Genomic DNA, 144,179 nt, shown 5'->3' on the forward strand with positions numbered 1-144,179 from the left:
ATTTGCGTTCCTTATTTTGGCACGTCTAGTCTACGCAAATAGCGTGCCCTTATTTTCGCCGTAGTCTACGTAAATCTTTACGTAGACTAGACGTGCCAAAATAAGGAATGCAAATGGCGGCGCCCATGGGCCGCCACCATTTGCATATGCGCTTTTTTTTTCCAAAGTCACCAGTGATAGGCTACGTGACGATTTACGTAGCCTATCACGGCTGTCTTTGGAAATCTAGCCGTGATAGGCTACGTAAATCGTTACGTAGCCTATCACGGGGTTGTTGGTTTTTTTTCTTCAGCTGTAATGGCGGCGGTGGCAGCCAGTCAAAAGACTGGCTGCCGCCCCCGCCCCCGCTGAAAGCCCGCTGAATCGCCGCCGGGACCGGCTGCCGGGAGGGACATTCAGCTACGGTAAGTCCCATCCCGGCGGGGGGTGGCAGAGAATTTCACCGCCAGTTTCGGGGGGCCGAATGCGTTGGCGCTCGCCCCCCCGAAGATTCGGGGAGAAATTCTCCGCCATCCCTAGTCCATGGCCCTGGTCATTTCTCCATTCCAGAAAACAGCCATGGCTTCGACAGAATCGCCCGCCGAGGCTACAGGAAAATCCTCAAGAGCTGTCAGAAAACCATTTGGATCCATTAGCCTCCTGGGGCGGACCATCTTAATCAGCCCTCCACCCCTGCAGAGGTTCGGGGTGCCAGCAAGTCTAAACCCCCACCAGGTAGTAATCTGTCCATGACAACGGAACTATAGAGAGTTCCTCCACTCTCAGGTCACTATCTACCCATCCAGAACAGAAAACGAGGTTCAGAGTGTGCCCAGCAGCATGGGTAGGGCCAGATACCTTCTGGGACAGACCCATGGTGGTCATGGCAGACATGAAGTCTTGAGCCACTCCCAACAGGGCAGCCTCAGCATGGATGTTGAAATCCCCCAGCACAACAAGCCGAGGGGTCTTCAACACCAACCCTGAGACTGCCCCAGCTAGCTCAGGAAGGGAGACTGTTGAGCAGCGGGGTGGATGGTACACCAACAGAATCCCTATTCTGTCCCAGGCAGCCACCTTCAAATACACACACTCAAACCCAGCAGACTGTGGGCTAAGGCACACCAATAGACTTCTGCCACTCTTACACCCTGCCTAGGGATGTCAGAGAATTCCGCCATGGACTCCAGTGAGGCCGGATTCTGTAGAATCCATCCCTCCGGAATCTGTGGCGGAACGGCCTCTCACCCCCTGCCACCCCACGGAATGCCCCCGGCATGGAGCTTACCTGGGGCAGATGCAGCGGAGGCTCCAGCTGGTCTCCCAGCCGGCTGCTGCCAGACTGCTGTGGCTACAAATGGCAGCCATCGTAGCGGCTGCCTTTTGCGTGTTTGCAGGCAGCCATGATAGGCTACGTAAGTATTTTTATTTATTTATTTATTTATTTATTGCATTTATACCCCGCCTTTCTCCCTCTCGCAAGGAACTCAAGGTGGCTTACATTATCCTCCTCCTCACCGTTGTATCCTCACAACAACAACAACCCTGTGAGGTAGGTTGGGCTGAGAGTCTGTGACTGGCCCAAAGTCACCCAGTGAGCTTCCATGGCCAAGTGGGGACTAGAACCCGGATCTCCCGGCTCCCAGTCCGTCACTCTCACCACTACACTACACTGGCTCTCCAATTTACGTAGCCTATCACGTATTTACGTAGCCTATCACGGTAAAGGCGGCCATGCAAATGGCGTAGCGGCTGCCATTTGCATGGCTGCCTTTACCATGATAGGCTACGTAAATATTTACGTAGCCTATCATGGGCTACTGTAGGGACGCAAATGGCGTGCCCTACGCAGGACGCCATTTGCATCTGCACCAGCCCAGCAGCAGCTGGAGGCCTGGCTGTGGATCGGCCCGGCTGGTGGCTCTGTGGCATGGTTGCTGGCCAGGCAGGATTCTAGGGGGGAGGACTGGATTGCCTCCCCCACCATCGAGGATTCTTGGGGGAGGGAAGGAAGGCTGCCCCCCCCCCCAGCGGATGCCCTGACCAGAACCAAGTAGGGGATTTGTGCATTCCTATCCCTGCCCCGCCCCCCCAGGTCTTGCCTGCTGCTGGACAGAGAACCCTGGAGGGCAGAGCTGAGAGAGATTAGCCCCCCCCCCCCTTCATCCAACCAGGTGTCTGTAATGCACGCCAGGTCGGTGTGCTCATCCAGGATCAAGCCCTGGATAGCAGTTTTACCATTCACCGACCTGGCATTCAGTAGCAGCAGCAGTTTCAACCCAGGGGGTCTGTTGCCAGGGCCATCCAGGTTATTTGAGTTGGGGGACAATTTGGGGACAGTCAACGTTCTATTGTTATGCACTCTGCCTTTAGAGTGTGACTGTCTCCCCCCTCCGTATCTCCCTCTGCCCTGTAGAACCATAATGACTGCTCTCTGGCTCCTAACACCTCCCCCCTTCTTTAAAAAACACATCTTTAGTGCAGGCGGCAAACAGTCCCCCTCCCTCCTTCCAAGCAGGGGGACAGGCCCTCACGTTCCCCTGAAGTGGCTCCCCCAAAGGGACAACTCCCTTTGGTGGCAGTGTTATTTTTGGCGGTAGTCTGGCCTCCGCCTGGGTTTTATGCCCCAGCTCCCAAAGGTGTTGCAGCTGGGAATGGGTGGCACTTGCAAGGAGGCAGAGTAGAAGTCCCACAGGTAGAGGTTGAAACCCAGCAAGGCAGCAGCCGCCAGAGCACTGGATCTCAACTTGCCTGGCAGTGCTGTAGAGCTTCCAGCCTTCCACCCCTTCCAATAATATTGTGCTGGTTTTGTTGAAGATGCTGGTGCTGAAGAAACAATATGTTATTAAAATATGAGTTGTGTGTGTGCTTTGACTTGTAGAATAAAAATGGGTTATTAAGTGGTACATGGGGAGGGGGGAAAGTTTGAGCATGTCTGGATTAGAAAAAACAAACCAATTCCAAACTAAGATGCCGGAGTGTGCCTATCTTATTGATGTTTTTGGCATAACCTCAGGCTACTGGGTTAACCCACTGTCTAAATTATAGTCTGAGTTGGTGATCTCATGTATCAGATTTGTGTGAATCCAAAAAGTATTTCAGTTATAATTCAGATGAGAACAAAAATTTAGGGATGCGTCATTGTGTGGAAGGAAGGTCAATTGTCAGTTGGAGGTGATTAACATTTAGAAGGAAATTTTAGAGAGGATGTCTGCATAATAGCAGACTTGAATGGATGTGAAATCTATACAATACATATATAGAAGAAAACAAGATATCTTTGTCTGGCAGGCTGAATGCTTAATCATTAGATCTAGCAGGCCTGACATTACAAAAATTGCAGCACTTTGGAAGAGGGATACCAAAATTAATATACAGAACAGCATATATCATTTCTCTGCCACTGGTGAGTATTTCAATAAGTGCAATTGTATAGGAATTATTGCCGATCTTTATTTCAAGGAGAAAACTCAAGGCTAGCTGAAAAAGCTCACTAAAAGCAATTTTTTTTTTTTACAAGAAACAAAACTCCATGTCACATGGTCTCCATTGAGCTTTAGCTAAAGAACTACCTTGATTTGAAAGCAGCTATTTATAGAATAAACTCTGAATGCACAAAGCCACAGATTAAAGTGCTTAATTAAAGATTAAAGTCTTATTGTCGGTCAACAAGTATGAGAAAAAGTACAGACGCATATGTACACATAAAACAAATCCCCTCTTTTACCAGTGATTATTTTTTTGGAATGAGAATGCTGGCTGTGGGGAAGTTTATGTAATGTTGTTATACGATACATTTTTCATGGAGTTGACTGCTAGGACACAGTGGCTTAAAGAAAGGCTGTACTAACTTGCTTTTTAAACTGTAATTTGCAAGTGTATAGCACTTCAGTAGCTCAGGACCTCAAATCTTTAGAGTGAAGTGATGATTAAAACACTTTAAAGTCTGATTAAAACACTTTAAAGTTAAAAATGCTTTTCGTTAGCCATTCAAATGGCTAGATAAAGGAATTACCACTGTCCTTAACTGCTCAAACCAGATCTTAGGTTATAGCAAAGCTTTTAATAAGAGTTAGCATCTAGATGACTTTACCTCAGTGATCAAAACACTTCAGATACATTACCTTAGTAAACAGCTAGTAACCACTGCTAGGGTCTTCCGCTTCCTGACTCACAGTGCATGCTGACAGTTCTCATTTAAGTAGAAGTATTAATTTTCAAAACTGTAAAAAAAACAACGTGCTTTTTCTTCAGATACCTCAGATGTTTTCTTTTAGCAGGGATTTCCAAATTCACCTCAAAATTTCAAGGGGAATCCAGTGGTAGAACTAATGAGACAGCACACTGCAGGTTTGCTTTTAAATAGCATTCCCATTGCAAACCCAGCATGCAAATGCTTTGGTTATGTGATTGCTGGCTAGTAGCTGAGTAGTTATAGTGGAGATTTAAAGCAGCCCCTTTAGGCATACCGAAGGGCTTGGATATGCTTGGTGGAACTTCTGACTTGTTTTCTTTGTCTAGCAACCCCCCACCCCACCACTCCAGCCCCACTATGCAATGCAATATAGTAGACTGCTTTTGAGTGTCTATTGGTTGCCATTTAGCATGGGAGGGGAGAGGGAGAGGGGGAGGGGGGTGCTGATCAAGAACCCTAGCATGACCCCACCATAGGCATGCAGAACTAAGTGTGTGGTTCTTTGGATTCTGATCATTCTTGCTGTTTCTGTGTTGTTGTGTTCAGGGCTATTTGTGTGACTTCTCTCTTAGTGGCCCAGACTTGTAAATTCACAGCTTTGCATGTTAGTAGCAACACAACACCTATGTTACTTCTGTAGGAGCCACTCCCCTATTATGATGTTTCTCAATTGAAATAAGAGTGGTAGAATTATGCCCACTATTTTTGTTGTTCATCCAAAATGGTTTTAAAAAGCATAGTGGAGACGGCAGTCCTATACCCACTTACCTGAGAATAAGCTCTGTTGAACTCAATGGGACTTACTTCTGAGTAGACATGTATAGGTTTGTACTGTAAAACTATCGGTCCCATCTTCAAAGAGCTCAGCTGGCAAAAGCCATTACTATCTGATCACTATTTTTCTGATAAACATTCATTTCTTATTATATTATGTGCACTTTAATGATTTCATAAAGATTCAGTTTCATGGTATAATGAATTATAAATTGAGCAACATGTCATGGCCAAGTAGTATAAAAGTAGTTGCTCATTGATTTATTAACAAAAGTAGTTTTCTTCTTCATGGTACGTGCAAATCGCTCTGCTGTCAGCACCATGAAATGCATTTGGAGAATTGAAAAAAAGATTCTAGACAGCAGCACCAATTTGCCAAACACACAAGTGGCTCTGTAGTATATGAAAAAGAATGTTAAGAGAGAGCTCTATCAATAAATAACTTCATTATATGTACATACATACATACATACATATATAGGCCAGATCAGAGTTGTGCCAGATCTGTGTTTTGTTTTTTAAATTTTTTTATTTGTTTACATTACTTTACACTGCCTTTCCAATTGAATACAAAGTAAAAGAACACATCAAACCACACAGACATCATTGAAAATGCACAGACACAGATGAGAACAAGGTTTACTGAATACCCACTAGGTATCTAGCTAGCATCGAGCCTTCCAAATCAAACAGCAGTCCAAAGAGGGGTGCCTTGCAGCTCTTTCTGGAAGCAAGCAAGTCAAGAGGCAGAAATGTGCACTTCAGGGGAAGCCTGGTTCATAGCCTCCAGACAATTGCTCTAAAGGCCCTAAAGGTAGCAGCTCCAGTTCTCGCTCCCCGTAGTGATGGACTCTGAGGCACAGCTGGATTAGAAGAGCATAATTGGCATTGGGGAGCTGGCTGATGTAGGGAGAGGCAGCCTCTAAGAGAGGATGGAGAGTTCTTGGGGGCTGCATTCCGATGGTGGGAGGGGTCAACGGCGAAAGGAACGGGGCCAAAATATCAAAACTAAGCTTGTTTTAGCTTACGGCCCTTACCGCCAGTTACTAAGGTGTAGGAGCGTTTAGTAACTCTAAGATACATGGGTGGGCGGGTGCTGTTGCGCTCATGTCCTGCTTGTGGGTTTCCCAAAGGCAGCCGGTTGGCCGCTGTGTGAACAGAATGCTGGACTAGATAGACCCTTGGTCTGATCCAGCACAGCTCCTCTTGTGTTCTTATGTTTAGAGGCATTTCAGCCTTTTAGGGCACAATCCTATAGAGACAGATGGGTGCCTCTGACCTCCTTTGAGGTCAGAGGTGACCGCCTATCCAGTGCAGGGCGGAAGCAGCACGAAGGGTTCCCTCAATGCTGCAGCCATCCTGCCCTTTGCTTTAGACAAGGGAGATGAGGGCAAAATACTCACTGTGTAGAGAAAATGATAGAAGCTTGAATAGACCAGCAGTGTTCCTTTTCCCCTGGGATTTTGCTCTGGGTGTATTATGGTTCCTTTCATACCTGCTCCCAATTGTGGATAAGCCACTTCCGCATTCAGCAAATTGGGTGGGAAAAGAGCTCTGCTATTGTGTGAATTAAGCAATTACATTTGTGCTGGGCACCTTCTCCAGGTGTGTGCATGTTTCTGAATGTGTGTGTGTATGTATACATGTACAACACCATCCTGCACTTTGCCTTAGATGTGCGTCTAAGTGTGGCTTCTGGGAGGGGGCAGGAATGGGGCAGGAGACCACATAGGAAGATGTCTAAAACAGCTTCCGTGGTCTCCTCCCATCCCCACCCCCAGGAATACCCTGTTTTCACTCTTCTGTGCTCCATGTTACGAGCACAGAGGCAGCACAGTTCTATCCTATGAGGGGGCAGGAAGCACTATGTCCCCACTGTCTTGGGGACATAGGATTGCACTCTTAGAATGGGGGCGGGGATGCAAAAAGCTGGAAAACCAAATGACTGGCAGTCAGGGGAAATGGGTGTGGACATTCTGGGAACTCAGAGGACCGAATTGGGACCCCAGGTGGCCCAGATTTCCCCCCCCCCCGCAGTCTAAAGTTCTGCACCCCTGCTCAAAAATATGTAGATGCCAAGCTGTGAAAGTCTTTAAAGGTCATCAGCACCATGAATTGGGCCCACATACATTCTGGAAACCAGTGTAACTGTTAAAATATAGGCCTCTCACCCACTTATGAAATTAGATTGATCTATCAGATTATATGGGGAGCAAATTTTGCCTTCTAATTTGGGGGGACGACGACAAAAACCTCTGATTTTTTTCAAGTGGGAGGGAAAGCTTCAGGTTTCTTTTTTTTAAAAGCCTTTCTGTACTGTGCAAAGTAGCTATGTTCTTCCCATTCCCCCCAATACAAGGCACCTGATGTCCTGTATTGACATTTATATACCCTTACAGAATACCACTGGAAAAAGACCATCCCCTGCCTTAAGCAGTCCAGTCTTTCTCACAGTGGAGGAAACAACAGAGAGGGAAAGGATGGGAGAAGCTAGGCTAACACAGGATGAAGGCAAGTAAATGCCACTACTAGCCTAGCCTTTACCCTTAAACCTGAATTTTCAAAATAAATTTCTCTGAACCATATTTGAAAACAAACAACCGGCCAGGCTGCTGCTAGTGCTAAATCAATTTATGTCTGACCTCTGGGCCGTTGCTTTTTACTCGGGTTATGGCCATAAGTTATGCTATGCCACGATAGGAAGACTGGTGATCAGAAGATTTCAGTTAGCCTTTCAGCCTTTCTTCAGGAATTGGCATTATTAGTTATTCAGTCAATTTTCATGTTGTAGGCCACTCCATCAGTAATTGTAGGCACAGCAGACTCCTTTGGATAGAAACAACAACACTTCTATCTGTCTTGACAAGTCTCAACACAGGTTCTCCATTGAATTCTCAATCATTATACTTTGGCTTGCTTCTTGTTAGGCTAATATTACTTGTCACTAGGATATCTGACAGTGATTATATCAGAGGTATGATGTCTCTCTATTTACACATGCACTATACGCCCTCCCCCGGCCCCCGCACAATTATAATCTTTGCTGAACTTGGATGTGTGCCTGAGCCTCCATTTGTATCAGCGAGAATGAAACAAATTAGACTGAGGTTAGAGTTTTTTCAAGCTTTATAGCCCTCTTCAGGTTTTACTGGAACTAGGGATGTACGAATCACTTACCTGTTCCGGTCGGGGCATCCGCTGTGGGGCGGGGGAGGAGCTCTGTCCCTTCCCACGGAATCCTCAACTGGGGGGAGGCGATCCGGTCCTCCCTCCCCCCCGGAATCCTGCCCAGCCGGTTCTGTTCCGCGGTGGCTCCGCGGAGCAGCTGGCCAGGTCCGTCTGCAGCCGGACTTCCGGCCGTGGACAGGCTGCTGCAGACGCAAATGGCGGCCACTGTAGCGGCTGCCATTTGCATCTTTCCAGGCTGCCGTGATAGGCTACGTAAGAATTTACATAGCCTATCAAGGCTACCCCCCCAAAACAAACGGCGTACACAAATGGCGGTGGCTACGGCGGCCGCCATTTGCGTTCCCTATTTTTCGCCGTTCTAGCCTACGTAAATATTTACGTAGGCTAGAACGGCGAAAAATAGGGAACGCAAATGGCGGCCGCCGTAGCCACCGCCATTTCTGTATGCCGGGTTTGTTTGTTTTTTATTGGCTTGCCGTGATAGGCTACGTAAATACTTACGTAGCCTATCACGGCAAAGACCACGGGGACAATGGCGGCCACGGCCGCTGCCGCCGTCCGGAACATCTGCCCAGGTAAGCCCAAGTAAGCAGTAGCAGGGAAGTGGGAAATTGCGGTTCCAATACAAGGTGGGGATGGCATAATGGGAAAGATGGGGGACAAAACCTCATTGGAAACCTAAAAAACCATAAGTGTAGATCGGCCCTACATCTTGTGGTAGCAAATTCCGTAGTTTAACTATGCGCTGTGTGAAGTCCCCAACTCCCTCCAGCATTATGGAAAAATCCTATGCTGTGAATGCCTGAAGAGGGCTCACACTTGGTCTTTCTCAGGGCCAAAGCAGACATTACCTTACAGATGTAGGTAGGAGTGATGGTTTTATATATAAAGCAAATGGACCACTATTTTGCAATAGAAATTGCAGCAGCAGGGCATCTGATCCAGAGCGGGCCCAGAGTGTGTGGGAGGATGGGTTAAACCCACTCTACCCTCCCCATCATGCACCAAAGTCCCAATCCAACTCAGGAGGCCTGTGCTTACACTAGAGCAAAAATGGCAGAGCAGGGGGAGATGTAGCTACATCTTTAAAGTAATGTCTGTTGAGGCCCTCAGTTGAGCTGCCTTTACCCACTCTTTCTGCTTTCCAATTCTTTGAGCCACCCTAATGGCTTTTTTCCAATTGAGATTTCTAGAGCTCAGTCCTCTAGGGATGTCAGAGAATTTCGCCACGAATCTCGGGGAGGCCGAATGCCAGCGCATTCAGCCCCCTAAAATCGGTGGAGAAACAGTCTGCCACCCCCCCGCCACCCCCCCCCCCAGGATGGGACTTACCTTGGGTGAATCTTCCTGGCAGCGGCGGCTCCGGCGGCAGTTCGGTGGCAGTTCGGCGGCGGCGGTCGGTCTTCTGACCGGCTGCCGCTGCCGCCATTTCCAGTAAAAAAAAACAAAAAACATGATAGGCTACGTAAATGTTTACGTAGCCTATCACGGCTGAGTAAAAAAACAACAACAAAACCATGCGTACGCAAATGGCGGCACCCATGGGCGCCACCATTTGCGTTCCTTATTTTCGCATGTCTACTCTACGTACGCATTTACATAGACTATGGCGAAAATAAGGGGAACGCAAATAGCATAGCGTCTACGCTATTTGCGTTCCCCTTATTTTCGCTGTAGTCTACGTAAATGTTTACGTAGACTAGACGTGCCAAAATAAGGAACGCAAATGGTGGCGCCCATGGGCGCTGCCATTTCTGTACGCGCGGTTTTGTTGTTGTTTTTTTACTCAGCCGTGATAGGCTACGTAAACATTTATGTAGCCTATCACGGCTGACTGGAGGGACGCAAACGGCGGCGGCTACGGCCACTGCCATTTGCAGACCCGGCCAGCCAGGATTCGCGGCGGGAGGAACGGGGCGCCTCCCCCCCAGCCAGAATTTCGGGGGGGAGGGATGGGGCACCTCCCCCCCGGCCAGAATTTCAGGGGGAGGGACAGGGTGCCTCCCCCCCACCTCGAATCACATTTCGTCAAAAGGTAAGTGACTTTCGTACATCCCTACCTGAGTCCTCCTCCCTCCAGCTCTGGAGCCATCTTGGTGGTGGCTGACCTAGCTACCACCGGCAGGGGTATAGGTAAGATACAGCAAAACAGCAAGTAGAGCTGTGAGCCTGGTTGCTATGGTGATGTGAGCTTAGACTGTCACTTGAATCTGGTGGTAGTAGTGGGGAGTGGGGACAAAAGCTCTGTTGTAATGGCAGGAGGAACGCTTTCTGTAGTCGTGTGAGACTCAAGGGCCTAATGAGATCTCAGGGGAGCAGGAAGGGCGGGTATGGTCTGTGAAGATGTTCTTAAGGAGAAGAACACAGCAGGATAAGAAGACGTTTCCCCAATGCACAGCTCTCTGAGCCCAAAGAAGGAGAAAAGGCTCAAATGTCTGCTATGTAACCCTTCTACTTTATTTGATTAATTGGAGAGAAGGAAAAGATTGAGGTAGCATGTCTACCCACATGGCAGTCAGACTCTTATGTCTATTGGCCCAACACTTTTGCCTCCCCCATTCTTGCCAATACTGGGTAACTTCATAAGCCCTATGTGAGGCCATTGTTAACTCCTGTGTTGTTATAATGCTCTTTTTGACTTCACCTGACCTTTTATGCGCATTTATGATTAGATATATAATAATTATAAATAAAAATTATTATTATTATTGTTGTTGTTATTTAATTTCATCAATTTATAAATGCTTGATCATAACTGAAAAGACATTTGAAAGGAGTTTTGCAACATAAAATTTAAAATACAAAACAAATCTGGGCACACAATTCTGCTTCAGAATAAGGGCAAGGCTTGGCATCATGTTGCACCAATGCTTGACACTTGGCTCATGATGATCGTGATCCTAGCCAGTCAGGAACACAAGCGCAAATCCAGCCTCTTCAAGGCAACACTGCCTGAGCAGACCCTCTCCCTTTCTCAACAATCCTCAGAATATTACTAGAAGAGGCATACCTTTCAAGGCCAATGAAAATATTTGCAAAATCCACCTCCCACCCATTCCTGGGTTCAGCTGTAAGCTAGACCTCTCTCTCTCTCTCTCTCTCTCTCTCTCTCTCTCTCTTTGGGCAGTGTTTATTTCCACCAGCTGGCTTATTTCCCCAAATGACTGCTGGCCATTAAACTTCCAGACCTGTTTTGATCACTATTCACACTGAAGTTCTTTTCAATGTGGGTGCAAACAAATTGCTGCCCTTTCTGTAGAATAGTGTCCTGTGTTTACCATGTAGTGATAAGAACAGGAAATATTTGACAATCTAGACTTAGCATTCTTAGGCCTCTGAGGAAGTGTAGATTTCTGTAGAGCTAAATTTGTAATAAGCAACAAATTTCCATGCATTAAATGAAAAATCAGGAGTGGCAGTTATTTCTTGGAACGACACTGCATACACTCTCTTTCTTTAGTAGTTGCAGTGCACACCCTCACTGCTTGAGTTAGTGTTCAAGACACAAACCAATCATTTGTTCAACTCTCTTCTTATTGAAGTATGACAGAACTGTACCAGCCCCATAGGGTGATGCATCACAGAACAGGTCAGATCTTTCCTGGCATCATAATGTGCTAGCAGATAGATCGAGTTTAACAGAGTTGAGAAATTTCTTCCCCTTACCCAAACAAGACACCAGCTCCTGTTTACACTATATTATGGCAAACTATGGGTATTAAAGAATTGCTTTCAAAGAACATCACTGGCCTTGAAGAATTATAGTTGCCACAAAAACTTTGCCTAAAACAAACACTGAAGGGAACCCAGGGGTTGTTCCTCAGGCAGAATATCAACAGAATTTCAAGGGAAGGCAAAAATACTTTGATAAGACTAGACAATGTTCTCAGGGAGGGGAGTTGTGTGCATCTCTATTGAAAATACACCTTTTACATTGAAGGAGTGATATGCTAACTAATGGAAATACTAGCTCAAATGGTTCCAATTATTAATGCATTCCAGCAAGACAATATAAATTTTCCCTAGGGGTGATTGATGGGGGGGGGGAAGCTTTATTTAATTCTTAAAATTATTTTGCTCAAGGAGGTTTCTCAAATTTTCAGTCCCAATCTACATGGTAAATTATTCTCTATTCTGCCAGGCCATCAGCCTATCAAGTGCTTACATGAACACTGTGATAACTTACCACTTGGCAAGTTGCCATCTGTATTCATCCTCTCTCTTTCGAATATCAGGTTGAATAAAATGTACACTTCTGCCCTCCACACTACTGTCTGGATAATGGAAGGGCTCCCAAGAAATTGAATATGGGGGGGGTGGGGTAGAGGGAGGGGATAGTGATGAATTTGTTCTCTATAGTATTTGGTCCCAGCCATTCCAATCAAGGGCAAATAGTTGTGTATAACAACTGGTTGCCCTTGATGGAGATGTGAATTGCATGCATAGCAAAAGATGCATTCAGCCAGGGCTGGCCCAAGACATTTTGATGCCTGAGGAAAAGGATAAAACAGCATCCTGTCTCATTCTATGTCAAACACCTGATTGGACTGGCAGTTAAAAGACTGGTAGCCTTCTTCAGCATTGACGATGGGATAGCATCATCCTCCATTGTGCCTGAAAACGACAGCTTTGTGTAGGGGGCACAGGGCAGGTGGCTTGGCACAAAGTTCGTTCTTCCATCCCCTTGCTGCTGCCTCCCAGTATCTGCTACTTGAGGCGATTGGCTCACTCTGCCTCATAGTAGAGCTGGCCGTGTATCCAGCTTTTTAAGTGAGGCCCTGCTTGCAACATGGATGAGGTTCGACATCCAGATGTACATCAGCATTTAGAAGGCTAAGGCTTACTGAAGCCTGCTTCCCTATGTATATTTCTCTTGCTGGATGAGGATGTCTGTGTCTATGAGCACGTATGTTGCATCCATGTGTGAATGTTGACAATCCAGATGCATTTTTGTGAATGTTTGTAAATAATGACAGTCACCGAAATGCAATTGTCAGCATTTATTGGTGTAGTTCCCAGAAGTTAGGAAATATATATCTGTTTGGGAGCATTTATTGAATTCATCTGGGTTTATCAGCATTCACATATGAATGTTAACTTTGACCAAATTCCAAATACCCACTATAACATACGTACATACAGCATGTATCACCTTTCACCATCTCACACTAACCTGTGTCCCTAACACCACATTCATACAGGTGAAATCATTTTTAGATCAGGGGCTACACATAGCAGTTATACCGTTATCATACCGTTATCATAACTATTGGTACACATGACACCAATGGGCAGCAATAGTTATGATAATGCTATGTGTAGATTCAGCCAAGGACTCCCAAGAATAGGTATTATGCTGAGAGTACTACCTTGACAATAAACCCATTGTATAATATGTAGTTGGACAATAGATCTTGCATTCACTGTGGTGGGCAATGGAGGACTTTTTTCAATCTTCTGGAAGACATAACATTTTTGCTCATATGAAAGCACCAATAACAGATAAACTGTCAGATATACAGACTTTTTTTATTATTCTCACTCAAATAATACAGAGTCTCCTACAAGGCCATGTCAATCCATTTTATCTTTTTCAGGGATCTGTAATATCTTGGATATCAGTGTGGGAAGCAGTTCATTAAGAGTTTTGGTTCAGAGTTGGTGAAGTCCTGTGGGCAGTCTCTTAATACATGTTGCTTCCGTTCCAACACAGCCTCCTAGGAAGAACAAAGTGTGCAGCAGAGCAGGGGTTGTGGCTCAACCTTGGCTTGGTATACAGAAGGCAAACAATAGCATCTTAGCTGCTACATTTCTTTTGAAATTCCTACAGTTTACATTAATATATCATGCTGTTGAAAGAACTCTATATATCTTTCCCCCAATGTTGGAAGTCCAGTGATGGTCCTCTAGAAACGAGCACCGAATACATGCAACGCCCTGCCAAAACGAAAACACCGTTTTTAATCTTTTATTTTTAAAAAAGAGAAATTACGTGAGGCTTAGGGAGCAACGCTATGAAACTTTAGAAAGGAAAAAAAAGTCCTACAACTCCTTGCCTGGGTAGTGCTGGGGATTGTAGGGCTTTTTTCTGTCTGAACATATATAGGATTGTGCCCTTAATGAATGGTGAATGTCCTTTCCAGATTAGAACAAAAGATCTTAAATAAAATGATGAAGTGTCAACAAAATAGGCCAATAAAAGAACCAAAACATGCCAATAAAAGAACCAAAACTGAAATACTCCAAGTATTTGTTTAAAGTAGTTCTGTGTTTTTCAGTCACTTTATTCAAGCTTAAATGTTTTCAAAATTTCGTCCTTTGTAACCACAGTGCAACAAAGAAATAATTAGACACAATGAATTAAAAGAGCACTTCTTCAGTAGGGCATAAAAGTAAGAACAACGTTTCAGCAGGAGTTTAAAAAACCCTCTTGGAATGAGAACAATTTGAAATATAACAGGTGTGCATAATCACATGCTTTCCATGACAAATTAAATTTGAATTTGAAATTTCATTTCAATTTCTTTTCACATAGAGCTAATTTCAGTCATTAAAGTATTTATCGTTAATTCACCTATTTGTGAACTTGGAATTTTGCGAAACGATGTTTCAAAAGGCAAAGTGTTTTCTTGTTTTATGAATCATATTTAGAAATGTGTGAAGCCCTTTTGAAAAATTCCGTAGGAAATTTGTCTTAGAGCATCTCCACACCAGCCTAAAATCTGGCATTTAAAACGGGGCTTTCTGCTTCCATTGCAAGATCACGACGGACTCCCTTTACATCTTCCTCCTCCCCCGCTTCCCCCCCATTCTGGAGTCTTCCATGTGTTTCATGATACAGATGATGGTGCTGTCCTCTCATTGCCGGTTTTCTTCTTTTCATGGAGGGAACTCAAGCACTGTAATTTGATAGCTTATTATCTCCAGCCTTTAAAAAAAATGGAATAAAGGTCATTAAGTGTAGGAGATGCCCTTGGAGGTTCAAGACATCATCTAAAAGGTCCACAAACTTCCGTGAGTAACCAATCAATCTCAATAACAGGATAAAAGCTCCGTGTGAAGAGGCCCATAGGCTTTTGCAGCTTTAGTTTTCTTCCACAGCTTGAAAAACTCTAGTGGATTTTTTCCCAAGTCATTATTAACATAGTCTTAGTTTGATTTAAAAAAACAAAACAAAAAACTCATACCACTAGGTCCTGACTTAGTCATGCCTAGAGTAGACCCATTTAAATCAACAGGACTTAAGTTAGTCATGACTAATCCATCACATTGATTTCAATTGGTCTACTCTAGGCATGACCAAGTCTGGATCCAAACCATAGGCATCTTCCCCCCCCCTCCCCTTACCAAACAGGAATTAAGAAAGAACTCAAAAGCAAAGCATATTACCTGACTCAAAATTTGTTGGGAGAGGAGAACATATATATGTCTACCAAGTGGCATGTTCCATTCCTGTTATCCTAACTGGGAGTATGGTGAGAATTCTGGGGAAAATATGCACCACTACCCACTTGTCACTTCTACAATCAGCATTGTAAACCAGCTTTGCAGAACTGTATTGTCCAAAATGTGGATTAGCAGTAGTGGTTGAAGCACCCTGCAATGTGTACCATGTGATAGAGATGAACTAGAGGAGCTGTGTGTAAATGATGTAGGGATGTGCAAAGCCCTCCTAAAATCTGGTCTATTGACTTCCTTCAAAATTCTTCATGTTCAAAATTCCTCATTGAGGGGGAACACTCAAATTTACTTTGAAATTTCATTCAAGTGAAATATGGGTGGTAACATTTGTGCCTAGCTTTCTTTTTGGCTATGAAAATGGAGGTGTTGACTCATTCTCATTTTGTGAGAACATAAGGATGTACAAGAATTTTGTTCCATGTTTATTGTTTTCTAAACATCAGAACTTGTCCCATTCAAACTCCCAAATGCAAATGTAGGGGTTTGATCCAACCGCTTCTCTAAAAACCTCCTCCCCATTTGTGACACAGGTTGTTTTCCCCAAAAAGGAGTCCCAGGCCCTCTTTCCTGTGGTCAATGGCTACTTTCTACTTCTCCTTTTTCCCAAACTGGAGTTATGTTATCCAACCACAATTTGTCTCTCTCTGTAACTTTCTGTACTTTTCCACTGCCCATGTTCTCTCCTTACAAGAAGCATACAGTATTGTAACAATGACTCACCTTATCAACACATAAATGGCACCTAGTAAGCTCCTATGGATATAAGTCATATATCTTCCAACTCCCAACCTGCTCCCTACTTGCCCCGTTGCGTTATAAAGCAGCATCCCTATTATAAGTATAACATTTGTACTCCAAAAGTTCTCCCTCCCCAAAATATATGTGCAATATGTACTAAGTGAAATTAAAAAGACCATCAAGAAAACCCTTTCAATTCGCAAAATGTGTTAGAAAAATTTGCATTTTAAATGCACATTTTTTTTGGGGGGGGGAATACACATTTTCCCGCTTTAGTCAATGCGGGTGGGGGAGTACACATTTTAAAAATGTGCACCCAGATGTACATTTTCCCTGTTTGTTGTCATTCAAAAACCTTGCATTTGGGAATGGGAACGAGGTCGACTGGGCTTTGAGGTAGAACTCTGAGAACCCTGGATAAGCTGGAACCTAGCTGATTCTCCCATCCCTAGATAACCATTCCTTTGCTTACTGTACTGCTTAACATGCTTGCACTAGGGATGTCAGAGAATTTCGCCACAAATCTTGGGGAGGCCGAATGCCAGCACATTCGGCCCCGCGAAATCGGTGGCGAAACGGTCTGCCCCCCCCACCCCCCCGGGACGGGACTTACCTTGGGCAAATCCTCCTGGTGGCAGTGGTTCAGTGGCGGCTGCGGCGGCCGGTCTTCCAACCGGCTGCTGCCGCCGCCATTTCCAGTAAAAAAACTAAAACAAACAAAAAACGTGATAGGCTATGTAAAGATTTATGTAGCCTATCACGGCTAGATTTTTAAAAAATACCATGATAGGCTACGTAAATGTTTACGTAGCCTATCACAGCTGAGTAAAAATAAAAAAACGTGCGTACGCAAATGGCAGCCATTTGCGTTCCTTATTTTGGCACGTCTAGTATATGTAAACATTTATGTAGACTACGGTGAAAATAAGGGGAACGCAAATAGTGTAGCGTCTACACTATTTGCATTCCCCTTATTTTTGCCGTAGTCTACGTAAATGTTTACGTAGACTAGACGTGCCAAAATAAGGAACGCAAATGGCAGCGCCCATGGGCGCCGCCATTTGCGTACACACGGGTTTTTGTTTTTTGTTTTTACTCAGCTGTGATAGGCTATGTAAACATTTACGTAGCCTATCACGGCTGACTGCAGGGACGCAAATGGCGGCGGCCATGGCGGCGGCCACGGCGGCTGCCATTTGCAGCCTGGCCGGCCAGGATTGAGCGCCTCCCCCCCAGCCAGAATTTCGGGGGGAGGGACAGAGCGCCTCCCCCCCACCTCAAATCAAATTTCATTACAGGTAAGTGACTTTCGTACATCCCTAGCTTGCACACATCTAAAGTTGGTCTCACCCTGGAAGGTAGCATCCTATGCTGAGAGGAAAAACCCATTCTGTCCCTTGGGGTCATTAAAAGAAAGAAAGAAAGAAGCAGTAGAAATTATGATGGCAACACAGTGTAAATGCCAATTGAAAAGAAACCCTTGTATCCCTTCAATCATTTATATTGCCCAACCAAGTATGCCCTCCTCCCTAAGTCTGGTCATTATCCTCGGGGCATTAAAAGACATTCAGAAAAGCCCACACTGCTTTGAAATGAATTGTAAGACTACTAATGTTCCCATGGATTCAGTTACAACTATATAAATCTCTCAAAGTAATTAGAACAGTGACCTAAGGACTTAGCAAGCCATTTGGAGAAGAACAGCAGCTCCTTAACATTTGACTGCAAAAAAGGTCCATGAAAATAGATACTCCACTCAGAATCTAAATTGCCCATTAGGAAATCACATAGGATATTTTATATGCACAGCCATTTGTAATGAATGCATATGTTCCCACTCTTGGCGATTATTTCTAGCATAATATGACACCATACAATATACTTTTCCTCTAATAGCACACTGCAAAATGCACACCATGCCAAAAACTAATCAATCAGTTGGGACTACCTTTGGCTTCAGTATAGTTTCTTCCATTGTTTTTATAACAAACAGTCTTAAAATATTGTATCTTAGAGAAATTCACTCTGTTCTATTTGCTCCCATATAAGTGCTTAGAAGTGTGAGAACAAAAGGTTAGAAATGGACAGTTAAAAACAAAACACTGCATGAAACTCCATTTATGGTTCCGAATAAACATGAGCAAAGTCTGCAGGCAAAACTCTGTTTTTGAGTCTGTTTGCCACATCCAAGCAGTGGGGTTCCATCCCAAATCTGTCTATTAAATCTATTATTCAAATTTTGGATGGTTTAGTTTGCATTGGTGTTGCTTCAGTATTGCCAGTTGTCAATACTGGCAATTAATTTTAAAGCCCTCAATGGTTTCATGCATGTAGTGTTTGTTTGTGGTTACACCATAAGATCAATTGTGTTGTCTTTCAGGAGCACTTCACTTGCAAGAACAAAAATGGTCTTCTGGTCAGGTATGACTGTATGGTTTTATTTGCTTTTGAGAGAGAATGTAGGAGCGAGTAAAGGTGTTACATGAACTGGTGAATACCGATGGTTTGGTGCAAAAAGGCTACAATATAGCAAGTATCCAGATATTATGGCATGAAAAAATTGAAATTATTTTTCAAATGAAGGTATCTTGAGATATATGTATATAATGTGACTTATAACCATATTTGACTCTAAAAGGTTTAGAGTTGCCATTAGAATTTTCAATTGATATTCAGAAATGATGGAGGTACAGTCCAACCTGATTTCATTTTTTTATTTTGGCAGCAAATGTAGTATAAATTGATGAGCCAGTGTAGTGTAGTGGTGAGAGTGACGGACTGGGAGCCGGGAGATCCGGGTTCTAGTCCCCACTTGGCCATGGAAGCTCACTGGGTGACTTTGGGCCAGTCACAGACTCTCAGCCCAACCTACCTCACAGGGTTGTTGTTGTGAGGATACAACGGTGAGGAGGAGGATAATGTAAGCCGCCTTGAGTTCCTTGCGAGAGGGAGAAAGGCGGGGTATAAATGCAATAAATAAATAAATAAATGATAATTGTTATAGACACCATCTAATGCAGCATTTGCTGCACTTAACCTAGGGATGAGGGAGAAATGTGTCATTTTGCATTTTACTGTGAACATACATTTTGCAGTTTTAACGAATACATGAACCAAAATTCAGATACCCTTTGAAATTCATGCTTCTCTGAATTTTGCAATGCTATTCTCCAATTAAGAAAACACATACAAAGTGTGTATATTAGGAAAAGATGCATATGAAATGCATACGGGTGAAAACAGTTCTTTAAAATGCATATGGAAATGAGTATATTGGGGGAAGCGTACACAAAAATGTGTATATAAGGAAAAAATGTGTACAAAATGCATGTATTAGGAGAACTATGCACAAAAAAAAAAATTCTGAAAACAGACAAACCACATTTAAGATTGGGAAAAATGAGAAACTGAGAGAAACTGAAAGATCCATTCCTAACCCATCAATTAAATGCATATAAGGCTTAATGATATAGAAACTTACTGGAGAGTAAGCTGGATTGAACTCGAAGCACCTTGCTTACTTCAGAGTAAATATCTTAGAATCACATTGCCAGTGTATCTAACTGTAGGTATTATGTAGGACTGTGAACATACATTTTGCACTTTTAACAAATACATGAACCAAAATTCAGATACCCTTTGAAATTCATGCTTCTCTGAATTTTGCAGTGCTATTCTCCAATCAAAAAAACACATACAAAATGTGTATATTAGGAGAAGGTGCATATGAAATGCATATGGGGTGAAAACAATGCTTTAAAATGCATATGGAAATGAGTATATTGGGGAAGTGTACACAAAAATGTGTATATAAGGACTTCCGGTTGGAACCGATGTCACTCTGGCAGCTTCCCACAGGCTCTCCGTCGGAGCTTTCTCAAACAGCTTTTTAAAAGGCTGAAAAACCTTTTCATCTCCCCCCAAGAATTAAAGGGAGGGCAAGGCAGAATCTGGACAACATCTTGGAGAAAAGTATCCCCCACAAGATAGTGGAGGGGCTGGATTCCAGGATTATCTCCCGAGAGCTTTACCAACGCAAAAAGCTGTGATGAGACTCCTATTTCATAGGAGAAAACAGGGCTGACATGTTCCATAATAATATATGCTTCAAGAAATATCAATAACGCCTGTGCGATGATTTAAGAAATATTAACAACATCTGAGAACATCTGAGGACCTGTAAAATCTGGTTGAGAGAAACATGAATGCACCAAGGAGAAGAAAGGGATGGCTTCACCGTCAACTCCCCCCATACCTCCTGTGTCAAAAGTTTCAAAAACAGAAGATAAAGGGGAATTAGTTACTCTGATAAAGACTTTATCTTCACAATTTATGGAGCAAGCCTAGGGATGTACGAATCCCTTACCTGGCTCTGCACAAGGGCATCTGTGGTGGGGGGGAGGCACTCCGTCCCTCCCTCCGGAGTGCTCAACGGGGGGGAGGCGCTCCATCCCTCCCCCTGGAATCCTGCCTGGCTGGCTCCGCTCTGCGGCCAAGCCGCAGAGCCGCCGGCCAGCTCCAGCCACCCACAGCTGGACATCCGGCCGCTGGGCAGCCTGCAGGGATGCAAATGGTGGCTGTCATAGCCACCACCATTTGCGTCCCTGTATTGAGCCATGATAGGCTATGTAAATACTTACGTAGCCTATCACGGCAGGGGGGGAAACCCAGCGTACGCAAATGGCGGTAGCCGCCGCCATTTGCATACGCTGGGTTTCCCCTCTCCCGCCGTGATAGGCTGCATAAGTATTTACGTAGCTTATCATGGCCTCTGCAGGGACGCAAGTGGCATCCCTGCGTTAGCCGTGATAGGCCACGTAAGCATTTACGTAGCCTATCACGGCTATGAAGAGGAAGCGAATGGCGGCCGCAGGATGGCCACCATTCGCAAACCAGTGTGGATGGGAGCAGGTAAGTGCTCTGTTTTGCATGCCTTTCGTGGGGTGGGGGGCGGGGGCTTCGTTCTGCGATGGATTTTGGGGGGCTGAATGCACTGGCATTCGGCCTCACCGAGATCTGTCACGGAATTCTCTGGCATCCCTAAGCAAGCCAGAAGGTTGCATTTAATCCAAAATTCCATTACCATCTTGCAAGGAGCCATTGATTTAATTAATGCGTCATGGCAAAAAATGGAGACAAGAATTAATGAGCTAGAAGACCGAGTAGCAGAGAATGAAACTTTGACACAATTTTTTTAAAAAAATACGTCTGACAGAATTTCTCAACTGGAGGCCTTCACGAGAAGATCCAATGTACGTATTATTGGGATTAAAAATCTGTCTAATGATGTAAAATTGCCTATTTTTGTGGACAAACTTTTGCATGAGATACTCCCTATCCCATCTGGTTATTTACTTGATATTGAGTAGGCATTTCATGTGCCAAATGCCAAGGGGACTGACTATACCATCATAGTCCAATTTGCAAAAGTCTCCACAAAGAATTATATCCTGCATTTGGCAAGAGAGGGTGGAAGTCTTTCCTGGAAACAAGATAAAGTTATGTTATTTCCAGATTACACCAAAGAGGTGGTGAATAAAAGAAGGCAATTTATCAAAGCAAAAAATATGGCAAAACAAATGAACTTACAATATATTACTTAAAATATCCTGCTACACTTTGTATTGTGTCTGAAGGTCAGATGAAGAAGTTTATAAATCATGAAATGGTGGAGGCATGGTTGAATGTAAAAATGTGTGAGATTCCTGTTACAACCCCATGAACTGGAATCTTTAAACAAGCTTTGTTAACTGTTTGTGTTTAGTCTACATGATGCAGGCTAGGTCAGAAGATAAAGGAATATATATATATATGTATATATGTATGTATGTATGTATTTTTATTCTCTTTCAGGAGCCTCATGTGGCGCAGAGTGGTAGGTGGCAGTATTGCAACTGAAACTCTCCCCATGACCTGAGTTGGATCCCAGCAGAAGCCAAGTCTCTGGTAGCTGGCTCAGGTCAACTCAGCCCTCCATCCTTCCGAGGTCGGTAAAATGAGTACCCAGCTTGCTGGGGGAAAGGTAGTCATGACTGGGGAAGGCAATGGCAAACCACCCCGCTATAGTTTGCCATGAAAACGCCAGCGTAAGCAGCGTCCCTCTAGGGGTCAGTAATGATCCAGTGCTTGCACAGGAGGAACCTTTCCTTTCCTTATTCTCTTTCATCTTTGGGGGTTTTTTTTGCTTTTCTTTATACTTCTTTTCAAAATACATATGGTATGCTATATACAATGTGTACTTATATATCTAGTATAACATATAAAATATATTACTGACTATTGAAGGTTTATTTTAAGTTGTATTATTATATAACACTATATTCCTTTTTTAATATTATTAGTAATAATCTAGGCTACTGGGAATGAACTGTAGACCTGTTTCTTGGTTATAAGATTGATGATATGATATTGAAATGTAAGGTTGTTTATTAAACTGTAAGATTGTTAAGGTTATAGATATAGTTTGTAAAATAGAATGGCATCGGAGGTTGGGGGGGTATTGGAGTTTAAATTTAATTCTTTAAGGGAGAGGGAGAGGGAGGGAGGAGGGGAAAGAATCTTCTTCCTTTTTCTTCACTGCCTTAACTCCTCCCTTTGCCTTTTCCCCTTTTTTTCCTCTTTCTTTTTCCTTCTCTTTTTGTTATTATGGTGTCTTCATCAGATTATTGTATTGTTGAGAAATTCTAGTATTGATCAGGTTGTTGGTATGTTTGGTATTGTATATTTCATTTATAAAGTTAAAATAAATAAAAATATATTCAAAAATATGTATATAAGGAAGCAATGTGTACAAAATTCATGTATTAGGAGAATTATGTACAAAAGAAATTCTGGAAGTTCAGACAAACCACATTTAAGATTGGGAAAAATGTAGGGGTGGACGAAAGTCACTTACCTGTCCTCGAAGCTTGTTCGCGGTTGGGGGGAGGTGCTTCGCTGCTCCCCCAGTGAAGTTCAGGCCGGGGAGGGGAGGCTTCCCACCTCGCCCGGCTGAAATTCAGGCCAGGGGGGAGGCTTCCTGCCTTGCCCGGCTGAAATTCAGGCCGGGGAGGAGGCGCCTCGCCTCGCCTGGCCGCGAACTCAAAAGTTTTTGGGTTTTTTTTTTAAACGCCCCTGTGATAGGCTACGTGACGATTAACGTAGCCTATCATGGCTAGATCTGCAAAGTCAGCCATGATAGGCTACGTGACAATTAACGTAGCCTATCACGGGTGACTTTAAAAAAAAAAGCACGTACGGATAATGGCGGCCCCCATAGGGAGCCGCCATTCGCGTTCCTTATTTGGTCGCTGTAGTCTACGTAAATCTTTACGTAGACTACGGCGACCAAATAAGGAACAGGAATGGCGGCTCCCTATGGGGGCCGCCATTATCCGTATGCGCTTTTTTTTTTTAAAGTCACCCGTGGTAGGCTACGTGACGATTAACGTAGCCTATCACGGGGGCGTTTTTTTTTTCTTTTATTGCAATGGCGGCGGCGGCAGCCGGTCAAAAGACCGGCTGCCGCTCCCGCCCCGGACGAACACCCGCCGAACTGCCGGCCGGACCCGCCGCCGGGAGGGACATTCGGCAAAGGTAAGTCCCGTCCCGGGGGGGGGGGGTGTGCAGAGGGCGGGGGGGTGCGGAGAATTTCTCCCCAAAACTTGTTCGGGGGGCTGAACATGTTGGCGCTCGGCCCCCCGAAGTTTCGGGGAGAAATTCTCCGCCATCCCTAGTAATGAGAAACTGAGAGAAACTGAAAGATCCATTCCTAACCCATCAATTAAATGCATATAAGGCTTAATGATATAGAAACTCACTGGAGAGTAAGCTGGATTGAACTCGAAGCACCTTGCTTACTTCAGAGTAAATATCTTAGAATCACATTGCCAGTGTATCTAACTGTAGGTATTATGTAGGATTGTGACCCATGCATTCTGAAATCTTTGTCTGCATCAGGAGTATAGTCTGAATCCCACTACCTATTAGTTAACCAAAATATTTGCAGAATAAGTATTTACATATTTAGATATAAATTTAGTAGTTTATTTTAAGACCAGGCTGAAAATTTTTTTTGTGTGTATATATATATATATATATGTGTGTGTGTGTGTGTGTGTGTATATATATAATTTCTTTTTTCCCTACGATCTTTCAGGTGGGGATCATTTCACACCCACCCAACAAATGTGTGTGTGTGTGTATGTGTGTGTGTATGTATATATATATATATATATATATATATATATATACACATATCATCTAACACAGCATTTGCTGTACTTAACTAGGGATGAGGGACTATATATATATATATATATATATATATATATATACACATATACATATACATATATATACATACACACACACACACACACACATATATATATATATATATATATATAGTGTCAGCCATTTGTTTGGTGGGTGTGAAATGATCCCCACCTGAAAGATCATAGGGAAAAAAGAAATTTCTCTGCAGTGTTGTGGGGAAGGGTTGCCACTTACCTTACTTAACCTTACAAGGTGGGCGAGGTTTTTCTATTTTTTTTTCTAGTTCTTTAAACTTTTAGAAAGAGCAGCATCTCTCACAGTGCTCTTTCTACTGCATTTTGCTGCTGCCCTTCCTGGAACGTCTTGGTAGCAATGCCATTCACATCACATTGTGTCACTCCCACTGCACTTTGGGAAATGTGGGCGGACGGTGGGAAGTGCTTTGATGTATATTTTGGTTTGTTTTTTCATGCTTTGCTGAGAACCATTTTGAGTGTAGCATATACAGAAAAGTGGTTTACAACTGAAGTATAACAGTTGGCGGGAAAGGTAACAGCGTTCCGTGCACCTCGGTGTTCAGTCATGCCGGCCACATGACCACGGAAGTGTCTTCGAACAGCGCTGGCTCTTTGGCTTAGAAATGGAGATGAGCACCACACCCTAGAGTCGGACATGACTGGTTGGGGACACCTTTACCTTTTTTTTATTGTTCAAATACAGCTTCCTGCGGTTTTGAAAAGCAATTTGCAAAATGACACAGGACTGCTGAAATAAATAAAAATTCCATGCATGGGCCTATAAGTAATTTGGATGTACTACATTCAACTGCCATTAAAATTAGCCCGAAGTTAAATTTTTGAGGTTCCTACCCAGGCAAAATGTAGGGGGTAAGGGGGAATAGGGAACCAAAATGCATTTTAGTGAGCAAAACATCTTACATACTTATCCCAATTCATACCTCTCCAGTTTTGCCTAAAGTGAAATTTTGAATTGCTTCTGGAGATTACTGCATGAGAATGTTGGGACAACTAACATATCAAAGGTTGAGCCTAGCAACTGTCTAATGGAGGTTCCATACATGCATATAAATGTGATTGGCATCAAAGTGACTGTTTTAGAAAAGAACTGGCTATGTTTTTTCCATGGGAATTTCATTTTGAGAATCACAGCCCAGCTACAAGAAGTAACTACTTCTTGAGAATAAATTAGAATATTGCAATGAGCCAGGCTCTCTGCTGCTTTCCAGTTTCCCTCTGAATTCTATATAAAAAATCGAAACAGCTTAATAGGAGTAGAAACCTGTCTGCACATTAAACACTTGGAGGACAATGAATAATAATGCTACAGCGTGAGACCTGACACATCAAGCTTAATAAATTATTGGATCAGCGGTATAATGGAAAATAACCCCACCACGTTCATCAAGTTTTCTCTTAGCATCACAAATGGTGTCAAACAAATAAATTGCAAGTTCTAATACAGAATCAAATCAAATTTATATACTAAATTGATGGGGACATCTTTTGAAAGAACGATGGAGCAAAGAGCTTTTGTAAGCAGGGGAGGGGAGCACTTCATAGCAAAGTGCATCATAACTACCCAGTTGGAATGCCACTAATTGAAGACAACAGCTGCCACACTTTTTGAAGTTTCAGAGTTCAAAATTTAAGTGCAGATGCCTCCATAGGCAGAATTGGTTAAGGAATTTGTAGAGGTATCTGGGAAGTTTTTGGGATGTTAAAGGAATGTTGGTAATATTTGCTGGACAAAAAACCTCCAGTCTATTTTTTTTTTTTGCAAAACATGAAGGAAACCTTATTCAAACAGAAGGACAGCCCTGCAGCAAAAACCTAGGAAAGCCCACAGGAAACTGCCCCAAGTCCCTGCCCCAAGCAAGAGTAAGAAAACCAAATATTGTTTGCTTTAAAACATTGTTTTGTCTCCTCCGGTGGGTGTGCATAGTTTGCTTTTGCTTCAGGGATCCACTTTTAGTTGCATGAATTTATCATAATAAGGTGAAATGTGACTCTTACTGAATATGCAGACACCCAGAACTCCTCTTGCTTCTCTTGACTATAAAATGACTGCTTTTAGGCTGTATGTTACTGTTTATTCCTTCAAAACAGTATATGTTTGAAAGTTGTGAATGGATGCAGTAAGTATTAGCGCTATTTATTTATTTAAGAAATTTCTTAACCTGCTTTTCTCATTATAAAATGCTAAAGTAGGGTGCAAACAATAAACCATAGTAACATAATATGGCATTGACCAAAAAAATAAATAAATCAGGGGAGAACAATAGCAGATAAATAACTATTTTACATGATGCAGCAAAGAAAAAATAGGGGAAAAAATAATCAAAAGCCTGGGCAAACAAATAGGTCTTTAGCTGGCACTGAAAGATTGTAAGGCTTGGTGCTGTCCATAAATGATAGGAGAGGGAGTTCCACAGTTGGGGTAGAGATGGGTAGGGTCTCTGTAGTGGAAGCAGCAGTGGTCACAGGAAGGGAGTTCTTCCCCCTCCCCCTGTTGTCCTAGAGCAGTATCAAAGTCAACATGAGTACTAACTAGGGTTGCTGGAGAAATTCCATATGGACTAAAAGGGGCTTGAATTTCTAAGAATCTGACCTGCAGAATCCACTGCGGAGTGGCCCCCCTCAGGCCGCGTGGAGTCTGTGGACTTTTGGATAGTTTTTTAAAAAAAACTTTCCCGAAATTTGCACATATTGATTCATAGGAAAATACACACATTTTTGTTGAGGAAAAGTTGGATGAAATGGGGGACAGTATGCTAAATGTTAGGTACCAAGTTAAATTATGTAAATTCTTACAAAAGCTCTTGCGTAATTATTTGCATATTTTTCTGTACAACAGGAAAAAAATGCATCTGTCTGTGTGCGTACGACAGAACAAAAGGCTCCTGACAATCTGCCAAACACAGATGGAGAGGACTTTACACAGTCCATACATCTCTAGCACTAACATAAATCACATTGTGTTAGTGTAAGGGTGGACGTTCTGGGGTGTTGCATAGCTCAGGTAGCTGGATTGCTCTGTTGGAAGTACACACCATCCTTCCTATTGCAGGAAATGCCCAGCAGTGCTGCATGCATATCAACTGTGTGAGAGGGTCACATGATTTGCAGTCATTATGTTCAGATGCAAATGCTCTAAGCAGCATTTCTTTTATGGGGGTCAAACTCATTGGCAGATGGTATAACCTGAGCTTTCCTACCTAGAAAGTCTCAAGGGACAAGAAGTTCATCCCAAGGTATAAAGACATAATGTGTTTAAAATCTGTTTCCCGTCCCCCCAGGGTTGGTTTTTCTTTTGTGTTGAGCCCTTAAAGCTTGTTAATTTCGGGTTTCAAAGTGTGCCTCGGCATTAATGTTCACATAACGTGCATCTAGCTATTGTTGCTATTATTATTATTTTTCACTCCTACTATTTAATGTTTTGAAATCACCGTTAGCTGGGATGCTATTTATAGAGAGCTGGCATTAAATGTTCACTGCTAAATCATTGATAATTGGATTTTAGTGTGAACCTTCATTCTGGATGCTAATAACTGAACTCGTATCCATGGCGATAGTTCAGCTCCCCCCATTCTATTTCCAAGCATTTCATCTCTTGATGTGAAAAGACACCTCTGTTTTTCCTACAGCAGATACTCCATTGTGTTGGGAGTTTTGTTTGTGTCCTGAAGCATCATTCTTTAACTTTCATGAGGACTATTCCAGCAGCCAAACAAAATGTAGGAAGCTCTTAATCAAGATAATTAATTCCAGAAAAGTACCATACGCTGGGGTTGACATTTATAGGTACTCTATAAGATCCTTGCCCCAGTTTAGTATATCCTGTATACAGGGTTCCTGACCCCATCCTGCTGTGGACAGATGTAGACAGTTATCCTAGGTCTTATCAAGATGAGAGCAAAGAGTTGGGTTCAGCCACCCTTACTCCCTCCCTTTGAATAGTGGCCAGCGTTAGAACTGTGTGTAAACGGCATCTTAAAATTCTTCAAAGTATTTGTGGCCAGAGCAATTGTGGGGAAAATTTCACCAAATTTGTCCAGGGTAGGAATGGGTGGGCCCAGGCCCACCCCTGTGTGGTTTTTGCAGGTGCCCACTGAAGTGCTGCCCCTGCTCAAGCCCCCCAACTTGTGCTCGAGCCCCCATGAGCTTGCTGAGCCACCTGCACTCACCCTGGATCCCGTCCACGAGTACCTGCCATTTCCGCAGGCTTGTTTTTATGGAAAAAGGAGGTCTTTAAAAATGTGCATGCTTAAATATGCACAGATTCGGGCTAGGAAAGGTTGATCTATGCAATATTAGAGGCGTAAATGGGCCATTTATGCCTCTAATGTTGCATAGATCAGCCTTTCCCAGCCTGAATCTGTGCATATTTAAACATGCACATTTTTAAAGACCTCCTTTTGTCTTAACAGCAAGCTCAGGAAAATGCTAGGTGCTTGTGGATGGCATCCAGGGTGAGTGTGGGGAATGTCCAGGAGGCTGTGAGCAGGGGTGAGTGAAGCCGGAGGACCGGCGGGCAAGGTCCGGGGGCACAGGTGGGGGGGAGCCCAACAGAATCCCAGACCCAGTCAGGTGCCTGTGCCATCCCTGAGAGCCAGTGTGGTGTAGTGGCTAGAGTGTTGGACTGGGAGCCAGGAGATCCGGGTTCTAGTCCCCACTTGGCCACAGAAGCTCACTGGGTGACTTTGGGCCAGTCACAGACTCTCAGCCCAGCCTACCTCACAGAGCTGTTGTTGTGAGGCTAAAATGGAGAGGAGGGGGATTATGTATGCTGCCTTGGGTTCCTTAAAGAGGAAAAAACGTGGGATATAATTGTAATTAATAATAATAATAATAATAATAATAATAAATAATAATCCCTACTCTGGGGACAGTAGAAATTCTCTGACAGTTTCTTGGGGCGGGGATCATCTCTGGCAGTGGCAGCAGTACGGCTTCTTTTTCCTTATGTTTTTGTTGCTGCTGCTGCAGCCAGTGGCAACAGCAGCAACTGTGTTGGCAGCCTGGCCAACCATTTCACATAATCTATTATGCCCCATATCTAGTGTCATTCCTTGGGGGGTGATGGGGACCGCCACAAAAAAGTGGTGGAGAATATTCAGAGAAAATTCTGCAAAGTAATCTTCATTTTCTAAGGGGTGAGAAAAAAAAACTCACTTAGAAAGAAATATGTATTCTGAGAAATTTTGGCACAGCTCTAATCAGAATTATCACCCATGTCCTCACCAGGTCATGTAGAGCCAGGAAATGGGTATTGCCGAAAGACCCCGAAGTAAGAAAGCAAGCAAAATGTTACTGAGTTTAATTAAGGGCCGCAACTATATGAAAACAATGAATCTGAACCAGAATAAATTCAGTGGTTTCACTGTCGCCGCTAACCCTCCAGTGTGGGTAGCTGGCATGTGTACACATGCCTTGCCTTACCGCTTACTTCACCACATACATTTTTACATGATTCTACCCTGCGTTCAAGACAAGAATAGGGATGGACAGACGCCACTGTGTCCACACTCAGTGGGCACTCCTCTAGCTGTCTCTGCCACTCACTCAGGCAAGCCGGGCCGTGCATGTCCCTGGAGGGCTCAGCAACCCTTCCACTCATGCCTGAGCCTGGCTCATGTCATGTGTGTCTTTCCCCGTCTGTTCTCCTTTGTGCCCACCATTTTAACACAAGATGGAAGCTCTTGTTTTTCATAAGTCTATTGCTGAGCACAACAATGGCCCTAAAGGACAGTTTCTGCAAGAACAGACTTACGAAAAAGAAGAGCCCCTATCTTCCATTAAAATAGTGGTCGTAAAGGAAGATGGGCAAGGAAAGGAGTGTGTGGATGGATGGGCCTGGTAAGCCCTCCTGCCCCATCACTGTTGCTGCTGTCGCCATGGTAGCCAGGTTGGGGGGAGAAGGAGAAGGGAGCACTGCTTGCCTCTCTTCCCCCCACCCCCGTCCTGGCTACTGTGGTGGCATTGGCAGGGCAGGAGGATGAGGAGAGGGAAGCCACTCCTGTTGTTCTCCTGCCCCACTGCTGCTGTGATAGCCAAGCTAGCAAGGGCGAGAAGGAAACAGCGGCACTGACAGCTTGCAACGAGGGACGAGCTGATCCCAGGTGTTGCCAAGTTTTGGGGTGCTCGGTGGCCGGGTACATCAGCACCCCATAGCTCAGCTAGCAGGGTCCAGAAGGCAGAGCACAGGGGAGCCTCCCAGTCTCCCAGACCCAGTCAGGTGCCCGTGGCAAACCTAGCCAAGAATCAGTTCAATCCCTGATTCCAGTTCTTCCTAAGCCCCATTCAGGCATTCGGAGTTAGTGTAGAATTAGCATGGCAGGAGGGGAAGCACACGAGTCCTCCCCCCATCATCTTTTCTATTGCCTTCTACATGTGGAGGGCAACTTTCTGAAGGGGAGAGCCCCCTATATCCATGGAGGCTCTTCACATGATTCTGAGTGCTGATTTTCCAGCCAACCCAAACACAGTCGTATTAACCTCCAGCATGCATTTTACTTCTCTGTCTCACCCTACCATCTCACAGGAGTTCCCAATTTTCAGCACCTGGGCCCAAAGGGTAGGGATATCGCGATCACCCATGTAGGGGGTGGAGTCTGACAGACTAGCCCCCCCCGCTCAGCCCCCCCAAATATGGATCACCAAGCCCTGCCCCTGAGCCATGCAAGCCGCCAGGATTTACAAGTTCTATCCATAAGTGCCTGCAGCGCCTGCCCTCTGTGCAAATCACCATTATACATAAAAATGGCAACTCACTATTTTCCATAAATTAAATCTTGCACACAATGGCTGGCACTTTTCTGAAGGATGCTTTCTCCCTTACCTCTTCCAAAGAAGACTTCAAAGAAGTCCAAAGAAGTAAGGGAGACAGAATTCTCCAGTAAAGTTTCTAAGAGTTTTTCCCCTTGATAAAGACCTGTGTCGAATTGCATTGGGAATTCAACTGGTGCAGCTGTTACTTCCTTTTATTTTGATGGGAGACTGTCCGTCCCTACCAAAGGGACACCCCAAAAGGCCAGTCTACTTTGGCTACTCCACTTTGTGGCAACCTCTTGGTGGTGACCCACTTGTGGCAGTCCACTGCCCATGCTGGCCTCTGCAACACATCCCTGGTCCCAGAGTGCCTCTGACACTCTGGCATTCTGTTCTTTGGCCCTTGCTGTTCTGCTGGGCCATTTTGTGGCAGCACTGATATTATAAGAATATAGTCTTTCCCCTAGCCTCCTGGTGAAATAGCTCTCACAGCAGTTCTTTTCACTGCCATTGGCTCTCTTTCTGCCACCACACCAGCCTCAGTTAAGTACCCCTCAATCCCAGAATTCCAGACATGGGATGGACGGACTCACTTGCGCTCACCAAGTTGCTGCAGCTACCCACCCCATGAGCTGGGCTGCTCGAGCTCTGGAGGGCTCAGAGAGCAGTCCAGGAGCACCCCACAGCTCCCACTTCTTGATGTGAGCTGCCATTTTTACACAAGTTGGTGGCTTGCATCGAGGAGTGGGTGGCTGTGGGAGTGTTGCCACCATTGCTGCTGTAGTGGGGGGCTGGGAGAGGAGAAGAGAGGTTCCCCTTTCTCCCCCTCTCATCCCTGCTACCACAGTGGCAGCGGCGATGGGGACAGGCTGGCTGTTTTATGTAAGTCTCCTGCACTTACATAAGATGACTGGCCTGTCCCCGCCGCTGTAGCAGGAGTGGGAGGAGGACAGAAGAGCAGCTCTATTATCCCCCTCATATTCCTGCTACTGCAGCAGTGGCAGTGGTGGTGACAGGTGGCTTGCTGAGGGAGGGAGTGGCTGGGTCCCTGAGCACTTGCCTGACTCAGCAAGCACCAAGTTGGGCAAATGCTGGAGTCCATGGACTAGCATCTGGGGGGCTGAGCTGGTGATTTCTTGCCAGGCCTTGAGTCCCAACTGGATGCCGCGCCATCCCTATTCCAAACTTGTAAGCCAGGCTCCAACTATTGAGAATTTAGAAGTCTCTCACAGATTGGCAGAGAAAGCTGGAACGGATTGTAGCGAAACTTGGAAGGAAAGCAAGAACTGTTGGTGCCTTTCTCCATTGTTTATCTCTGCTTATCTTATGTCATTGTTTGAGTGTAATTGTTCCTAAGGGTGGAAGAGCCAGGGGAATTAACTGCTAAAAGGGATATTAGAGCAGTGGGAAATAAACAAATACACCACTGACTAGAAAATGTCCTATGGAACAAAATATGCTACAATTGTATTTAAGAGAACTGCATATGTTGCCCTATTCCGAGGAACTTAACCATCTAAATGTTTAGACAAGAAGGGCAAGGGTAGCAAGAATAGCATCCAATGAAGAAAGGGCAGGATAGAAAAGTAAGAGTTAAATGTGACTACCTCAACAAGTCTTACAAACTCCTCAGGTTGGATCCAGGATCTGTCTTCTGTGAATGGAAGGGCTCCACTCATGAAAAGTGCCTCTGCCCAATTTGTGGATCTTCTCTCCTGCACCATGGATAACCCCTTTCAGCAGGGTTCCCTGAACCACTATGTGGCATTGTCAGGGGGAGGAGGGGAATGTAATGGGGAGCAGGCAGGGAAGTCTACTTCTGCTAGTTCAGTTGCATGCATGTAAGTATGGGTCCAACCCCTCATGTAAAGTAGTCTAGAGGGCACGATATGACTTCCCCTGCTACACTCTCCCAACCTGGGTCCTAGCACCCACAAAACCATGGCCCCTGGACTTCTTCCAGCCTGACCCTCTCTGCAAAATGACAGCAGAAGAGAACTCAGCTGGCATCCCAAATCTCTTGGCACTCTGGGTCAATGAGGTCAGCTTGGCCCAGGAAAGCTCCAGAAGTAGAACCCAGATATTAGAGCCTTCTCAGTTACAGTATAATGATCCAACTCATCTACAGAAATAGTTATGTGTTCCCACCACCCTACCCATTACTTAGTGCGCCATAAAAAGCTGTATGGCTACAAAGGAAGGTGATGCCATCAAATTCTGAAGAAAAAATATAAGTGACTATAAGAGGTATGCAATAAACCTGTTGTCCCAAATAATCAAAATCCCAAAGTACTAATGCATTTATAGCTATTCAGCCCTATTGTAGGGGAACATTAAAGAAAAACCCTTTGAAAAAATCCTAAATACACACACACACACACACACACACAAATTGGTACACCTTTTTACAGTAATCTTTCTGCCAGAAATGTTGGGAAGTCCAATACAAAGCCAATCAGGAACCCTCTGCTAAGCTTGCATTTAGTTCCACATCTAAAATGTTCACTTTTTAAAAAATTGGCCCACATTGGTCGGTGGAGGAGTATCTGAAAGACAGTTTGTAAGCTGAGTCTGAAATTTGTGCTGATAGTTCTCTGTATGTCACGGAGTGTACCATGCCAGTATTTTAATCTCAATATACAATTTGTCTTCTGCCTGCCCTTGATAGAAACTGTGTCAAGAAACTGCCTCAGGACAATAGCGATAACAGCAAAAAAAAGGAAGAAAAAAGTTTGTTAATTTATGGAGACAATGAGAATGTTTCCTGAACCGCTTTAAACTTTCTCAAAATAACATTGCAGCAGGGGACTGATAGTTGATGGCTGTGTTCACTGATTGGTAACCTTGTTGCAGTTTTCTGAAGAAAGATGTTCTTCACTGGACCTGTCTTTGCTTTGTATTTTTTCTCATTTTCTCCCTAAGAGCCAACAGTTATTGTAACATTCTCAAATATTTCTATCATGCACTTTTTTGTTGAAATAATTAATTTTTATTCGCACGACTTGGCTGATAACATGTCATAATGTAAGTTGCCAAGTGCCAAATGACTCTGAGACTCATTCAGGCATTCAAAGCAAGGAAGAACCATTCATCTAGATAAAATCTTGTCTGACAAGTCAAGCTAAAGGAATTTTTGGTATAATTATATAGTGTTAATGAAGGCCATATGTACAGGCGGTTCTCACTATTAACCTCTGTGTTCTTCCATCAAGAGTAAAGTGGATCAGTCATTTTAAGTTAAAGCAAATAGGTAGCTTTTAAACAAAATATTTTTGGATAAAGGGAGGCTTTGTAATAGATTATCGTATTATTGCCATCATTTATACAGCATTGTTCTGTTAACTTCTTTTAAAACAGGCCTGCACAACTTGTGACCCACCAATCTGAACCCAGGCCACTAGCCATGTATGGTGGATGACCAGGGGCTTGGTACCTGGCCGGCCACAGTACATGACTGGTGGGCTAGGTTTGGCTTGGTCTGCAATCAGCTGAGGAGAAGCCTGTTTCAAATCAACACATTGTGTATTCTTTTCTCAGCACATGGAGATTTTTTAAACGACTTAGATTGGGCTGTTTTTATCCATAGGCTGGATCCAGATTTATGCTGGATGAACTGTGCTGATGGAAGTGGACTTCCCTGCGCCCTTCTTCCCATGGTAGCCCCTCCAGTGCCCCCTAAAATGACCGTTTAGTAGTCCCTACACAGAAATCATCGCAATGCCGGAGTTGTGATCATAGTATAATCTATTCCATTGTCGAGTCTGGAAAGAGACCATATATATATATATACACACACACACACACACACACACACACTTAGGTTAAACACCACTGACTCAGGATAACATCCGCAATCATGTAATCAGACAATTACGAAGTTACAAGAGCATTTGAATAATGCATTACACACCGAAAGCCCATTATGTTTACTTTTCATGTCTAAGCGAGATTTTTTTAAGGGTGTCTGAAGTTGGATAGTAAAAAAGGATAGAAAAGACAGTGAACCAGGAAGTGCAGGACACGGAATAATGGGCTCAAGTTACAGGAAGCCAGATTCCGGCTGAACATCAGGAAAACCTCCTGACTGTTAGAGCAATTTATTTATTGCATTTATATCCCGCCTTTTTTCCTCTTGCAAGGAACCCAAGGCAGCTTACATCCTCCTCCTCCATTTTATCCTCACAACAACAACTCTGTGAGGTAGGTTGGGCTGGGAGTCTGTGACTGGCCCAAAGTCACCCAGTGAGCTTCCATGGCCGAGTGGGACTAGAACCTGGACCTCCCGGCTCCCAGTCCAGCACTCTCACCACTACACCAGTACGACAGTGGAGCCAATTACCTAGGGAGGTGGTGGGCTCTCCCACACTGGAGGCATTCAAGACGAGGGTGGACAGCCATCTGTTGGGGATGCTCTGACCTGGATTCCTGCATTGAGCAGGGGGTTGGACTCGATGGCCTTGTAGGCCCCTTCCCTACCCTATGATTCTAAGTTTAAGTTTTGTATATATGTGATCTCAAAAGGCTATTACAGGGATAAGAACTGGGAAGTGGTGGAGCTGAAGGTATATAATATGGAGCAAAGTGTTACAGACAGAAGGATCTGGCAGTGGGAAGGAGCTGACTCACACTGCAAGAGATTTGCATCAGTTTGACTGCACTGTCTGCGGTGGGTATCAGACTGATTCAGCTTTATCCAAAGCCTTCTATGAATAGGCACCATCTCTATATCCAGATTCTACACCAGGTAAACCAAAATTTGGAGTAAACTCAACTTTGAAGGCAGGGGCAGGCAACTTGTGGCCCTCCAAATGTTTTGGCCTACAACTCCCAGCAGCCCTAGCCAGCATAGCCAAGGGTGAGGCATCATGGGAGTTATAGGCCAAACCATTTGGAGGGCCACAAGTTGCCCACTCCTGTTCTAAGAGCTGATTTAATAGTGTCAGCCTTCACATGATCCCCCCTCACATGTTATCCACATGAAGGGGGCTCCACACAATAGCCAGGGAGTGGGGCCATAGTCTTGGCCCTGCCCACACTGACACTTCTGGCCCCACTGCCTGGATGTCTTGGAGCAGATGTCTGCAGGAAAGAAGCATATGCATGGTCAGGAGCCATGAGATCACACATAGGTGTGGTTGGGAGTGGGGTCAGGAGTGTATAAACACTAGGGCTGGGCAATCATCGCAAAGAGCTCCCTTTACGTGGATTGTACATGAAAAGGAGGTGCCTGAAAAGTGCTTCCCAGGGTGGCACTCATGCAGCAGGCATTATTTATATCCCACCTTTTCCTCAAGGAAACCAAGGTGGCATACATAATCCTCCTCCTCTCCATTTTATCCGCACAACAACCCTGTGAGGTAGGTTGGGCTGAGAGTCTGTAACTGGCCCAAAGCCACCCAGTGAGCGTCCATGGCCAAGTAAGGACTAGAACCTGAGTCTCCCGACTCCCAGTCCAACACTCTAGCCACTACACCACACTGGCTTTTAATGTTTAAAAGATCCTTATTTTGGGTGTACACTAAGCGCAAGACCCCAATCTGGCCATTTGGAAAGCAGCCTGGTTCAGTTTGGACTGCTCCTGAGGCTGCCCATAGAATCATAGAATAGTAGGGCTGGAAGGGGCCTACAAGGCCATCGAGTCCAACCCCCTGCTCAGTGCAGGAATCCAAGTCAAAGCATCCCTGACAGATGGCTGCCTAGCCTGAATGCCTCCAGAGTGGGAAAGCCTGCTACCTCTCTAGGTAAATGGGCTGCCTAGGCCCATTTCAACTCAGGTCCGGATCACAACCTCACCTGGGGAAACCCCAGGCCGCCTGCTTCCCCTTTGACTGTCACTGGAAAACTCAACAAATGTTTGTAAAGTTTTATTTTTGTGTTTGCTTTTTGACAGAAAGAATGGGATGATGTTTACAGGCACAGTAGTCCCTCCTGAGGAGATTAAGCCTGCCACATTTCAGACATGTAGATGCAGGGGTTTTTCTGCATGTAGCCTTTATGGTCTGGGGGTTTCAAAAAGAATTTGCTTCCCCCTGTGGGTTTTTTGCGGGGAGATAATTTGTATGAAAGCAACATACTTCACCGAGGTGTTGCTAGGGAAGAAACCTGAAAAAATAGGATAGGTTCAGAGGGTTTTATGGTAGGCAAACAAAACCCCTCTAATTAGAAGCTAGACTTGTTAGTCACAGAACCACACCCCAAACTCTTCCCTCCCTCCTTTTCAGCCACAAGTCCCCAAGCTTGGGGAGAAACATCTCCATTTCCCCAGGCACACTTCCTGCCAACCCCTTTGCCCCTGAATCTCTAAATCATTCACAAACCTTTAAGAAGAGCCAGATTCACCGCAGGGTGATTCAGGGGCCCTAGATTCCCTGCAGACAAATCCTGGATCTGTCCAAATCTGCCCAATTCAATTTAGGATTTTTCTGATGCATAATTACTGTCAGTGCAATCTCACACAGCATGTTGTGCCAATGTGGAGACACTACATGTGACAGAACCAGCAAACACAGAACAAAGCAATCCTCTGGTCCTGGGAGGCAGAGGCATTGCTAAGTTCTTAAAAAATCTGGGGCACAGGCCCATAACACAATTTGCACACACACACACACACACACACACTATATATATATATATATATATATATATATCTCCACCTCTAAATGCACCTCTAATAAATATATATATATATATATATATATACACACACACACACACATATACATACACACACACACACATATGCACGCATCTGTGTGCACATATGTGCTTGTGTGTGTATAGATTACATACATAAGAAGTGTGCACTGTCCCTCCACCTCACTTCACTCAAACCCCAGTTCAGCATTTTGGAAAACATCCTACTTCTGCTTGGGCCAATTTGTAGTCGGACCACTTCAGCTCAGCACCAAACCTGAGTCAGGGTTTGGAAAAATGGGTCTTTATGCTTCCTGTTGACTACCATTGGAAATAATAAAAAAAAACCTGTAACTTTTTTCTCTTGGTCAGAACTGGATGATAATTTCAGGCATAGTAGTACCATAGAAGGGGAGTACACCTGCCCAATGTCAGAAAAATAGGTGCAGGGTTTATATTTTGATTTTCATTTAAAGGGAACTGCCAATAACATTTTTATTACTTGGAAGAATTGGGTAAACATTTCAGGATTCATTGCCCCATCAGAGGAGACCATGCCTCCAAATTTCAGAATGATAGCCACAAGGGGTTTTGTGCAAGGGTGAAGGGTGGCCTTGACATTTTGAGGTCTCAAACAGAGGACATACTTATCTCCCTATGTTCCTTGTGGACCATTTTTCTGAAAATTATAGACAGCCTACAGTTGTCCCTAAGTAAGAAACCAGCAAAGTTTCAGAAGGATGGGTGCAGCAGTTCATGTGGAAGGAGAGTTCTCCAATTTGGGGGGAGGGAGTTATTTGCTTTCTCTTCACCACTTCCCCAATAGCTTTTTGGGTAAATTTGTATGCAAATGCACAGGTCATTAGAGGTGTCCCCCAGGCAAGAAATCTGCAAAGTTTCTGAAGGATATATATGCATGGAAATTTAGAATTACTAGAATTTATTTACATTTCACCAGTATTAGCAGGGGAACATGGGTGGGAAGGTGCTATTGCACTCATGTCCTACTTGTGGGTTTCCTGTGGGCTTCTGGTTGGTCACTGTGTGAACAGAATGCTGAACTAGATGGACCTTGGTCTGATGCAGCACGGCTGCTCTTATGTTCTTAAATATAGAGTGCCTCTGAGCATATGCAGAATGCTTTTCTTTCACCACTGAGCACTTACATTCTCCCCCTACCAATTCTATTCCCCTCTATGAAACCATCCCTCCTCATCCTACCATCCTCCAGCAACTCTTCATAAAAACAGATGCCTTTTGTGCAACTCTCCTCTACCTCCTCCTTGCTCTGCCCAAGCTCTCATTGTATCTTCCTCTCCATAACTTAATTTGTGCCAAGACTTCACCAGGATTCAGCCAATGAGTCTGTTTTCAAAACTAGGGCTAAGCTATGGAGAAACTCTGAGCATGTACTAAGTGCCTTTCCCTCACCACTGAAGCTAGAGTTTATGCAAAATTTGAAACAAAAAACACACAAATGACAAAACATACATAGGACTGAGCTGAAAGGGTAGTCAATTCATTATACAGAATTGGGAGGCACTGTATTAAGCCTGCAATACCATGCTCACAACTCAGGACTCATTTCTAAGTAAACATGCAGAACATTAAGGTGCAAACCTCCCTGCAAAAGTAACTCATGCTGGAATCCTATGCACACTTTTCTAGGGGTAGGCCTCATTAAACATAATGCAGCTCACTTCTGAGTAGGCATACACAGGATTGTATAAGTGAGCAGTATTTATCTCCCCTCCTCTTCCACCCCCTCTCCTATTTTTATTAAAGCTTTCTGTTCAGAGGAACACAGGAAGCTGCCTTGTATTGAGCGAGTCAGACCCTGGGTCCATCTAGCGCAGTATTGTTGACACTGACTGGCAGCAGCGGCTCTCCAGGGTTTCAGGCAGGGTTCTTTCCTAGCCCTGCCTGGAGATGCTGGGGATTGAACCAGCATCTTCTGCATGCCAAGCATGTGCTCCACCACCACTGAGCTACAGCCCTTCCTATTGCTGGATAATGGCAACTGACAAACAGAACAGCCCCAGATTTGTTTCTCTGCAACCATGTGAACCCGCTCTTCTCAAAGGCTTGAGTGAGGAGAAGGAGAAAAACCAACCCTCTTGTCTGTTTGTATAAAGTCAAATACAGTTCAGAACTTCTCTTGCCTGAAGAGAATTCTCTTTAAGAATTCCCCAAGATATGCTCTGGGTGGAATAAAGAAGAGAAAGAAAGAACAGGATAGGGGAGGGGAGGGAAGAAGAAAAGAAGAATGGTGATTGGAAATGTGCGAGGGGGTGGGGGGCAGAGAGAATTCCCTAAGCCAAGTGGCTCCTTTCAGAGAGGTGGTACTTCAGAGGAATTTAGGAGGCTGTGGAGGTTTGTAAGGATTGAACATATTTAAATGAACTTTATGAGGTGAGGTGGCTGAGGGCTTTTTCTAGTTTTTTTTTTTTAAAAAACTGTAGAACCTGTTTAAAAGACTTAGCAGTTCCTCAGTCATGATGCCACATAGTCCTAACCCTCCTTTGGAATAATTTGAGTCCCACAGCGATTTTGGAGAAATTAAAGTGGAGGGGGAGAAAGAAGTTTGTGGAGACTGACTGATCCTTTGCTGTACTGAAGCTACTAAACTTCTGCAGAATCCAAAGATTCCACTTTGGGGCAGTAAAATCAGGTTCTGTGTGAAATACCAGTATTTCACATGAAGATCATTCTTCCCTTCCTTCTCCCTCTTCAAAATTTCATTGCAAGCAAGCTTCCAACAGTGGGTATGTAAGAGCAGAAAAGCAGGAGGAGAGAGGTTTTATGCACCTCAAAAAACAAAAAAACAAAACACCCTACACCAGAGATTAGGGATAGCGACCCCCTAATGGTCACCTTAAACACCTTCTGATTAGGCTCTCTAATCCCCTGTGTGGCTTGACAGTTTTTACTTTTTGTTTTAGTCTTTGAGAAAAGGAAACTTTACTCATGGCTGGCACAAGAAAAGCCACTAGACCTAACTGTCTGAAATTTGGCAGGTTCAGTCAGCTCCATAGGGCCCCCAGGTCCTCAAATTCAATGCATGTATGTGGAAGCACACACACGCACACACTCATACAATCTCTTCCCTTTGATAGGTTTTCTTCAAAATAGCAATTTTTACCTGTGACTAGCACAAAAGCCACTGGACCTAACTGCCTGAAATTTGGCAGGTCCAATCAACTCCATGGGGGCTGCAAAGTCCACAAATTCCATGCACTTATGTGGAAGAACAAAAAAAAAAGTATAGCTCTTTGCTTTGACAGATTTTCTTGAAAAATGCAAATTTTACCTGTGGCTAGCACAAAAGTCACTGGACCTAACTGCCTGAAATTGGGTAGGTTCAATCAGCACCATGGGGACTACCAGCTCTCCAAATGTCATGAATTTATCATACAAACGAAAAAAGTTAGCACCGTTTCTGTTTTCCAATGCAAGTCAATGGGAAAATGTAAAAAAAAAAAAGGCAATTAGGACAGCTCAAAAGATCTGGGCCCCAGCTCAAAAAGATCCAGGGCCCGTGCCCAAGTGCCTCTCTTAATGCCTGCTGGGAGGGCTTCCCAGGAGCCATAAGATATTGTGGATTCCCCTTCCCGCAGCTCCTAAGACTGTGACTTGGCAAGGAGAAAATCTGAGTGGAGCTTTCCCCACCGCTATCCCTTGCAGCTGCTGTGGAAAGTTTCATGGGGGCCCCTCTCCCAAGAATGCAACAGTGTCTTCAGAAGAGGGTCAAGGAGGGAGAAAGGGGGATGGGATGGTGGGTGGGGAGGGGAGGGGAGAAGGAAGGAGAGACATGACTCTGATGCCTTTGAAAACTGCTCAGATACTTCAGCGGATGCAGAATGCTGCAGCCAGACTGTTGGCCAGGGCCAGTTACAAGGAGCACTTGACTCACTTTTGCAGCTACTGGACTGGACTGTTGTTGGGCAGAATTCAAAGTGGCAGGAAAGCTTAATATGCACAATATTAATACCTCTAATATTGCGCATATTAAGCTTTCCCAGCCCCAAACTGTGCATATTTAAATATGCACATTTTTAAAACTTTATTTTTTACGCAGAAAACAAAGGCAGGACAATGGCGGGCGCTCACCAGACGGGATCATGGTGAGTTTGGGCGACTTGCTGAGCTCGTGGGATGCTTGAGCACAAGTCTGGGGAGGGGGGCAAGCGGGGGCAGCGCTTCAGCAGGCGCCCGGAGAACCCGAGCTGGGGTGGGTTCTCACATCCCTAGGGGCAACACAAGAGAGGGCCTTTTTGGTAGCTGCTCCCAGGCTGTGGAACTTTCTCCCAAGGGAGGATAGGTTTGCTCCCTCTCTGCTGTCCTTCCACCAGCAGGCACAGACCGCTTTATTCAAGAAGGCCTTTGGCCTGCAAGTGGGGCTGTGGTTGGGTGCTGTTTTCATTCTGTAATGATTCTGTTTTTATTGTATTTTAATATGTTTTATTTTAATTTATTTTTAATTGTTTTTGTATGCCGCCTTGAGTACCATTGTTCGGTAGGAAGGTGGAGTGTAAAATAAATACATCCGCAAGCCTCTCTGTTCCCACCCCTGCTCATCGAGTGCAGGCTGAGAAACCCGTCTAGCTGCAACTAACAAAACTGGAGGAATGGGAAGCTGTAACAGCCTCTGCCCTCCCCATGCCCTGCCTTGCCTGCCTCTTGCTGGCAGGGCACTGGAGAAATGGAGTGCTCCGTGGACAGGTTGCACTCTAAACCATTCTGCCCACTGAATGGAGTAAGACAAAATGGAAACTCTTGTCAGCAGCTGTCATGTGCCATTGCTTCAAAGATCCATTGAAAGCCCAGGTGACAGCTGTTCATCCCCTCAATTTGACTCAGTAGCACTGAGCCACATACAGCACAGTTGTATGTGGCTCAGTTGCCCCAGGGCAACTATGGGGCAACTGGGGCAACTGCCCCAGGGCAACAATGCAGCTATCTCCTAGTTGCCCCAGGGCAACTAGGAGATAGCTGCATTGAAAAGACTGCATCCTTTATTCTGACACATTTCAAAGGTAACTCTCCAAGATTGCAAACTTTACAAAGAAACGAAGCAGCTGAACCCCCATCACCATCAACATCCATTCAATGCCAAGGATTGGGAAGATTTTTCATATCTCAGAACCTTTAGTCATCATCATCATGTCCATCATTTCCTCACTGTTCTTGGATACTTGGTTTTTTTCACAGCTGTACAAACATGTCATAGGGTTACTCCTGCAACAAATGAACATACCTACCCCATTGTCGTCATAAAAAGGAATACCGTATTTCCACATGTGGTTTCGTGCCAAACATCATGGACAGTGTCACACAATGGGTGTAAATCAGCACTACCTATTTAGACCTATTGAAATGAATGGAACTTAAGCTAGTCATGATTAACTTAACTCCCATTCATTTCAATAGGTCTACTCTAACTAGGACTTACGTTGATTTTCGGCCAGTGTTTGTCAAGTATTTACACATTGCTCTTCACAACATTTAGAGAAAGAATAATGAGCCTTTTGCTTGAATGTGTAAGCTTTTAGTTAATCCACCTCAAAACTTGCCCCGCTGTATCTAAAGCTGAAAGCAAATTGAGAGAAGATAACTTTTTAGTATATTCATATGATAATTAGTCTACAAGGTACAGTGTCTTCAGGATACATGAATCATATCTCCTGGAAGATAAATTTAGCATCTTGTCCAAGATAAAGGAGAGTGCTGAGCTCATATATATTACAATACCCTAATTCATTCTTTGTCCAATTAAAGTAATATGAAGTTAAAGATGGAAATAGATATCAGAAAACAGATTAGGAGGCAAAAGCAGCACATTTATGACAAAAAATATCTTCAAAGTGTTTTTCTCATGTTGATTTAAGTGCAAAATGAATACAGCAATGAAGAAATCTCTTGAGACTCAGCGGAAAAAGCCATTCCCTTTTAAGTCCATTGTCAGTTGTTCTGATTGCTTGAAGCCTCCCTCTGTATTTAATATCGCTTTTGTCCTGATTACACCAGCAGGGTGAAGCTTCTAACATGCCAGAAATTATCCTAGGACTTGATTTTGAAGATGATTATATACTAGAAAAAGGGCTTATGAAGTTGGATGGTGTATGTTGTATGGGGATGACCAGTCACTTCCCCCATCCCATCCCACACATCACAACCATGAACTAAGAAACTGGCCTTAATCCCAGCCTCCCCCCCCCAGTACAGTGGCAATAACCTCAGTGATGAATGGGTTTTTTTCATACCCTACTCCAAGCCTCCTGACTATCACTGAGGCCACTTGTCATGAATGCGCCACACAGTGGCAGAGATGGTATGCAGGTTGCCATCACCGCATTATTCACAAAGGTGGAGTTTTATTTTTTTTTTTCTCACAGGAATGCATGGAAGCCTTTCACTCATATAGGAGAAAGTAAAGGGGTACCCTCAGTAATACCATTGGGTGAGGGCTAAATCTAGTGATAACTGAAAATCAAACCTGCTCCTAACTGCATAACTCCATCCTTTGTTCTTTATCACTAAGGATGTACGAAAGGTACTTACCTTTCGGGGATCATGCTGATGGTGCGGGGGGACGCGTTCTGTCTCTCCCCCCGGAATCCTCACCGGGGGGGAGGCGCTCCGTTCCTCCCCCCCCCCCGGAATCCTGGCCGGCCGGCTGTGCTCTGCAGCAATTCTGCGGAGCCGCCGGCCAGCTCCACCAGCAGCCGGACATCCGGCCGCTGGCTAGCAGGGACACAAATGGTGGCGGCCGTAGCTGCCGCCGTTTGTGTCCCTGCAGTCAGCCGTGATAGGCTACATAAATCTTTATGTAGCCTATCACGGCTGATTAAAAAAAACAAATGCGCGTACACAAATGGCGGCGGCCATGGCCGCCGCCATTTGCGTTCCTTATTTTGGCACGTCTTAGTCTATGTCAAGATTTACGTAGACTAAGATGGGGAAAGTAAGGGGAACGCAAATAGTGTAGCGTCTACGCTATTTGCGTTCCCCTTATTTTCGCCATCTTAGTCTACGTAAATGTTTAGCCGTGCCAAAATAAGGAACGCATTTGCGTACGCGCGTTTTTTTTTTTAAGTCAGCCGTGATAGGCTACGTAAAGATTTACGTAGCCTATCATGTTGTTTTTTTAAAATCTATCCGTGATAGGCTACGTAAATCTTTACGTAGCCTATCACTTTTTTTTTTTTAAACCTGGAAATGGCAGTGGCGGCAGCCAGTCGGAAGACCGGCCGCTGCGGCCGCGGCCGCCGAACCACCGCCAGAGCCGCCGCCGGAGCCACCGCCACCAGGAAGATCTGCCCCAGGTAAGTCCCGTCCCGGGGGGGTGGCGGGCTGTTCCGCCACCGATTTCAGGGGGCCGAATACGCTGGCATTTGGCCTTCTCGAGATCCGTGGCAGAACTTTCGTACATCCCTATTTGTCACACTGCAGAACGTTGGGAACTGTTTCTGAGTTGGCCGTCTTGATGGTTGTGAATGGACCTACTGCTTTGGTTTGCATAACTAACCTAATGGGTGGTCAGGGGCTTAATAAAAGGAACTTAATGGCCTAGAACAGGAGTAAAGAATCTGTTGCCCTTCATGTTTGGACCACAGCTCACATAATCTGTGACCATTAGCCATGCTGGCTGGGGCTTTTGGGGTTGTAGTTCAAAACATCTGGAGGGCAACAGGTTGCCTATATCTGGCCTAGAACTCCAGGAAGCTTGGAATGTCACACCCATCAGTGTTAATCCAGGATTAGTGCTTAGCTTGTGCTATGTGCTTTGGGAGCATGTTTTCTTCCAATATATAAAATGTTTATATTTGTAAATAAACAGGTATCACAGGGACACCATATGTCTCTGGTGCTCTCTCACCCAGAAAAACTAAACTCTATAGCAATGTTCTTGGTACATCTCACGCTCACGGAAGTGAGAAGCATGCAGCAATATAGATTCTTAATATACTTAATTTAAAAGGATAAAGTTACTAACATATAGGGGGGACCATTCCAGGACCTCATGACTGTAACAAATGCTATCTGGAGAAACATAATATCAATAGATGTACATCCGATAACAAAATTGGAATCTGAGAAATTTCCTTTTACCCAGCCTTCCATGATCTGTATTTCAGCACTAAAGATTCTAGACCTTGTTCTGTAAAAGTAAATTGTGCACCCAACCTTTCATCTTTTCAGCTATTCTCCCCCCCACCCCAAACAAGTCTAATTTCACATTTAGCTGTCATTTTCATGCACAGCAGAGTGGAAAATGAAAATATTCCCTATGAGACATTTCTTAGAGGAAAAAAAAATAATGATCAAAATTTGTTTACCAAAAGTAAGTGCCTTTTTTCATAGAAATTGTTTTGTTGTTGTTGTTGTTTCTGATTTGAAAACTAAAACATTTCTTTGGGCACCAAAGTTCCCCATCAGCATATCATATTACTATGTTGTCTCTCTTGTTCTATCCCTTCTCCCCACCCCCACTCCTCACCACATTTTGTAATATATCAAAGCTCCTGGTTTCTACTGCTTTTTCAAATGCTCTGAACATATTAGAAATTGTAGGAATTGCATACCATATAACTTGCACATAATCAGAAGATACATGGGAGCTCTGAATACAGGGCACACACAGCCTACATGGATGGTCATTACCATCACAATTGTGAACCAGGCCAGCCCTATGCCCAACTTGTTACAAGTCTGCATGTTTGTGCTGAATTACAGTTAAAATGTGTAAGAGAGCAATGTTATGGCTTCTAGGCAGGGTCTAGATGGCCATAAACATTTTTGGCCTCTGGGAACCGAGCTTGGAACCAGGGCTCCAAGCTCAGTTCCCAGAAACTGCACTCCCCACCCCTTTCCTCGCCAGCTCATAGGCAGCACAGTTCTTCCCTGTCTCCACACTCGTAACCACAGTGCAGAGGCGGTGAAAAAGGGGTGTTCCTGGGGGGGAGGGGAGGAGACCACAGAAGCATCATTATGACACTTCCTATGTGGCTCCCCCCTCCCTCTCCAATGTCCCCAGCTAGACAGCCAAATCGGCTGTCTAGCCACAAATGCAGGGTAGCCAGAGCGCGGAGGAGAGGATGCCCTCCGTACTCTGCCCACCCTGCATTGGATAGTCAGCAGCCCCCAATTTGGAGGCAGCCAGCTATCCTGAAAGGATTGTGCCCTAAATGAATGGGGAAAGAAAGGGGTTTGGCTTGCAGTAATTACGTCACATCTTGTTTGTATTTAAGCTTTAAAAACCGAATCAGCAAAACCCGAACTTGTTGAGGTCCTTCAATTTCCACCTTGAAACTCATTCTGACTCACGAGCATACCAGATTATGAGCACTGGGTTGATTTTTTTCTCTTTGCATGTATATTTTCATGCAATCCCCCTGCCCCCAAGTACACATAAATAATGAACATATAAAAACACATGCATTTTTATCTCACAAAGTGCCTTGGTGCGCATTTTTCGAATGTACACATTTTTTCATGTACATCTTAAAAACGTATCCATTTTTCAAATGCATGTTTTGTTGCTGCACAAATCACTTTGCAAGCTCGGAAATTATGGACTTCAACCACAGATTGTATTTGGGCTGTCATTCAGTTCCGGGAAGTGCAAATTGGCTAAATTCTAGTCCAAAACAAACTGAAACTAATTTCTCATACATCCCTATTAAGAACTGTTTGTTGCTTTTGAATCTTTCCTAGATACCAGCTAAATGCCATGGACTGTCATGAAATATTCACAAATATACTAATTTCTGAGGGGGAATGTTGTGTCAGTAGAGTGATGACAAATTGTGCAGCTTTCAGGAGGGAAGTAAGAGGTCAGATCTGAGGGCAGAAAATATTCAGAGAGGAGAACAATGGTACTCTTTGGGGCATGGTGCAGACAGAGAGGAACTGTTAGGGTACAACATTGGAAGTATAGGTACTAAACTACTGGAAAAGGGGCAGAGGCCTGGTACAAGTAAAAGGAGGCAGATGAGTTAAAGAAAGTGGGCAAAGTAGCTAGTGAGCTGAGAAGCAAGAGCCTGAGTAAGTAAGATTGGATAGATGAGACAGAGGGCTTAGGGATATAATATAGGAGGCATGATACAGCTTAATAATTTAGAACTTAAGTCATCTAGGGCACAATCCTATGGCTGCTAGTCAGTGGCTAGGTGGCCATAGGATAGGTCGGTTTCCAGGAACCAACCCTCACCTCCCACACCACCTCATGGGCAGTGCAGATCAGCCCTGCACTCTGGGCTCATAAGAGCAGTGTGGTGGAGAGACAAAAATGGGGCGTTCCCCAGGGCGGGGAGGTCGGAAGTGCTGGTACAACACATCCTATGTGTTGTCCAGCTGCCGCTTCCCATGCTCCAAGGTCCCATGGCTAGACAGCCGAAATCGGCTGTCTAGCTGTGAAAGTCGGGGGGGGGGAGTGAGGAGGAGATCAGCTCCTCACCACTCCTCCTTCCTTGTACTGGATGAGCGGTCGCCCCTGGCTTGGAGGCAATTGTCAATCCAGTAGGATTGCTCCCCTAGTGAAGTTTTGGGCCATAAGTAGGGATGTCAGAGAATTCCGCTAGTGCATTCGGCCCCCCGAAATCTGTGGCAGAATGGCCTGCCACCCTGCCGCCCCCGCGGATCCCCCCTGGGACGAGACTTACCTGGGGCAGATCTTCCGGGTGGCGGCGGCTCCGGCGAAGGTGGCGGTGGTGGCCGGTCTTCCGACCGGCTGTTGCCACCGCCATTTCCAGGCTTGTGAAAAAAAAAAAAAAGACGTGATAGGCTATGTAAATCTTTACGGAGCCTATCATGGTTGGGGGTGGGTTTTAAAAAAAAGAAACGAGTATGCAAATGGCGGCGGCTACAGCCGCCGCCATTTGCGTTCCTTCTTTTTGGCTGTCTTAATCTGTCTTAATCTGTCTTAATCATCCCTAGCCATAAGGTCATCAGGACAGACAAAAGAATGTACTTCTTCAAACAATGCATAATTAACTTCTGGAATTTGTTGCTGCAAATTGTTGATGGCACAAGTTTAGGTGGCTTTAGAAGGGGCTAATTATTTTCAGGATTGTGTCCTATCTCACAAATATAGATAGCAAACTTTATTTCATACTGCAGTTATAATGATTTATGCATTGACTCTACGGAAATCTTTTGTTTTCCATTTGTTCCATGCAGAGGGCAAAAAGAAAGCCTTTGAAGTGTTCTGCTTCAAGTAAACATTCAACACATTGCCATTACAACCAGTGCCACTGCGACTAACTGGAGTACAAGCTTGAATACAAACAGCATTTACCGATTCACATTTATTAGAATAAGTCTATTGGTCTTTATTTCCTTTCATCTTAAAGCTTTCTTCTTGCTTCTCCCTAGTGTTTCTGGCAGAAAAGATAATACCAACTGGATGTCATCACAGTAACTTTTCAAAACTTCCTTAGAGACTATGGCATTCTAAGTGACTACCAAGAAACATTTCTGTTGTGATTTGGGTTTGGAAGGGAGAAGATGGCTTCTAGGTGCTGTTTTCTAGGCAGGGTTTGATTTTTCCCATGCATACAAATTCAGGTTGCTCACTTCGAAAGCTGTACTGTCTGTTTATAAATATGTAAAAATACATATATACTGATTGATTTTTTTTCTTTACAGCATTTTTCCAAAAAAGAGCGGAAGGATCTCTTTCTCGAATGGAAGAGTATAAATAACCAACTCTGAACGCAACTCCTCTTTAAAAATGATTTAAAATGCATTATACTTGTTGTTAATCATTCTTATTCTTCCTTGCAAAACAACACAGGTTGGATCTAGACATAGTCATGCTTACTGTAGACCCATTGAAATCAATGGGACTTATGTTAATTGTGACTAAATTAGATCTCATTGATTGCAGTGGATCTACTGTAAGCATGACTAAGTCTGATTCCAACCCATGCAGAGCAAAATATTCCTTAACACAGCTGACCTGCACAATTTGTGATTCTCCGAGTTGAATGCAGGCCACCATCAGCCACGCATGGCAACCCACCAGTGTTTCTTGCTACTTCAGTGGAACTAAAAACAAAAGCAAGGACGGGGTATGGTGGGATGTCAAGCACCTGACTCAATATATGGCTGGTGGGTCACATTTGGCTTGGTGAGTCACAAGTTTTCCAGGCCTGTTCAATCCAACACAAACATCAAGAAGCATCAACTTTATGTAAGATACAATAATAACTGCAAGGGATGACGATGCATAAGGATCAGCATGCCCCAATGCACAAGGACCAGCATGCCCCAATGCCCGTAGAAGTTAGTTTGAGGGTTATTAGATGATTGAGGAAAGCAACCATTCCATAGGCTTTGAGGACTACACAACCTGTGCCCCACCAAGCTGAATGCTGTCCTGCAGCCATGTATTGTGACCCACCAGGATCTTTACAATCCCCTTGTATTTGAACAGTTTTATCAATCTAGTGGGTCACCATACATTCCTGGTATCTGCATTTAGATTGGTGAGTAAAAACAGTGCAATTGTGCCTTAATGAGCATAATACTGGCATAGATCTATCACTCTTTGTATTGTTTTTGCCTTAATGGTCAAGTCTTTCAACGTAAATGGCAGATGCCAAGATCTCAAGGGGCGGTATTCAGTTGGGCACTACCGCTAATGTGAATTACATTGTGCTAGTGTAAATGACCTCTAGCACAATGCCAACAGCACTTGCTGGCACAACAGGTTTTCCCCAGAAAACCTAGTGTGCCTGTAAGCACTATTGGCATTGTGCTAAAGATTGTTCATGCTATCACAGCGTAGTTTCTGTTAGTGGTAGGGTCGTATTGGATACTGCCCAAGATGCAGATGTGCCCAATCCACTGGTTCTAGGGATGTACGAAAGTCACTTACCTGTTCGCGGATTATGTTGATGGTGGGGTGGGAGGCGTTCCGTCCCTCCCCCTGGAATCCTCGCCAGGGGGGAGGCGCTCCGTTCCTCCCCCCCCCCGGAATCCTCCACGGCTGGCTGTGCTCCATGGCAGCTCTGTGGAGCAGCTGGCCAGGCCCAGCCAGGCCAGAGCTGTCCGCAGCTGGATTTCCAGCCGCGGAGGGCTCTGGGTAAAAAAAAACAACAAAAAACTGCATACACAAATGGCGGCGGCTATGGCCGCCGCCATTTGCGTTCCTTATTTTTGCCCTCTTAATCTACGTAAATGTTTACGTAGACTATGATGGCGAAAATAAAGGGGAATACAAATAGCGTAGCAGGCGCTATTTGCGTCCCTTTTTGATTCCCCGTTTTAGCCTACGTAAATATTTATGTAGGCTAAAATGGGGAATCAAAAAGGGACGCAAATAGCGCCCACTACGCTATTTGCGTTCCCCTTTATTTTCGCTGTCATAGTCAACGTAAATATTTGCATAGATTAAGAGGGCAAAAATAAGGAAAGCAAATGGTGGCGGCCATAGCTGCCACCATTTGCGTACGCGGTTTGTTTGGTTTTTTTAACCCACCCAGCCATGATAGGCTACGTAAAGATTTATGTAGCCTATCACGTCATGTTTTTTTTTTTTAAACCTAGTCATGATAGGCTACGTAAATCTTTACATAGCCTATCATGTCTTTCTTTTTCTTTTTCTTTTTTTTACAAGAGTAGAAATGGCAGCGGCGGCGGCAGCCAGTCGGAAGACCAGCCGCAGCAGCTGCCGCCGCCGAAGCCACTGCCACCCGGAAGATCCGCCCCAGGTGAGTCTCATCCCGGGGGGGATCTGTGGGGGGGGCGGGGGGGCAGGCCGTTCCACCACGGAGTTCGGGGGGCCGAATGTACTGGCATTCGGCCTCACCGTGATCCGTGGTGGAATTCTCTGCCATCCCTAACTGGTTCACACAAGGGAACTCTCATTTCCATCATTAGGTTGAAAAGCAGTGACTGGCCTCAGACCCTTTTCAAAACTTCCTGAGGGACTACGCCATTCTAAGTGACTACCTAGACACATTTCTGTTGTGATTTGGTCTGTGGAAGAGAGAAGACAGCTTCTCAGTGCTGTGATCTTGACTGGGATGGTTTTTCCAAGGCATACAAATGCTCACTTCAAAAGTTGCACTGTCTGTTTACAAATATGTGAAAATACATACATACTGATAGATTGATTTTTTTTCCTTTACAGCATTTTGCCAAAAGAGAGAAAGAGAGGATCTCTCTCTCTCTCTCTCTCTCTCTCTCTCTCAAACCCAAGAGTATAAACACCAATTCTGAATGTAACTCCAGTTTAAAAATAAAACATAGTTTTATGTTTTTTATTTATTTTAAACTGGAATTTTTATTCCAGTTTAAAAATAAAACAGTTTAAAACATATTATACCTGTTCTTAATATTTAGGCCCTTAGTTTTATTAAACTTCTGGAAGTATCCTGCCTCAGAATCCAGTGCAGGGTAAGCTACTGCAACTTAACTGAATGGAGTAGGTGGAGAAGTGTAATAACTGAGGACACCCAAGGTTGTTACTGAACAGCCGCAAAAACAGAAGTGGGGAAGTCACAATTTGCAGGGGAGCAGCAACAGGTGGCAACCTCAGCCTTCCACTTCCGCCTTGCAACCTTCCCCAAGCTGTTGACATCTCAACCAGGCTTCCTGAATTTGTATTTGCCACATCGTGGTTAAGTATTCCCCTACCCATCACTTCTCCCCTGCAAATTGCAACACCCCATCCAATTTGCAGCTGTTTCATGAGCTGTTATCTGCTGTCAGATGTCTAGTTTCCCCTCTCAGACAGTAATTATTAATGCTGCATGACTATGTTAAAAGTATATAAGAGTGACCTGGTTTTTACCTTTGAAGCACCAGAATAACATCTTTCTTTTATTGCAGTTTTATGTTTCTGATACATCTCTTTATAAACAATATTGTAATCATATGTTTTCTGTTGTTAGCTGCCTTGGGCACTTATGCAGAAAGGCTGGATATATATTTAAATAATAAATCTCTAGGCATGTAAGTAATTTTGGAAGCTTTTTGGTGATTCCATCATAATCACCACCACCACTATATTATTATTATTATTATTATTATTATTATTATTATTATCAGTTTGTGTTTCTCCTTTAGGTTTTTAGGTGGTGAGTTTTGAAAGAACGGGTCCAACTCTACTCCCTTCCCCTCATAACGTTTTTGTTTTAAATGCAAACACATTGTTTTTTAAAAAAAACACAAGTGAATTCAAAACAATCATTCATTAAAAATGAAGACCTAATAGTTAATTATTAATTATCGGAAGGAGAAACTGTTTGCTATTGCCTGGAGGTTGACAAGCTGTCATGAAGGCTTGCCAAGACTGCTGGGCTTATCAAACTCCTGTGCAGTTGCCACATTAAACAGGGAAAGTGAAATGACATTTCCAGTAACCTGGAGAATAGCATTTGGGCAGCAAAGAAACTGGGTTTTTTGTCCTTTGGCATCTTTTTATGATCTGCTTCAGTTGTCTTTTTTTTCCGTTTCTTGTTGTTGTTGGCAAAACAAAGAAGATAATAGGAAATCTGTTAAGCCGACAGTAAGTGGCACATTAAGTTTTGAAACAGCTAATAGATTCTTACAGCAGTGCCCTGAGAAAACGATTTGGAAAGCCAATAAGCGCAAAGGGATAAACCACCTTATTTCTTCATAAATAATATATCTTGTATAAATGTAAATGATGAAAACTGAAAAAGGCAGAAATGGAAGGAAGTCAGAGGACTTGGCTGCACTGAGAAGACTCAAGACTTCTTGCAGAAAGATGATATGTGGGACCTTCTGAGTGGACTATGTTTCTATTCTATGTTGCTGTACTAAGGTTCTATGTTTCTGTACTAAGAAAGCCCAAATCCTGGAAATTATTCTAATCGACATGTTGCATATTCAACACTAGGGATACTGAAGAAATTTGGGCCTAATGAGTTCAGATTCCTAAGAATCTGACCTGTGGAATCTACTGCGGACTGGTTCCCTCAAGCTGTGTGGAATCCATGGACTTTTGGAATGTGTGTGTGTGTTTTTTTACTTTCTCCAAATTTATTCATCAGAAAATATGCAAGTTTCTGCTGAGACATATGCCATCCTGGAAAATATATGTGGGGAAAAGTTGAATGGAATGGGGAACAATACACTAAATGTTACATATAACGTAAAATATGTAAATTGTTGTAGACCCTGTTATGGAATTATTTGTGTATTTTTCTGCATAATGAAAAAAAAAACTTGAATCCATCTGTGAATGGATGCTGGAACAAACAACACTGTATGATCCACAAAACACACATGGGATGGATTTCACAAAATCTGGAAATCCCAGTAAACATGCTGCTAAGCATACTGATTACATGAATATACAATACTCATTTCAATTGAATTTACTTTTGATTAAGTAAAATAGGACTACAGTTTTAGTACTGTGCTGAGATATGGAACAGGATAGTAACTAACCAGGATGGGAGAGAGGGGCGCCTCTCTGGGATACAACCTGGATAAGGGCCCAAAATGGGCATTTAAGGTCATGTAATGCCAGTAATTTAAAAGTCATAATGACTGGAAGGCTTGATTCTTGCAAGGACTCTTTGGGGATCCAGTGCAGTTCTGTTGGCCTTGCATACAGGGACACATTTTATAGCCTCCCACCACCTGTAAAATCCCTGTCAGAGAAGGCCAAACCACCCAATATCTGGGGCAGATTGTGCCTGTACTTGAGCAGAACTCCAAAATGCAGTGCTTTATATTTCCCTACAGAAGTGAACTAAACCATTCAGTTGTATGGGTGAAAGTAAAGTGATGTTCTCAGGGACCACAATGAGGTAAAGGTTAAACCTGCTGTTTTCCCCTGGTGGCCTCAGCCATTAAGAACTGAGCATTCTGTTATGCAAGAGTCCCATGCTGGGTTATATTTTTTGGTCACATTAGTGTGTGACTGTAATATATTGGCTCTCCTGGCTTGCCTCACCAGCAGGAAGTTACCAAGTCAGCTCTCTGGCACTGTGATTTCAGTTACCTGTTCAGGCTTGCTTGCAGCAGAGAACTGACTCAAGATACTTTCTTGTATGATAAGCCAGGAGGGCCGATATCCTACAGTAACCAAATGTTGGGAACTGGTTTTGACACAGTTTAGGGAGGCATAAACTTCGCCTTGAAAGGCCATGTGACCCTCATGAGTTTGTGCAAAAGATCAATGCTTTAAGCACTCCATACACACTCCATACAAGTGTGTGCAAAATGTGTGTGGACATTTCACTGTCTTCCACTGCCTCCCTTCCTCTGCCTATCCCATGGCCTTTGAGCCTGATCTGGGGCAGAAGAAGGGGGGAGGTGGCAGCAGCAGAGATGGTGGATGCTTGGAGTGTTCATTCCTGCATGCAGGAGGGACTGGAGACCAAAACAGACATTACTCTAAATCTGTATCCAGCAGCAATGCCTTTAAAAAAATATTTTTACTTTAGAGCAGGTGCAGGGGTCCCAATCTAGATTAGGGCCCTAGTTGTAGTGGAGGGGCTTTTAAAAAGTGTATTGGATCCCCTGTACCTTCTCTAGAGTAACGAAAAATGAAGAAAAAAAGGACGTAGCTGCTAGATATAGATTTAAATAATACCTATTTTGGCCCTGGGACTATATGCTCCAGCACCCTTGGCAGGAAAATGACCAACCAAAATACTGTTGGTGAGGGACCTGTGTCACTTGAAAGCAGCAGTTCCTCACACCAGTTTCTGCAGAGGAGTGTTTTATTTGTTTTCTGAGCACTACGAACTATAGGTTCAACAGCAGTGCCTTAACCTCTCACAACTAATTTGACCTACTCAGGGTGCTCAGAATTGGGATTGTGCCTTGAGCATAGAAACGACTAGTTATGTCCCTGATTTAAAGAGCTGTGGCAGACTTTGTAATATTTAATGTTCTCACACACTTACAGTTGTTTCCACTTTTGTCATTAATCATTGGTGCATCAGATCTAGCAATATAGCCTGGGGGTTTTAAGCTCCATAAATGGGCTGGCAATGGCTATTATAAGGTGCTATTACCCATGCAGGCAAAAATGGAAGACCCATGTATGGGATTGTTTCTTGACTTTAGCAAGGTCTCATCTAAATTAAGCTATCATGGGAAGCAGGGGATAAGCTCATTTGCTATATTGGACTGGTTCTGGCATGCAAACATCCTCCTTGTTAACTAGGTTTAATTAAAATATCAATGGATGGATTTCAGATGCCCTGGGACAACCTGTGGCCTAAACTGTGGCTGAACTTGCTGCTTTTCCAACAAAAATCTAAGGGATGCCATTTCAGATTTCATTAGAGGGTGAAGGCAAGCAATTTCAGTAGGGGTAGGGGGAAGAATCAGCAAGGACTCCAATCCTGATCTTTGAATATATTCCGAGTTAAATAGCACAACAACAACATTGGCTAATCATTGATTAATCTCATACACAAACATACCCCTCTATGACCTTTGCCAGAGCATGGAGGAGATTTTTTCTTAAGAGGGTCCATCATGAACTTGAAGAAGTTCCATCAATAGCACAGATAATGATTCTTATTGGTCCTGATAATACAAGTACATAGTCAGTTCTTCCCCCCCATCCCTCCCCTTCTGTGTGGCACCATTCTCCCCTGATCCTGCTTACTCTCATACCAGGCAGGGGATGACTAGCAGAGGAGATATACTTGTTGTTCTCTTACAGCTGAACCACAGGCCTGAGGGCCAAATGTGGCCCAGCTGAAGTACCAATCCAGCCATCATCTGTGTTTCCCTAGAAGGCCATCCCCCCTTTTCCCCAACGGCCAATGGATTGGTGGTTTCCTGGCTGTAATACATTTTTTCCTCATTCCAAAATGTTAAAATGCTTCTTCTGAGGCTTAGTTATTGACACCAAGAGCATTAAACTAAAATATTTGGCTTAAAATATTTGGTTTTTTGGCCCCTCCCATCTTGACTTGAGCCCCACCCACTACTGGAATGTGGCCCTTGGGAGCTTCTCCAAAATTGAATTCATTCATTCATTCATTCATTCAATCACCCATCTGGCTAAATTTATTAATCGCCCACCCAGCCACTCTGGGCAATGTATGAAGTGTATAATACATCAGTTTAACACAATAAAATTCTACAGTAAAAACACCATATTTCTAAAAAATACCCTAACCCACCCCAAATACTTGCCTGAACAACCATGTTTTTAATGTGCAGCGGAAGCTCATTAAAGAGGGGGCATGGCGGAGTTCCCTAGGGAGGAAGTTCCACAGAGTGGGGGCCACCACAGAGAAGGCCCTCTCCCTCATCCCCACCAGTCTAGCTGTCCTGGCTGATGGGACAGAGAGAAGGCCATCCAAAGCTGATCTTGTTAAGCGGCCTGCCTGGTGTTGCTGGAGGTGCTCCTTGAAATAGGCTGGGCCGGAACCATATAGGCTTTTTTTTCAAAACCAACACCTTGAATGTGGCCCATAAACAACTGGTAACCAGTGCAACTCCTTCAGCACTGGAGTGATGTGATCTCACCAGCGGCTGCCTTTAATCAGGTGAGCCGCCGTGTTCTGTACCAGCTGCAGCTTCCGAACCGTCTTCAAGGGTAACACCACGTAGAGCACATTACAGTAGCCTAAATGAGAGGAGACCAGGGCATGTACTACCGATGGGAGCAGATGGTTGGGAAGGAAGGGGCTCAGCTGCCGTATCAGATGGAGTTGATACAGCACTGTCTGGCTCACAGCTGATATTTGAGCCTCCATGGACAGCTGGGAGTCCAAAATGACCCCCAGGCTGCAGACCTGGTCTTTCAAGGGTAGCCGTACCCCATTCAACACCCTTGGGCTAAAAATGCTTTGACATCCCTACCTTATTGGAATATACTCCCCACGCCCCCGCTCTCTCTCAGGTGCTGGAGAGACAGGTTCAGTGCTCTGTTCCCCAGTAGGGCTTGTTAGCTCCAGCCTCAGGGAGCTGGAGGACAATTCTCTGCACTGCCTCACCCATCCCCTTTTCAGCACAGCCCCATGAAATCTGCAGAGGCTAGCTCTGCTCCTCAGCCCTCACCGGTGCAGGTACAGGGCATAGTCTGAAGGCACATGAGGCAGCCACCTTGCTGAAACTAAGCAGGTTTGGGTCTGGTCAGTGCTTGGAGGGGAGACCACCTGGGAACCACATGGAGCCACCTTGAGTTCCTTGATGTAACTCATGGTGGAAGAAAGGTGGGATATAAATGCAATACATACATACATACATACATAAAATGCTTGCCTTTCTACTCACTTCCAGGCCAGCCTATGACTTGCAGTGCATATGAGGATATCACTTCTAGGCCTCACTGGCCATAACAGCTGAGCCGAGTGGGATTCTGAGCAGCATGGAGCGGAGTGGTGGAAAATATTGCTCTGGCTCCCAAATAAAAGCTCCTAAGAACAATATTAATGTTATGAAAACAGAAGAACGCACACACGCCATTGGTGAAGCAAAGGCGATTGTTCATTTGGCACGTAGCATATGAACACATTCGCAATCCTGCAATTAGTTAGACTTTTTAAGACCCAGTGATGTCAGTGGTTGTAGAGCTGCTTGACTGTGTGCAGGATTGTAGCTTCTGCTTCAGTGTACAGAGACAGCGAGTAAGGCAGAGATGCCAGTGCTTTAGATGAGGAATCATGGGTGGTCTGAACCAGAGTGTTATTCTCCTGATCTTCCCAAATGTAAACTAAGTCATAAACTTATGAAAATTAGGCCATGTTGCTGCCTATTTGCTGGTAGCAGGATTCTAGTGACACTGGGTGAACCAGGAGCAGAAGAGATGCCACAGAATGGGCATGCGTAAGATGTAATGATTCTGGTGGGTTAAACTGCCTGTGCATCCTGGCTTGGTTTTGATTTCACAGTCTGCTAGAGAAAGGGAACAGCAAGTCCCTGCTACAGCGAAAGCTGGCTCATACCATATAATAAGCAGAGTTACCTGCTCACTTGAGTGGTTTATTCATGTCAGTGGTGTAATATAGGTGAGTGGAGGGTACAATGCAGTGATATAGCACCAGCTGCAGCTGGTTCAGCTGCTGGTACCTAGAAAGGGAAATATATACACATGAGACCCTGGATCAGCCTTCCCCAACCTGGTGCCCTCCAGATGCATTAGACTACAGCTCCCATCATTCCTAGTCTGAAATGCTGGCTGGGAATTATGGGAATTGCAGGCCAACAAAGCTGGAGGACACCAGGTTGGGGAAGGCTGATCTAGATAACCATTGAAAGGGAGAACTGGTAACACTGGGCCAGACAGGCAATGATCCAACTTGGTAAGGTAACTTCATATGCTCAAAGAATGAACTTGCACAAGATGGCAGCTCCTCTTGGATGATACGGAAAATATTCATAAATATTCATATTCATGGAGGCTGAGTGGTATTCCTAATGCTTAACTATTGTATAACATATTCTAGGGTTTAAAATCATTGACTACGCTAAAGCCTTTGATTGTGTGGATCACAACAAACTGTGGGAAATTCTTAAAGTGATGGGAGTACCAGACCACCTTACCTGTCTCCTGAGAAACCTGTACGAGGGTCAAGAAGCAACAGTAAGAACCAGAGATGGAACAACCGATTGGTTCAAAATTGGGAAAGGAGTACGACAAGGCTGCATATTGTCTCCCTGTTTCTTTCTTTCTTTCAAACAGCGTTGCTTTAAACAAAGAATGCATCGCTCAGGCACACCTAGGTAGGGGTGGACGAAAGTCACTTACCTGTCGTCGAAGGCCGTTCGCAGTGGGGGGGAGGCGCTTCGCTGCTCCCCCCGTGAAGTTCAGGCCGTGGGGGGAGGCTTCCCGCCTCGCCCGGCCGAAATTCAGGCCGGGGGGAGGCTTCCCGCCTCGCCTGGCCGAAATTCAGGCCGGGGAGGAGGTGCCTCGCCTCGCCCGGCCGTGAATGCGAAAGTAAAACAAAAAACAAAAAACTTCCCCTGATAGGCTACTTGACGATTCACGTAGCCTATCACGGCTAGATCTGCAAAGTCAGCCGTGATAGGCTACGTGAATCGTCATGTAGCCTATCACGGGTGACTTAAAAAAAAAAAAAAAGTGTACGGATAATGGTGGCCCCCATAGGGAGCCGCCATTCCCGTTCCTTATTTGGTCGCTGTAGTCTACATAAATGTTTACGTAGACTACAGCGAAAATAAGGGCAATGCAAATAGCGTTGAAGTTAAACTGTAATAAGAAGTTAAACTGATAGCTAAACAAGAAAATGTAACAAGAGCACAAGACACAATCCTATGGGTTTTAGACAGCATCTAGACAGCCATAGGATTTTTCAGTTTCTGGGAACCGAGCTCAGAGCCAGTGGTCCAAGCTGGGTTCCCAGAAACGAGACTCCTCACCCCCTCCCCACTGCCTCATCAGCAGTGCGGTGTCCCCCCAGTTCCTCGCTCATAAGAGCAGCATGGAATGGCCAAAAAGGGGGCGTGCCTGGGGGCATGGAGGGGAGGGGACCACGGAAGTGATGTTACAATGCTTCTCATGTGCCGTCTGGCCTCCCCGCCTTGCTCCAACACGCCCTAGCTAGACAGCCAAAATCAGCCATCTAGCCACAAATGCAGGGTGGCTGGAGCGCAGAGGAGAAGATCCCCTCCACGCTCCACCCACCTTGCATGGGATAGCCGGACACTTCTGGGTTTGGAGGTGGGTGACTATCCCCATAGGATGCACCCTTATACTATTAAATATTGTTTTCTTGACCCAGAGAAGCAAACTGAGACAGTTTGTTCCAGATGGTAAGGGATTTTACATAAACAAAATATTTGAATGTAACAACTTATTTTCATCACACTGCCACATAATAAAATAATCTACATGTATATCTACATTTTTGATGTATTAGTCTGTCCTGTAAGTGGGCCAACACCTGGTAAGCTAAAAATAACATTCTAAAAGAGATGCTCTCCTGCCCATTCAAGAAATGTATCACAAAGCAGGCTTCACATCATTTTTGTTAACAAGTTTTTTAATGGGAGCTTTTCTGGTGGCATGCATACCATATGTAAACTTACATATATTAAAAAGATAAAGCTAAACTAGAACTAAGTCCAAGGCAAAACAAACAAGAGTAGCCAAATACAATTTCCATTCATATGTGATGTCTGATAGAAACAGCACAAGAGAGATTGCTTACAAAATTCTTCAAGAAAGCAAAGGAAACATGGGGGGGGGAATTGTCTCTAGGCCAGTAAAACAGTAAACATGCTGAGAATGCAAAAGGAGAAGAGGAGGAGGAGGAGGAAGAAGAGGCTCTAAGGTAGTTTAAGTGCTATTGGTTTTTGGGGACAGTATTTTATAATTGGTGGCTTATTCCTGGTTTTAACCTTTGCACTAGGGATGTACAAATTGTGTACCTTCCGTGCCACTTGACTTCCGCAGTTTGCGGCCAATGCTCCGTACCGTCATTCGCAAGCCCCCGGAATTCTCCTCTTTTTTTTCTGCTCCAAGAATTATGAAGATAAATCCGTGCCGACAGCTGTAATTCTGCATAACTTCCGTAAGAAAGGCTATTTTTCGTAGATATTTATGAATTTTTCCCCCTACCCTGAGATGTGCAGTAATTACTTTCAGCCAAAACACTTCCTCCTCCTCGGGGCTTCCCAAAACAAGGCTGCCCTAGGTGTGCCTGAGTGATGCACTCTTTGTTTAAAGCAACGCTGTTGAAAGAAAGAAAGAAAGAAAGAAAGAAAGAAAGAAAGAAAGAAAGAACCTTTTAAAATGACCATGCCGGTCTGGAGCCCTGCACAAGTATTATTCCCCCTGCTAGGCTTTCTATTTCCACATCCAGCCTTGTTGGTGACATAGTGAGGCTAAAATGGAGAGGAGAACCAACTCTGTGCATGTCTACTCAGAAGTAAGTCTTACTGAGTTCAATGCAACTTACTCCTACACATGTCAGCACCCCACTTGCCCCCAGCTCAGCTTTGTATTTCCACATCCAGCTCATTAGCAAATCTCCTGTTAGTTATCTCAGAAGACCCTTGGGCGAATGGGGGGGGGGTTTCCAGGGAAACAGCTGGAGGGAGGGAGATTCCAAACACATACACACACACACACACACACACACACACATAATGGAAGAATATAGTTCTTCATATTCCCTGGTATGTTTATTCCTCATTTTGTCCATTTCCTGAGCATGTGCAGAGTGTGCTTTTTATTCAAACAAAGAGAAGGTTGCTGATCTTTCCCTTCAGGAGGAAAGTAAAAGGAGGAGGAAGTGTTTTGGCTGAAAGTAAAAAGACAGAGGATTTCAATTGAAAAAGAACACCCACAAACAAGGCGGTGAGCACAATTCATTAAAAAAAAAAACTTACGTATTTATTATCGAAATATACTAGGGATGCCACAGAATTTCGCCACGAATCTCGGGGAGGCCGAATGCCAGCACATACGGCTCCCCGAAATTGGTGGTGAAACAGTCTGCCCCCCCGGCCCCCCCGGGACGGGACTTACCTTGGGCAAATCCTCCTGGCGGCGGCAGCTCCGGCGGCGGGTCGGCGGAGGCCGGTCTTCCGCAAATAGCGTTGCCCTTATTTTCACCGTAGTTTACGTAATCTTTACGTAGACTACAGCGACCAAATAAGGAACGCGAATGGCGGCCCCCATAGGGAGGGGGCCTTAAGACCGTACGCACTTTTTTTTTTTTTTAAGTCACCCGTGATAGGCTATGTGACGATTTACGTAGCCTATCACGGCTGACTTTGCAAATCTAGCTGTGATAGGCTACGTTAATTGTCACGTAGCCTATCACGGGGGCATTTTTGTTTTTTTTTTACTTTTCTTGGAATGGCGGCAGCGGCAACCGGTCGAAAGACCGGCTGCTGCCCCCGCCCCTGTTGAAGCCCTGCCGAACCGCCGCTGCGACCCACCACCGGGAGCGACATTCGGGAAAGGTAAGTCCCATCCCGCGGGGGGCGGGGGGGCAGAGAATTTCTCCCCAAAACTACTTCGGGGGGCCGAATACGTTGGCACTCGGCCCACTGAAGTTTTGGTGAGAAATTCTCTGACACCCCTAAACCCCCCCCCCAAACGTGATAGGCTACGTAAAGATTTATGTAGCCTATCACGGCTAGATTTTAAAACAATACTGTGATAGGCTACGTAAATGTTTACGTAGCCTATCATGGCTGAGTAAAAAACAAACAAACAACCGTGCGTACGCAAATGCCGGCACCCATGGGCGCCGCCATTTGCGTTCCTTATTTTGGCATGTCTAGTCTACATAAACATTTACGTAGACTACAGCAAAAATAAGGGGAACACAGAGAGCGTAGACGCTACGCTATTTGCATTCCCCTTGTTTTCGCCGTAGTCTACGTAAATGTTTACGTAGACTAGATGTGCCAAAATAAGGAACACAAATGTTGGCGCCCATGGGTGCCACCTTTTGTGTACGCGCAGTTTTGTTTTTTTGTTTTTTACTCAGCCGTGATAGGCTACGTAATCATTTACGTAGCCTATCACGGCTGACTGCAGGGATGCAAAAGGCGGTGGCCATGGCTGCCGCCATTTGCGGCTCGGCTGGCCAGGATTCGGTGGTGGAGGGACGGAGCGCCTCCCCCCCGGCCAGAATTTCAGGGGGGAGAGATGGAGTGCCTCCCCCCCACCAGAATTTCGGGGGGAGGGACGGAGTGCCTCCTCCCCCACCGCGAATCAAATTTCGTTCAAGGTAAGTGACTTTCGTACATCCCTAAAATATACTACCTTGCGTTTTTATTTACGAAAATTTTGCGACTCTTTGTGGATGACAAAAAAAAAGCCGCCTGACTGCTGGCTCCGCAGGACCTCGTGCCGCCATTCCACAGAGGATTCCATGGCACAGAATGAAGGGGATTCGATCCCATTTCAGTCCATGGAGGAATTCTCTGACATCCCTACTTTGCACCCAAGTTACTTCAAGTATCACCTTCACCCATACCATCCTGCCCACACTCAAGAGATGTCATCAACAGACCCCCTTCTCACTTGTCAATAGGGATGGCAGAAATTTCTCCACGAATCTCTGGGAGGCCGAATGCCAATGCATTCGGCCCCCTGAAATTGTTGGGGAAATTCTCCACCCCCCCCACCCCCCGGGATGGGACTTACCTCATGCGAATGTCCCGGCGGCATTTCGGCGGCATTTCGGCAGGGGCGGGGGTGGCGGCCGGTCTTCCGACCAGCTGCCACTGCCGCCATTACAAAGTAAAGTAAAAAACTCCCCAAAACATGTGTACACAAATTTGCATACGCATTTTTTTTTCTTTCAAAGTCAGCCGTGATAGGCTACGTAATGATATACGTAGCCTATCACGGCTGACTTTGAAAATCTAGCTGTGATAGGCTACGTAAATCATTATGTAGCCTATCACTTTTTTTTTTTAACTTTACTTTTTGCATTTCGCAGCCGGGGAGACAGGGCGCTCCCCCCCGGCCTGAATTTTGGCGGCGAGGGATGGGGCACCTCCCCCCCATCCTTAATTTTGGCCGGGAGGAGCGGGGCGCCTCCCCCCCTCCAAGAATTTCAGGGGGAGAACCGGAACACCTCCCCCCCACCACGAAGCAAGCTACGGGACCAGGTAAGGGACTTTCGTCCATCCTTACTGTCAACTGCCAATGGTGCACCTCTGGAATGAGTTTCCATCAGGCTTCTTCTTTTCACGTCTTCATGGATGCTCTGAAGACCCACCTCTTTTCAACGGCATCTTAATTTTGTGGCTCTGGGTTTTTATTTATAAACACTGATTTATTTGATCTTATTCTTTTGTATTATTTATTTCATCTTGTACACTGTTTATAACCATTTATAAATTCTACCAGTACATCTACTTACCCTGGATTTTTCAATTCCTGGAACAGAAGCACAATATTGGTATATGTGAACGTGCGTGCATGTATTAGTTGCAAATTCAACCACAACATCTGCTTACATTTGATTTTGCATTCTGGATAAGTGACTCTATCAGATGCTGCAACCCCTTGATAAACTAGGGGTGGACAAAAGTCACTTACCTGTCCTTGAAGCTTGTTCGCGGTGGGGGGAGGCACTTCGCTGCTCCCCCCGCGAAGTTCAGGCCAGGGGGGGAGGCTTCCCGCCTCGCCCGGCCGAAATTCAGGCTGGGGGGGAGGCGTCCCGCCTCGCCCAGCCGAAATTCAGGCCGGGGAGGAGGCTTCCCGCCTCGCCTGGCCGTGAACTCAAAAGTTTAAAAAAAAAAAAAACGCCCCCGTGATAGGCTACGTGACGATTAACATAGCCTATCACGGCTAGATCTGCAAAGTCAGCCGTGATAGGCTACGTTAATCGTCACGTAGCCTATCACGGGTGACTTTAAAAAAAAAAAATAAAGCGCGTACGCAAATGGCGGCCCCCATAGGGAGCTGCCATTCGTGTTCCTTATTTGGTAGCTGTAGTCTACGTAAAGATTTACGTAGACTATGTCGAAAATAAGGGCAACGCAAATAGCGGACCCGCCGCCGGGAGGGACATTTGGCAAAGGTAAGTCCCATCCCGGGGGGGGGGGTGCGGGGTGCAGGGTGTGTGTGGAGAATTTCTCCCCGAAACTTGTTCAGGGGGCCGAACACGTTGGCGCTCGGCCCCTCGAAGTTTCGGGGAGAAATTCTCCGCCATCCCTATGATAAACTGGGGATATATTGCTGCAATGTCAGATTTAACTATGAATTTATTTCATTTATTTGTTACATTTCTATGCCACCCCATAGCCAAAATGCAAATCTCTGCACCACAGTGGCAGATATTTTAACCAATTCAGTAGAAATACACCAGGTGGTATTGGCTTCAACACTCATTAAAAATTAGAAGATTGGTGAACAGGTTCAAGAGCAAAGTGACAGTAACAAAAAAGTTACAAGGAATAACAGAAAAAAAAAGATGCTGAGAAATTCAAAGAAGGTAAAAATAGTGGGTGACTGCAAAAATAGATGATATGAAATTAGTTGTGAAGGGAAACAAAAGCTTCTGATCTCGTCCTCGGGGCCCTTCAAGAAGAGGGGAGGAGAGAGGGAGCACATGAGACCAAGCCTCAGGCATTTAACGTTAAACTAGGGATGGGGAACCTCCAACCTGTGGACCAAACTTGGTCCAACAGCCTGGCCTATCTGGCCTGCAGGGCTCTTTGTGTGGCTCCTCCCCCTCTCATAGTCTGTCCAATGCCATTGTGAAAGCTCTTGCCCTTCACCACCACTGGAGGAGAGGGCAGGCAACGAAGGGAGTGGGAAGGCCTGTCCTTTTGCTGGATCTCCCTGTCTCCTCATTCTCACTCTTGATTTTCTTTTCCACCTTTCTCATGGGAGTAATTGTGACTCATTTTCTGGGGAAGGATGGGCGAATAGAATCAGCTGTCTTGTGGGCCCATGAACCTCTTGCATATATGTGGCCTTGAGTTTCTTCATTTGGGAGTAGGGATGGGGGAACCCCCCAAAGTCTGGTCCAGGGGGGGGGGTCTGCTGCAGGGAAATCTGGGCCACTTGGGCTCACCTGCTTTCCCTAGAGCCCTGCTTGGAAGCTGTCCCTCGCAGAGTCTGGTGGGTGTGGAGGTAAGGGGAGCAGGTCCACTGCAGACCCAGCAGGTTGGATTCTTGGGAATCCAGCCTTATTTGAGTCTGCAGCAGATTTATCCAGCATCTGTATTTGGGAGAGAGAGAGAGAGAGAGAGAGAGAGAGATTAGAGTCTGCAGTCCCACACCCAGCCAAATAGCATTTGTTTCCCAGCCTATGGAAAGTATTTCCAGTGATCCCTCATCCATATCCTCCCCATGCCGTTAAGTCTGCTTTGCTCAAATATACTCTTTGGAAATACTTTTAGGAAATGTATACTCCTTTGAAGATAGGATCAAGATTAAGGGAAGAAAGGATGACTAAATGAAAATAAAAATAGCTTCTGTACAAGGAAGAAAAATGTTAGGTTAGTCAGTTGTCTTGGGTATATTTAGGGTAGCCAGTTATGCATTACCCCCAAAGAGGAAATGCTTCAACCAAAAAGTGGACAAAAGAGGAAACCAACTTGCATAACATTGTATCCGCTAATTTATATGTAGAGATGAGATGCACACTTAATTACTATAATGTAAATAGAAATGCAGTACGTCTCACCATAGTTGGTAAGACTGTGACCAATTGACCTGTGTGCCTTCTCAATCTGCTGTCTGGGTGTTAACAGTTGATGGGCAACTTCAAAGCCCCTGTTTTCCATTCTTCCAGTTCTTTATCTTTCATTTGAACTTGGACTGGGCAGCTCTTCAAACCCAGGGCACCTTCAGATAGACAACTGTCCTCTGGCAGCTCTCCAAATAGAGGAGTGCCCTGTGTAAAGAAGGACACATGAACACCTTAGGTATATTCAAAGCACTGTTGAAACTCATTGGGGAGGTAAGTCCGCATTTCTGGAGTACATCTGGCAAAGGCCCTGCTCACTCCCACAGATGTCCACACCTCACAAGGTGTGGACACACATGACTAAAGATGTACAAACCCCCCCCCACTGTCTTGTCTGGGAGGGGGGTCTGTTGCAGGGCAATTTGGGCCACTTGGGGTTCTGCAGAGTCCTCCAGAGCCCTGCTGTATCTGCTGGAGTTGGCAGAGCAGCTCTCCACCTTCCAAAAAAATGTGATATGCTAATGGTGGCTGCCATTAGCCTATTGCACGAAAATTACAGCTGTAAATGGCATATTTTATGCCATTTGCAGCCATAAAGCACTTAATTTTACCTAAATCATGGCAGCTTTTTGTGGCTGTATTTAGGTAAAAGTAAGTGCTTTACAACTGCAAATGGTGTACAATACGCCATCTACGGCTGTAGCTTTCCTGCAATAAGCTAATGGCCGCCACCATTAGCGTATCATGTTTTATAGGAAGCCAGAGAGCTGCCTCATGGGAACTCCTCCAGACTCAGAGGTGAGTGAAGCCTGTCTGCTGTGGACTCCGGAAATCAGATTCTTTGGAATCCAGCCTCATTTGAGTCCATGGCGGATTTCTCCAGCATCCCTACACATGGCCAATATTCAGCCTTGTAGACTGCAAACAGGGTCTGGCCTCAGAGGTCACTGAAGGCAACATGCTTGCCATCACTAAAAACATAGTTGCAATGTAACCGAAGTTAGGCACATTTAGTTCTAAATGATTTAAATGAACGAGTGTAGTATGGATCAAAGCAAATGGATTCAACAAAATTCCAGAGTGGATTATGGAATCTGGAACAGATCCCATAATAAATTCTGGGCAGGCAGAAAGAAGTCAATGAGGTGAAGGGACAGTGCTGGACCCATTCTGGAATACAATTATCCTTTGTCTTTCACTCTTCTCTGAGCTTTGCGATGCAGTTGTCCTATCAAAAAATGTTTACAAAAATGCATACCTTAGGGTTCAAAAAATTCATACCATATACAAAGTGAAACAGAGTGATTCATCTATCCCTAGTGACTTATTCTGGGCTGTGGAAATTCTTCAGGAAAATTCTATTTAAAGAGGCAAGGAAGTCTATATCTAAGCATGGACATGCAGCATAAAACCCGGCTAGATATTTAATATACAGTTTAATTTGCAGAAATTCCAAAGCAGTACAAAATTGTACAGGAATTTATGTTTTAAAATGTTTTAGTTAAATGCACCATTGTAAAAAAAAAGAAAATGTTTTGGCACTGAACCTTTCTTTTCAGTTGAGTTGTTATATTTTGGGAAGAGAAAAAAGATAAGTAGGGCTTTGTCACAATACTCACACATTAGTAAGTCATAATCGCATATTATAAGCACAATTTAATAATCACATTTTGTCTTTGAAGTTAATGAGTGTGGTGCTTTTTTTTATCAAAACTATTCATTACTGTGCACAATAAACCTAAAGTATGTGTACTGTTTGTTCAGCTTCTCTATAGAAAGTCTGCATTTTAAATTAATTGATTACAGTGTTCATCATCATAGACATGTTGAACAACTTTACACGATATGCACTGACTTGACCTGAAAATAGCATATTAGTGAAGGCAAATCCAAACATATACTCAAATGCATGTATGCATATCTAGTGATAAATTCACATCATTAACATGATCTAATCATTGTTAAAAGGCTGTTAAACATTTGAAAAGAAATGCAAATGATGGTGCGTGTTTGCATATATCCAAAAGAAGAAGTATGCAAAGCTTGAAAGATGGTATTCACTTATAGGCCATGAGGGAAACTTGGTTGGGGGGGGGAGTGCTTCAAAAATTAATGTTATGGAAACCCACTGGGGACTATGTAATACCTGCATTTTTATTTCACTTTATTATTGTAGGTAATAACCCCCCAGATCTTTGGTTAAAATATAGTCCTATTCAGATGTGGTGGAAAAAGTAAAAAGGTAATACATGAGGAGACAGAGCGCTTTAGTCCTACTCCCTCCTCACATGTTTCTGATGCCCTCTACTCGGGGGCAACTTTCTGAAAAGGGGAGACAGGGTATGCTGATAATCAGCATTCTCAATCACGTGGAAAGCCTCCACAGATACTGGAGGCCTTCCTCTTCACTAAGTTGCCCTCCATGAGAACAGGGTGATGGAAACACATAATGAGTAGGTGGGGATAGACCACTCCCTCACTTCACACATTAACATTTACCTCTTTCAGAATCCCCAAATAAGACTTATCTCTGCAAAATGTCCTGCAGTTTTGGCATGGGACACATTTAGAGGAACCGAGTTGGTGTAAGAGTTTGGGGCTACTGTGTATTGCACATTTTGCCTGAATTTGGGCCCCAAAGGGTTTAAAAGTGACTGGAAGAGATCCACATTATAATGAAATAATGTGTGGTACCATCATGGGAAAGATGCAGAATAAACAGTGTAAAATGTGTATAGATTGCATGGAATAAATTTTATTTTTTCAGATTTTTTTTTTCAGGTTTCACTTAAGGAAAAATACATCTAGAGCCCCAAGGCATTTCAACTAAAATGTCTCCAGTTAGCCTGCAGAAATTATGCAGAAATCATACAATGAACTATTGGGGTATTATTGCTAGGGCCCTCTGCTTTTCTACCAGTGACAACATTCACACTACCTTACTGCTGTATGTGTGCTTATGCTTATCCTGAATTTCGGCCGAAATTTCAGCTGAACTACCTTGCTGCTGTATGTGTGCTTATCCTGAATTTCGGCCGGGGCGAGGCGGGAAGCCTCCTCCCCCGGCCTGAACTTCGCAGGGGGAGCAGTGAAGCGTCTCCCCCCCACCGCGAAAAGCTTCGAGGACAGGTAAGTGACTTTCGTCCATCCCTAGTATAAGGCAGCTTCCTAGGTTCCTAAAGCTAATGAAAATAGTATCAACATATCCAGCTGCCTAACAATGCTTTTTTCAGTGGGGATAAATCATCCAGGGAAATACCATCCTTGCAATGTATATGACTGTTTACATTTCATGTTTTAGCTTCGGATTTAGTTCCTCCACCTCCCACCTCCACCGAACACTGCTGAGGCTTCTTCATAGGCTCCTGTCCACTGTATTCATTTCCTCTATAATAGCTTCACCTGCACCAGCATTTGAGGTTGGTACAGGAATAAACTGACCCAGCAGTTGCCTTGTTATTTATTTTTATTGCATTTGTTTTTAAATGCAAGCCCTACTTTTTGGCCCTCTGGGAGTTTAAGTCTTCAGAAACTCAACACCTGAAAAAATAATTAAAGGCATACCCCAAAGGCAAACTAGGGACATTGATTCACCTGATTTGCCCCTGATAAATAGAGAGAGTTGAATATCATTTAACCTAATTCACAGCCTAATCCTATATCGGTTTACTTGAAAGTAAATTGCATTGAGTTCCATAGGATGTAATCCCAACCAATCACAATTGCTGTCATAAAATTGCAAACTTCATTTTATTTATGCAAGATAAACATTGAGATTCAAAAATTAATATTCCTTGTTGCCAGCTAAAATATGTAAGTGAATCTCCTTATACACGAAAGCATACCTACCTTTGCTCACCATATACAGTGCCTTTCCCCTCAGGGATTTGCAAAATACTGCTTTGATCAGCATATTTGCCTACTTGTTATATCAGTGCATGAAGAGATGGTGCTCAATTTATATGTGTGCACGAAAATGAAAAGTATTGGCATTTATCAAAACTCACAGATGATGCCCATAGAACTATACTGGCTGTGATCGAAGTAAATTACTCAAAAGCTTTGGGCTGCTTCACATATTCAAAAAAGTGGGGTGATGTACAAAGGGGGAATTTGTGCATTTCCCTGCATGGACAAGATGCATGATTTAAAATCAAATTCAGCAGCACTGCTTTCCTCCTGCATGCACGCCACTTGACGATTACTCCATCAACTGCTGATTTGCATGAGTGAATGAGCCATTGTGGATTAATGTCTCCAGAAAGACCTTTGATGTTATCCAGGGTAACCTCACACACCTATGAATGCTGAAATTCACAATCCAGTGCTTCTCAGGGCCAAAATAGATGAGAGAATATTCATACAATTAGCAATTACATGAATGGCGCTTTAAAAAAGAAGTAGTAAATAGCAGGTGCAAGGGAGGGTAATCCAGATGGAGACCCTGATGGGAGGGGCAGGGGTTGTAACCCCCCCCCCCATACACACACACTGCAGTCTCTATCTAGTTTAAAGAAACCTGTGCCTGCTATTTGCATTGAAATAAAAGCTCCCATTGGCACCAATGGGAGCTTTTCTCCAAATACAAATAGCAGATGCAGGGTCTCTGATCCAAAACAAAAGAATAAAGCCCCCCCACACACACACACACACCATGTCCCAGTTCAGATTGGAGCTGCCACACTGGCTATTTACTTTTAAAAAGCTGTTCCCACAATTTCCAACTGTGAGAATAGCATCTCCTCCCGTCTGGCCCTTACAGCCAAACTAAACCTTACGCTCATCGCGTTGGATGCAGCTGAGGTTTGTATTATTTTTACTCTAGTGTAATCACACACTGCCCTGATTTGGATTGGGACCACCAGAGTCCAGGAGAGGAGGTCTAAACCTTCTCCCCGCCATTTTTTTTTTACTGGAAATCCTCCTCCCCGAGGGTGGGGTTGGGGGGTTAAAAAAAGAAAGTCCCCATTGACTGCAATAGATACTTTTTTCTCTTTTTTAAAAACGCTCCTATGGGAGGAAAGAATTTGGGGGGAAATGGTTGGGGGAAGGAAGGTTTAACCTTCCTGTCTAGGAGCATGGTGGTTCTGATCTGAATCAGGGCTGTGGTCATTTACCTGTACACGCTAGATTAAAGAATATGACCAGCCTCAACTACAAGCAATGCAATTAGCATAAAGCAGAGTTTGGCCCTTAGTGAAGACAGATTTAGGGATGTCATGGCTTGAGGCCTGGCAAAAAATTGCCAGCTCAGCCCATGGATCCCCGTGCTTGCCCAGCTCGCCATGTGCCGAGTCAGGCAAGTGAGGGAATCCCTGATCTCTCACCAAGCCGCAAAATGACAGCTCAACCTTTTTCATGAAGGCTGATTTTATGCAAATGGCAGCTGTGAAGTGACCATTTATACAAGATTACAGGCATTAACGGCCATTATGCTTGTAATCTTGGGCAAATGGCTGCTTTATGGCCTCCATTTGCATAAAATCATCCTTTATGAAAAAGGCCGAGCTGCCATTTTTACTCAAAGGACTGGGCAGCTGCACACCCCTCATTGGGCACTTGTGGACTACCTGGTGACTCGCTACATGTGGTGAGCAGGGCTGGCCAGCCGGTGGGGGTCTGGTGAGCGGTGTACATTCACCCATCCCTAGACAGATTGTGCTGTGTGTGTTGAGTAATCAAATGATGAGCAATCATTGTCCATGCTTGGACAATGTCATTCAGTGGGCTGGATCCAGATTTATGCTGTACCAGCTGCACTGGCAGAAATGGATCACCCCACCCCCTCCTTCCCATGGCAGCCCCTCTAACCTGCAGAAAATGTTACCTGCTGAATGGAGTGAGCTGTGGTGTGGGGGGAGGGGAGATCCCTCTAAATTGGTGGAGGGACCTTCTGCAAGTGGACCCCTTCCTCTTGCAGAAGGCAGGTCCTGGATCCAATCCATTGGGTGGTGCTGTGCGCTGAAACAGAGCAATGTAGGAGCGGCATGGGCCCTTCTCATCCAGTGCACGCAGATAGCTTCCAGTGTGAACCAGGTTCATGAGCATCCACATCTATGGACAAGGTTTCAACAGGTCCCAATTTGCCCTTTCTTCATCCCTCCCTCTATCTTCCAGGCCAGAAACGTGGGTTTGCAATATCTCAACAGCAATGCTTTAGCTGGATAGTCTCTAGATACTGAGCTTGGAGACAGCTGCTTCCAAGCCACTTCTCCCAGGACTGAAGAGTCTTCTTTGGATGTTGTGCTAGATCTTGTTGTTTGCAGACAGAAAGAGCAAACATCTCATTTGACGAGTATAAACAAAGCTATTGAGCACTGGTTTTCTAACAGTACTCTTGTAGATCTCAAGAAATGTTTGATACCATCACTGCATTCCTTCCTCTTCATTCCATATATAGCAGGGCTGTGTTGAATGTTCTTAGATGGACATTTTATCCTATTCATAGGGCTGTGGGGAGGGCAAAGGGCTGGGAAAAATCTGTGGTGCTGAAGAACTTCTTTGGAAGTGGTGGACTTACATTGTTATCGACCCATGAGTGAGTTGCAGTGGCTTCTTGCTTTATGGGCTTTCTCTCCCTTTTTAAAACAGGTCTGCTTCCACAGAAAAATTCTCTTTTCCACCATTTCCTCCACATCTGAGGGACCGCAAAGTGTGTATTAAAGGTTGTCAGCCTTGCAGTAGTAGTAGTAAAGTTTTTAATGAAACATTGCCAGCAACAGTATATTTAATCATCTGTGATACTCCCCTTTGCTTGCGTTGCAAACCAGCCAGTATTTCACAGTATTTTTCTCCCCCCTGTCACTTATTCAGTACCTGGATCTGAAAAGCAAGTAAACTTTAGATTGTGCCAGTCTGGACTCCTAACCCATTAAAACCATAATTGGTTTTATTGTATTTGTTTTTATTGTGAATGTTGCCCTGAATAAGTTGATTCATAAATTGAAAATAATAATAATAATAATAATAATAATAATAAAAACAATAGCAACAGCAACAGTCCTTATGAAAATGCTAGCTATTCTTTGCATATACATACCCCTGCTAGCAGATGTCCTATTGTGCTGTATCCTGTGAACTGCATATTTCAGATTCTGGGCAGTATCCAATGGGATACTGTGTCCCTGCCAATTCCATTTTCGAAGCAAGACCCAACACTTGTGTTACAGAGATTTAGTGCTTCTGGAAGCAACACACATTTCTGGAAAGGGGCAGGTCACCGGAGCTCACATAAGGGAGTTCTGCCAACCCATCCTGATCCAGAAATGAGCATTTCCACTCGTTTTGGGGCTTCCTATAGGAAGTGTCAAGGGGCGGGTGCCGCCTGCACAATGGAATCAGCAGAAGTGGCCGCTTGCTCAACAGCCCTGTTGGATACTGCGCCCAAATTTAGTGAGGACAATGGGATCCTGAAAAAAATCTCTCAACATGTGTCTGGGCGATCACAGTATTGTGGCTGAAGGGGCATGCCAGGACAGACCAGTGCTCTTCTGTCTCTTGCATTGTCTTCTGGCAGTCGCTTTCTCTCCCCAGGTGGTCCTATTGGGCTTTTTGCCTCATATCTGCACAAACCCTAGAAATAAAATTACCAAGACAGAAAGATGCCCAGCCCATTACCAAACAAGGGAAAGAAGTACATCTACACACAGCTTCTCCATCCAAAACAAATGTACCTATCCATGTTACATAGGTAAGTTCATCTTGTCCAATTTGATCGGATACATTATTCCATCTTCACACTATGAAGGAAAACATCATTCAAGCTTTGCTCAGAGGCCTTTGAACACCAGTTGCTGGGAGAAAATGACAGAAGAGCGCCATTGCTGCCATCATGCTCAGTTGTGGGCTTCCTCAAAGCATCTAGCTGACTACTCCTGGCAATGGGATGGGTATGTGATCTCTTCTGATGGGGCTTTTCTTATGAAAGAGTTTTTTGTCTTTTACTCTAATGACTTATATTTGTTTTTAACCTATTTCTCATTAGATAGATGATGTGATATTTTATCCTAAAGGAGGTACAAATACTTCACTGGAAGTAGCCACAGGTAATCCCTCAAACTTGCACACTGTTTCACCTTGGGGGACTTCATGTAAAAAATAGATTCTATGTATGTTCATACTTCTAGCCTCAGCAAATTACTGCTGGAGGCTGTTCACAGCTTTGTGCTAAACTGTGCTAAATTAGCTTGGAGAGAACACTAAATGGAGCTTTATAATTTTACATATTTGATGCTGTGCAGTTCATATATTATTTAGATTTCTTTTGCCATGAAGTTGTTTTTGAAAGAGTCATTAGGGGATGATTTTGTGGGCTGGAATTTCTTATTTCTGTATTACCTATGGAGACATAGTTGTAAACTGAGCTTTTTCTCATCCCAGATATAAGGATCATCCTTTTAAACAAAACACACAGATTTTTTTTTTTAACTGGCACTCATGCAAAGATTGATTGCCAGTGTGCATATAGAAACAAACATATATACTTTTCCTCTTAGACCTACAGGGTGACCCTATACTTCATCAATTTACAAATGAAATAAGGCAATAAATAAGAGAAAATGAAGGTGATTGTGTTTGAATGCCATGAATGTCATTAATTTGGTGGCAAACCACTCTGTAACACTACAGAGCACTAAAATTGTGAAATTAAGCTTGCAAACTCTGTAACACTAAAAGCTCTGAAATTGGGGGGGGGGGGAGAGGGGAAATTCCTGCCATGAACTTGTGACCCACCGAGCTGAATGCAGCCAACTAGATACATGTTGTGGCCTGCCAAATATGGATGAGAGGATTTCCCTGGGGTTCAGTCCTTTATTGTTCCTCTGGTTCACTTTGCCCAGCACATTTCTTATGGAATAATATTTTGTGGACATTATGACCTGGCGGATTATATATTTCCTGCTTATATTGCTGTAGTAGAAGTACTAGTAGGAGTTTTATTCTTGTACATTGTATTCCGATATTTAAAATTACATTTTGCATGCTGCTTTGGTATCATAAGATGAAGGGTGGTGTAAAAATATTTCTAATAAATGAATTGGCTACAGTTGTTGGCCCTGCCCCTTCTCTTGTGTCCCTGTCACCTGGCCCTGCTCTGCCACCCTCCACCTGTTAGAGAGGGAACTTGTATGCAGATGCTCTCTGCATGATTTAGAACCCTGGTGACCAGGTCCTTGTCCAACATGTGCAGTGTGATAGGGCCAAGTGGCGTGGACACAACAGAGCAGGTAGGGCCTCCAAGTAGGGATGCTGTAGAAATCCAAGATGGACTACAATGAGCTCAGATTTCTAAGAATCCAACCTGTGGAATCCACTGCAGACCAACTTCCTCAGGCCATGCAGTGTAGGGATGTGTGAACCCACCCCCGTCTGGGTTTTCCGGGTGCCCACCCAGCCCTTCCCTTTCTCACCAGTCCCTGGACTGTGATTAAGCCCCTCCTGCGCTTGGCAAATGGCCCGCACTCCCCAGGCAGCCTCACTGAGCTCTGCGGTTGCCATTTTTTTGAAAAATAAAATGGCGATTGCAAAAATGCACATGTTTGCATATGCTTAAAAGTGCTCATTTTGAGGATGCAAATACGCTCATTCACAAAAATGTGCATTTTTGCGCATAAGCAAATATGTGCATTTTGTGATTGCCATTTTATTTTATTTTTAAATGGTGGTGGTGGAGCTCAACAAGGATACCAGGGTGAGTGTGGGCTGCTTGCCAAGCATGGGCACGGGGCAAGAGGGGACAGGAGGTCAGCAAGCAGGGGTCAGGGTTGAGGGCAGGGGGGGTTCTGCCAGATTCCCAGATGGAATTCAGTGCCTGCGCCATCCCTGGTGCAGAGTTCATGGACTTTCTGATCTTTTAAAAAAAAAAAAAATTCCCAAAATGTATGGATATTTATTTGTAGGAAAATATGTACGTTTCTGCTAAGACTTGTAAAAATACACAGAGAAAAATTGAATGGAATAGGGGACAATACACTAAATGTTACATACTAAGGTAAATTATGTACATTGCTGTGAACCCCCTTACAGAATGATCAGTGTATTTGCGAGTGGAGATGGGTCAAAGAAGATGCAGACAACAAGCTTGGATTGAAAATTGGGCCACATTTATGGAAATATTTGCAAAGGGGTAACTAGGACGGGCATCTAACTGTGTCAGCGGCTAGCTGACACTTCTAGGGCAAAAACACACCCAGCCTGAGGGTGTGATCTCGCCATCCCTCCGGACTGCCCCTTCTGGGGGAGGTAGACCTCCCGGTGTCACCCCCAACCCGGTGCTGCACAACACCTGGGTGAGTGAGTAGGGTTGGTCTCCCAGGAAACCCTTATCCCCCCGCCAAGCCGCACAACCCGTTCGGGGGGCCTCAGACGTCACCTGTCACCATAAGGTGCCTCTGCGTGCACACCATCCCTACTCCCTTTCCTGTTTTGCCCATCCTAGCCACCAAGTGGAATGTGACCGATGATATAGACTGTATTCCCTTACAGGACACACACAACCCGCTTAACAGTGTGACGTAGGCAAAAAAGACTCACAGTCGTAGGCCAATCTGGCTGTGAACCAAAAAATTCCTACATGGCTCCCAAAGGGGCAACCGGCAAAGCCCACACTGCTAAGGGGGGGTTGGGAGGGACTTGCGTCACGCCAAAGAGCTGAGATAGGGAGGGGGGTCGAGTTTAAGACAACTTGGCCCTCTCCTCCCTGACTGGTGGTGTGACTGGGGTGCACCAATCAGAGGCCCATACGTCTTATCACCCCACCCGCCCGCAATGCCCCCCCTCTTTCAGCCAGACAAGCTGGCGCCGGGTAGGGCATTTTTCCACATAATGACAACACCATACAGTCAGGGCCAGAAATATTGGAACTAGGATAACTGTTTTGGCAGTTGACCTCTGTACACCACCACATTGAAGTTGAAAGGAAACACACCCAGATGGGAGCAAAGTCAGGACTTTCAGCTGTAATTCAAGGGGTTTGACAAAAGTGGGGCACTATCCATGCAGGAAGTACAGCCTGTGGCATACACACACACCCATCGTCGGTGGCTCATAAGTAATGGAACGAATGGCTGACAAGGAGCTGCATGGCCAGGTGTGGCCTGTTTCCTGGGTACCCAATCACAATTTAAAAATGACCAATCAAGCAGATAAAAGGCCTGGAGGTGGTTCTGAGTGTTACATTTGCATTTGGTAGCTGTTCACTGGAACTCCCAACATGAAGTCCACAGAGGTGTCCATGCAAGTGAAGGAGGCCATCCTTAGGCTGAGGAAACAACATAAACCCATCAGAGAGATAGCAAAAACAGTGGGAGTGGCCAATACAACAGTTTGGAACATCCTGGAAAAGAAGGACTAACTGGCAAGCTCAGCAACAGCAAAAGGCCTGGAAGACCATGGAAGACAGCTAAAGTAGATGACCGCAGAATTCTGCTCATGGTGAAGAGAAACCCTTTCACAACATCTAGCCAGGTTAAGAATGCTCTTGCGGAGGTAGGCATGTCATTGTCAACATCTGCAGTCAAGAGACGGCTTTATGAATGTAAATACAGAGGCTTCACAACAAGGTGCAAACCACTGTTAACGCTCAAGAACAAAAAGACCAGATTAGCCTTTGCCAGCAAACACCTAAAAACCTGCCCAGTTCTGGAATAAGATTCTTTGGACTGATGAAACCAAGATGAACTTGTACCAGAATGATGGGAAGAGAAAAGTATGGAAAAGGAAAGGAACAGCTCATGATCCAAAGCAGACCACATCATCTGTCAAACACGGTGGAGGCAGTGTTATGGCATGGGCATGTATGGCTGCCAATGGAACTGGGTCACTGGTGTTTATTGATGACCTGACTGCTGATAAAAGCAGCAGGATGAATTCTGAAGTGTATAGGGCTATACTTTCTGCTCAGATTCAGCCGAATGCTGCCAAACTGATAGGACGCTGCTTCATATTGCAGATGGAGAATGACCCAAAACATACAGCAAAAGCTACCCAAGAGTTTCTGAAGGCAAAGAAGTGGAATGTTCTTCAATGGCCAAGTCAGCCACCTGATCTCAACCCAATAGAGCATGCTTTTCACTTCCTGAAGACAAGACTGAAGGCAGAAAGACCCACAAACAAGCAGCAGCTGAAGACAGCTGCAGTAAAGGCCTGGCAGAGCATCTCGAGGGAGGAAACTCTGCATTTGGTCATGTCCATGGGTTCCAGACTTCAGGCAGTCATTGACTGCAAAGGACTTTCTTCCAGGTATTAAAGGCGATCCTTAAGTTTGAAATGATGTTGGTTTGTTCCATTACTTATGAGCCACCAATGATGGGTGTGTGTGCATGCTACTGGTTGTCTTTCCTGAATGGTTTGTGCCCCACTTTTGTCAAACCCCTCAAATTACAGCTGAAAGTCCTGACTTCACCCCCATCTGGATTAGGGATGGCAGAGAATTTCTCCACGAATCTTCGGGAGGCCGAGTGCTGACGCATTCGGCCCCCCGAAATTGGTGGGGAAATTCTCCGCCAGCCCCCTGCCCCCCCGGGATGGGACTTACCTTCGGCGAACGTCCCTCTCGGCGGTGGGTCCCGGCGGCATTTCGGCGGTGTTTCGGCGGGGGAGGGGGTGGCGGCCGCTCTCCCAACTGGCTGCCGCCGCCGCCATTACAAAAAAAAAAGTACAGTAAAAAAAACACACACACACCCGTGATAGGCTACGTGACGATTTACGTAGCCTATCACGGCTAGATTTCCAAAGTCAGCCGTGATAGGCTACGTAAATCGTCACGTAGCCTATCATGGGTGACTTTGAAAAAAAAAAAAAAAAGCCCGTACGCAAATGGCGGCACCCCATGGGTGCCGCCATTTGCGTTCCTTATTTGGACGGGGTAGTCTACGTAAAGATTTACGTAGACTACGGCGAAAATAAGGGAACGCTATTTGCGTTGCCCTTATTTTCGCCGTAGTCTACGTAAATCTTTACGTAGACTACCCCTGTCCAAATAAGGAACGCAAATGGCGGCACCCATGGGGCACCGCCATTTGCGTACGGGCTTTTTTTTTTTCAAAGTCACCCATGATAGGCTACGTGACGATTTACGTAGCCTATCATGGCTGACTTTGGAAATCTAGCTGTGATAGGCTACGTAAATCGTCACGTAGCCTATCACGGGTGTGTGTGGGTTTTTTTTTACTGTACTTTTTTTTTTCGTGGCCGGGGAGACGGGGCTCTCCTCCCCGGCCTGAATTTCGCCGGCAAGGGATGGGGCGCCTCCCCCCCAGCCTGAATTTCGGCCGGGCGAGGTGGGGCACCTCCCTCCCTTGCCTGAACTTCGGGGGGAGAACCGAAGCACCTCCCCCCCACCGAGAAGCAAGCTGCAGGACAAGGTAAGTCCCTTTTGTCCATCCCTAATCTCGATGTGTTTCCTTTCAACTTCTATGTGGTGGTGTACGGAGGCCAACTGCCAAAACAGTTATCCTTGTTCCTATATTTCTAGCCCTGACTGTATTTCACATCCATCTGTGAATGGATGATGGAGCAAAAGGATGATGGAGCACCTGACAACCCATGAAACACAAACGGAGCGGATTTTGCACAGTCCCTACATCCCTATCTCCAAGCATATGAGATGGAAATGCTGGAACATGGCTCAGGAGAATTTCTAAAGAGAATTTTAAAACTGGGAAAAGCTGGAGCTTGCCTCAGTTTTGTCTTCCTTCAGTTCATTTGCATCTCTGTCCTACCCGCTTTTGTTACTGATGTGCATGCATGTTGGGCTGACAAAGCAGTCTTGATCTGTTGGGTCTTATGACTGCATCAAGATTCTTTTTGTGCCGTGTTTTGCTAATGTGCCCATGTACTCCTGCTCCTGCACAATGATAACAAGTACAGCATGACAGAGCACTGAGATACATATATGCGTAATCATACCAAGGGCTGTTGTTGCTGTTGCTGCTGTAGCTGTTGTTATTGTTGTGTTGGGTTTTTTGCGGGGGGGGGGGGTTTGAAGCACACAAGTCTTGATGGCAAATGGGAGTGGGGGGGATGAAAGATCAGTTTGGGATTAAACTGAAGCACAACTTTATTGAAAACCTGAAACAATTCAAAATTTGTGAAGGGTGTGAGGGGAGAGTTGAAATGCCTGTAAGTTACCCAGCCAAGAAAAACGGGATGCTAACTAGCCATTGCAATCTCATGGCACGACCAGTATCCAGTAGGGCCGCAGCTTAACAAAGGGGAAGTGCTAACTCTGGATGTTCTTTAATGAATACAGATGTGCAAATCAGAATACAGATGTGAAATTCAGCAAAACTCAGGCTCATCGACGTTCTCCATATTCTGCCTCAGAGCTCAGTCTGACTCATGCCTGAGTCAGATTGTGAGGTTTGATTTTCCCCCCCCATTCACATGAAAACTCATGCATATTTCCATGCTCATTTTTCTTAATGTACACATCAATTGCACACATTTTTAAATGTACACATTTTTCACCCATTGATGGAAGCATTTGTGCACATATTTCAAATGTATGTATCTTTTGAACATACTGTTTTTTGTTCTGCAAATCACACTGCAATGTCAGAACTTTACGGACCAACCACAGATTGTGTTCGGGTCAGCAAACTGAGGTGCAAACTGGATAAATTCTGGTCAAAAATGAACTGAAACAAATGCATTACACATCCTCATTTAAGAACCTAGTATTAGTAGTCTGCTGCAGAGAGTCCTCTCACACTACCCCAGCCAGAAGGTTTATCCAGCAGCCCTGAAAGTGAACTAGCCCACTGTTCTCAGAGATGAAACTTCCCAGTCACCTGCACCACCCTTCTTGAACTAGTGGGGGAACCTTTTCCACTTCATGCTGGCCACCTTCCAGGAGGGGTCAGCTCTGCTTGACACACTCCCCTCCTTACAAACCTATCCCCAGGCCCCCTAATGCCCAAATTAGACTGATAAGCATGCACTGCCATGCCAGAGATGGATGGCATTATTGTAAAGATAATTCAATGCTGCTGCTGCTGATGGAACAACAGAAAGTGATGAATGTCATTTCTACTTTGGAAACCAGCCCAGATGCTTTTGAACTCCAAAACCAGGGGGGAAATTCAGATAAGGATTTCTACAGCTTCCCCTAATGCCTGGTCCTTGACAATAACAACCCCTCTCCCCCATTTTTTTCAGTCCTAGGCAGGCAGCAAACCATGAGAAGCTGCCACACACTGTGGTGTTGCGTGTTTGACTTGGCAAGTTAAAAGCTGTGCAAGGCTATCTTAATGGGACACATTGCATTTGGCCACCCAAGAGTGGGAAATAATGGTTCTCTAACGTCTGGGTTTATTCCAGGGGTGGAGAACTGGTGCAGCCTGTGGGGCCTCCTCAACTAGCCCACAGATCCCTCTGTGGCGCATCCCACCCTGTGTCCTACAAACATCCCCCATTGGAACCAACGGGGAGGATTTTTTCAAGTGTGGGGGCAATTGGGGTGTTGTAGTTGGTCTATGGATGTGTTATGTTATGTGTGGGCATGAGGATTGGTGTGAATGGTGTGTGCAAATGGCCTTGGCTCCAGAATCCAGCCACCACTGGCATGCCCTCTCTGAAAGATTATCCATGAGGGAATGCAGCCCTCAGAGTGAAAAGATTTCCACACCCCAGTGGGAAATGGGTGCTGTACGCCAGTGTTATACTAATTATGCTGAGTTATCTTGGTGGGACATTTCTTCGACACAGCATTTTCCTGCTGCTTCTGGAAAGAATATGCCAGGTTTGTTGAAATGTAGGAGCCTGAGAAGAAGGCTTCTGTTGTTCCTGAGGTGGGGTGGGTTGAGAATGCTACATGTGAAGATACTTTAAATATGGCCTTCTTCATCTGTTGGAACCAATATGGATTACCTTACTTTAAAAGCAAAAACACAAAAACCTATTTTGACAGTGAGGGGTGTGGGACTATTCTCACACATTTCTTCTATTGGGCTTTAAAGTTAGCTCCACAGCATGCATCTGTCTAGTCTGTGCCAACAGGTGCGGGGAACCCATTGGTCCCTTTCTTGATGGGGATCAGGGACCGCAATAAGGGATGCATGAAAAATTTGCTTCAGTCCTTTCTTGACCAGAATTTGCCCAGTCCTCACCTCTCAGAACTGAATGCAAAGTTGAATACAATCTGGAGTCAAAGTTCGTACATTTGAAAAATGTGTATGAAGTGCTCACTTAAAAAAAAAAAAAATGCATGAACAAGCTTCGATCAATGAGAGAAGCTGTTTGCATTTTGAAAATGTGCACAATTGATGCATGCATGTGGGGAAACTGCATGAAAATGTGCACAAATATTTCTGTGCAAAGGACAAAAGCAAAGCTTGCAGTCTGATATGGACATGATTCGGAACCATCTTTGGGGTGGAATTTGGAGAACCGTGACGAACTCGAGTTTTGGTGACATGAACATCCTTAATTGCAATTATTCTCCATGAATGGATGGAAAAGAATGGTTTGTCTGTAATTATCAACAGAACGGGAATACTACTTATACTATACAAACCCATTTTGTGTGCGTGCGTTAAAGAAAGTAAAATAACATGAATTGATTGGCTTCATTTTTTTTTTTAAGTTCAGCTCACTCAGGCTCATTGATTTATCCCATTTTAGTGGTTCACTGAGTTATGACAACAGAAACCCAATATATATACATGCAACAAATGTGTGCTCCTGTTTTGCTGAGTTTTGTTGCTGAATTTGACAACATTGATTGGTTATGAAACAAATCAATATGCTGCAGGTCTCTTAACACTCCTGGTTGGAACTGGAACCACACAAATATATCCTTAGATAATATTTCCATTGGACTTTAAATTTTACTTCAGATTTCAAAATAGTTTAGGGTCACCCTTGGCTGTCTTTTCTCCCTGTGAAGGATCAGAGTTGTCTACAGCCTTAGGTTCCACACTTAGAAGTGTGTCAGGTCTTACTTTTTGATGTATAGAAAGTGGATCCTGTTCACATACCTAGCAATATCTTAAATGCAGATGTACCTATGATGGCAAAGCTTCAGTTTGTGCCATCGTCATCTAGAATGCAGACTGTGGAGGGGTAAGAGGTAAAGGAAGTCAGACATTTCCCTTTATCAAATTACCATGCTGCTTTATGATGGCTTGTCGCACACCATAGGACAAAGTACTCCAAAGGTACTCAAAAACATCACTGATGTATTTGGGTGACTATGTGTGGGCTCATGAGAGGAGGAGGGGTACACAGGCAAGCCTCTCCACCCCACCCCATGCATGTCAGCTCCACTTCCAATCTTAATGTGTTTTGTGCAAAGGTCTGAAGGGGGGATTCTAAGTACAATCAGATCAATCCATTTAGAATCTCCCTTCTGTCCTTGATGCTGGACAAGCAGAAGCTGGTGAGCAAACCCCATGCCCACTTAGTGCCCTCTCACATTGAGCTGAACTCATTAATAGGGCTAGACTCCCCAACACTCTTCTCTTGGTGCCGACTCAAAGTCTCTGGGCAGGTAGCAAGCTCTAATCGTAAGAAAGAGCTCCACCTCAGGCCCTAAGTATACTGTCGCTACAGAAATGTGTCTCCTTGTTGTGTCTCCTTACCTTCATGTTTGTTTGTTCGTTTGTTTGTTTGCAATAGGCATCCATCCTGCATATGGGTCACTCATATATCCCTGTCCCCAAGGTGACCCAAATTTCAGCAGTTTTCCCTCATGTGCTTTCTCATGCCCTGCTGAGGAAAAACCAGTTATCTTAGGTGGGAGGGATTCCACTTTTTAGAGAACTCTAGCTTAGCTGAGGATGGTAAATCAGAAACAAGGGTGGATTGATGTTGACTTGGCTATTTATGTATTGCTTGGGTCCATCTTACACTTTGTTTCAGAGAGCAGCACATCGCAGTGGCTTTACATATTGAGTAGGGTCTCATTGGACAGGAGGACAAGGAGGTCTTCAGTAGCCCTCAGAGCAATCCCATCAAAAGGCAGCAACTTTCTTGTTGAGATCAGTGGGAGGACCAGGCAACCTCCAGATGCCCCACTGACCCTGTGGTGCCTTCCCTGTACTGGACAGCCTGGGAGAAAGTGCTGGAGGAGTTGCAAAGGGAAATGCTTGATTCAGGGTATGATGACTCTCTCAGTGGAACTCTGCATATTTGATGCTCGAGAGACTGGCCAAGCAACAGAGAGCAATTCACGTGGTGGCCAGGGTCGGGGAATTTATTGACAGCCACCCACTGAACAAGCAAGAAAACCAGACTTACTCATGGTTGTCAAGCCATTCTCGGAAGCCGTGGAAACTCCGTGTTAGCTCTGACACTAAGCGAAGAGTACAGAAATGACTGAAATTACCAAGACAGCTTCTGATATTTTCTTGCTGCTCTGTTCCCAAAGCCAGGAAGTCATTAGGGTCAGTAGGTCTCTGCATGCCGGTTCCTGGGAAACATCAGTGGAAGGGTGCTGTTGCACTTATGTCCTGCCTGTGAGCTTCCCGCCAGGGATGGATGGACCCACCTCCATCCATGCCACTGCTCGTCTGCTGAACCCCCGCCACCCACCCCTGCTTGCCATGACACGTGAGCCACTGTACAGTTTGCAGGTGCCTGGCAAGCACCCCGCAGCACCTGTAATGTTGTGTCAATGGCCCCTTTGCAGCTGCCATTTATGTAGCACTACATTTTTGGAAAAACCTGAGCTGCCATTTTTTTCCACAAAGTGGCAGCTCACTGAGGGCAGCTCACAGACTGCACAGTGGCTTGGCAAGCAGGGTCCAGGAGGCCAAGTGGGTGGGAGTCCACCAGACTCCACCCTGCTCTTGGACTCCCGCAACATCCCTACTTCCCACAGACATCTGGTTGGCCACAGTGGGACCAGAATGCTGGACTAGATAGATCGAACATGGTTTTTCTTATGTCCTTAATTAAAAGAGAAGACCCGATAAAGTATTCTCCTGATGGATAGCTAGTGTTGTCATTCATGAAACTACATTGTCTCTCCCCTGCCTGGTGTTTTCCATTTATGGAGAGCTTGCAGAGCTTGGGGGAGAGATACAAGAATGTATCAAATTAGGACAAACCCTCTCCTTCCAAGGCAGGTCTGAAGTCTCGGGATCAGCCCACTACATCTCGGACTGCTTCAGATCCAGTTGCCTCAATTTCCAAGGCAGACTGGACACCTCCAAAACTGGGTTACTTGCCTCAGATTTGTGCCTCATCTGGGGTGCTTGCAAAACAATAGTCTTTGGCATCACAACTCTCCTGTGATGTGGGTCACAATTATTCCCATTTTATTGATGGGGAACTGAGATTGAGAGATGGTAACTTGTCCAAAGACACACAGTGAGTCCATGGCAGATCTTGGACTCAGAGAGTCAACTCAGCCCCACTGATCTCATCCCTTACACCCATAAGAACAGTGCCAGTAGTCTTTGATGCTAATGTTGATCCTGCAGTACCAAAGCAACGGGAAACAGCAGTATCAAACTTAATTTCTATGTAATGAGTCTGGGGTGTGCACATTTATTATTCTGTTTATAGTTTTGCGTAACGTACATATTTACTCTACTTTTAATATCCACATGAATTAATGGTCCTTTTTTTTTGCTAATGCATATTATAAAAAAAAGTTGCCATTCCAACATAACACTTCTATTCCACCCCTAAATTTGCTGAGACAAATATGCCTTTCCTCCAACAAATCGTTTTAGTCAATATGTCTATCTTAGCAATTTCAAGGACTTTAATCAACCATTCCATAATAGTAGGGGTAAAAGCTAACTTCCAATAGACAGAAAATATAAGATGTGATCAGAAAATTCTATATTAAATCCTCCACCCCCACCCCAATTCTATAATAAATCCCCCTTCCAGATTATTTAAATGCAAGCATAGGGCAGGGGTCCCCAAACTTTTTGGGTCAGTGGACTAGGGATGGGGGAGAATTTCTCCCTGAAACTTTGGGGGGCCGAGCGCCAATGCATTTGGCCCCCCGAAATCGGTGGTGAAATTCTTCGCCACCCCCCAGGATGGGACTTACCTTTCATGAATGTCCCTCCCGGCAGCGGGTCCCGGTGGCAGTTTGTCGGGTCTTCGTCAGGGGCAGGGGCGGCAGTCGGTCTTTCAACCGGCTGCCGCCGCCGCCATTACAAGGAAAGTAAAAAAACAAAACAAAACCCCGTGATAGGCTACGTAACGATTAACGTAGCCTATCACGGCTAGATCTCCAAAGTCAGCCGTGATAGGCTACGTTAATCATCACATAGCCTATCACGGGTGACTTTGAAAAAAAAAAAAGCGCGTACGCAAATGGCGGCCCCCATAGGGAGCCGCCATTTGCGTTTCTTATTTGGTCCCTGTAGTCTACATAAAGATTTACGTAGACTACGGCGAAAATAAGGGAACGCCATTTGCGTTGCCCTTATGTTCACCGTAGTCTACGTAAATCTTTACGTAGACTACAGGGACCAAATAAGGAATGCAAATGGCGGCGCCCTATGGGGGCCGTCATTTGCGTACGTGCTTTTTTTTTTTTCAAACTCACCCGTGATAGGCTACATGACGATTGACGTAGCCTATCACGGCTGACTTTGGAAATCTAGCCGTGAAAGGCTACGTAAATCGTTACGTAGCATATCACGGGGGTGTTTTGTGTTTTTTTTTACTTTTTTTTCACGGCTGGGTAGATGGGGCGCTTCTACCTGGCCTGAATTTCGCCAGCGAGGGATGGGGAGCCTCCCCCCCCCACCTGAATTTCGGCCGGGCGAGGCGGGGCGCCTCCCCCCCCTCGCATGAACTTCGGGGGGAGAACCGAAGTGCCTCCCCCCACTGCGAAGCAAGCTTCAAGGACAGGTAAGGGACTTTCGTCCATCCCTACAGTGGACACATTTGGAATTTTGAGAAACTGATATGGACACTCTCACAAAATGACTACCATAGGGGCAAATTAAAAGGTAAAGGTAAAGGTGTTCCCAACCAGTCGTGTCCAACTCTAGGGGGTGGTGCTCATCTCCATTTCTAAGCCGGAGAGCCAGCGCTGTCCAAAGACGCTTCCCTGGTCATGTGGCCGGCATGACTGAAGACCGAGGTGCATGGAATGCTGCAACTTACCCATTCATAAAATGGCTGTCATGGTGGGCATGGTCAGTCACAGAACACTCATTTTCCAGAACACAACTGCTGAGACTAAAACAAAAGTAACTTGCCCAAGAACCTAATTACAAAGCAGAGGTGAGGTTAAGGATGTACAAAAGTCACTTACCTGGTCCCGCAGCTTGCTTCGCGGTGGGGGGGAGGTGCTTCGGTTCTCCCCCCAAAGTTCAGGCCGGGGGGGGAGGCGCCCCACCTTGCCCGGCCGAAATTCAGGCCGGGGAGAAGCGCCCCGTCTCCCTGGCCGTGAAATAAAAAAGTGAATGTTAAAAAAAAAAACACCCGTGATAGGTTATGTAACGATTAACGTAGCCTATCACGGCTAGATTTTCAAAGTCAGCTGTGATAGGATACGCATATCATTATGTAGCCTATCACGGGCGACTTTGAAAGATTCAAAATTCAAAATTCAAAAAAGATTTATTTTTTTTCCCCCAAAGTCACCTGTGATAGGCTACGTAACGATTTCCATAGCCTATCATGGCTGACTTTGGAAATCTAGCCGTGATAGGCTATGTAAATCATTACGTAGCCTATCACGGGTGTGTGTGTTTTTTTTAACATTCACTTTGTAATGGTGGCGGCGGCAGCCAGTTGGAAGACAGGCCGCCGCCCCTGCCCCCGCCGAACCACCGCCGAACCACCGCCGGGACCCACCGCCAAGAGGGACATTCGAGTAGGGATGGCGGAGAATTTCTCCACGAATCTCTGGGAGGCCGAATCTCTCTGCCAGCCCCCCGCCCCCCCGGGATGGGAATTATCGTGGCCGAATGTCCCTCTCGGCGGCGGGTCCCGGCGGCGGGTCCCGGCGGCGGTTCAGCAGCGTTTCGTCAGGGGCGCGGGTGGCGGCTGGTCTCCCGACCAGCTGCCACCGCTGCCATTGCAAAAAAAAACAAAAAAAAAACAAACCACACCCGTGATAGGCTACATAACAATTGACGTAGCCTATCATGGCTAGATTTCCAAAGTCAGCCGTGATAGGCTACGTAAATCATCACGTAGCCTATCACGGGTAGGGATGGGGGAGAATTTCTCCCCGAAACTTCGGGGGGCCGAGTGCCAACGCATTCAGTTGTCCGAAGGTTGTTCGGGGAGAAATTCTCCGCCCCCCCGCCCCCCCCAGGATGGGACTTAACTTTCACGAATGTCCCTCCCGGCGGCGGGTCCCGGCGGCGGGTCGGCAGGTCTTCGTCAGGGGCGGGGGCGGCAGCTGGTCTTTCGACCGGCTGCCGCCGCCGCCATTACAAGAAAAGTAAAAAAAAAAAACACCCCTGTGATAGGCTACGTAACGATTAACGTAGCCTATCATGGCTAGATTTGCAAAGTCAGCCGTGATAGGCTACGTCAATCGTCACATAGCCTATCACGGGTGACTTAAAAAAAAAAAAAAAGCGCATACGGCTAATGGCGGCCCCTATAGGGAGCTGCCATTTGCGTTCCTAATTTGGTCCCTGTAGTCTACGTAAAGATTTACGTAGACTACGGCGAAAATAAGGGCAACGCAAATAGGCTACGTTAATCGTTACGTAGCCTATCACAGGGGCATTTTTTTTCTTTTTTTTCTTTTGAAGTTCGCGGCCGGGGAGACGGGGCGCTTCTCCCCGGCCTGAATTTCGGCCGGGCGAGGTGGGAAGCCTCCCCCCCGGCCTGAATTTCGGCTGGGCGAGGAGGGAAGCCTTCCCCCCTGGGCCTGAACTTTGGGGGGAGCAGCGAAGCGCCTCCCCCCCACCGCGAAGCAAGCTGCGAAACCAGGTAAGTGACTTTCGTGCATCCCTACAGTGCAATGAATATGAACTTGAGCATGCTCCGGGAGAGAGCGCAGGACAGGAAGGCCTGGCGTGCTATGGTCCATGGGGTCACGAAGAGTCGGACACGACTGAACGACTGAACAACAACAACATACTGATTCTAACTAGGGATGTCAGAGAATTCCGCCATGGATCTTGGTGAGGCCGAATGCCAGTGCATTCGGCCCCCCGAAATCCATGATGGAATGGCCTGCCACCCCCCCGCCCCTCGCGGATCCCCCCAAGGACGAGACTTACCTGGGGCGGATGTTCCGGGCGGCGGCGGCTGCGGCAGCTGGTCTTCCGACCGGCTGCCGCTGCCGCCATTTCCAGTTTTCTCGGGGTTTTTTTTTTTTTTTTTTTTTTTACAGAGACGTGATAGGCTACTTCCCGGTTAAAACAAAAAAATGCGTACGCAAATGGCGGCGGCTAAGGACGCTGCCATTTGCGTTCCTTATTTTTCTCCGTCTTAGTGTATGTCAATATTTACATTGTCTATTATGGCAAAAATAAAGGGGAACACAAATAACGTAGTGGGTGCTATTTGCGTCCCTTTTTGATTCCCCGTTTTAGCCTATGTAAATATTTACGTAGGCTAAAATGGCGAATCAAAAAGGAATGCAAATAGCGCCCACTACGCTATTTGCATTCCTCTTTATTTTCGCCATAATAGCCTACGTAAATATCGACGTAGACTAAGACGGCGAAAAATAAGGAATGCAAATGGCGGCGGCCATAGCCGCTGCCATTTGTGTACATGTTTTTTTGTTTTTTTCTTTTACCCAGAGTCCTCCACAGCCAGAAATCCGGCTGCGGATGGCTCTGGCCTGGGCCTGGCTGGCTGCTCTGCGGAGATGACGTGGAACACAGCCAGATGTCGAGGATTCCGGGGGGGAGGACTGGATCGCCTCCCCCCCATCAAGGATTCCGGGGGGAGGGACGGAACGCCTCCCTCCCCACCATCAACATAATCCGCGGAAAGGTAAGTGACTTTCGTACATCCCTAATTCTAACCTACGTCAGCCAATGTGTAAATGACTGAAATTTTGACAGTCATCTAGTTGTAGCCTTTAGATGGTGAGGATGATAGCAATGACAACAACAACGCTAATGATATATTAAGCACCTGAAATAAAATAAGGTATTGTAAAATATAAAAGAGGATTAATAGGAGCAACTACATTTGAACGTAGTTTTGAATTGTCAAGCTTGTGTTATTAGATAACTGAAAAAGCAGTTATTAAGATTGTGACATTGGTTCAGTTTTTTGTGAAACTTTTTCCAGAGTCTAGATTTACTCACACTATGCTCATCATGAATTTAATCTGTTGTGTTTTTTGACAGAAGTAGGTCATAAAGTTTCGCACCAGCAGCAAATTGAAGGATAATAACCCCAAAAGCAGAAGAACCAGGAGAATGGAAGTAAATACACAGGATAGGGTTGATTGAAAAGCTGCTCTTGGAAATCAGCTGGAAGAAGTATAAGGATAACACACACACATCCTAACTCAAAACACACACACATCCAATGCACGCACACTCACATTTTCTCCTTTCCAAGGATATGCTTTTTCTGCCTTAGAACTGTTTGTGTCAGTCCCTCAGCTTAGTAGTTCCATTTCTTCCATCAAACGAGTAAAGTTTGTTAGTAGTGTGGCTGGGAGAACGTGTTGATGGGCACGTCAGGCAGGCAGGATCACCCAGTGATGGCAAGCTATTAATTTTCCAGGGGCCTTCTTTGGCACAAGCTCAGAACATGGCATTGTCGCCCTCTGTAAACTCCTGAGGAGACCAAAACAAGCATCTTAGAAATCTGAAACATGAGGTGATGGCTCAAAAATACATTAAAGTAACATTTTCTGGAACTTCAGAGTAGGGATGTACAAAAGTCACTTACCTGGTCTCGCAGCTTGCTTCGCGGTGGGGGGGAGGTGCTTCGCTTCTCCCCCCGAAGTTCAGGCCGGGTGGGGGAGGCTTCCCGCCTCGGCCAGCCGAAATTCAGACCGGGGGGGAGGCTTCCTGCCTCGCCCGGCCAAAATTCAGGCCGGGGAGAAGCGCCCCGTCTCCCCGGCCGCGAACTTCAAAAGAAAAAAAAAAAAAAAAGCCCCGTGATAGGCTATGTAATGATTTAATTTCTCCCTGAACCTTCGGAGGACCGAATGCATTGGCACTCGGCCCCCCAAAGTTTTGGGGAGAAATTCTCCCCCATCCCTACTTTAGAGGCAACCTGTCTACTGCCAGGAAGCTTTGGATGCATGAATCATGTTGGCTGACAGCAGGTATGATTCATGCCTTCAAAGCCTCTTCTCCTTCTGAAGCAGTGGGGCTAGGATGGGGTCACTAGGTGGGTTTGAAGTCATGATCAATGCCTTTAAATGTGGCTAGCCAGCCCCATCTCAGCCCCACTGCTAAGGAGGAGGAGGAAACTTTGAAGTCATGGTTTGTGGCAGCTGTTGATTAGTACTGCCCGGCCTCCAAAAGCTGCTTCATCCAAGGCTGGGATGGGCCTCACTAAGGGTAGCCTTCCAGCTCAGCATGCACTGGTAGTTTGGCTGCTCTGATGGGAAGTTTTGTGCAGTCTGTCATCCTGCACAGTTCTTCCATCCAAAGCCACTGGTCTCCCCCCTGCCCCCTCCCAGACCAATCACACACACACACTCCAGCCCAAACTTTGAACGACCTCTACTCAAGGGGTTTTGCTGTTCAATTGTGCTTCTTCAAGGGTCCCAATATCTTGTTCTAAGAGATGGTTTCACCAATGACTGTTCCACTAACCAAGGAACCTGTTGTGATTTGTGATCGCAGGTGTTCTTCTTCTTCTTTGAACAGCTGCAATTGTACAAATCACTGCAGCAGCAAGTCCATCCCCTACATGGGGATGAATGCAAGACAAGAGTGATTGTGTGGAACCCCATGTGCATTTAAACTGGAACTTCAGAAAGGATTCAGAAGATATCTTGATTCCCATCACTTCTAGGTTCCTTTTCTTTTCTTGACAAAAATGCTGAAAATGTCTTCAAATCTATGTGCCATACTCGCACCAGAATCTGCAAATCACAACTATTTGCGGCACTCTTAAGTGGCAATTAAAAATGACAAAGCTTGCTGAATGGGCGTGGAAATTGTCAGTTTCAATTCCTTTATAAATGAGTAACATGCTCATTGTTTGTCTTGGGTATTTCTGTCATGGGGGGAAAAAAGCCTCCTGTACAAGTCTCAAGAGTATTCTATTCATTTTGTCTAGCATCTCCCATGTGGTTCTGTGGTACTTAATAAATTAGTAGTTTTGCTTTTTTGTGAGTTTATTTTCCTCCCCAGAGATATGTGCTGTAGAGATAAGTGCTGTCTCCACATTAAAAGACAAAACAAAACATGAATATTGCAATGTGAAAGCTTTCCATTCTACACACAATATAAATGGACGCCAGAGCAAATACATGTGAAATAATTAACGCTACCTTGGAAAAACATCACATTAGCACTTTGACTGCTATATGAGCACTTCTCTGTGCCCTGTGTGGTGCAAAGAGACAATCTGTATTGCAAAACTGCTGGAAAAAATCCCCAACTCAGGCAAAAACATAGCATTGATTGGAGGTAAATTTGTCAGAAATGTTGTGTTCTGGGAGGCACTCCATCAGTTCATAACATACAAAATTTGCCAGTGATAATTTGTAATTTATGATTCATTAGTAAATGGAGAAATGCAATACCTCTGAACACTTCTGATCATCTGGCAAACATGAATGTCATCCTGATAAAGGGGACAGATCTATAGCTCTCTAATCACCTTTATTTAGGAATGGTTCACACATATATGAATATCCATTGATTATAGTTGATAGTCCACAGATGAACATATGTAATGACTTATGACTCTGGGTTTGAGCCCAGTGAATGTTCAGGAAGGACTTGAAATGGGTGTGGACCTGACTTGTAGCTTTCAGGAAGATCAGGGAGAACTCTATGTAGGCATGGTATATGGGTAAAATAGACCTCTTATTGGAGTCTATATGCCTCTCAATAGTAATAGCTGGTGAACAGGAGCAGGAGGCTGCTATTACACTCATATGCTTCCCATAGGCATCTGGTTGGTCACTGTAGGAACAGAATACTGGACTAGATAGGCCTTTGGTCTTAAGCCACATGGCTCTTTTTATGTTCTTCTGTGAAATAAATTGCATGCTAGAGAAATGGTTAGTCTATAATTTGCCTCTCTTGTGTGTGTCCAATCTATATGGAAGAGATTTGTTTATTTGTTTATGGAGGACCATGAGAAGCCCACCTGGAGTCTGCAGTGGGACAGCTTATGAACAGTTCCACCATATTAGTGAGAAATATGGCCCAGTGTCAGTAAATGTTATTAGGACATTAGCCTTTACTATTAGTAATATCATTTAGTACATCAAATAAGAATGGGGTCATACTGTGACCCATTAACAAACCCCGTGGTAGCAAGTCACAAAGTTAATCTGAGCACAATGGGGAAAACAGTTTTGTTGAGGGATGGATACACACATCTCTGTCTGGTCCTGTTGGGTGATCGATGAGCTGCTGTCGTCACCTGCCAGCACAAGGTGCACTGCACCATGGGAGCTATGGGATGGCTTGGTGCCTGTAATGTCGAGTCACCGCCCCTTTAAGGCAGCCACAGACACAACATTAGATATGTGGAAGTAACTGAGCCATGAATTCTTCTCACAATGGTGACTTGGTAAGGAAATGGATGGCCTCGCAGTGCCTCCCGCTGGTCACCGAGTGGGCAAGCGAGCCCCCTGCAGCCCGGCAAGTGGGATCCAGTTGGTCAGGCAGGGGGGTTCCAGCAGACCCTCCTCAGTGTCTCACACCTTCCCTAGTTTTGTTACTCCTTTTTTCAACTACAACATATTAATTTCATGGGGATCCTGTTTCGCTGTAAGCAAAGAACCCTTTCTCATTTAGAACTATGTATAAGTGGGACCCTGCACCACAATGCTGCAGTACAGATTGCTTCAGTTTTGGGTATCAGTCATTCCGTTCCAGTCCTGGTGTTCCCCACACAACATTCAGTCAGCGTTCTGTGCCTACTGAGCATGTTGTCCTCATTTATCTGTTCTGGGTTCCCCTGGTCCATTTGTGCCCAATCCCACTCTTAGCAAGCTAACCTCTTGCCCATACTGAACCCTGGGATTTATATAGGACCAAGTTGGGGGGGTCATCGGTTTCTTTGATCACCTGACCCTCTAGCTAGATGTTATCTGTCCAGGAATTTAAGCCTGCTGTTCTGAAGATTGATTTCTTCTCCTTGAACAGCTTTCATGGTAATGTAGTGAGTAATCTGCTGGTGCCATATGCCTGGGGACCTTGATTCTAAGTAATCCTATGGTGGCAGAGAGGAAAGTATGGATTTTGTTAAATCAGTTCCATTTGTGTTTTATGGATTGTATGGCATATTTCGTTCCATCGTCTGCTCGTTGCCAGAACCAGATTTTTTAGGGATGTATGAGAATTTCATTCCTCTTACACTAATGTGCATTAGCACTAATGGGCTCTTGAAAATTTGTACAAATCCCCCCCCCCCGCAAGTAAAACAACAGTCCGCAAGTCTGGAGAATCTGTGATACTCGGAAAAAGGCAGTCCGCTGCAGAATCCACAGGCTGGATTCATAGAAATCTGAACACATTTGAATCCATTGCAGATTCCTCTGAAATCCCTAGTGACTAGGGATGTCAGAGAATTCTACCACGGATCTTGGTGAAATTTCATCCCTGAAATTTGTGGCAGAACGAAGCCCCCCACCCCCCCACCCCACAAAATGGGCCCAGAATGGAGAACCTACCTGCTGCGGTCCATGCTGCATTGCGAATGGCAGCCGCGTCTGCGGCCACCATTTGCTTCTTCCATATAGCCGTGATAGGCTACATAAATACTTACGCCATTTGTGTCCCTGTGGAAGCTGTGATAGGCTACGTAAGTATTTACGTAGCCTATCATGGCAAAACTAAGGGAACGCAAATGGTGGCAGCTACAGCGGCTGCCATTTGCGTTCCCTTTTTTTTGCCATGTGATAGGCTACGTAAATATTTACGTAGCCTATTATGGCAAACAAGAGGGGAATAAATGGTGTAGTGGCCGCCATTTGTGTTCCCCCGCCTTTTTTTTTTTTGCCGTAATAGGTTATGTAAATATTTACGTAGCCTATCACGGCAAAAAACCAAACAAACAGCGAACACAAATGGCGGCAGCTACGGCAGCCGACATTTGCATTCCGGTTTTTTTTTTTGCCGTGATAGGCTCCGTAAATATTTACATAGCTTATTACGGCAAAAAAAAGGGGGGGAACACAAATGGCGGCCACTACACCATTTATTCCCCTCTCTTTTGTCATAATAGGCTACGTAAATATTTACGTAGCCTATCACATGGCAAAAAAAAGGGAACGCAAATGGCAGCTGTAGCCGCCATTTGTGTTCGCTGTTTGTTTGTTTGTTTTTTTGGCGTGATAGGCTCCGTAAATATTTACATAGCCTATCATGGCAAAATACAGGGATGCAAATGGCGGCGGCTATGGCAGCTGCCATTTGCGTCCCTGTGCAGGCTGCCCAGTGGCTGGATGTCCGGCTGCGGGCAGCCCCGGCCGGTGGCTCCACAGAATCTCCGTGGAGTGGAGCCGACCAGAGAGAATGTCAGGGGGAGGGACGGAGCGCCTCCCCCCCACCGCGAATGTCACCCTTCGAAAAGGTAAGTGACTTTTGTACATCCCTACTAGTGACAGACAGGGACAGACAGATCTGTCAGCTTTGGTTTCTCCCACAGTGAACTTTTTTAAAATCTCAAGTTCTTTCCAACCAAAAGATGAAGGACTTTGTGATTTTTGGTAAATTCTTATGAAAGATGAACTGAAATGAATTTCTCACCCATTCCTATCAACTATGTTCTTTTTCTTCCATTTGTGCTCTGGGCCATGATAATAAAATTCACGGTAAATACGGCCTGCTAGTGCAGTGAATAAGGTTCCTACTTCAAGCCTTGTAGAGTTAGGGAAGGGTGTTTTTTTTTTCTGAAGAGGTTCAGCATGCCAGTGCCCTCCACCACTACTTAAGTTTTATTGTGCTAGACATGCTTGCCCAGTGGTGGAAACAAAGTCAGCACAGCAGTAGCTGAAATTTCTAACCTATAATTAATTTGTCTTGTTTTAGTTGATTTCTTTCTCTCTCTGCTATCACTTTTAGTGTTGGGTGGTCACCATTATTGTTCATTCTTCCATAGTACAGACCTACACTTGCTACACATACTATCACTAAGTCATTCATAGAATCATAGAATCGTAGGTAGGGATGTCAGAGAATTTCTCCACGAATCTCGGGGAGGCCGAATGCCAGCGCATTCGGCCCCCCGAAATTGGTGGAGAAATGATCTGCCACCCCCCCGCCACCCCCCGGGATGGGACTTACCTTGTTCGAATGTCCCTGGCGGCAGCGGCGGCTCCGGCGGCGGTTCAGCGGCAGTTCGGCGGCGGCGGCGGCTGCGGCGGCCCGTCTTCCGACCGACTGCCGCTGCTGCCATTTCCAAGTAAAACAAACAAACGTGATAGGCTACATAAAGATTTACGTAGCCTATCACAGCTAGATTTTGAAAAAACACCGTGATAGGCTACGTAAATGTTTACGTAGCCTATCACGGCTGACTTTGAAAAAAAAAAAGTGCATACGCAAATGGCAGCGCCCATGGGCGCTACCATTTGCATACACGCTTTTTTTTTTTAAAGTCAGCCGTGATAGGCTACGTAAACATTTACATGGCCTATCACTGCCGACTGCAAGGACGCAAACGGCGGCTACAGCCGCCACCATTTGCGTCCTAGCAGGAGAAGAGGTTTCGCGGCTGGAGGGACGGGGCGCCTCCCCCCCGGCCAGAATTTCGGGGGGAGGGACGGAGTGCCTCCCCCCCACCGCGAAGCAAGCTTCAGGATCAGACTTTCGTCCATCCCTAAGTAGGGTTGGAAGGGGCCTACAAGGCCATCGAGTACAACCCCCTACTCAATGCAGGAATCCAAGTCAGAGCATCCCTGACAGATGGCTGTCCAGCCTCATCTTGAATGCCTCCAGTGTGGGAGAGCCCACCACCTCCCTAGGTAATTCAATTCCTTAACAGATTCATTGGATGCATTCACCTTGTTCAAGGTTGTTACAGCAACCACAACCACCTCAACAACATCTATCTAGCACTTGGAATGTTCAAACCACTTCACGTACCTTTATTATTACAATAACCCTTACAAAAATCCTGTAACGTAGTATTATGCAATCTGGCAAATGGAGTGCTGAGACTGAAAAATTGTGTCTTCCTTAAAGGCCCCTCCCCTCCCCTACTGTGTTCTCAGCAAAGATGAGATCTGAACTAAGAACATCCTGAATCACCACTCACTGTCTTAGCCACTAGGATATACCAGCTAGCCACCAATTGACTCTTGAGTAAATGGTTAGGGCATTATGTGCGAAGCCTAATGCCACAGCTTTGAGCATAGAATGGGCCGTTTATTCCCAAAAGCATCTTCTGGAGAAATCCATCCTGCAGCATGACACAGTTCAAATTAATCCATTCCACAATTTTGGGAGGGCTGTGCTCCCCATTTTGTCCTGTATTCTATACTCTGTGGGTCTTCAGTGACTGGAATGGAGAATGCTGTGGCGATGATGACATTTACTGAACATATGTTATCTTTCCGTTAATCTATGAACTCTGAAGCTTTCGAACATCACAGGGACGCAGTGTGCTAAGAGCTTCGTCAGTGACTTAACATGACATCTGCCAAGAGCAGGGGTGTGGGTTGTTTTTATGATGTACATTGTCAAAATGGGGGGGGGGGGAAACCCTGTTAGCAACAATACTAAACCAGTCAAAACAGAAAAAGGGATCTTTGCAAAAAAAGTAATTGCTCTCAGTGATGGAAACGATGCTTCTGTTATTTTTTAAAAAGAGAGTAAACAATTTTTTTAGACATGTAGTAGGACTGAATGGGAAAAATCACAAATATTGTATTCACTTCTGTACAGGGTTCTGGTTCAAGTTCCTATAAATCCTATAAAGGAAATGTTACATTTCTGATCACAAACTATTTTTAAAGGTATTTCTGTTAAAAAAAAAAAAAAGCATCATATTGCATACATGCTGGAGACTTCATTTTCAAGAGGAAGATGATGTATATCTAATACCTCTTTGCTACTATTGCTAACAGCTTGCCTGTTCTTGACAATTATGTGTCATCATGAGGCCTCTTTGTGAAAAGCCGGAATTGGTTTTGGTCTCAGTGGAAACTGCAGAAGCGATTTGAGAAACAGCTAGCTGATTTCCAGATACAGATGCCATTGATTTTTCAGAATTCCATAAATACAGCATGCTATTCAGTGACAAAATAAGCAGCCTACCTTATTAGCCAATCACAAAGTGCTTCTGGGAAATGAAGCCACAACAAGGATGTAGGTGACATCTCTAATAGGACTTACCCCATTTTGTGTTACAATCCTCAGGTCATATTATGTACAGGGCAGGCAACTGATGCAACATATATGCTCGCACCTCCAGGCTGATGCCTATTTATGCAGGGGTCTTTTTCACACAATCACTCTCTCCCCTGCTTTTTGAGGGGGAGAAATACTCAAATTGGGTCCCCATTCAGTCAGTCATTCAGGTGGTGGACGGTGAAGGGTTGAGGTCTACAGAGGCAAGGGAAACAAACAAAAAAATGGTGAAGCCTAGAAGCCTGGAGTTTTTTGTTGGGAGGGGGCATCCCTGAGAGAAGGAGTTTCATTTCCCTGGTTAAGTTTCAGTTTCCTTTCACAAGTTAAATTTCATTTCTTCAGGTCTGAAGCAGTACTTTTGCTTTTGGGGGAGGAGGGTATAAAAAGAATCAGAAAGATCAGAGCAGTAAGAGCAGAGTCAGGGAGACTAGAGCCTGAAGAGGAAGCAGGAAGAAGCAGCCTGGAAAAGTCTAAGTACAGCTAGGGTAAAGGTACTTGCATTTTGCATCTTTTATTTTCTCTTAATGCCTTTTGTATCACTCAGCTCTATTGTGTAAATACCTTTAGTTGTGATTTGCTTGCTTTAATTTACCAGTAAACTGTTGTGCTTAAACCCTGTGTTTAGCGTGTCAGTCACCCCACGCCATGCCTACAGCCTAAACCCCATGTTATTAGAAAGGGGCAGGCAAAAGAAAGAAGGTGGGACTCTTAAGCAGGGAAGAGATCTTAAGGAGTTGTTCAGGGAGTCCAGGTCATAAGGGGAACCCTGACACAGGCCCAATTCACACAATTGCTTTCAGTGATGCAAAATATGCTTTTCTTATTCAAAAAGAGAGAGACAGCCATTTATTTAGATGTGTAGTAGGACTGAATGGGAAAATTCACAACTATTGTAAGGTGCCCTGCCAGATTTCTTTATGGGTAGCACAATCTGGCATTGCAGACATGCTGGCTTCATTGCCAGATCTTCCCACCCCTGCCATTAGATGAAAGTTTCTACATAATGCACATGCTGTACAATGTGGAATGAGGCAGATATCCTGCCAAAATCTGCTGTTGGTACAAAGTTATCAGGTCCAAAGGCAAAAAAAAATCTGGCTGGAGGAGAGATCTTGCCAAAATTGGCTACCTTTCATGTACATCCTCCCTGGTCAGAGCCGCATCTAAGAAAAATAGTACACTGGGCAAAGATGGCCTTAAGGCACCCACCCCAGTTGGCCCTCTCCTTCCAGAAGATCCCATTGACTGAGAATAATCACCTTTACAAAGGAAGAATACTTGATCACTCTGACAGAACCATTAAGGTAATCTTGAGCAGTTCTACTGGTCCAACCAGTTTGGCAGACTCCATTTGTATCATCATGAGCTGTAGGATTCAGAGGAATACTGGAGATGTAATCCAGAACAACCCCAATCCCTTAACAAATATTTGGCTCTAAAATACTCTGTACTACAGCATGTATGGATGTGTGTATTTGAGCCAAAAGAAAACCATGGGGGAAAAAGTAGTTTGGTATGCCCTGACTTAACTGATGTGAAACTCCTTCTAGTGTACTTTGGTTCACACCTATGGATTAAGCAATATGTGAACATTTATGCCCTGATTCAGCAAGGGAGATACACATAGAGAAGCAGCTTCCATACTTGGATTCCCTTTAGGAACCATTTGGGCAGACTAAAAAGAAAGCACATTCACATGTGAGGCATCCAGTAGAGCCTCTCCTCATGTTGACAGTATAGAAGGAGATGTACATTCTTACTTAATTTTATTTATTTATTTAGAATATGTTTGGATTGCCCCTCCACTCAAGGAGTGTTTGAGATCATGGATAAATAAAAAAATAGTAAGACGAATAAAATACATAAATGCTGAAGATCTTTTTGCAAAACCAGCAATGGATAATAATAACAGAGAGCAGCATTAACCATGAAAAGCTAGGTTATCTTGCCTTCACCAGCCATCTAAAGGACAGTAAAGAGGGAGCCAGCCTAACTTCCCTGGGGAGGAAGTTCCACAACTGGACTGCTACACAAAAGGTTCTGTCTTGAGGGCCCACCAACCTCAATCTCTAGAAAGTGGGGCATGTAACAGGGCCTCAGATATGAACACAATTCCTTGTCCACATCCCAGTAGCGATCCTGTGCCTCTGTCTTAGATACTACTTCTCATAATTATATCTGGACCAGGATAATTGTCTCCAGGATTATGAGAAAACAATGTACATATAAGCACTCTCATATTCCTGACCCCAAACTGCATTAGAGTGGAGAAAAGTAGCTTCTGGCAAAAGTTCATTACATTCCCAGATGCAACAGCTTCTCGGTAACCTCTCGCCTCATCTGTTGAAAAGGTTACGTTTCAATCATTCCATATCTGTCACTTTCCTGATGTATGCTTATTCAGAAGAAAAGGGTAATATTAAAAATGGAGTGAGGGAAATAAATTTTGATAGATTTAATGGGAAGGGCCATTGCTGAGTGGTGGGCACATGCTTTGCATGCAAAAAATCCCACTTCAATCCCTGGCATTCCAAACAGGGCTGACTGAAACCCTGAAGAACACTTGCCAGTCAGTGTTGACAATACTGAACTCCCATCAATGGTCTGACTCATTATAAGGCAATTTCCTTTATAAATTGTATTTTAGTAGCTCGAGTTTAACAGTTAAACAAACATGGCCAAGTGTCTCCACTTTGGGGGTGATTTTTCAGCATTCCATGCTAAAATGTGACATAGTCGTTTAAGAGTGCAATCCTAACTAGATAGGCGGCCGCCTCCGAACTCAGAGGTGACCACCTATCCAAAGCAAGGCAGGAGAGGCACGGGGGGGATTATTCCCTCTGTGCCTCTCCTGCCTTGCTATTTTTCGCTAGACAGCAATTTTCAGCTGTCTAGCGGGGGGGGGGGCAACCAGGAGAGGAAGCCGCCGTATGACACATTGGATGTGCCATACCTGCAGCTCCGCTCTCCCCGCCACGGAATGCCTGCCCCAAACACCCCTTTTCAGTTGCTCCACACTCCCCTTCTCGGAGCACGGAGGATGGGGCTTCTCTGCACTGCCTCTGAGGCAGTGTGGATGAGGGGGGAGGTTGATTTTCCGGGAACCAACCTCGGAGCACAGGCTCCAAGGTCGGTTCCCGGAAATGAGCATATCCTATGGCCCGCTAGACAGGCCATAGAATTGCTCCCTAAATTGCCCTTGCTTGCCCTCACTCTCAATGGTCCTTAGTGATGTTATCATGTAGCCAAATGTGACTGGCTATGTAGAACTGCAACATCACTCCATTTGATGTGTGATCCTTGAGTTGATTGTGTGGGATCACCCATATGACAAATCCAAGAAAGAGAATGAAACAGCGACCTGGGGAAACAATGGCATCAAAAAGGACTGGGGTAGGTGATGTGAATATCACAACCAAAGTATTCTGGGGTGAAATATTTCAAGTCCATCAAAATTTCTAATGGCTACTCAAAAATTGAAATTACAGAAAACTCAGTCCAATTTTACATTGCCATAAAAGCAAGCATGTAGAATGCACATTTCTTTAGAATAAGGACCAAAGTACAAGTGATGTTAAATGCATCTTTGCCTCTAATGTACAGCTTTTAAAAAAGGCAAATTTCATCAGTTGGGGCTGGTCTTGATTATTAAAGGGATCAGAGCAAGAGTGGAGGGGGAATTCAACCCTTCCATCCACTGTGTGGTCTTGAAGAAAATTCCTCTTCCTAAGCTTGTATTTGCTTTGGGGGAAAATCCCCCTTGGCACCATTGGGTTGAACTGCTATAATATTAAGGAGTGTGTGTGTGTGTGACTCTGAATGTAAAAGAAATGAAACCAAATGTATAGGCTTACATTTTCAAATCAGTAGAGTTCTTGCATTTGAAGGTTTGGATGCATGAAAGGGGTTGGAAACCATTTTTAAAACCCGGCTTCTTTAAGGTATCACAAGCAGAGTAACCTTACACTGAAACAGAAACATTATTGCCAGTCATTTTTAGTGGGGGGAAGGAAGGGGGAGTCAGGCAGTGTCAGCAAATAAAGAGACCTTGTATGCATCCCTATGAATGCAGAAAGTCCTTGATTTTGATCTTGTTCCTATTAATTTGACAAATAAAATTTCCTTCAAGGGCTTATTGTAAAGCTGTTCAGCTTCTTGTTAGTGGAGCTCAAGAACCTTTGCAAACAGAGCTGTTGAATCAGACAAAAGCCTGGTTGAGACAGTGTGCTCTTCAAGGGATGCAGTGCGCACATCAGCCCTGTTACATGTTGATATCTCGCTTTTTCTCCTTATCCTTCCTAAGTGTCATAATCCTCTTTTATATGATTCATTGACAACCCACAAAATCATCCCTTCTGTGCTTCTCCTACTGCTCACCTATTGTCCCAATATTTCACCTTGGAAATACATACTTAGTGGAAGAAAGATACAAACATGAAAGACTCAGAAATGCCCGCACACTGTATTATTCTCCATTGCTTCTTATCTTTAAGAGAAAACTTGCCCTAGTTTTCTCATTCTCTCTCTCTCTCTCTCTCTCTCTCTCTCTCTCTCTCTCTCTCTCTCTCTGTGTGTGTGTGTGTGTGTGTGTATCCCAAAGAGTTTCATAAAGGTTTAACAACCTAGCCTGTGTTGACTTTTTGTTGAAGTCATATTGCTAAAAACTTTCTGCAAAGCTTTGAAAATCTGTGGGAAAATAGCTAGTTAGTGGCTTTATTTTCCCAGCAGACTGCTTTATTTCAATAAATTCTCTACTTTCTTCTTGAGTTGATTTGCAGTATTTTCTCCCACTGCTTATTTTGGCAGCCTGATTCTTATTAATAATAGTAAAACACCATCTATCCAAAACAGCAGAGATGACTTGCAGATGCCTGTTCCTGCTAGCCATCAAATCGGTTACTCTCCTGATAGTGCAATGTTACTAGGGTTGTGCAAACTCACCCGAGTCTGCTCTGAGACCTGCTCACCAGATCCCCGCCCCCTGCCGGACCCAGCTCACTCTCGGAAGTGAGCTGGCTGGTGGTTTGCAGGAGCCCAACGAGCGCTGTTGCTGCCGTGAGCAACTGCATCCCTCTCCCTGCCGAGCACCAGCAGAAAGGGGAGCAGTTGGTCTCGGTGGTGGTGATGGTAGGATGGGAACCAAGAGGGATCTCTCCTCCCATCCTGACACCACTGCTGCTGAGAGCAACACTCAGGCAAGGACCAGGGGGCAGCCACGCTTGCCTGACTCAGCATGTGCTGAGTCGGGCAAGAGCAGGGAGTTGCGGACTGGCATCCAGGGGGCCGAACTGGTGGGAACCCACCGAGCTTGAGTCCCCAAACGGATGCTTGCGACATCCCTAAATGTTACACATGTCTGCTCAGAAGTAATCTTCTGGGTCCAGGGAGTGATAAATGCTTCCCTGCAGGAAGGGGTGGTCCGTGCTGTCCTTAAGGAGGCAGTAGTGCAACCACACCTGAAGAAGCCCACTCTGGACACAATGGTATCAGACAACTACCACCCAGTTGCAAATACCCCTTTCTTGGGGAAGGTTCTGGAGAGGGTCATGGCAGAACAACTGCAGGCACTCTTGGAGGATACTGATTATCTAGACCCATTCCAGTCTGGGTTTCAATCTGGTTACAGGAAAGAATCAGCCTTGGTCTCCCTGATGAATGAACCTTATTGAGAGAGGGATAGGGGAGTGCAACCCTGTTAATTCTGTTTGACCTCTCATCGGCTTTTGATACCATCGACCATAGAATTCTCCTGGATCAACTCCGTGGAATGGATATTGGAGCCACTGTGTTACAGAAGTTCCAGTCATATCTATGGGGTCGATTTCAGAGAGTAACATTGGGTGACTATTCTTCAGCCCCTTGGCAATTGAGCTATGGGGTGCCACAGGGTACCATTTTGTCCTCAAAGTTGCTTAACATCTATACAAAGCCATTGGGAGCTGTCATAGGGATGTCAGAGAATTCCGCCACGGATCTCGGGGAGGCCGAATGCCAGCACATTTGGCCCCCCGAAATCGGTGGCGGAACGGTCTGCCACCCCCCTGCCACTCCCGGGATGAGACTTACCTGGGGCGGATCTTCCTGGCAGCAGCAGCTCCAGTGGTGGCTCTGGCAGCGGCTCCAGCGGTGGTTCAGCGGCGGCGGCTGAGGCAGCCGGTCTTCCGACCAGCTGCAGCCGCCACCATTTCCAGTTTTTTTTTTAAAAAAAGTGATAGGCTACGTAAAAATTTACGTAGCTTATCATGGCTAAGTTTTTTTAAAAAAGTGATAGGCTACGTAAATGTTTACGTAGCCTATCATGGCTGACTTAAAAAAACAACAAAAAAAACAACGTGCGTACACAAATGGCGGCGGCCACGGCCGCCGCCATTTGCGTACGCACATTGTTTTTTTTTTTTTAAGTCAGCCATGATAGGCTACATAAACATTTACGTAGCCTATCACTGCTGACTGCAGGGACGCAAATGGCAGCAGCTATGGCCGCTGCCATTTGCGTGTCTCCTAGCCAGCGGCTGGATGCCCGGCTGCTGGCGGAGCCAGCCGGCGGCGCCGCAGAATCCCTGCGGAGCACAGCTGGCTGGCCAGGATTCCGGGGGGTGGGGGGAGAAACGGTGTGCCTCCGCCCCGTCCAGGATTCCGGGGGGAGGGACGGAGCACCTCCCCCCCTCAACATAATCCGCAAAAGGTAAGTGCCTTTTGTACATCCCTAGTCATTAGCGGATTTGGAGCTAAATGCCATCGGTATGCTGATGACACACAGCTCTGTCTCCCTGTGACAACTGAATCAGGAGAGGCTATGCAAGTCCTGGACCACTGCATGAACTCAGTAATGGGCTGGATGAGGGTCAATAAACTGAAGCTGAATCCTGGCAAGATGAAAGCCCTGTGGGTGAGTAGTTCCTGGGTCCAGGAGATAGGCTCGTTGCCTGTTCTGGATGGGGATGCACTCCCTCTGAAAGATCAGGTCTGTAGTCTGGAGGTACTCCTAGAGCCATCATTGTCGTTGGAGGCCACAGAGGCTCGTAGTGCCTTTTACCAGCTTCAGCTGGTTCACCAGCTATGGCCTCTCTTGGACAGAGATAGCTTGGCCACAGTGGTTCAGGCATTAGTAACCTCAAGACTAGATTACTGCAATGTGCTTGATGTGGGGCTGCCCTTGAGGCTGGTCTGGAAGCTGGAGGTAGTGCAGAATGCAGCAGCTCGGCTGTTGTCAGGAGCTGCCCCTTTTCAGCATGTAACTCCTTTGCTGAGTGAACTGCACTGGCTGCCTATTTGCTACCAGGACAGGATTAAGGTATTAGTACTAGTGTACCAAGCCCTAAACAACTTGGAACCAGGATACCTGAGAGAGTGCCTTCTTCTTTACTAACCCGTCCAGTCACTAGGGATGTTGCAAGCACAGTTCAGGGTTTGGGAATTTGTTCAGCAACCCCGCACCCCCCGAACTGCGCCTGCCGAGATGTTGTCCTTGTTCGCCCCCTGCTCATGCCCGCTCGCACTCCCCAGTACTCACGATGAACCTGTTTGGTGAGCGCTGCCATTTTCACGGCTTTGATTTCTGCGTAAAACAGGAAGTTAAAAAAAGTGCATATTCAAATATGCGCACTTTGGAGCTGGGAAAACTAAATATGCACAATATTAGAGGTATAATCCCTCTAATATTGTGCTTATTTAGCTTTCCAGCTCCAAACTGCACATATTTGAATATGCACATTTTTTTTAACTTCCTGTTTTACACAGAAATCAAAGGCGCGAAAATGGCGGCACTCACCGAACAGGTTTGCGGTGAGTACTGGGGAATTCACCGAACTTGTGGGTGGCTCGAACACAGATTTGGGGGGGATGCAAGCAGGGGCGCTGCTTCAGCGAGTGCCTGGAGAACCTGAACTAGGGTGAGTTCTTACATCCCTACCAGTCACTGAGGTCATCAGAAGGCATGTCCTTGGTGGTTCCACATGGACACTTGGCCTGACTGGAGTCTACCAGCAAAAGGGCCTTCAGTGTGGTAGGTCCCTTCCTATGGAACTCCCTGCCTTTGGAGGTCAGGCAGGTGACAATGTTGTTTTTGGCGCCTCCTGAAGACATTGTTATTTCAAGAGGCCTTCCTTGAGTGACCAACCATGGTTTATTAAGTTCATAGTATCGTAGAATCATAGAATCATAGAATAGTAGGGTTGGAAGGGGCCTGAAAGACCATCGAATCCAACCCCCTGGTCAGTGCAAGAATCTAAGACAGATGGCTGTCCAGCCTCGTCTTGAACGCCTCCAGTGTGGGAGAGCCCACTACCTCCCTAGGTAATTGCTTCCATTGTTGTATTGCTCTAACAGTCAGGAAGTTTTCTCTGATGTTCAGCCGGAATCTGGCTTCCTGTAACTTGAGCCCATTAGCCCATGTCCAGCACTCTGGGATGATTGAGAAGAGATCTTGGCCTTCCTCTCTGTGACAACCTTTCAAGTACTTGAAGAGCGCTATCATATCTCCCCTCAGTCTTCTCTGCTCAAGGCTAAACATGCCCAGTTCTTTCAGTCTCTCCTCATAGGTCTTTGTTTCCAGTCCCCTGATCATCTTCGTTGCTCTCCTCTGAACCCTCTCCAGCTTGTCTGCATCTTTCTTAAAGTGTGGCACCCAGAACTGGACACAATACTCCAGATGAGGCCTAAGCAGTGCTGAGTAGAGGGGATCTAGTATTTCATATGATTTGGAAGCTATACCTCTATTTATGCAGCCCAAAATAGCATTTGCCTTGTTTGCAGCCATATCTGAAGGAAGCCTTCTTGTTGCTCTTAGCATCCCTCGCTAACCTCAACTAGGGATGTTAATGAATTCTGCCATGGACTCCAGTGAGGCTGGATTCTTTAGAATCTGCCCCCGCCCCCCCAGAGCCCATGGCAGAATGGAGCAATCCCCACCACCACCCCTTGGAATCCTCCCAGGACAGAGCCTACCTTTGTCAGCCATCCGCTGCCCCGCGAATGGATGTCCCGGTCTGCGGCCGCCATTATCATTCCACTTTAGCCGTGATAGGCTATGTAAGTATTTATGTAGCCTATCACAGTTAACACAGGGATGTCATTTGTGTCCCTGCAGTAGCCGTGATAGGCTATGTAAATATATACAAAGCCTATCACGGCAAAAGGCAGGAACGCAAATGGTGGCCGCTACGCCATTTGCATCCCTGTGGTAGCCATGATAGGCTACATATATATTTACGTAGCATATCGTGGCAAAATACAGGGACACAAATGTGGTGGCTATGGCAGCTGCCATTTGCGTCCCTGTGCAGCCTGCCCAGCGGCCAGATGTCCGGCTGCGGGCGGCCCCAGCCGGCAGCTCCGTGGAATCTCCGCAGAGCGGAGCCGGCTGGAGAGAATTTCAGGGGGAGGGATGGAGCGCTTCCCCCACACCGCAAATGTCACCCTTTGAAAAGGTAAGTGACTTTCGTACATCCCTACTAGTGACAGACAGGGATAGACAGATCTGTCAACTTTGGTTTCTCTCACAGTGAACTTTTTTAAAATCTCAAGTTCTTTCCAACCAAAAGATGAAGGACTTTGTGATTTTTGGTAAATTCTTATGAAAGATGAACTGAAATGAATAAATGCATAAATGCCTGTGATGTTGAGGGCATTGCCCATGTAAGACCCCCATTTGCATAGATGGGACACTTACGGAAAAGTCCAAGCAGCCATTTCAGTGGCAAATGGTGCTCATTGAGGGAGTGGACGCCTGCATGCCTGCCCTGCCCAGCTCAGAAAACGCCAAGCTGGGCAGGCACTGGGATCCCCAAACTGGCATTTGGGGGGCCGAGCTGGTGATTTCTGACCAGGCTTCGAGCCCCAACCCGGCGCCTGTGCCATCCTAATTCAGAGGCATATTGCCTGTAAAGCCAGTTCTATCTAGCTCTAATGGCTCATAGATCTTGATGGATTTATCCTCCACAAATTTGAGAAATCCCCCTTAAAGCCATCAAGCCATCTATACCTCTAGTCATCACCGCACCTGGTGATAGTGAATTCCATAAGTGAGAAATACTATATTTTCTTCATCTTCAGTGTACTGTCTGCCAATCAATTTGGCAGTGCTTTTAAGTTGGAGGGGGGAGGTAACATTAAATTAAAAATTAAATTCAAAAGGGACTGCAATTATATGGAAAATACACAGCTCATGAATATTATAGAATGCTGGAAGAAGGGAATCTACTGCTCAGGGCTCATTCTCTTCATTCAAGTCTGTCTCTGTCTCCCCCTTCTCCATACATCCATACATTAGCTAGGGATGTCAGAGAATTCCGCCACGGATCTCAGTGAGGCTGAATGCCAGTGCATTTGGCCCCCCGAACTCCATGGCAGAACGGCCTGCCACCCCCCTGCCACCCCGCTGATCCCCCCTGGGATGAGACTCACCTGGGGCGGATCTTCTGGGTGGCGGCAGCTCCAGCGACGGCTCTGGCGGCGGCTGTGGACGGCTCTGGCCTGGTCAGGCCAGGCCTGGCCGGCTGCTCCGCGGAGCTGCTGCAGAGCACAGCCGGCCGTTCAAGGATTCCGGGGGGAGGAATGGAGCACCTCCCCCCCTGGCCAGGATTCTGGGGGGAGGGACGGAACGCCTCCCCCCCATCAACATAATCCGTGAAAGGTAAGTCACTTTCATACATCCCTAACATTAGCTCTCAGTGGAGCTTGGTTTCTCCCTTCACAGGAAAGCTCTGCTGCTAAGGCACAGCATGTAAATCAACGCAGTCATTTTCTGGGTAGTAAAACATAGCACGCATGTAGGGATGGGCAGAAGTTCATTCTAGGGGGTGGGGGTGCTGCAGGGAAATCCAAGCTGCCTAGGCTCATGGGATTTCCCCAGAGCCCTGTGTACAACCACCAGAGTTCTCAGGGCATCTTTCTGGTTTTAAAAAGGCAAGGTCCATGAATGGCAGCCACCATTCGCAGACACTGGGAAAATTATGGCCTCAAATTGCACACTTTACACCATTTGTGGCCATAAAGCACTTACATCTATGTAAACTGCAGCTGTGAAAGACCTTTTATGGCTGCAATTTACATAGATGTAAGTGCTTTACAGCTGCAAATGGCGTAAAATGCGCAATTTACAGCTGTAGTTTTCCCAAGGTCCGTGAATGGCAGCCACATGCCTTTTTAAAACCTGGAAGCCACGTCGCGTGGAGTCTGGTGGGCGCGGAGGTAAGGGGGCTGGTCAGCTGTGGACTCCGCAAGTTAGGTTTTTGGGAATCTGGCCTTATTGGAGTCCACAGCAGATTTCTCCAGCCTCCCTAGGTGCACCTCTACTTTTTTCTTTATCAATTGACTCTTTCTTGCCTGATCATTCCAGGAGAGGAACCTGATCATTTCCTGTCTGACCCCATATTCCAAGGCTGATCTTGAGTTCTAGAGTTATGACAGTGGGAGAAAAATATCTCTTTTTCTGTCCACTTTTTCCATACCATGAATATTTATAAAAGCCTCTGTTATTTTCCCCTTAGTCATTATTCTCTAAATTAAAAAGCCTCTCCCCATACTTTAGCTTTTCCTTATAGAGAAGGTGCTCCGAGGCCTTGATAATTTTAGTTACTTTTGTCTGCCTCTTTTCCAGACTGATAATGGCTTTTGGGATGTGGGGTAGCTACAACTGCACACAGTATTACAAATTCAGCCACAGTATAGGCATTAAAGTACTGGCTGTTTAATTTTTAGTCATCATCCTGGGAATCCTTAGTATTTTTCACCACTGCCGTACACCAATGTGTTTCTATATAGCAGCAAGTGCTGTTTTGGTATAACTCATCTGCTTTGCTCTTCTGGCTGCAATAGACTTAACAGAGCCAGCCTTCTGGAAATTGAATTTTTACTTCCTTGGGATGCTTTAGGGCTTTGTAATTCAGAAATTCCTATATGAACTGACCTGATCTGCTTGTCTTGAACTTAAATGTGGATCAGAATGGAGTTTGTCTTCAGATGTTAGACTTTTCAGAACTTTTCAATACAGTTTTTAGCTGGAAAAAACCTGCAAAAATGCATATTAAATGTTTATTTTAGGATACAATACATTTAGAAAATGCAATGAATATGGACTTGAGCACGCTCCGGGAGAGAGCGCAGGACAGGAAGGCCTGGCGTGCTATGGTCCATGGGGTCACGAAGAGTCGGACAAGACTGAACGACTGAACAACAACAACACCCAGGCTCAAGCTTTATTATAACTCATCTGCTTTGCTCTTCTGGCTGCAATAGACTTAACAGAGCCAGCCTTCTGGAAATTGAATTTTTACTTCCTTGGGATGCTTCAGGGCTTTGTAATTCAGAAATTCCTATATGAACTGACCTGATCTGCTTGTCTTGAACTTAAATGTGGATCAGAATGGAGTTTGTCTTCAGATATTAGACTTTTCAGAACTTTTCAATACAGTTTTTAGCTGGAAAAAACCTGCAAAAATGCATATTAAATGTTTATTTTAGGATACAATACATTTAGAAAATGCAATGAATATGGACTTGAGCACGCTCCGGGAGAGAGCGCAGGACAGGAAGGCCTGGCGTGCTATGGTCCATGGGGTCACGAAGAGTCGGACGTGGCTGAACGACTGAACAACGGCAACAACAACATTTAGAAATGCGTACTTTGAAAGAAAATATGTTAAAATATGCATTTAAATACCTATTTAGAAACAAATTAATGCATTTCTTAAAATCGGGTTAAAATGGAAATGGGTCAGGAGAGACTCATGATGAACTCATGGGAAACTGATGTGGACTAGAAATAGACTCCCCCATCTATTCTCTCCTGCTTCCACTTTGCGGTATCAGTTCTGCCTTTTCCCCTTCCCTTTTTTTCCTTGCCATCATCTTGTTCCTGTTCAACTTTACAGTATAAGCTCTTTGGCCTTCCTTTATTTGCATCTCCAGAATTAAACAGTTTTCATTGATACCCTGTTCTCTGACCATATCTTTTCTTTTGCTTTTAAATTGAGTTATACTGCACTAAATGACTTTCATATCAGTTAACTCCACAGATCTGTTGTGTACTGTTTAAGAAATAATATTGAAGTTGGTGTGCAACCAGGGAAAAGCATTTTAACTGGAAACAATGTGGCTCATTTCTGTATCTTAACCATGCCTGAGTCTGATCCAGTTTTCTTTGCTATTATTGTATTTAATGAAAAACTATTTTCTATCCACATCCACCACTGATGCATTAAGAATAAAATATCTGATGAAAGATGTTCTAAGGTCTGTTTCATTTTTATGCAAGAAAGCAATCAAAATGGAAACTACATTTTGGATAACTCATAGTCTTTTTGAATATTCAGAATGATTAGTATCTACGACGAAGGTCAAATGGATCGCTGATTCTCAGCACTAAATTGTGTTTATCATTGGAAATAATCTACACTTAATGGAAATACCTGAAATTTCTTTGTTGAGAAATAATAAAATACACACACAATTCACAACATTCAGTCTTTCCTTGAGGAGTGGTTATGCATGACAATAAGAATTATCTAGAATTTTTTTTTTGATTGTGCTAAATCAGTTGAATTTTCTTTTGTATTTATTTCTATTGCAGCCTGGAACTTCTGAGAATTCTACACTGGCCCGAGGATGCTATGAAACACAGGACTTAAATTTCCCATCTTATGCAACACACTTGAATGCTGGTGTTCAAGCCAACAGCAGTATTTCTGCCTCAGCCATATGCCTTTTAGCTCTAGAAAACCCTCCTAGATAGATGCCCAGTCACCTTCACATTTGGAGAATTGGGGTAGCTTTGTGGGGGCACCTGATCAATTTAGGATTTATTTGGGCTCTGAAGGGTCTGGTGCCTCAACTAGGGCTGGATGGCTCTGTCAATTTCAGATTCTCTCAGGGCCAGTCGAAATGGAAATGCTTTGTGAAGTGATTTAGGCAAAATCTGTATTTTCACAGAATCGAATTAGCTCTTTCCATGGTACACGCAGTTCTGTATTCCTCCGTTTTTTGAGGTGTATATAGGAACTGAAGCCGCATTAGTTGGGGTGGGGTGGGTGCATCCCACTGCAAGTAGAAATGAATGTCTGCAATTGCTTAGGTGCGGGGCAGCCCATGAGCAGAGGCTTGTTCCCCTCCCTTGTGTGTTCAATGAAGAGCAATGCAGAACTTGCTTACTAGTAGACGTTCATGACGTAGATGTTCATGACATGTATATTAACTGCCCAATCAGCAGCCCCCCCCCAAATGGTCTCAGTGTAGTGCTTCTGAGTACACGTTCATGTAAATGATCCCCCTGGCGTCCTCCCTTTCTTAGCTGTGCAGCTTCGAATCAACAGGCATCCACCATTTCTCAGCTGTGCTCCTTCATAGCTGAACAGTTTCAAAACAGCAGGGCTGGCTCCCATCACCACTCTAAAGCTGAATGACTAAAGTGAGACGCAGTGAGCTACTGTTTCTCAGCTGTGCTCCTGAATAGCAACTGCTGCACAGTTTTAAAACAGCAGGGCTGACTCCCCCGCCCCTACTCTGAAGCTTGAGTATTTAAACTGAGAGGCAGCAACGTAGAACTGAAGGCAATGAGTTACTTCCTGGTAGACCTATTTTCCCCTCAGCTCTCCCCATGCCCCACACTACTTTCCCTTCCACCAATCAGCACCGCTTCCACCAGCCCACGCCAAAGCCAGCTGACGTCACACAGACTCCCAAACAGCACTGAAGCTGCTGTGACAGGAAAATCCAACACAAAATGAGTTTGAAAAAAAACCAGATGTAGGGCAAGAAACACCAGGCTAGCTACAGAGAGCAGTGTGCATCAACTGACACTATCGATTTGGGGCAGGGGAGTAGAACCAGAGTAAAAGCCCCATGAAGATGGGGCCCAAGTTTTCCTTTTTCCAATTTGAAGCTCAAGTCATCATGAAATTTGAGAATTTCTCCAGCCTTAAGTTCGTCCTTGAATATTGAAGTTTTTTAAAATGTTTTCAGGAAAATTCACAAGATTTTGTGCATATTTCTCTTAATACATACATTTTTCAATGCATTTATGCCTAATATACATGTTTTTGCTAGCAGTTTTCCCCAAACAATGCATTTTGAATGTTGTTTTCCCTAATTCACACATTCCTGTACACCTCTTTTTAAAAAAAACTGGAGAACCGCATTGCAAAATTTGGAAAAGTGTGAATTCCAAAAGTTAACTGCATTTCAGTTCATATAATGGTTTGAAAGTGTAAAATTAGGTAACCTTGCATTAAAATGTAAACTGAAAAAAATTCTTCCCCATTCCTAGCTTCATCCCAAGAACTTTGAGTTATCCCATTTTTGGAAGCTTCCATATCACTAAGTACAATATAGAAACTGCAATATTTGACACATGGGCAAAGATTAGGGATGTACGAAACCCTCTTACCTGGAGTCTGCAGGGGGTCTGCAGGGGGAAGCGATCCATCCGACCCACCCAGAATCCTCGCCGGCTGGCTCCGCTCTGTGGTGAGTCCACAGAGCTGCCGGCTGGCTCCAGTCGCTGGCAGACGTCCGGCCGCTGGGTCACAAATGGCGTCCAGCATAGCGGATGCCATTTGCATCCCTTCTCTTTGCTGTGATAGCCTACATAAATATTTATGTAGCCTATCATGTCAAAGAGAAGGGATGTAAATGGCATCCACTACACTGGATGCCATTTTCTTCTGCATACCGGCAGCGGATGGCAATGGATGGACTGGATCCAGCTGGTGGCAGGTAGGATCCATTCCGGGGCAACTTTGCAGGGTGGCGGAGGTGGGTGGCCCATTCTGCCACAGACTCCAAGGGGCCGGATTCTTTAGAATCCAGCCTCATTGGAGTCCATGGTGGAATTCTCTAACATCCCTAGCAAAGATGCTGAAATTCCATGTGTAACAACATTTTCATGTCATTATTTCTCTTTTGCAGAAGGTATATCTTTTCCCAAGCAACTTGTTGTATACATGAAGCTGAAATCTACGTAATTCATCTGAAATAAAATGTGTGCTTGTTCTTATTTTGGTTTGACAGGGTGGATTTTTATACAAAAAATAGTTCTGTCAACAAGAAATGTGTTATTTTTAAACTTTCATCTCTGGGGAGTGTGTTTCTCAGAAGGAAAAATGGGTTGTTTATTATTTGAAAGATGAAGGTAGCATTGGAAGCCTTAACTATTACTCCTTCCTTCAGTTTCTATGTGGTGGTAATAAAATTACTTTTCATGTCTTTGATGTTTCTCTACTAGTTTCAGTTTCTTTGGTTCTTCAGGGAATAGGTTCTTAGCAGCATGCAAAAATATTTTGTCATATGTGGTAGAAGGAAAGACTTTGTTGTATGCAAAGAACAGTAAACAGTTTTTTTTTAATTTCTTTATTATCCATCAATATATTATTGTATTTAATAGATATCTTTGAAAAATGTTTTACTATAACACTTTTCTCTTCACACAGGTGGTTATTGTTAAATTTTGTAAATTTGTATCTCATCTTTCTTCCATCATGGAATGTCAGATGGCTTACATGATATTCCCAGATCCACACATTGACCAAACTCAGTTCTGCTGAGCTTCAGCAAAGTGGCTGTATCATATGCCCTCACAAAGTGTGGTTTAGGTAGGTATGTGCAAACCCACCCCTGTCTGGGTTCTTCGGGTGCCTGCCCAGCCCCTGACCCTGCTTGCCGGTCCCCGGATCGTGCTTGATGAGTGGCCCACACTCATCCCAGTGGCCTCTTGGAGCTCCAGAGTCACCATTTTTTGAAAACTAATATGGCGTTTGCAAAAATGTGCATATTTGCGTATGCATAAAATGTTCATTTTTGTGAATGTGCATATTTGTGTATGTGCAAAATACACATTTTTTTGTGAAAATATGCATTTTGCACATACACAAATATGCACATTTTTGCAGTCGCCATTTTATTTTTCAAATAATGGTGACCACAGAGCTCAACGAGGCTGCCAGGGTGAATGTGGGCTGCTTCTGAGCATGGGCAGCTTGGCCTTCCCCACCCCATTACTCCCATCTCATATGTCTCTCTGTGCATATGCATGCATGCATGTGTGAATGTGTGTGCACGTGTGGTCCCTGACACACCACCCAGCAGCTGATGCAGCTATCAGGGCTAAAAATATTGCCCACCTCTGGTTTAGTGGGGTATACTGCAGCAAACCTCAAGCTCATGCATCTCCCCTTCCCTCTCCCCTTTCTGCATGGCTGACAGGAGGAATTTGGAAGCTTTCACCTCTGGACACAGCAACAAATTGTGTTAACACTGACTATGATTAGTTTAAAACAAGCCAGCTTCAAATGGTGGTCTCAATAACTGGCTAGTTTCAAATAACTATTGTTCCCAATGTAGATAGCACAGGAAACTGCAGGAAACTGAAAGCAAACGTCAAAGCTTCTGATCTCCTTCTCCCAGCCGCATGGGAGGTGGAACAAGAAGAGAGCACACAGGCTCTGAGGCTCAAGGTTTGCTGCATCTTATGCACATTGCACTAAATCATAGCATGACATAGTGTGACATGCAAACATGGCCTTAGAGTGGCCACTGAATGCTTCTAAAACAAAATCCTGTGGTGAATTTGGTGCTTTCTGCTCAGTTGAATAACTTCTGGGGAATTTTGGGAGAAACAAAATAGGGATGTATGAGAAATTTGTTTCTATCGGTTTTGATCAGAATTTATCCAATTTGCACCTTCTGAATCCAAACATGGACCACAATGGTCACTGTTCTGCAGTCAAAGTCCTTACATATCTGACCATGTGATGTGATTTGTGGGACACCCCCCCCCAAAAAAAAAAAGTCTTGGCAAAATGTACACACTTGAAAAATGTGCCAAAATGCATACATTGAAAAACGTGCACAAATGCATTTTGATCAATGGAAACAAAATAAGGGTGCACGAAACCCCACTTACCTGGCTTCGCCGGGCTCCGCACTCTGTGCCTCCCCCTGGAATCCTGGCTGGCCGCAGCCGGACATCTGGCCGCTGGGCAGCCCTGCAGGGATGAAAACGGTGGCTGTCGTAGCCGCCATCATTTGTGTCCCTGCAGTGAGCTGTGATAGGCTATGTAAATATTTACGTAGCCTATCGTGGCAGGGGGAAAACCCCAGCGTACACAAATGATTTTTTCCGCCTCCTGTGATAGGCTACATAAATATTTATGTAGCCTATCATGGCAAGGGGAAAAAAAACCCCAGCCTACGCAAATGGCGGTAGCCGCTGCCATTTGCGTACGCTGGGTTTCCCCCCCCTGCCGTGATAGGCTACGTAAATACTTACGTAGCCTATCACGGCTAACGCAGGGACGCCATTTGCATCCCTGCGGAGGCCATGATAGGCTACGTATTTACGTAGCCTATCACGGCGGGGGGGGGGGGGAACCCAGCATACGCAAATGGTGGCGGCTACCACCATTTGCGTAGGCTGGGTTTTTTTCCCCCCTTGCCGTGATAGGCTACATAAATATTTACATAGCCTATCACAGGAGGGGGGAAAAAACCCAGTGTACGCAAATGGTGCTAGCCATTGCCATTTGCATATGCTGGGTTTCCCCCCCTGCCGTGATAGGCTACATAAATACTTACGTAGCCTATCACAGCCTCAGCAGGGACGCAAATGGCATCCCTGCATTAGCCGTGATAGGCTATGTAAGTATTTACATAGCCTATCACAGCTGAAGAAGGAGGAAGCTAATGGTGGCCGCAGGACGGCCGCCATTCGCACAGCAGCGCGGACGGGAGCAGGTAAGTGCTCTGTTTCACGTGCCTTTCATGGGGTGGGGGCAGTGGGCACTTTGTCCTGTACCCCTTTTGTGGGTTGGGGGTGCGGGGGCTTCGTTCCACAACGGTTTTCAGGGGGCCGAATGCACTGGCATTTGGCCTCACCAAGATTTGTCATGGAATTCTCTGACATCCCTAGAACAAAATGTGTACATTTCAAATATGTGCACCATGCATATACTTCTGCATTGTGCAAAATGTGCATGATGTTTGGGTGGAAAAAAATAACAAAGCTTGCAATCTGATACATACATGAGTTCAAACGAGTTTCAAGGTACAATTCAGAGAACCTCAACTAGTCATGTTTTGTTGATTCATATATCCCCAAATCAAAATGAGTTTACTTACAAAATCTCTTAGGAAATTCCACAGCCATATACTGCTAGCTGGGACCCACAGAAAACATAAATGGAGGCTGTTAGGTAAGTGATGTGGGTGCTCTTTACCTCTAACCAGCAGTTTAAGTCCTGTGGGCCACCTAAGATTGTTGAGTCTTCATTCAGTGGACAAAGAATTCAGTTGTGACTACATTGCCACTGAATTTCATCTAAAGTAATGTTTTAAGGTGAATTTGATGGAACCTCAACAGAAACATTACAGCAATTTTCAGAAGACTAAAATGAGTTTCAGTTAGGGATGTCAATAGGGATGTTAGAGAATTCTGCCACAGATCCCAGGGAGGCCGAATTCCAGTGAATTCGGCCCCCCGGAAACAGTGGCTGAACGGAGCAAACTGCCCTACCACCCCGCGAAAGACCCATGAAACAGAGCCTACCTGGCTGCGGCTCCAGAGGTGGCGGTGGCTCCGGTGATGGCGGCAGCTCCAGCAGCTCCAGCTGCTGCCGGGCTGCAGCCACAAATGGTGGCCGCTACGCCGGCCACCATTTGCATTCCTGGCAAGCTGTGATAGGCTACGTAAGTGTCTACATAGCCTATCACGGCTCAGGGCAGGGACGCAAATGGCGTAGCCACCGCCATTTCTGTCCATGTCTTTAGCCGTGATAGGCCATGTACATATTTACGCAGCCTATCTCGGCTAAAGGCACAGACGCAAATGGCGGCGGCTACAGCAGCCACCATTTGCATCCCTGTGCAGCCCAATGGCTGAATGTCCGGCTGCAGGTGGCCCTGGCCGGCGGCTCTGCCGAGTCGGCATGGAGCGGAGCTGGCTGGGGAGGATTCCGGGGGGAGAGACAGAGTGCCTCCCCTCCTCCAGCGGACGCCGCCACTGGAACAAGGTAAGGGATTCTTTAGAATCCGGCCCCCCGGAATCCATGGCGGAATGGCCTCCCGCCCCCTGTAAGTATTTACATAGCCTATCATGGTAAAGGCGGGCACGCAAATGGCATAGCGGCTGCCATTTGCGTGGCTGCCTTTACCGTGATAGGCTACATAAATACTTATGTAGCCTATCATGGCAAAGAGCAGGGGCACAAATGGCGTAGCGGCTGCCATTGGCGTCCCTGCTTTAGCCATGATAGGTTATGTAAATATTTATGTAGCCTATCACGGGCTACTGTAGGGATGCGAATGGCATCCCCTACGCAGGACGCCATTTGCGTCTGCACCAGCCCGGCAGCGGCTGTAGGCCGTGCTGTGGATCGGCCCGGCCAGCGGCTCCGCGGGCAGGATTCTGGGGGGGAGGACCAGATCGCCTCCCCCCCTCCAGCGGATGCCCCGACCGGAACCAGGGAAGGGATTAGTACATCCCTAGTTTCAGTATGACTAGCAATATTTCTCAGGCATATTTTTGCACATCGGTGAATACTTAAATATATTTTAAAATACCTGTAACATCTTTATTAGTTCTCAGGGATGTATGAGAATGTCAGTTTTGCTTGCAAAACATGCAAGCATGCCTCATTTGATGCTCCAAACGCAAGCACAAGCATTCTACTTACCTACATACTGTACATCTTTTCAGTTTTCAGAGAAACAGCCTGGACAAAAGAGCTCGTATATGCACTTCGTAAACTGAGCTAAAGCCTTTGGCTTCACTTCAACAGAATGTGTGCAGACTACTTAGGTCTCTGCATGCCTAGACCTTAGAAAAGAAATCACTAGGGATGGGGGAGAATTTCTCCCCGAAACTTCGGGGGGCCGAGTGCCAACGTGTTCGGCCCCCCGAAGTAGTTTCAGGGAGAAATTCTCCGCACCCCCCTGCCCCCCGCACCCCCCCGGGATGGGACTTACCTTTCCCGAATGTCCCTCCTGGCGGCGGGTCCTGGCGGCGGTTCGTCAGGTCTTCGACAGGGGCAGAGGCGGCAGCCGGTCTTTCGACCGGCTGCCACCGCTGCCATTCCAATAAAAGTAAAAAAAAAATCATCACGTAGCCTATCACGGGGGCATTTTTTTTTAACTTTTTATTTCGCGGCCGGGCAAGGCGAGGTGCCTCCTCCCCGGCCTGAACTTCGGCCGGGCAAGGCAGGAACCCTCCCCCCCCCGGCCTGAACTTCAGGGGGAGCAGCGAAGCACCTCCCCCCCACCGCAAAGCAAGCTGCGAGACCAGGTAAGTGGCTTTCATGCACCCCTAGAAATCACACTTCAGATTTCTTGCTACTTTGTCAACCAAATTCATGAACCACAAACATTAGCTGCGAACCAGTATCATTCTGTAGTGCTGTATTATATCAGGACTGTCATCTCAGCATGCAGTCCTATACATTTATCTGTTTTTGTTGTGTATCAATCAGACAATCTCATTGCATTTTTAGATGTACAACTAAGATTGTTGTTGTTATTGGTGGTGGTGGTGGTGGTGGTTAAAGCACACCAAAACATGTAGAGTGAGGGCATTCGTGTGTGATGTGAATTGTGCAAATTTGGGGAGATTCATGCATATCTCCAATTAAATTGCTCCTCTGATTGTGCAAATCTGCTGTGCTCCCTACCACCAAATGCTGATCATCTCATTATTATTTTTTTTATAATAGTAGTATCCTCTCGTAGTAGGATAGTTATGTCAACAGGATCCATTTGTGCATTTATTCAATTAATTCTGTGGGTTGAGGAATTTAGCTATATAAAAATTAAGGTTACTAATCACTGGGAAAGTTTATTCCTGGCCATTATATCCCACCTTTCCACTAAAAATAGTGCCACAAGTAACAGAACATACGGCTGCGAATCATAAAATCCCTTTCAAAGGAGATGGCTGAGCAATGAAATATTTTCACTGTGAATACATGGATGTGACTACATTCTAAAATCATTCCTGGACCTGTCTGCTTTAGAAGGACAGGCTATCATTTTATCAAGCCTGAAGGGCTCCAGGTCCCACCTCCTTCTCAGAGGTGCAGCAATATACCTGCCTGCCTTGGGATTCATAGGGAGATTCTGCTGCACAACCAAGCCCCCACATTGTCCCCTTCTCAGAGGTGTTGTGAAAGGTCTATTCATGATTGTTGGTCTCCTCTAGGTGTTTGTTATCATGATGCTTGCTCTTTCTATCATTCCACTTTTAATCCTAGCTGTAGACATCCCTTCAAATCCCTTCAGATCAAGGCCCTCCTACTGTTCCTTTATGCTGTCATAATTTGATCTCTGTTCTTTGTTGTCTGGCAAAACGCTGTCTGTTAAATTGTCAGTTTGTCATTAGTAAATTGTATTAATCACCTTTAGTTTTCTGAATTTTTCTTTGTTCAAATTAACAGAGACTTGGATATCATTACTTGATACACCTTCTCTGCCTTCTTTGCTCTAGTGATCTCTTTTTTCCATTCTCCATGTCTTTCCAGGCATGCAGCAGGCATGAGTCTCATTTTTCCTCTTTGCAGCCTTTGCCAACCTGGCACCTACCAGGTGTGTTGGACTACAATTCCCAGCAGCCCCAGACAACAGGGTCATTGGTTGGGGATGATAAGAGTTGTAGTCTGACACTAAGGATGGACAGGTACCACTCCCATCTGGGTTCACCGGGTGATCACCAAGCCCCTGCCCCCACTCCGGACCTGCTTTGGACCTCCCCCCGTGGCACCCGTCCGCAAGCACCTCAATTGCCATTTTGCTGAAGAAAATGGTGATTGCCAATACACACACATCTAGTCTTATGAAAAATGGCACCATAGCCCACATACAAAAGATTACAGGAGTAAATGGCACATTTATAAAAAGAGAAGCAGTGTGATAAAGAGTTGGGCTAAGCCTGGGGAGGCCTGGGTTCATCCCCACTCAGCCATGAAACTGACTGGGAGACTTTGGGTCGATCACTCTCTCTCAGCATAACTTACCTAATAGGGTTAAAGGATAGTGTGTGTGTGGGGGGGGGGGCAGAAAAACCTTCTATACTGCTCTGAGCTTCTTGGAGGAAGGGTGGGATAACAATGTAATATAATAATATATATTTAACATTTCTCTTTCTTCTGAAACTAATCCTTTCAACTTTATGTAAGCCATTGTTTCACATAGTTTGAAGATATCTTTTTGGATTTTGGATTCTCCTTATCTAAGTTTCTTTTTTTCATTCCCCCATATTGTCTTAATTGCTCTGAATTATCCTTTATTCTTTTAGCACAAACCTGTGAAATCTCCCACTGCTTGCACTCACCCTTGCTTACATCCTTTCTTTTTTGCTGCACTTTACTTATGGAACCTCTTTAATTTACCCCCCCCCCCTTATTAAAAGCTTTTAAAATCTATCCTTCTCTCTCGCACTTTTTTAGTATGATCATTTATGAATAGCTATATTCTTTGGTTCTAGTTTTGTTCTTCTTCCACCAGCATTTTGTTCTTCCACCTTCTTCACATCCTCTACCTCTCCCTTTTTGTCTCTTCTGTCTTAGTAAAATGTAAGCCCGTGGGAAGGGGCAGTTGGAGATTTTTACATGTTGAACTAGACTTACTGTCTTGAAGTGGTTTTGAGGTAATACATTATGACTGGTGGAACATGGGGGGTGGGTGGGGAGGCAAAGCTGACAGGAATGTAATAGATGAGGTGGAGTGACCTCAGTGGAATGAAGGGATTATTAGGAAAATACTTTCTGACTAACATTTGATGTGGCCTTTCAGGTGCTAGAGACATATTCAAGTCTTCATAATGTGCCTGTTTTCAACAGCAATGTAAATAAAGCTTCTTCCTTTTTTAAAAATACAGGATGATGATAATGATGATGATGATGATGATGATAGATAGATAGATAGATAGATAGATGATAGATAGATAGATAGATAGATAGATAGATAGATAGAATAACCAGTTCCTTGCCATGGCTTGTAAATCTTGCTGTCCACTACACAGGGAGAGAGAAAGGGATGGTTGCATTATAAAAAAAATCCACTAGCATGGGTTATCCAAGTCTTGAATAATTTATTTTTAATATCTATTAAAGTACTGAATATAATAAAGTATAAATGTCAGGTTATTTTTGTGGATAGAAAGGGGTAAAATTAAGATGGAAGGAATCTACAATGAATGGAATTTGTAAAGATATTGCAAATGTCTTAATAGATTGTTTTAAATGTCCAGAGCAGATGCTGCTTAATAAATGCTGCTACAGATCTGTGGGAGGCCTGTAATTTATAGCTGGTATTTTCCCCCTCAATAATCCACAAATGCACAATTGCAAAATTGCAATTCCAAAATAATAAAGAACAAATGACATTCACAAAAACTGAGATCACTGTAGCAAGAACAATGGGGAAAGCTAATGGATCTTCCCAAGAATCTCACATTTTGGGGGTTGCAAAAACAAGCCAAGGACCATTTCATACATGACTTTGTAACAAATGTAGGTTCACAATCAAATGTAGCCAGGCAGGCATACAGGTGTACTTGTATGATACAAGTGTGTTCAATCACTGTTCTTAAGGGTGGATCTACATATTATGTGCAGCAGCCCCATACTGCATGCAAGTTGAGTTCTCTCTCCCTTTTTCATTAACAGGTAGGATAGGATCATATACCCCCCACGGCAACTGAGGCCATCATGTTGTGTGCCTAGGGGCATGCAATGAGACATAAGACAGGTTAAGACATTCTGTACTCTACCGGGGACCATAGGAGAACCCATGTGGGGGTGACATTTTCAATGACAGCCCTATTTCAAAATTCACATCACACACTAATTCCGTCACACTACATGATTAGGTGTGCTTTAACCACCACCACCAACAACAACCTTAGTTGTACATCTAAAAATGCAGTGAGATTGTCTGATTGTAGGGATGTACAAAACTCTGACCTGGGGAATCCGGGGTGGGGGGGAAGTGCTCCATCCCTCCCCCCGGAATCCTCCCCGGCCAGCTGTGCTCCGTGGCGACATCGCGGAGCTGCCAGCCGGGGCTGCCCACAGCCGGACATCTGGCCACTGGGCTGCACAGGGACACAAATGGCAGCCGCCATAGCTGCCACCGTTTGCGTCCGTGTCTTTAGCCATGATAGGCTACGTATATATAGGGATGGCGGAGAATTCTGCCATGGATTTCAGTGTAGGGATGGCAGAGAATTCCGCCACAGATCTCGGTGAGGCCGAATGCCAGTGCATTTGGCCCCCTGAACTCCGTGGCGGAACAGCCTGCCCCCCTGCCCCCCCACGGATCCCCCCCGGGACAAGACTTACCTGGGGCGGATTTCTGGGCGGCTCTGGCAGCTCTGGCTGTGGCGGCTGCGGCAGCCGGTCTTCTGGCCGGCAGCCGCCACCATTTCCAGTGTTAAAAAAAAAAAAAAGACGTGATAGGCTATGTAAAGATTTATGTAGCCTATCATGGCTAGGTTAAAAAAAAGAAAAAACGACATGATAGGCTACGTAAATCTTTACGTAGCCTATCACGTCTGACTTAAAAAACAAAACAAAACACGCATACGCAAATGGCGGCGGTTGCATTCCTTATTTTGGCCCATCTTAGTCTACGTAAATATTTACGTAGACTAAGACGGCAAAAATAAGGAATGCAAATGGTGGCGGCCGTAGCCGCCGCCATTTGCATATGCACATTTTTTTAAAAAAAGTCAGACGTGATAGGCTATGTAAAGATTTACATAGCCTATCACAGCTGACTACAGGGACGCCAATGGTGGCGGCTACGGCCACCGCCATTTGCGTCCCTGCTAGCCAGCGACCAGATGTCCGGTTGCTGGCGGAGCCAGCCGGTGGTTCTGCGGAATCCCCGCAGAGCAGAGCCAGCCGGCCAGGATTCCAGGGGGAGGGTCAGAGTGCCTCCCCCCCCAGCGGAACCCGGCAGAGCCAGGTAAGGCCAATTTCGTACATCCATATTTCAGTGAGGCCGAATACACTGGCATTTGGCCCCCCGAAATCCATGGCAGAATGGCCTGCCCCCACCCCCCCATGGATCCCCCTATATTTTTAACATAGACGTGATAGGCTACGTAAAGACTTACATAGCCTATCATGGCTTCTTCAGGGATGCAAATGGTATCCCTGCATTAGCCGTGATAGGCTACGTAAGTATTTACATAGCCTATCACGGCTATATGGAAGAAGTGAATGGTGGCCACAGACGCCATTCGCAATGCAGCGTGGACGGCAGCAGGTAGGTGCTCCGTTCTGGGCCTATTTCATGGGGTGGGGGGGTGGGGGGCTTCGTTCCGTCATGGATTTCGGGGGGCCGATTGCACTGGCATTCGGCCTCACTGAGATCCATGGCGGAACTCTCTGACATCCCTAGTAGCAAGAAATCTGAAGTGTGATTTAGAGCAGCGTGCTGTGCCTTTTCAACTCTGCCTGTGGCTGATGTAATCTACTTGACACTGATTAGTTTGTTGAGAAACATATAATCACTGGTCATGTCTGCTGCTGCCTTACTCCTTCCTTGTATTTTGTCGAATTTCTACTCAGCTTCTCTGCCTAGCTTTCCAGATTTCTTTAGGATCATTAAATATTTGTCTCCATGATTAAGTTCAGTATGGGAAAACCTAGATGTGATGGCAAGGAGCCTGGTGTGTAAGAACCAGGTTGCCGCCAAGTCCCTATAAAGCCAGAGGGAGGGGCAATTTAAAGACCAGCATACAGTAGGTGGGCAGAGAAGGTGGCAAAACCTTTTCCCACCCGTGTCACTCCCCTGCAGCAGCTTTCCACCAGCCATCTTTCTTCTAGTGGAGCTCCTTGAATTACCCCTGACTGGGAAGAGGTGTTTTGGGGGAAGGAAAACAAGCAGAGGATTCAGGACCCTGTTCCCACCTGGCCATGTTGCACTTTAAATCACATCCCTCCAAATCTGCTTAATAGGAATTCAGCATAGCCTACATTCTATCAGATGGGATGTGGGGGATAATATCTAGCTTGTGCCTTTGTGTACTGGAGTGAATCACATGTCCAAACCATACATTGTTTAAGCAGAATATAGTTCTCTCTTATCCATTCCTATTATTATAAAATGCAGGTTTTGAGTGTTCTACGTTCTAGGTTATATCCACTCAATAACTCTCTTTTACATTTATCATTCTGCATGGTACACAGTTCCATATACAGTACTTTTATTATCTTACTATGCACAATGGTCTGTAGGTAACAATGGGTTGGTTCATGAGAGAGAGACGCTACGCTATTTGCGTTCCCCTTATTTTCGCTGTCTTAGTCTACGTAAATCTTGACGTAGACTAAGATGTGCCAAAATAAGGAACACAAATGGCGGCGGCCGTGGTCGCCGCCATTTGCCTACGCGCGTTGTGTGTGTTTTTTTTAAGTCAGCCGTGATAGGCTACGTAAACATTTACATAGCCTATCAAGTTTTGTTTTAAAACTTAGCTGTGATAGGCTACGTAAATCTTTACATAGCCTATCACATTTTTGGTTTTTGTTTTTTTAACTGGAAATGGCGGTGGTGGCAGCCGGTCGGAAGACCGGCTGCCACAGCCGCCACCGCCGAACTGCCACCAGAGCCGCAGCCGGAGCTGCTGCTGCCAGGAAGATCTGCCCCAGGTAAGTCTTGTCCTGGGGGGGGGGCGGGGGGCAGACTGTTTCACCACCGATTTCGGGGGCGGCGAATGCGCTGGCATTCGGCCTCCCCGAGATCTGTGGTGGAATTCTCTGACATCCCTAGTCCCTGTACTTAACCATGATAGGCTACATAAATATTTACGTAGCCTATCACGGCAAAGTAAAAAAAAGTGTACACAAATGGCGGCAGCTATGGCCGCTGCCATTTGTGTTCGCTATTTTTCACCGTTCTAGCCTATGTAAATATTTACATAGGGTAGAACAGTGAAAAATAGCGAACGCAAATGGCGCCCACTGTAGCTGCTGCCATTTGCGTATGCTGCACCTGGCTGCAGCCGGCCAGGAGACCAGCCGCCCCGCCCCGCCGCCCCTGCCCCTGCCCCTGCCCCACCGCCCCAGCCGCTGCCACCCCTGCTGCCCCTGCCGCTGCCGCCCCCGCTGCCCCGTCACACCTGCTGCTGCTGTCCCCGCCGCCAAATCTGCCGCCGCACACGCCGCCACACACGCCGCTGCCGCATCCGCCGCCGTGTTGCCGGAGCCGCCGCTGCCGCCGCATCCGCCCCAGGTGAGTGCCATCCCAGGGGATTCCGCGGGGCAGGAGCCCGTTCCGCCATGGATTTCGGGGGGCCGAATGCCAGTGCATTCGGCCTCACTGGAATCAGTGGCGGAATTCTCTGCCATCCCTAAGGTCATCTAGTAAGAGACAGAATAATGGCCTGGATGGATCTTTGGTCTGATCCATTTATTTATTTATTATTAAATTTATTAATCGCCCATCTGGCTGGTCACCCACTTGGCAATACTTACATTCTAACCACACAACTTTAGATATCAATGAAAAAAATAAACAACCTGCCAGTTTAAGACCAGAGTCAAGGTTACCTCATGTTGGCTCAATCTCCACAAAGCCAAGAAACTAGAAGCTAAGGCTGATGCCTTAATTAACATGCCTCATGATCAGTGATGATGCTGTACAATGTTCTTGCTTACAAGCAACAAACAGGCATGGGTCAACTCAGAGGAGGATTCTTCTAGCAATACAGTAAGGCTCAAATGGTTCCAAACAATACAGGATCAGGATAATGTGGGGCATCTTTGCAGATCCCAGGCACTCCATCCTCCCCAACTGGATTTGGACCTGAAAGACCCAGGAAAAGTATAAGTGCATGGAGGGTAAGTTGCAAGCAAGCACAATTTGTGACATTGCACAACATCATCACTGGTCACAGGGCACATCAGTTAAGGCATCACCCGTAGCTTCCCATTTCCTGGCTTTGTGGAGCTTGAGGCAACATGAGATAGCCTTAACTCTGGTCTGAAACCAGCAAGGTTTTTTTTAAAAAAAAATCATTGAGTTTCATTGGATACAAAGCCCATTGGAGACAACCCGCTTTTTGAAAAGGAGAAGATGATAGTGCTTCTAAGCTCTTTGTGACAAATTAAGGTCCAGATTACAACAAATTGCTAAACTACTGGTTTCATGGTAAATCTGTTACCAGATGTACTGCTTCAGTCTTCAGGTAAGAGAATCACATGATGTAAGTGTGTGTGCGTGTTTGTGTGTGTGTGTGTGTGTAACTCCACATAGAAACACCACATTCTGCACATAGAACAGTATTTGTCAAGGCGAAAAAGGTTGAGACTAACTTTGTCCTTCATGTTCTAGTTTTGCAAGCACTGATGTGGGGGTGGGGGGGATTCGATGTTGTGAGATCCCACCTGCAGTCTCCAAGTGGTACTGCTCAGGAATACATACCTCATTTACTTTTGGGGCAGGGCGGGAGGACTAGCCCTACTGACTAGCCCTCATAGCAACTATGAGAACTATTCCCAGGGGGTTATTTCAAGGTCAGATGTGGGCAGCATTTGCAAAGGCCCAGGCTCATTTAGACTCTATGATCATGCCTAGATCTCCAACCAGAAGTGGAGAAACTATCCAAAGTTTACTTAGATGTATTAAATATTTACCTGAAGTGGGAATAATATATTCTGCAGTCTGAGACATAGTGGCAGTGGCATTTTAATTTGTACTTTAAATTCAGACCAAGCAAAGGAGGAAGAGTGGGGATGGGAGATTAAAGTCACATTTGGAAAGGGGGAGATTGCAAATGAAGATCCCTTATATGTGTGACAAAGTGGATGCAAAGGAAGGCCATGGGGGGGGGGCATTTCTGCAATAATATTCCATTTGGTGTCTGAATAGGAAGCCAGAAAGTCCAAACAGGGCCAACTATTTTCAGTCTGATCTAAAGTCACCACAAGGAAAAAAGAAACTTGCAGGTATTGGTTAGGGGCAGACAAACCAGGTGGAGAGGAAGCCATTGTTGCCAATAGGGAGTCATTTTTATGTCCAGTTCATAGAGACTGGGTGAAGTGGTAAACCCTGGACAGCAAAATTTCAGACTGCAAATGAGCATTCACAGCTTCACATTGCACCCTATAGGGAAAACAACGTTATAAAACTAGCATGTGGGGGGTGGAGTTTGGGAACATGCAAAACTAGCATGTTAGGAAGAAAGTTAGGCTAGGACTCTGACATTTTGGTTTTCTGTATATGGGCATTTATATCTACTCAATGATAAAAAAAATAGGGAATGTGGGCTGCTTCTGAGCATGGGCAGGGGGTGAACAGGGGCAAGGATGGGCAGATTCCCTACCTGCTGGTCCATGGGGAATCTGCCCACAGCGGGGAGGCATTCCTCCCCTCAGAATCGTCTTTGGCTGGCTCTGCTCCACAGGGATTTCGTGGAGCTGCCGGCCGGCTTCAAAGCGCAAGCGATATGGCCACCATGTCATATCGCTGGCTGAAGGGGATTGACTGCGGAAGCAAATGGCATCCAGGACACCATTTGTGGCTGTAAAGGTCTTAGTTTAAGGTAAATGCAGCTGTAAATGGCTGCATTTAGCTTAAACTAAGACCTTTACTGCCGCAAATGGTGTCCTGGACGCTATTTGCATGCCTGCTTTTTTTTCTCGTGATAGAAATATTTATGTATCCTATCATGAAAAAAACACAACAGCGAATGCAAATGGCAGCAGCTACAGTGGCCACCATTTGTGTCCCCTTTTTTTCCCACCGTGATAGGCTACGTAAATATTTAAATATGAAGCCATAAGCTATGCTGTGCAGGGCCACCCAAGATGGACAGGTCGCGGCAGAGAGTTCTGACGAAATGTGGTCCACTGGAGAACGAAATGGCAACCCACTCCAGTATTCCTGCCAAGAAAACCCCATGGAACGTATCACAAGGCTAAAAGATATGACGTTGGAAGATGAGCCCCTCAGGTTGGAAGGTGTCCAATGTACTACTGGGGAAGAGCAGAGGGAATTTCCAAGTAGCACCAGAAAGAGTGAAGCGGCTGGGCCAAACCCTAAAGGACGCTCAGCTGTGGATGTGTCTGGTGGTGAAAAGAAAGTCCAATGCTGTAAAGAACAATATTGTTTAGGAACCTGGAATGTAGGGATGTACAAAAGTTCTGCAATGGATTTCGGGGAGGGCGAATGCCAGCACATTTGGCCCCCTGAAATCGGTGGCAGAACAGCCCGCCAACCCCCGCCACCCCCCCGGGAAGGGACTTACCTGGGGCGGATCTTCCTGGTGGCAGAGGCTCCGGCGGCAGCTCCAGCGGCGCTTGGGCGACAGCGACTGCGGCAGCCAGTCTTCCGACTGGCTGCCGCCAACGCCATTTCCAGGTTTTAAAAACAACAACAACAACAAAACATGATAGGCTACGTAAAAATTTATGTAGCCTATCATGGCTAAATTTTAAAAAATCACCATGATAGGCTACGTAAATGTTTACGTAGCCTATCACGGCTGATTAAAAAAACAACAACAACGCGCGTATGCAAATGGCGGCGCCCATGGGCGCTGCCATTTGTGTTTCTTATTTTGGCACGTCTTAGTCTACATCAACATTTACGTAGACTAAGACGGCGGAAATAAGGGGAACGCAAATAACGTAGACGCTACGTTATTTGCGTTCCCCTTATTTTCGCCGTCTTAGTCTATGTAAATGTTTACTTAGACTAAGACGTGCCAAAATAAGGAATGCAAATGGCAGCGCCCATGGGCGCCGCCATTTGCGTACACGCTTTTTTTGTTTTTTGTTTTGATCAGCCGTGATAGGCTACGTAAACATTTACATAGCCTATCACGGCTGACTGCAGGGACGCAAACGGCGGTGGCTATGATAATTCTGGCCGCAGACTGGCTGCTGTGGACGCAAATGGCGGCCGCCGTAGCGGCTGCCATTTGCGTCCCGCCAGGCTGCCATGATAAGCTATGTAAGTATTTACGTAGCCTATCATGGCAGGCAAAAACACACAAAAAAAACAGCATACGCAAATGGTAGCGGCTATGGTGGCCACCATTTGCATTCCCTATTTTTCGCCGTTTTATCCTACATAAATATTTACGTAGGCTATTACGGCAGGAAAAAAGGAACACAAATAGTGCCTACTATGCTATTTGAGTTCCCCTTTTTTTCGCCATTTTATCCTACGTAAATATTTACGTAAGATAAATCGGCGAAAAATAGGGAACACAAATGGCGGCTGCCGTAGCCACCGCCATTTGCGTATGCCGTTTTATTTTGTTTTTTCTTCTGGAAGGAAGTTGCCCAGCGGCCGGATTTCCGGCTGTGGGCGGCCCCAGCTGGCGGCACCACAGAATCTCCGTGGAGTGGAGCTGGCCAGAGAAGGATTTCGGGGGGAGGTGTGGAGCGCCTCCCCCCCACCGCAAATCGCCTTGTCGAAAAGGTAAGTGACTTTTGTACATCCCTAGTAGAACTTGGCCCAGTGTAGCATAGTCTGCACTCACTAGCGTTGTGCATTCATCAAATATGTTTAAAATGTCCACCAGGTCTTGCATCCAGAGCCACTGATGTGGTGTGACAAAAAATTTGGAGTGGTGTTGTTTCTCACTAATGTAGTCATTTATAGCTGCTTAGGGTTGGCGGAGAATTTCTCCACGAATTTTCGGGAGGCCGAGTGCCGACGCATTCGGCCCCCCGAAAGTGTTGGGGAAATTTTCCTCTGGCCCCCCGCCCCCCCCGGGATGGGACTTACCTTTGGCGAATGTCCCTCTCGGCGGCGGGTCCCGGCAGCGTTTTGGCAGCGTTTTGGCGGGGGTGGGGGTGGCGGCCGGTCTCCCGACCGGCTGCCGCTGCCGCCACTGCAAAAAAAAAAGTAAAGTAAAAAAAACCCCCACACACCCGTGATAGGCTACGTAACGATTTACGTAGCCTATCATGGCTAGATTTCCAAAGTGAGCCGTGATAGGCTATGTAAATCGTCACGTAGCCTATCACGGGTGACTTTGGAAAAAAAAAAGCGCATACGCAAATGGCAGCGCCCATGGGGCGCCACCATTTGCGTTCTTTATTTTGGCATGTGTAGTCTACGTAAACATTTACGTAGACTATGGCGAAAATAAGGGAACGCTATTTGCATTGCCCTTATTTTCGCCGTAGTCTACGTAAATCTTTACGTAGACTAGACGTGCCAAATTAAGGAACGCAAATGGTGGTCCCCATGGGAGCCGCCATTTGCATACGCGCTTTCCCCCCCCCCAAAGTCACCCATGATAGGCTACGTGACGATTCACATAGCATATCATGGCTGACTTTGGAAATCTAGCTGTGATAGGCTACGTAAATCGTTTTACGTAGTGTGTGTGTGTGTGTTTACTTTTTTTTTCGTGGACGGGTAGACGGGGCGCTCCTACCCGGCCTGAATTTTGGCGGCGAGAGATGGGGCACCTCCCCCACCTTGCCTGAACTTCGGGGGGAGAAGCGAAGTGCCTCCCCCTCACCGCGAAGCAAGCTGCGGGACGAGGGAAGTCCCTTTTGTCCATCCCTATAGCTGTTCTCTGCTCACAGAGTCTCTGTAGCATATGCAATGTGCTGTTCCAGTGTGTGCACACATCCGAAATGGATTTGTGTTCTGGAAGGCCACAGCTACATTGGATGGCGCCGATTGCCTCCATTGCTGAGCAGGACTGCCTGAAGTGGGTGCAAATGGATCGGGCCACCTTAAGTCGATTGCCTATTTTAGGAGATGCATTGCTCAATCCGGAATGCACCACAAAGTTCAAACAGTGCGCAACACACTGAACGTGGTTTAGCCGTGCGATGTGGGCTGCTTTTAGGTAGTTGGAGGCATTGTCTGTTGCTACACAGCCCACTGTTAGATTTAAGGGGGCCAACCAGGACTGAACAACACCACTGATGCTACTGCTGATGTTTTCTGCTGTGTGTGTCCCCGAGAGCATTGTGAGGGCCAATGTCGCTGTTCTACGAGTCAGTCGGCTGCTCGCACTGATGGATACCCATTGCATGGTGACACACAGGTCAGACTTTGTTTGATTACTTGTCCATGTGTCACTCATTAAATGTACACTTCCTCCAACTGCACATTTCAAATCCTGTAGGGATGGCGGAGAATTCCGCCACGGATTTCAGTGAGGCCGAATGCACAGGCATTCTGCCCCCCGAAATCCATGGCAGAACGGCCTCCCCCCGCCCCCCCGCAGATTCCCCCCTGGGATGAAGCTTACCTGGGGCGGATGTTCTGGTGGCGGCAGCTCTGGTAGCTGCGGCGGCGGCAGCTGGTCTTTCGACCGGCTGCCGCGGCCACCACTTGTGTCTGCTGTTTGCTGTGATAGGCTATGTAAGTATTTATGTAGCTTATCATGGCAAGCAAAGCAAAAAAAAAGCATATGCAAATGGCAGCGGCTACGGTGGCCGCCATTTGCATTCCCTTTTTTTCGCTGTTTTAGCCAATGTAAATATTTACGTAGGCTATTACGGCGAAAAAAAAGGGGGAACGCAAATGGCATAATGGGCGCTATTTGTATTCCTTTTTTTCGCTGTAATAGCTTGTTGTTGTTGTTCAGTTGTTCAGTCATGACCAACTCTTCGTGACACCATGGACCATAGCATGCCAGGCCTTCCTGACCTGCGCTCTCTCCTGGAGTGTGCTCAAGTTCATATTCATTGCATCAGTGATGCTATTTAGCCATCTCATCCTCTGTCTTCCCCTTCTCCTTTTGCCTTCAGTCTTTCCCAGCATCAGGGTCTTTTCCAGAGAGTTTTCTTTTCGCATTAGGTGGCCAAAATATTTGAGCTTCCGCTTCAGTATCTGTCCTTCCAATGAGCACTCAGGGTTGATTTCCTTTAGGATGGACTGACTTGACCTCCTTGCAGTCCAGGGGACTCGTAAGAGTCTTCTCCAGCACCGCAGTTCGAAAGCAACAATTCTTTGGCACTCAGCCTTCCTTATAGTCCAGCTCTCACAGCCATACATTACTACTGGAAAACCATAGCTTTGATTAGATGGACCTTTGTCGGCAAGGTGATGTCTCTGCTTCTTACTATACAGTCTATGTTTGCCATAGCTTTCCTCCCAAGAAGCAAGCGTCTTTTAATTTCATGGCTACAGTTACTGTCTGCGGTGATCTTGGAGCCCAAGAAAGTAAAATCTGTCACTGCTTCCATTTCTTCCCCTTCTATATGCCAGGAAGTGATGGGGCCAGATGCCATGATCATCGTTTTTTTAATGTTGAGTTTCAAACCAGCTTTTGCACTCTCCTCTTTCACCCTCAACAAGAGGCTCTTGAGATCCTCTTCACTTTCTGCCATTAGGGTGGTATCGTCTGCATATCGGAGGCTGTTGATAATTCTCCCGGCAATCTTAATTCCGACCTGTGATTCATCCAACCTGGCGTTTCTCATGATGTACTCTGCATATAAGTTAAATAAGCAGGGTGACAATATGCAGCCTTGTTGTACTCCTTTCCCAATTTTGAACCAATCGGTTGTTCCATGTCTGGTTCTTACTGTTGCTTCTTGACCCTGGTACAGGTTTCTCAGGAGACAGATAAGGTGGTCTGTTAATCCCATCACTTTAAGAATTTGCCACAGTTTGTTGTGATCCACACAATCAAAGGCTTTAGCGTAGTCAATGAAGCAGAAATAGATGTTTTTCTGGAATTCTCTTGCTTTCTCCATGATCCAGCGAATCTTGGCGATTTGATCTGTAGTTCCTCTGCCTCTTCGAAACCCAGCTTGTACTTCCGGTAGTTCTCGGTTCGCATACTGCTGAAGCCTAGCTTGTAGGATTTTGAGCATCACCTTGCTGGCATGTGAAATGAGCGCAATTGTGTGGTAGTTTGAACACTCTTTGGCGTTGCCCTTCTTTGGAATTGGAATGTAAACTGACCTTTTCCAGTCTTGTGGCCACTGTTGAGTATTCCAGATTTGTTGGCATATTCAGTGCAGCACTTTAACAGCATCATCTTCTAGGATTTCAAATAGCTCAGCTGGAATACTGTCATCTCCTCTAGCTTTCTTGTTAGTAATGCTTCCTAAGGCCCACTTGACTTCACTCTCGAGGATGTCCGGCTCAAGTTCAGTGACTGCACTATCATGGCTATCAGGGACATTCAGATCTTTCCTGTATAGTTCTTCTGTGTATTCTTTCCACCTCTTCTTAATCTCATCTGCTTCTGTTAGGTCCCTGCCTTCTTTGTCCTTTATCATGCCTGTCTTTGCACAAAACGTTCCCTTGAGATCTCCAATTTTCTTGAAAAGATCGCTAGTCTTTCCCATTCTGTTGTTTTCCTCGATTTCTTTGCATTGTTCATTTAAGAAGGCCTTCTTGTCTCTCCTTGCTATTCTCTGGAACTCTGCATTCAGTTGGATATATCTTCCCCTTTCTCCCTTGCTTTTCGCTTCCCTTCTTTCTTCAGCCACTTGTAAAGCTCATCAGACAGCCACTTGGCTTTCTTGCATTTCTTTTTCTTTGGGATGGATTTCGTTGCTGCCTCCTGAACAATGCTACGGACCTCCGTCCATAGGTCCTCAGGCACTCTGTCTATCAGGTCTAATCCCTGAAATCTATTCCTCACCTCCACTGTATATTCGTAAGGGATATGATTGAGGTCATACCTGAATGGTTTAGTGGTTTTCCCTACGTAATTCAATTTAAGCTGAAATTTTGCAAGAAGCAGCTCATGATCTGAGCCACAGTCAGCTCCAGGTCTTGTTTTTACTGACTGTATAGAGCTTCTCCATCTTTGGCTGCAAAGGACATAATCAATCTGATTTCGATATTGACCATCTGGTGATGTCCATGTGTAGAGTCGTCTCTTGAGCTGTTGGAAAGAGTGTTTGCTATGATCAGCATGTTCTCTTGGCAAAACTCTTTTAGCTTTTGTCTTGCTTCATTTTGTACACCAAGGCCATGCCTGCCTGTTATCCTGGTGATTTCTTGACTTCCTACTTTAGCATTCCAATCCCCTATGATGAAGAGGACATCTTTTTTTGGTGTTAGTTCTAGAAGGCGTTGTAGGTCTTCATAGAACCGATCAACCTCAGCTTCTTCGGCATCAGTGGTTGGGGCATAGACCTGAATTACTGTGATGTTGAATGGTTTGCCTTGGATTCGAACTGAGATCATTCTATCATTTTTAAGATTGTACCCCTGTACTGCTTTTCCCACCCTTTTGTTGACCTGGAGTGCTACTCCATTTCTTCTAAGGGATTCTTGCCCACAGTAGTAGATATGATGGTCACCTGAATTAAATTCGCCCATGCCTGTCCATTTTAGTTCGCTGATTCCCAAGATGTCGATGTTCAATCTTGCCATCTCATGTTTGACCACCTCCAGCTTACCTTGATCCATTGATCTGACATTCCAGGTTCCTAAACAATATTGTTCTTTACAGCATCGGATTTAGCTTACATAAGCTATTTACGTAGGCTAAAACGGCGGGAAAAAGAGGAACGCAAATTGTGCTCACTACGCTATTTGTGTTCCACTTTTTTTCGCTATGTAAATATTTACATAGGCTAAAATGGTGAAAAATAGGGAATGCAAAGGGCGGCTGCCGTATCTGCCGCCATTTGTGTATGCTGTTTTAATTTTTTTTGCCTGCTGTGATAGGCTACGTAAATACTTATCATTACGTAAATACTATCACAGCAGCCTGGATGGACGCAAATGGCGGCTGCTACAACGACCTCCATTTGCGTCCACACCAGCCAGTCCGTGGCTGGAACTCCGGCTGCAGACGGCCCTGGCCGGCTGCTCCTCGGAGCCGCTGTGGAGAAGAGCCGGCCAGGCAGGATTCCGGGAGGGGAGGACCGGACCGCCTCCCCCCACCGTAAATCACATCCGCGAAAAGGTAAGTGACTTTCGTACATCCCTAAAATCCTGTTGGAGTACCCTTCTGATTTCAGAAGCCACGGCTGGAATGTAGGGATGGACGAAAGGGACTTACCTTGTCCCGCAGCTTGCTTCGTGGTGGTGGGGAGGTGCTTTGGTTCTCCCCCCGAAATTCAGGCCGGGGGGGGAGGTGCCCCATCCCTCGCCGGCAAAATTCCAGCCGGGGAGGAGTGCCCTGTCTCCCCAGCCACGAAAAAAGTAAAAAAAACAACAACACACACACCCGTGATAGGCTACGTAACGATTTGCGTAGCCTATCATGGCTAGATTTCCAAAGTCAGCCGTGATAGGCTACGTAAATCATCACTTAGCCTATCACGGGTGACTTTGGAAAAAAAAAAGCGCGTACGCAAATGGCGGTGCCCATGGGGCGCCGCCATTTGTGTTCCTTATTTTGGCACGTCTAGTCGACGTAAAGATTTACGTAGACTACGGCGAAAATAAGGGCAACGCAAATAGCATTCCCTTATTTTCGCCGTAGTCTACGTAAATCTTTACGTAGACTACCCCTGTCCAAATAAGGAACGCAAATGGTGGCACCCATGGGGGCCGCTATTTGCGTACGCGCTTTTTTTTTTCCCCCAAAGTCAGCGGTGATAGGCTACGTGACGATTTATGTAGCCTATCACGGCTGACTTTGGAAATCTAGCCGTGATAGGCTATGTAAATCGTCACGTAGCCTATCACGGGTGTTGTTTTTTTTAACTTTACTTTTTTATTTTGTAATGGCGGTGGCGGCAGCTGGTCGGGAGACCGGCTGCCGCCCCCACCCTCGCCGAAATGTCGCCTAAACACCGCCGGGACCCGCCGCTGAGAGGGACATTCGCCGAAGGTAAATCCCATCCCAGGGGGGGCGGGGGGCCGGCGTAGAATTTCCCCAACACTTTTGGGGGGCCGATTGTGTTGGCACTCAGCCTCCCGAAGATTTGTGGAGAAATTCTCTGCCATCCCTACTGGAATGGCAACGCCACTAATGTAGTGACGACAGGGGACATCCCACTGAAGGCACAATCTTTTCATGAAGCACAGGAAGATCTCGTCTTCCACCAGGGAGAAGTGAAGCACACATTGAGCAATGAGCTCTGTCAGGTCATGATTCAACCTTCATGCCTGGACGCTGTCAGAGGGGAATTTCTGTGTCAGCGTGAGGCATTTCTCCATTGACACCTTCCTCTTAGCTAAGTTGCCTTCTGTGCCCTTCTCACCCGGACCACTTTGCATTAGGTCTTCAGTAGATGAGGCAAAAAAGGCGGTAATGTTCTTTTTGGATGGTTGTGGCAGGGACTTGCCGTTGCTATCTTTGGGCACAAGAAACGCATGATGCACCTCCATGTGTCACCTCATGGCAGACGTGCCCACTCGTCCACAGCCCCCTTCTTTTCCTAGCTGCACATGGCTTCTACAAAAATTGCAAAGCGCGACATAGTGGTCATTCTCTGCATATTTGAAGAAGCGCCACACATAGGAACTCACCCTGCCACCACCATTTCTTCTTTGGGGAATGGGGGTATCAGTTTCAGATGAGGTGGCATTGGGAGCTGCACGTTTCCGCTCATCTGTGGATGGTGTTGTTGTTGACATTGTTGATGGCGATGACCAGCACTTAGCAGGGGATGTTTGTTCCTGAGGTTTGGGATTGCTCCCAAAGAACCCAGCAGGCTGGAACACAAAGTCAGACTCAGTCTCAGCAGGGACATTGATATAGAAGGGCTCCTCATCATCTTCGCTGTCCGGATCACTGATGAAACTAAGTCCTCTGGCCTTTTTTTCTAAATCACGTGAGTCGCTGCCCATGAGGTGATTGTCAGCAGGCAGCTGTGGACCTGGTTCATCTGTCCCACTTCCATTCTCTGATTCAGGGAGGACGGTTGTGAGCGTCTCTGTAAAGATTCAAAATAGATAGAAGCAGAGTTTCATGGGAAATGCACCTTTTACACATGAGTAATAGCCAAGAGAATAAAACTGAAATCATAGGGATGTACGAAAGTCACTTACCTTTAACGAAATTTGATTCATGGTGGGGGGGAGGCGCTCCATCCCTCCCCCCCAAAATTCTGGCTGGGGGGGGAGGCACTCCATCCCTCCCCCCCAAATTCTGGCCAGGGGGGGAGGCGCTCCGTCCCTCCACCCTCGAATCCTGGCCGGTCGGGCCGCAAATGGCGGTGGCCGTAGCCGCTGCCGTTTGCGTCCCTGCAGTCAGCCGTGATAGGCTACGTATATGTTTATGTAGCCTATCACGGCTGAGTAAAAAAAAAAAAGTTGTTGCTTGTTTTGTTTTTACTGGAAATGGCGGCGGCGGCAGCCAGTTGGAAGACTGGCCGCCGCTGCACTGCTGCCGGAGCCGCCGCCGCCTCCAGGAGGATTCGCCGAAGGTAAGTCCCATCCCAACCGGGGCGGGGGGGCAGACCGTTTTGCCACCAATTTCGGAGATTCGTGGCGAAATTCTCTGACATCCCTAAGAAATCTATGAAACATAGCCTGGAATTGCGATCAATCAACATGACACAAGGTGCAGATGTAAGCTACTACTGCACCAGCTAGCACTGAGAAAACAACACATGACACAAGGTGCAAAAAAATGTACTGTACAGACTTCAGGACTCCACGAGAGTTATCTAAACATGTCCTCACTGGTGAAAGTCTGAAAACCATGGGGGAAGAGATATCTGGCTCCCTTGCAAGGTCCACTCCTTTCCATCAGCTCTATTATACCACTGTGTGAGACTCAGCACCTACAGGGCTGGCCCAAAGTGTTTTGCTTCCTGAGGCAAAGGATAAAATGGCACCCCTCCATCCTACATAGAGTGATAGCTGAATCTTACTTGAACATGACAATGGGAGAGCTTCTTCCACCACACCAGAGGACAGCAAGCTGGCTGAGGAGGTACAAGGCAGTCTGAGGAGCACCCACAGTTCTGTGCCCCAACACCTCACTGCTGCCTAATGATAGGGCTGGTCCTGAGCACATACTTGGCAAATCCCACTGCTTTTTTCCAGAGTGCATTTGTGGTCTCCTGGGAGCAGTGCCTGATTAGTGTGGCCCTATTTGAAAAACCATCCTCAGAAATGTAATTGATTAATCAATTCACATTGCAGCTCTAGTTAAAAGAGATCAAGGCCAAACAAGACAGCAAACTATGATGTATGGCTTTGGAAACAAAGCAAAAACAAAACACTGAAGTGTTTTCCCACCGAAAAGTAGGGATGTCAGAGAATTTCGCCACGAATCTCGGGGAGGCTGAATGCCAGTGCATTCGGCCCCCCGAAATTGGCGGTGAAACGCTCTGCCACTCCCCCGGGATGGGACTTACCTTCAGCAAATCTTCCTGGTGGTAGCAGCTCCAGCAACGGTGCGGTGGCGGTTCGGCGGCGGCGGCTGCGGCAGCCGGTCTTCCAACCGGCTGCTGCCACCGCCATTTCCAGTAAAAAAAAAAAAAAAATGTGATAGGCTACGTAAAGATTTACATAGCCTATCACAGCTAGATTTTTAAAAAACACTGTGATAGGCTACGTAAATGTTTACGTAGCCTATCACGGCTGATTTAAAAGAAACCCCCCCCAGCGCGTACGCAAATGGCGGCGCCCATGGGTGCCGCCATTTGCGTTCCTTATTTTGGCACATCTTAGTCTACGTAAATATTTATGTAGACTAAGACGGCGAAAATAAGGGGAACGCAAATAGCGTAGATGCTACGCTATTTGCGTTCCCCTTATTTTCGCCGTTTTAGTCTACGTAAATGTTTATGTAGACTAAGACATGCCAAAATAAGGAACGCAAATGGCGGCGCCCATGGGCGCCGCCATTTGCATACGTGCATTTTTTTTCTTTTAAATCAGCGTGATAGGCTACGTAAACATTTAAGTAGCCTATCATGGCTGACTGCAGGGACGCAAACGGCGGTGGCTACGGCTGCCGCCATTTGCGGAGCCGGCCGGCCAGGATTCGGGGGGAACGACAGAGTGCCTCCCCTCGGCCAGAATTTCGGGGGGAGGGACTGAGCGCCTCCCCCCCACCGCGAATGTCACCCTTCGAAAAGGTGACTTTTGTACATCCCTACCGAAAAGGTGTATCGTTTGAGAAATTATTGCAGTTCTTTTAAAGAGTTGGTGTTTTCTTTAGTACTGGAGTACCATATAGAATTTTAATAATGTGAGCTATGTTCACAGCAATGCACATGAATGAATGTAAAACAGTCACGTATGTTTTGTGGTGTTGAAGAAGAAGATCCCGTGGAGTAGGGATGTCAGAGAATTCTGCGATGGATCTCGGTGAGGTCGAATGCCAGTGCATTCAGCCCCCCGAGACCCGTCACGGAACAAAGCCTCCACCTCCCAACCCACAAAAGGCGCACGGGACGAAGTGCCCGCCGCCCCAACCCCACGAAAGGCATGCCAAATGGAGCACTTACCTGCTCCCGTCTGCGCTGCTGTGCGAATGGCGGCCGTCCTGGGGCCGCCATTCGCTAACTCCTCTTCATATTTACATAGCCGTGATAGGCTATGTAAATACTTACGTAGCCTATCACGGCTAACGCAGGGACACCATTTGCATCCCTGTAGAGGCCGTGATAGGCTACATAAGTATTTACGTAGCCTATCACAGCAGGGGGGAAAAAAACCCAGCGTACACAAATGGCGGTGGCTACCACCATTTGCGTACGCTCGGGTTTTCCCCTTGCCATGATAGGCTACATAAATTTTTATGTAGCCTATCACAGCGAAAGAAAGGGACACAAATGACGGTGGCTACGACAGCCGCCATTTGCATCCCTGCAGGGCTGCCCAGTGGCCGGATGTCCGGCTGCGGGTGGCCAGAGCTGGCTTGCGGCTCTGCAGCTTGGCCGCGGAGTGGAGCCGGCCAGCCAGGATTCCGAGCAGAGGCCCAGAGCACCTAACCCCTGGCCAGGATTCCGGGGGGAGGGATGGAGCGCCTCCCCCTCCAGCGGAACCCGGTGGAGCCAGGTAAGCGTGGTTTTGTACACCCCTACCATGGAGTAGTCTTCTCCAAATGGTTCCCTCCAAAGGTTTTGGACTCCAACTCCCATCAGCCCCAGCCAGCATGACCAATGGTCAAAAATGCTGGGAGTTGTAGCCCAAAACATCTGGAAGGCTGCAGGTTGCAGAAGGCTAATGTAAGGACTATTCAAATATTCGAATATATTTATTTGTATCCAGATATTTATAAGCACCTGTGATGACAGAGTCTTACCAGATTCATCCTTTGGAATGACGTAGACTTCTTGACTTTCAATCCGCCACTGTAGTCTCCTTGGGATCATTTTCATCCGCTTTGGAGACGGTGCCCTTCCGCTCACCATCCATGAACTTCCTTCCTCTTCCTCTGGAGTTGTGGCTGGCTGTGCCTGTGCCACTTTCTGTGGCGGTAATTGGTGGTGTGTGCTGGTTCCGTTTGCGGGGTGGACTGGGGCTGCGGCTGCTGTCGCTGCTGGTCACACCTTGGGCTTCCTCCTCTTCCATCTCATTCTTAAAATACCGCTGAAATGCAACCTCAGCGGTGTATGTTCTCGCCGGGCATCCACGCCTCTTTTGAGTGCTGGATTGACCACGGGTTCCTCTTTTCTCCATGTTCATGTCTCTGGGCAGGAGGAGACATAAATGCATGTGGCAAAGCTGAAATCATGTGAACAGCCTAGAATCGCAGATATAGTACAGTGTAGAAGTAGTTCCCCACCAATCCAGTCATCCAGTGTTAACTAAATAGGGGCATACTGTACAGCAGATTAGGCTGAAAAGCCCAGGATGGAGGACGTAGTCCATCCATGCGGCCTGAAAAACACAAGTACACACAGGATGCTGGGGGATGGATAGGGATGGACGAAAGGGACTTACCTCGTCCCGCAGCTTGCTTCACGGTGGGGGGGAGGCGCTTCGGTTCTCCCCCCGAAGTTCAGGTAAGGGGGGGGAAGCGCCCCGCCTCGTCCTGCTGAAATTCAGATCAGGGGGGAGGCGCCCCATCCCTCGCCGGCAAAATTCAGGCCGGGTAGGAGCGCCCCGTCTACCCGGCTGCAAGAAAAGAAGAAGTAAAAAACAAAACACACACACCCGTGATAGGCGACGTAACGATTTATGTAGCCTATCACGGCTAGATTTCCAAAGTCAGGCATGATAGGCTATGTAAATCATCACGTAGCCTATCACGGGTGACTTTGAAAAAAAAAAAGCGTGTATGCAAATGGCGGCTCCCATGGGGACTACCATTTGCATTCCTTATTTTGGCACGTCTAGTCTACGTAAAGATTTATGTAGAGTACGGCGAAAATAAGGGCAACGCAAATAGCGTTCCCTTATTTTTGCCGTAGTCTACGTAAATGTTTACGTAGACTACATGTGCCAAAATAAGGAACGCAAATGGCGGTGCCCCATGGGCGCCGCCATTTGCGTACGCGCTTTTTTTTTTTAAAAGTCACCCGTGATAGGCTACGTGACGATTTACGTAGCCTGTCATGGCTGACTTTGGAAATCTAGCCATGATAGGCTACGTAAATCGTTACGTAGCCTATCACAGGTGTGTGTGTGTGTGTTTTTACTTTACTTTTTTTTTTTGCAATGGCGGCGGTGGCAGCCGGTCAGGAGACCAGCCGCCACCCCCGCCCCTGCCGAACCGCCGCCGATCCGCTGCCGGGACCCGCCGCCGAGAGGAACATTTGCTGAATGTAAGTCCCATCCCGGGGGGGCGGGGGGCCGGCGGAGAATTTCCCCAACACTTTTGGGGGGCTGAATGCGTCGGCACTCGGCCTCCCGAAGATTCGAGGAGAAATTC

General features: G+C 45.6%; 1 long non-coding RNA gene across 2 annotated transcripts; it reads right to left on the reverse strand.

Annotated features, from left to right (window-relative positions):
• Nucleotides 1-13,648: 13,648 nt before the first annotated feature.
• Nucleotides 13,649-59,873, reverse strand: LOC146350401 (uncharacterized). 2 transcript variants are annotated; one of them, XR_014788850.1, is made up of 6 exons: nucleotides 59,720-59,873; nucleotides 58,246-58,388; nucleotides 57,496-57,595; nucleotides 56,436-56,541; nucleotides 14,712-15,065; nucleotides 13,649-14,074 (listed from the first exon to the last, which is right to left on the reverse strand). It is a non-coding gene; the product is annotated as an uncharacterized LOC146350401 (long non-coding RNA). The 2 variants fall into 2 exon arrangements; XR_014788851.1 differs by lacking the exons at nucleotides 56,436-56,541; nucleotides 57,496-57,595.
• Between the last annotated feature and the right edge of the window lie 84,306 nt (nucleotides 59,874-144,179).

The sequence above is a fragment of the Heloderma suspectum genome, chromosome 3, assembly GCF_057233095.1.
Source record: "Heloderma suspectum isolate Gila_16-S chromosome 3, 16-S_ref, whole genome shotgun sequence".
Lineage (NCBI taxonomy): Eukaryota > Metazoa > Chordata > Lepidosauria > Squamata > Helodermatidae > Heloderma > Heloderma suspectum.